A 111,366-nucleotide genomic window follows, 5' to 3' on the forward strand; every position below is an offset into this window, starting at 1 on the left:
ACGCTAACGTTAGGCGTTACGTCAGCATCAAGGTGAACAAAATGTAAGGTAAGAACGAATCCGACTTTAAGTACTGAAGGCTCATTTTATAAGATATTACAGCCTAATTCTGGGTCATGGCCGCAACATAGCTCAAGCTCTTAGTCGCTGGCTTCCAACCGCGGCGGCACGGGTTCAAGCCTGGGTCTGGTCAAGTGGGATTTGTGGTATACAAAGTGGCGCTGGGGCAGGTTTTCTCAGAGTATTTCGGTTTCCCTTGCCAATCTTCATTCCACCAAATTCTCTATCATCCTAACCAACTGGGCCAGGTACAGTAGGCCAATCAGAGGACGACGTGCCGAGTGGATTCAGCTGGACTCCACCACCCACTAAGCGAATTAAAAAAAACTATCATCTTTATGGATTACATAAGATTCATATTTTAACGAGCACCATTTATTAAAAATTAAAATATGGGCTCGTCCGGGATTTGAACCCGGGACCTCTCGCACCCAAAGCGAGAATCATACCCCTAGACCAACGAGCCGATGGTAGTATATGCTTTACATGATGATAAACTGTGCCATATCCGCATAATGCTACTTAACGCTAACGTTAGGCGTTACGTCAGCATCAAGGTGAACAAAATGTTCATATAAAATAAGAACGAATCTGAGTTTAAAGTACGTAAGAACATCTTGAAGGCTCATTTTATAAGATATTACAGCCTAATTCTGAGTCATAGCTGCACAAAATATGCAGCGACTGCTATTTTTTCTTCATACATTTTTCTCATTTAAAATATTTCTAAACATATATATACGGTAGGTATTTCCAAATATCCTACGTATTTTTATTTTTATTTTTAAGAGACTTCATTACAGGACATCATCTGCTACGACAAAGCGCTCTTAGCACGACAGCCAGAAGATAAGAGCCAACTTGCAAGATCTAGAATTCGATGGGGGGGATGATGTTAAGATGGACCTTATAGAAGTAGAGTGGGTTAATGTGATTTGGATTAATTTGGCTCAGGATAGGGACCCAGTGGCACGTGAGCACGTTTCTGACCTTTGAATACCAGAACACACGTGCAATTCCGCCATTATCTACAGATATTTTTATTTCCGCATGGATGGCTCTGCTCCATGGAGTCAGATAGTTAGTTCGTTAATTTGTTAGTTCATTAGTTTGCATTGTTGACACTGGTTTGGGAGACCACTCCTTGTCGACTGTCCGCGAATGCTTATACAGCACAGACTGAAGAGAAAAGAAACGCCTACAGTATTCCTTTGGGGGAAATGTCTTGCAAAGTGATGAGATGCCGAGATAATATTAAAACAAATATTATGGGGACAGTTGTGAGGATATTGATGCATATTCAGGTTCTTCTTCCAGGAAGTTCCATCATCTGTAAAATAAAACGTACTGGCCGTAATATATATGTACTTGCAAACTTGGTTCTGTTTTGTATATAGTATTATCACGTTTATTAGTGACTTTTGATGGGGTTTGGATTGGTGAATAGCTTTATCGACCACTCACAAGTCGTAACTACAAATAAGCATAACAGTATTGGTGATTTCCACACTAGAAATTACTCAACACTAAGTCTTCTTAGTCTATTTCCACCGTTCTTTACTTGGTAAGAGCTCTACATAATGGCCAGTCCCCTGAATTGTCTTCATTAGACGTTTTCTGGTACGAATCTTAACAATGGAGAATCTTCCGCTTCCGTTGTCTTCTGGTTAGCACTCACCAGCTGAAACTCTCAGCTTAACTCAACTGAACTCCCAGCTTCGGAACTCGACTCTCTTATAACAATTTTGGCCGGACCCCACAGAAAACATAGCCTGCATTGTTGACAAAGACTTTTTACCGCCACGTTGCCTAGCAATATATGTCCTATTGTTCCGCGCGTTTGCTTCTGTGGGGATATGTTTAGCAACCCGTTACCTAGCAATGGGCATGGCGCGGACCATATAGGAAACACTTCTTACAATAATTTTCTGTTGTGGCGTACGCGTAATTCGGGCGTTGGCTAGAAATGGGTGTACATGTCACAGTAAGACTGTTTAACTCAAAATAAAACACTTTAACCTTGGAATATAGAGCAGCGTAATGCTTCTCTGTCGGTGAAAGTATGGAGTCATGTATTATTTCTTATTTAAGTACGGATCAGGACATGATGTCCTACTGTGATATACAATATCCTGTTCACTTAATCTGATCTGGATATGTTCCACAATATGTTTGTTTTGCATATGACAGGTGACTACTGTCGCATTTAAACTGGCCTGCCGTGTAGAAAGGAATTGCCTGAAGACGCATTTTCACTCTGTGTAATGGTACATTAAGGTAAATTTGTCCCTGTGCTTAATTAATTAATCACTACGCCATGAAGGCGTATGGGGGAGTGGATGTATAGATCCACGTTTTCTTGATCTCGGCTTTAGTTGGTGAGTGGTCAGCTTCACGCCCCATCCGCTTTACCCCGGGAGAAAGAGCCCCCGGTACCTATTATGTGGGCCCAAGAGTCGGCTTGGGCGACGTGGAGAAGAGAAAATTCTTGACCCTACCGGGACTCGAACACTGACCCCTCGGTCGTTCAGCCCGTAGCCATTCGCTATACCGACTACGCTGTCCCGACTACTTTTAATCTGATCCACCTGATATGTGACAGGATTCGTGATATTTTCGTAAAGGAAGAAATGGAAAATGCTTACACAAGTTTGTTTTGAAATTCTCTGGAGAAAGGGCACTAGGCATGCTTACGAGTAAATTAAAATGCTAATAAATTATATGGAAACGCAGCGCGGTTTATAAGAAGTGTAAGCCCCTCAGAGTAGTCAAGGCGTAATCTGTGTTGTTGCACATGTAGTCTGGGGGGGGGGTGATTGTGGGAGAAACTCCTGCCTCCATTTTCACGATGGAATTGAAGATGGAAGCATCATATACATCGAAAGTTTTGTAACCAAACGGTATCATAATCCAAAAGATTACTCTTGAGGAGTGTGACTCGTATTCAAACGGCTGAGGGAGGATCCAGTGGTGTTTAGTAAACTTTTCTCCTATTTGAGCAGTGAGGTTTTTGATTATCTGAATAATTTTTAATTTTTGAAAGAAGTTTATGTTATATTGTATTAAACAAGGACAATTTTTAGTCCCTTAAATGTAAATCTGGAAGGGCCCAGATTTTTCTATGCCGCATTGAATATAATTTTTCGAACTCCCGCAAAATCTGTTCTCTACTCCGAACAGAAGTTCGACGTTTAAGATTCTCATAGCGGTAAATATTAAGATAATTTAATTTTACGATCTTGCAGAACGCAACACAACATATTCTATTAGATATCTACCAACGTTTCGGAGAAACTTGCTATATACAACTTCAGAAGTTTGCCATGGGAGTGCGTTACGTCTTGCAATGTCATATTCATAATCAGAATTTAATTACCGTCCTCAGAATTGCAAGCAGTTCTGTGATTTTGCTTCAGGGTACAGCTAGCGAGGCGACATTAGTGGCCTTGCTTGGAGCTAAAGCGAAAGCTGTTCGCAGAGTGAAACAGGAGCATCCGGATTGGAGCGAAGCAATCATCACATCCAAACTAGTGGGCTACGCATCCAGTAAGTAACAGCAGATGTTCAGCGTTCATAACATACATTCATACATTATTCTCGGTGTTTACTGAGCCACTGAGACGTAGAACATCTGTGGGGGGTTTTCTGAGGACGAGTACACTGTGTACAGTACTGTATAACTAACAAACTAACTAACCAACTAACTACCAGACAATCTAGCTCCATGAATATGAGTCCTTGAGAATTCGCCAGTTGTATACCTAATTTCCCAAAATTTTATGAAATCCAAATGTTCATTACCGTGTTCACAAAAGCACTCCACTTGCCCTTGTCTCGAGCCAGATATATACAGTGAATATTTTACCATTTTTCTCTAAGATACATCTTAACATAATCCTCCCACCTACGTCTTCGTCGTCCTAGTAATCTGTTTCTTTCTGGCTTTCCCACCAATATTCTATATTAATTCTCCCCCATTCATGCTACATGCCCTGCCCACCTCCTTGACTTGATCGTTCTAATTATACTCGGAGAAGAGTACAAGTTATGAAGCTCCTCATTATGCAGTTTTCTCCAACCTCATATCACTTCATCTCTCTTTGGTCCAAATGTTCTCCTCAGCGCCCTGTTCTCAAAAACCCTCAATCTCAGTGCAAATAATACTTTTCATATCGGGTTACTACCCTCTGGGTACTCTGATTAACTAAGGGACGTACCTTAGCTCTGGCAATAAGTCAAGGGTTTTCCACCGCGACGACCCACGTTCGATCATGGGATATTTGTGGTGGACAAAGTGGCATGGGACAGCTGATCCCCGAATACTTTAGCTTCCCCGTTCTAATTCTTAGAGTCTAAAGGCTTCTGATGACGTTGTATAACACTCAGAATTACTGGGTTTTCGAACTTTGTCCTTCATCCGGTATTCTATTGAACACACCGTTATAGAAACTGCATCAGTTTCCGAATAATCCCGACTGATAATTCTTGTTCCACCGATTGCTCGGTAAATTGTCCCTGTGCTTAACTAACACCATGAAGGTGTATGGGGGAGTGGATGTATAGATCCACATTTTCTTGACCCCTTCATTAGTTCTTCCGGCGAAAGAGCTCCCTGTACCCGTTTGATAGGAAGTTGGGTGGACCCCAGAGAACGTCTGGACGACGTGGAGAAGAGAAAATTCTTTAATTACCGGGACTCGAACTCCGACCCTTCGGTTGTCCAGACCATAGCCAGTCGTTATACCGACTACGCCATCGCGACTCATTTCTGCTTCCTGATAACAAGATTTATTTTATTTTATGGAATTAACAGACTTGATACGCCGATGAGCTGATCTTATATGCGAATAAATTTAAAAGAACGTTAAGTACATTCTATTAAACATGAGAAATGTATAAATATATAAATCTGGCTGGAATTAAGTGAGGCAGGAAATGCGATTTGGAACGTACTTGGGTCACTCAGGTTCCCCTAATGAAGTACATTTATGTATTGAAACCTGCCTGATGGAGCTCCATTGTCACGTGACCTGGATCCTTTGAAACGGGGAAGGCTGTAGAGAGTTGGTTGCCATGGACACACTCTGTATCGAGTGGTGATTGTCAGCTCTCTTGCCAGAGATAATTTCATTAATTAGAGAGTAAATGGCTGCATGATATGCTGAGAGGGGAGCCTTGTATCGCGTAGATTGAAAATCAGAGTTCAACTTCAAACTACACTTCGGAGTTCAGGTATTGTTCATGTTTGACACCGAAAACTACAGCACTTGTAATGAAATGGAAAGTCAGTCTCAAAATGTTATAATCCTGGGTAACTCAGCCAGTATAATGACTAATGAAGGAATGGAGGACCGTCGTTATATTCTCAACAAGGGAAGGAAATGTTCTCTTCGTGCTATCTCCAGTCCGGCTATGGGGTCTCTTTGCCCTCTTATCCAATGGACCTTTTTTCACTGAGCTGAAGCTACCGGAGCGTGAAGCTGTTCGCTCACCTCCGACTAGGGCCGATATGAGGATTTGTGGTAGATAAAGCGGCACTGCGGTCGGTTTTCTCCAACAACTTTGGTTTCTCCCGTCAATCTTCATCCAAACAACTATTCTATATTCATTAATAATCTGTTTTTCTCTCTTCTTGCACCTACTTATGGATGATTTCTCAGTTTCATAATCATTTTTACAGACGGTATGATCAGCTCGTCGCAAAGCATCTATCTGAACACAGGACAACATAAACACAGAATAAACGCATACACACACCAAATATCCATGCCTTGTTTGGGACTGGAACCCACTATCCCGGCTTCCGAGCGAGCGAAGACAATACATGCCTTAGAGCGCTCGGTTACTGTGACTGGCAGTGTATAAGAATAAAATATAAGAATTCAGGTCGTACCTCACAGGAAACAAATCCGAACCCAGATTGATGACTAGGATTAATGCGTAAGCGAAGTTTAGTTCCAAAATCACCCATTGAATACATCTGAACTCTTTACGCCTGTCGACTTTTATTTCGGCATTATATTCCATTGTTAGCTGTTCTAATCAGGACAGAATCATAGACAAAGATGACTGATAATGATCATGATAAAATTGCAAGGTAAAATTTGTATTACAATTTAAATACATTGAGATCGAGACAACCAAATTTAGGGTTCACATATCAAATTTCACGATGACCTATATGTATTGCTCAAAATATGGGAGTGTTGTCAATCTCAGTGGCCTAACGGTCTATAATTTTTCTTCGTACTCTCAAACAGTGTGATCCTGAGTTCAAATCCCACTCGAGTCATGATTGTCTGCTTTTTTTTCTGTGTTTTCCTCTATAGACATTTGCCCTTAAACGGCCTGATGACACGTCCAACGAATCCTATTAATTGTCTATAAAAGGTAAACCTATCCGTGTAACAGGCCATGGAGGCCCATAGGGTTGTGAGGTATCGAGGCTCCCACATTTTCTCTAGAGAATCAGCTCAGAGACGGCGATGAGGTTGTCAGCCTTGCGCACCGGCCGCCCTTCACCCCCAGGAAGAATCCTGGTGCTTATTTCTGTTAGAGGCTGAGTCGATCCCAGGGCCATAGTGCGGCTGGAAGTATTATGTCAAATCCAAAGACCTCATCATTAACAGAACCCGCGACCTTCTGCCTTGTAACATAGTGCTTCAACCAACTACGCTACCACCTTCACCCTGTCTGTATGTTTCAAATTTAAAAATTAATTAAGTCTGAACGGACACAGGCCAGAGAGCCCTATCCTTCAAGGTACAAGAGTAGGAGAAATATACAGGTTTTCGTATGTGCAGATGAGGCACATTCTTCAGTGGAGAGAGCCGGGCTCTTGGGTGGCGTGAAGCTGCGACTTCTGCCTGCAGACGAGAACCTCAGGTTGCGGGGGGAGACCCTGGAGTTTGCCATGCAGGAGGACCGACGCAACGGGCTTATTCCTTTCTATGTGAGTATGCCTACAGTACGCACTAATTCAACCGTTCTCTCGGTTATTAGGAATGCCAATCGATACGGACTTCGGTACCAACCTCGGAGACATCTCCTGGATTAAATCTTTTTGTTTTCTTTGTGGGTTACTTTACGAAACTGTCAATAGCCAGACACAGCTTCAGAAACGCCACTCCTCACAAATACAGTAACTGAACGCTGGGGAACCACTCTGGATACCGCCATGTCACTCACTCACTCGTGGAGCTGAGCCCTTCTAGAGGAGCCGCCAATTCTGCAGCTACTCAAGAATTTTCCAGCATTTTATGGAACCCGAAGGTTCATTGCCGTGTTCACAAGAGCCCTCCACTGGTTCCTATCCTGAGCCAGATCAATCCAATCCTTACCATCCCATCCTATCTCTCTATGATCAATTTTAATATTGTCTACCCACCTAGCTTTGGTCTTCTCAGTTGTCTCTTTCCTTCTGGCTTTCCCACCAATATCCTATACGCATTCCTCGTCTCCCGCATTCGTGCTACATGCCCTGCCCACCTCATTCTCCTTGACTTGATCGTTCTAATTATACTTGGAGAAGAGTACAAGTTATGAAGCTCCTCATTATGCAGTTTTTTTCCAACCTCCTGTGACTTCATCTCTCTTTGGTCCAAATATTGAATACATCATGTACTCGTACTTAGCAGAAAACTTAAATCTTTTGTTTTGTCGTACATGAATTTGACAAGTACAATGTTTCCTCCTTTGCAATATTGCAAGAAATATTTCATGACTCAAATCAATTGAAGGTGCTGAAAACTGAGTTGGCCTATATTCATGAAACTTTAATCTTCTTTCTCAGGCGGTATCATAGCTGGAAAAGACCACAACTTTTCTGTCAGAAGCAATAAACGCAATCAACATGCAGGAGAAACGGAGGTTTGGAAGCCAGTGCAGTAAAAATTGCTCTCATGTTTCAGAAGAATGAGGGGTCCAACAGGGACGGTATCACGTGATATATGCATTTTCCAAATACAAATCTCTGTTCCCTGACACCCTACACAGATTTACGAGACACAACATAAGGGCGACTTCCGGTTGTTCATTGCGGCAGTGTTTTGCTTTCTGTTTGAAATGCTGTTAACTTCCGGTGGGTACTTTTGTGTGATCATGGGTACTTCTTTATATATATATTTTCTACCTCTTAGAGCGTATTTCTTGAATTTTAAGGCATATAAAATAATGATTTTATAATTTTTAGCACCTAAAAATCCCTTCATTACCCACAATTTCGCTTCACGAACGCTGTGTCATGAAAATTGAGTAAATCACATCGTAAGCGTTACAAGGAAGCGTTTCATGTTTTTATGTGATCAGTACTATGAGCCTATGTTTTGTGGGATGAGTCTTTTTAGAAAAGAGAATAACAAATTTATCGATAATTGACCGAAATTCAATTTAATTAATATTCAGTACTTATAGACCGAGATTAACGGCCGTGGGGATCCGTTGCGCTGACCACGTGACACCCTCTATCCGCTAAAGTTCGCACTAACTTCGCTGACAAACGGTAGTCGCTCGGTCGGTATAGTTCTCTTGCGGACTACATGCCACGGAGTTTAAGTTTTTGAGTTCAGTACTTATAGACCAATAATACCGAAGTTAATTAAAAAGTGTTCAGTAATTTCTGCGATGAAATATTCGGATAGACAGACGGACTGAGATAACAACCCAAAAAATTTTGTTCATCTAATGCATTTCTTACAGAGAATGCACAAAGTGTAGAAACATTACTTATTTTAGTAACTTGCAGATGACTAATTTAGAATAGTTCCCTATTTTACGAAAGCCATGGTATGTTTCCAATATAACACTCCATGAAGGCCTGAAAGTGCCGCTAGTAAAGCAAGCCATAATAGGGAAAAGCACAAGATACCTCAACAAAACAGAAGGACATGAGAACGTACTAATGCAACCGCTACTGGAACTACACAAAGGACGAAGACCAAACAGGAATTGGCAAGCCGAACTGAGAGAGGGTTAACGAGGACTTATCTCTGGATAAGCCCTCTCCACGTCACGAAGTATAATAGAGCAAATTAGCTTGTAGAATCAAACTTAATTCTGATTGATAATATTATGTAAATTATGTAAATAAAATTTTACGAAATGGAAAACATTTTTTTCTTTTAAGGCCGTAGCGACTTTGGGTACTACAAACGCTTGCTCCTTCGACGCGTTGGACGAGATGGGTCCGGTGTGCAATAAGGAAGACGTTTGGCTGCATATCGACGCTGCTTATGCAGGTCAGTACTCACTTAATCCTTATAACCGTGCAGAAAGCAAAAGTCGTGAGATCAATTTTTCAAACTAATATTTCTTTTATATCAGATACTGCCCTTTTCTGTCAAACTCAGATCCTTCGATGTATCATCGTAAAAATACCAGATGGAAGGGAACTTTGATGGTTGAATAAGTAACATTTTTTTTCCATACTCTAAAGACCACAGCTTGAAATCTCTTTTCAGTTTACAACTACCTTGGCTGAAAATGTTCATGATTTTCCTCAGTACGTCCACACAAATGACGGGATTGTACTACAAGTTAGGTTACAATAATTTCCTTACACATCCTTTCCAGTTCATTCTTCCATAACAATTCTGTTATTCTGCTTTGCGTAAGCATAGTCTGACCGCCTCTGTGATCTAGTGGTCAGAGTTCCTGGATACAGATCCAGAGGTCAAGGTTCGATTCCAGGCGCTACCAGATTTTCTGAGAAGTAGTGGATCTGGAACGGGGTCCACTCAGTCTCGTGAGGATAATTGAGGAGCTATTTCAAGGGAATAGTGGCTCCGGGCTAGAAAACCGAAATTAACGGCCGTGGGGATTCGTTGGGCTGACCACGCGACACCCTCTATCCGCAAAAGTTGGCACTAATTTCGCCGACAAGAAACGGTCGCTCGGTCGGTATAGTTCGCTTGCGGACTACAGGTCACAGAGTCTTTTTTGTTGTTTTTCGTAGGCATAATCTGAGATGTTGGCAGGAGTCGCTGAATAAACCGTAGATCTCTTAATTACCCAATGAAACCCTCGGAATGTGCAACATTTCTGATTTGAATATCTCAGAATACAAATATAGCTTCGAGTGATAGGATGAATAGTGAATAATGAACTGGAAATGATGTGGAAGGAAACGTAGCCCCTGAATTTCTTTCTTCCTTTAGTATTTCGTAGTTCCAGGTATTCTCGGCTTTCTGCTTTTAGCGACCACCTCTGTGGCCTAGTTGTCAGAGTTCCTGGCTACAGATCCAGAGGTCCGGGTTCAATTCTCGGCGCTACCAGATTTTATGAGAAGTAGTGGGTCTGGAAAGGGGTCCACTCAGCCTCGTGATGATAATTAAGGAGATATTTCAAGGAGATAGCGGCTCCGGTCTAGAAAACCGAGATTAACGTCGGTGGGGATTCGTTTCGCAGACCACGTGACACTCTCTATCCGCAAAAGTTTGCACTAACTTTGTTGACAAACGGCGGTCTCTCTGCGGCTATAGTATTTTTTATCCTTCAGTTCATATTATTTTTTGGCATTTAAGCCTCCCCCTTACGTTAAACTACCGAAAGCGAGTGAATTTTCTTATAATAACATTACTGAAGAAATTAAACTAACGGAAGACACCTTCTTCTGGGATGTGGTGCCGTGTAGATATTGGCTGCAACCAGCTTCTCGCGCTGGTTCCTCTATCGCGGACTTCTTATACCCTGAAGATGGAGGCGATACGTTCCTCCGAAACGTCGGTTAACACACTATCTACACGGGGCTACATCTAAGAGACTGCATTCCTCATAGTCACCGTCGTGAAAACCTCAAATCTTACAAATTATACCCATAATATATTTCTGTTCTTTAAATGCTTAAAATTCAATTTATATCTCAAAAGCAGGATGTGACTGCAGAATAGCAGCTTCATGACTTAATAGGTCGTTAAGCAATGAAACAACATTAGAGATAGATCACGGTTTCTATATGAAACCAGTTATGATAAAGTGTCAGACAGGCCGGAGAATGAGAAACACAGGAACCTGGAGAGACGAAACAACCAGTCACACGAGCACGAGCACTCGAAATGTGGACGCGCCTAAATAGACAAATTCTTCCAGAAAGGATGTCATACTGCGTTTGAAAACATGATCAGGGATATTTCAGGCAGTAATATGTCTGCCGATTACGTGGCTGAAGGAATGCGATTTTCAGCAGACGTCTTGATCCTTGCCCAGAAGTGGCAGTACCTTTCTCTTCCTTCGACACGCCCAATCCGGCTCTAGAGGCCCACGCAACCTTTTGTTTAAGAGCCTGCCTTTTGTCATTTCTCTGAGGGTAGGTAAAGCGACGCCGGTCACGGTAGCCGAGCGGTCTAAGGCTCGCTGTCTTCGCTCGCTTGGAAACCGGGAACGTGGGTTCGAATCCCACTCAGGGCATGGATGTTTAGTTTGTGTGTGTGTGTGTGTGTGCGTTTTTCTGTGTTTGTGTACAGGTAGAGGCCTTGCGACGAGCTGATCACCCGCCCAAGGAGTCCCACCGAATGTGTAAGATCTAGAAAAACCGAAGTGGACGGAGAAGTTCATGGAGGTAGGCCTAGGCCCACTGGGGCTGTAGTGCGAAGGGAAAAAGAAAAGTAAAGCGACAAGAGAGTGAACCTGACCACTTCACCTAATGCAGATGTCCAGATTACGCTGCGTCAGTACGTTGTCAGTACGTGGTACATAGTCACAGTGACGTCACCTGTAACATTTCCAAAATACTCGTATTTTCGAAACAAATTGCCTTGTGAAGGTTGCCGCTGTGTGATATACATAGCAGAACTGAAGATATTAAAATATACGCCGAAATTAACGTTTCCGAACATCATAGAAAGTTGTGAATTTTTTATTTTCTATGCTTACATGTTGAAAAATGGGAATGTATTTTGAATGATCCAAGTTCTTTTAAATCGGTACTTAAAATTTCGGGACATATTTTTGCACACTGAGTGGGAATGTTGGAAGGAAGTCGAATTATATTTCACTCACTCATGGAGCTGAGCCCTTCTTGAGAAGCCGCCAATTCTGCAACTACTCAAGAACTTCCCAGGATTTTATGGAACCCGAAGGTTCATTACCGTCTTCATAAAAGCCCTTCACTGATTCTTATCCCGAACCAGATCAATTCAAACCATACCATCCCATCTTATCTCTCTAAGATCCATTTAAATATTGTCCACGCACCTACGCCTTGGTCTCCCCAGTGGTTTCTTTCCATCTGACTTTCCCATCAATATCCTATATGCATTCATCTTCTCCGTCATTCGTGCTACATGCCCTGCCCACCTCATCCTCCTCGACTTGATCATTCTAATTATACTTGCAGAAGAGTACAAGTTATGAAGCCGAATCACATTTCACGTGAGTTCAATTGAGTCTAAAATATGTGATATGTTAGCTTTTTCTGAGATAAATTCCGCAATGACCAAAGCGCAGTTACATTCGAAACTTCGTTGAGTTCTGTCATGACAATTAGACTTGTAGGAACCTGGCCCTCTTTGTTCTCTGAGGAATGACGAACATTACCAATTGTACTTCCCTGAAAGCTCTCCCCATTTCGGCATTGCTGTTTGAGAGCTCTGGACTTCCGGTGGCTGTCAGTATTTACTGTGATTGTTTGGTTTGTCCAGGCTCCGCCTTCATATGCCCGGAGTTCCGCTACCTCATGGCCGGAATAGAGCACGCAGACTCTTTCAACTTCAACCCTCATAAGTGGTTGCTTGTGAATTTCGACTGCTCTGCGATGTGGTAAGTCAAGCTTCCTCCTGCAAAAGATGAACATGGATTACTAGATAAGCATAACAGATGAGGCACTTTCTGCATGACCCTTGTTTTATCTTGGTGTGGAGAGACGTGTTATCAGCCACGTCAGCAACTGTAGAGTGCGCGAAAGACGTAGCTGTAAGGCGCGAATATGTTACGTCTTATTCTCACTCATTTCCGGCTATTGCCGATGTCAAAATTGAGGAAATAAAACTCTACACTCGCGTGTGTTTTCATGGCATGGTGCTTAATTAAGTTAGGCCGCGCCATAGCTCAAGCGGTTAGTCGCTGGCTTCCCACCGCGGCGGCCCGGTTCTAGCCAAGGTCTAGTCAAGTGGGATTTGTGGTGGACAAAGTGGCGCTGGGGTAGGTTTACTCAGAGTACTTCGGTTTCCCCTGCTAGTCTACATTCCACCAAATTCTCCATCATCATAATCACCCGGGACAGGTACAATAGACCATTCAGTGGCCGACGTGCCGAGTGGACCCACTATACGAATTAAAAAAGAATTACTTCATTAAGTACAAGAATATCTCTACCTTTCTTGCCGTTACCTGGTGCCCATACAACATATTAGCTTTACATGTCAGTGAATTTGTAGATTCTGATCTTTTGAGTTCTGACGCCTTGTAGACTAGTGGGTGGATATCAGCTTTTCGGAGGAACAGGCCTTCTTGATAACATGCCAAGAAATTATAGGATACACCCTACATAATAAAAAATCTGCCAGCTTTACCCCGGGCTTGCAAAATAAATTTTCTGAATATCATTTACTGAAATTAGGCAGAACGCAAATTAATACAAATTCAATCTTATAGGTGTGTGAGAGAAAATAACTTGCCAGTAACCTAAGTTAAGAATAAGTGGGTCTTTACCTCCAATTTACCTCTATGCCTTCATAGATTTGGACTTTAAGTACCTCACTCAAGTGCCTCCTTTCTGCCTGTACTGTGGAAAACTATACATTTATAAAAGTCGATAGATACGTATACAGAGAGTTTTTTAAATTGTTGACGTTTTACGGTTTTGCGCATCACGACGACCGGTGCACTTCTTGCCGCGAGGCGCATACGAAATTTGCCAACGAATCAACATGCCTGTTGGCCGATATCTTTTTGAATGAAGGGAAGTAATTAAATTGTGAACCGCTTGACGGCATTACATTTCATGGCGAGCAGTGTGGTTCATGCGTGTCGGCGAAAATTTCCAGGCAAATTTTATAACGAAAGAAGCAGATGAACAAACTTGAACTTGAACAGACTTGAACAGAGAATCACCGAAACGTCTAGCTCAAGAGATTGGAGTATGAAAGTAAGAGTAAGAAGGACAACAGAATTTCTGAAGCTTAGACTCTTTAAAACAACAGTAAACCACGCACTCCTTGCAACCGCGAGATTCAGCTAGCAGGGTTCGTTTTTGCGGTTGGTTTCTGCAGTCTGCCCTCGAAAGTGAGGTCGATCCTCAACTGACATTCTTCTCTGATGAAGCGTGGTTTCACAATAATCGCCACTGGATTACACAGAATCCACATCTAACCCACAAAGTCTCGCTCCATCCAGTGAGAATTGGTGTCTTGTTGCTGTAATTGCAAGAAACATTGTTGGACCTGTGTTTTTTAACGAAACAATTGATTGCGAAAGATATCTAATTTAGAAGGGCAGTATTTGAACACCTTCTGTGATCTGTGAAATGTAACTACTTCATTCCGAATGTTACCGGCCGTCGGACGTGCTGATTCATCGACAAAATTCCTATGCGCCTCGCAGCAAACGGCGCACCGCTCACAAGAAGCGCAGAGCCGTGGAACCCGTCAACAAAGTAAAGAACCTCCCTGCATCTTTCATCTTATCCCTGTTAAATCTGGTATTTATTTAAATACATTTTTTTCTGTTAGTATCCTCATACTATATCCATGATACGAGTAATGCGCACACAATAGAACGCCGATTATGCTAATCCCGTTATCCGAATTGTTTATGAACAGAAACACCGTAGCCGAGGAGTGACACTGCTAAACAAATATCATTGTGGCACTTTTTCAAATGTAAAATGTTTAAATTATTAATTTTTTGTATTTCACTTGTTATAAAATTTTTAGTTTTTATTATTGTAATAGTACAGTACTGTTAGTTAGAGTCAGTGAGCAGAGGAATATCCTATATTTAAATATCCTAATATAAATAAGAAAACGGAAGGCTAATTGGATTGGTCATATCTTACGCGGTAACTGCCTTCTAAAAGAAGTTATTGAAGGAAAGATAGAGGGAAGGAGGAAGAAGACGTAAGAAGATGCTGGATGANGTTTTTCGTGGATAAGAATGTATACCAATTATCAAAATTTTAATTTATCTGGACCACCTTCTTCACTAACTAATTCGGATAATGGACGTTCTAGTATAATTGGTACCGTTGGAGATCCACAGATAACTTATCTACAGTTGAGATAAAGGAATATTCTTGGACGGATATTGTCAAAAACACCATGAGTTAATACAGAATGGTCAGTATTTCTGTGCTACATATCTCGCGCATAACACGGAAAGGAACATACATTAAGGCTGTTGAGTCTACTGAATCATGTATAATGCAGTATAACAAGAAGTGATTACATCATACATGTTCTAAAATTCCGCTTATGCAGTATGAATTCAAAATTACAAATTCTTGACCTCCCATGAGACAAATCAATGTTATGAAAATCAGAAACAAGATGTGACAAAAGTAAATGTTTGGAATAAATCACAGGATTGGGTATTTTGTTTGAGACTTCGTGGTTTTCATCAGTCTCTCCAAGTGAATATTGAATTTGTAACAAAATAGGTTACCCCGCTATTTTTCAGTTAATTATAGAGTCTAAATTCCTGATCGTGGAAAGGAAAATATAATAGCAGTAATTTCCATCTAAATTGCATTAAATTAATCAAATTTATCTAGGAAGAAGTTGTATATTCAGACTAAGAATTATGAGGGCTTTGTTTATCTGTGTTTGGTTTCAGGTTGAAAGATCCTACGTACGTTGTAAACGCTTTCAATGTGGACCCACTGTACTTGAAGCATGACCAGCAAGGGGCAGCACCTGACTACAGGGTGAGTAAGAAAAATTATCACTGACTGGCTTCTAGTACAAAATTGTAGCTTCGATCAATTTTCATTAAACAAGATTTGTTACACCGATTAATCAAGATTACAAGTCAGCTGTAGAAATATTGAAGGCATAAATCGTTCCTCTGACTCAGAAATAATGTTTCTATATATTAAGCTGGCCGGTCACGGTAGCTGAGCGGTCTAAGGCATGTATTCTCTTTGCTCGCTTGGAAACCGGGATCGTGGGTTCGAATCCCACTCACGGCATGGATGTTTAGTTTGTATGTTTGCGTTTTTCTGTGTTTGTGTACAGGTAGAGGCCTTGCGACGAGCTGATCACCCGCCCAAAGAGTCCTACCGAATGTGTAAGATCTAGAAAAACCGAAGTGAACGGAGAAGTTCATGGAGGTAGGCCTAGGCCCACTGGGGCTGTAGTGCCAAGGGGGAAAACAAATATTAAGCTGAAATCTTATTTGTAAACTTTCACGAAAGAATGCGTGTATTGGCAGGATTAATTTAGATGAAATGGATGATATGTGAATTATTTTAACACTTACAGCACTGAGTAGAGCTCTTCTTGAGAAGCTAATAGTCGTTCAGCTAGCCAAGAATTTTCCCCTCCGTTTTGGCGCTGATCAATCCTAGACCATTATTTTAGTTGGACAACTTGCAGTGGCCAACGTACACTGTCCTAAGGTAGAAACAGGTGTAGCAGGGATAACCATTCCGACTGAGCTGATATTACAAAGGCGGGTGTTGGAAAAGAGCGGTGTTAATTTATGAAACACGAAGTTTCACGTCATCGTCATAAAATCCGCTACTGATCTGTTTGTTACGTCAGATGAATCCAGTTCACACACTAACGTCGTGTTTCTTCCAACATTCACTTTAATATTATAATCCTTTCGGGTTTACCACTGAACTTGTGTATGAATTTCTCATATCAACCATATTGGTTACTTGCCCCGCCCAACGCAACAATTTTGACATGATCACGCTAATAATAACTGGTGAAAAATATGAGTTTTAAAGTAATTCGTTATGCGGTTTTCTCGAGTCACCTCTTTTTCTTTCATTTTGAATAGGTTTAATACATTTTCCCTAGAAGCTTGTTGTTACAAGAAAACACTCGTGTTCCTTCATAATTTGTATTGTTCGCCTAATATTGTTAGGATGATAAAGGCGGGAGGAACAGAGTAACCTGAGATAAGTAACAAGAATCGAAAAAGGATCGATCTATAAACAGATTGGTCGGAACACCTTAAGAGAACACATCAGAAAAGTGTAGGTGGGTTGGTATTACTGAAATTAGTCTTACAGAAACATGGCAGGTTGTGAACTTAATTCAAATGTATCATTATTGTCACATGTACCTTTGTTTCCGTCTCTAAAGGAATAAAAACTTATATTTTTAAAATTCAGTTTATAATCACATTTAAAATTAATAAAATATCATTAAATTCACATTTTATTTAATTGTTGCAATATGTTTCGGCCCTACAAGGCCGTATTCTGGCAACTGTCACGTGCCTACGTGTTTCCGTCTCTAAAGGAATAAAAACTTTTATTTCTAAAATGCCGTTTACAATCACATTTAAAATTAATATCATTAAATTCACATTCTATTTAACTGTTGCAATATGTTTCGGCCCTACAAGGCCATCTTCAGGCAGCTGTTAATTGAGTGAAATCTCCGCGCTGCATCCGCTCCTACGTCAATATATTTACATACATTTACACGTCGTCTTTATATGAGAACGTAGACCCACGCTTCACTCACGCTACCTTCATATTGCGGCGTCTACGCTGTGTTCCTTTATGCGTAGTTTACTTTAGTCCGATGTGTATCCCTTAAGAATTTAAAAACTAAAATTGCAAGTGTGTGTTGTATTGACACGGAAGCAAGTGGACAAGTGATGTGTCAATGCAACAGAATGTTGAAATATACGTAGTAATATCAATCTTTATGGAATGCATCCGGTTGCCTGGTCAGACTATTCAATTATCATGTTCCGTCTAACGCAAAAAGGAGAACGTATAGCATTCAAGTTGTTTTATTGAAAGCACAACATTTTTCTATAATTTTATCCGGTTATCATCAGGTGAATACAAATGCTTAAGGAGTGTTCTATTGAATTGCAAAATATGGGCCCATATGAGAGGTAAAACGTTCTGCAATTCAATAGAGCACTTGAAGAAAGCAGTCTTCTGGGATTTGGCACCGTGTATATGTGGTGTTAACCGACGTTTCGGAGGAACGTATCGCCTCCATCTTCAGGGTAGAAAAAATATAAGAAATCTGCAAGCGAAGAGACCTTGAGAACCGGTAAAAGCAGACTGGTCTGGTTCTCACGGTCTCTTCGCTTACAGATTTCTTATATTTTTTCTTCTACCCTGAAGATGGAGGTGATACGTTCCTCCGAAACGTCGGTTAACACCACATATACACGGTGACAAATCCCAGAAGACTACTTTCTTCATAGTCACCCCCGTGAAAGCCTCAAATCTTACAATAGAGCACTTGTTAAGCATTTGTATTCACCTGATGATGACCGGATAAAATTGTAGAAATATGTTGTGATTTTAATAAAACAAATTGAATGTTATACATTCTCTGTGTTGCGTTAGACGGAACACGATGGTTAATAGTAATATCATTATTGTGTTCAGTGAAGGACTTTTGTAAAAATGGTGATGAACCATTGGGCTCCATAACATAGCGCATATCCAGGGTCAATGACTACGTGTCCTTTTGCGATGTGGGTTAATGGAACCCACAAGTTCCAGATATTAACGCTGTGCATTGCAGATGTGTGTGGCTATTTGTGTTCTAGCACTGGCAGATTCCATTGGGACGTAGGTTCCGGGCTCTGAAACTGTGGTTCGTGCTGAGGCTATATGGAGTCAGCAACCTGCAGGCCTTCATAAGGAAACACGTGGCTCTAGCTCATGAGTTTGAGGACCTCGTCCGCAAGGATAGCCGGTTCGAAATCGTCTCAGAAGTTGTACTTGGTCTTGTCTGTTTCAGACTCAAGGTACGTTCATTTGTACCACAGCATCTGTAAGTGCCGAAAGCGAACTGTTTGTGGTGACCAGTACAGAACTTGTAGATAAAATCCCACAGATTTTTTTTTTTAATTTACAATCATTCAGTTAAGTTAGTTGTTTATTTGCTTGCCTACTAAAATATACGGAGGCCAATTATAAAGTGCGCACGAACAAAATAAGGGAACAAAACAAAATATACTCCATGGCCTTTAGTCCGCAAGCGAACTATACCGACCGAGCGACCGCCGCTTGTCGGCGAAGTTAGCGCCAACTTTTGCAGATAGACGGTGTCACATGGTCAGCGCAACGGATCCCCACGGTCGTTAATCTCGGTTTTATAAACAGGAGCCGCTATTTCCTTGAAATAGCTCCTCAGTTATCCTCACGAGGGTGAGTGGACCCCATTCCACTATTTCTCAGAAAATCTGGTAGCACCTGGAATCGAACCCGGGATCTCTGGATCTGTAGCCAGGAAGTGTAATCACGCCAACCATTATGTGGTGAGAAAGAAAAACATATAGGGTCTGTTCAAGTATAATAATAATAATACTATCGAACTTAATTTCTATGGAAATATTCTTAGGCATATTTCATAGGCCTTAGGGACTGGGTTTGACTGCTCCATATCAAGAAAATAACCCTGTAATATTGTGACAGTTAAACGCATTGCCAGACAACGGCTCGATAAACACCTCGCGATACGCGCACGCAACAATATGACGAATGTTTATAGCTCGTTACTAGGCAACAGTTACCGCGCCAATGGACTAGCGAGATAGCTATCATATGACTTGTTTTCTGCGTGGTCTGAGGTACGCAACAATGGAACTGTATCTTCTGTGTTGTCCGTGCCGGAGTTCAATCTCCACTTAATTTCCTCCTGAATCAGGTTTAACATAGATATAATGATCTAAACTAAAGCTTAACTAATGTGAACATGCTATTTTAATTTCTTCCATACTGATTATAGTTATTATTCTCTTCAACTCGGTACTCAGAGCCTCGTTTGTGCGTCACGTTTCAGGGCTCCAATGAGAGGAATGAAAATCTACTGAGGCGTATTAACGGCCATGGTGTGATCCATCTGGTGCCATCCAAGATCGGTGACATATATTTCCTGCGCCTGGCTATCTGTTCGAGATTCAGCGAGTCTCGGGACATACAGCTGTCGTGGAAGGAAATTCAAAACCTGGCCGACGATGTTCTGGCTGAGGACCAGCCGGGAAAGTGATTGAAGGCTGCTTTGCAACGAAAATGTCACGCTCTTGGCTGCTCCCAATCGTAAACCCATTATCCATCCTCGTCAAAACTTTGCTCTCTGAGTCACTAGCATAAACACAAGCAAAATTACTCTATTAAGGAACAAAATTATTCATACTGATATGTTGGGATTTTGGACTTTATCCATCGTCCTGGTTTTTAAGATAACAAATAAAAACACGACGTTTCGGAAACTGGATCTGTTTCCGTCCTCAGGTGAAGGAAAACACCTATTCAGTTGGGTCCCTTAGAAAGAGCTAGCCTCAATCACTGTGATTGTGAGAGTGAAAAGAGGGGATAAATAAATGTATGCACTAGAAGACGGATAAAATAAATCATGGACTTAAATCAGTGCAACAGGACGCTAAAATATAACAAAATTATTCATATTTGAAAACCGGACTCGAAGCACAGTGTCCAAATGCCCTTTACTCTTCCCCCAGAATCCCCATTTAATCTAGGACTTTGGTTTAATCCTATTTGAAATGAGATAGAAACAGTTCCTTTATAAGCAAATTATTATCTTTGTAGTTTGTAGGGTAAAAATTAATGTTATGTTACCTAAGAGCTAGCCTCAATCACTGTGATTGAGGCTAGCTCTTTCTAAGGGACCCAACTGAATAGGTGTTTTCCTTCACCTGAGGACGGAAACAGATCCAGTTTCCGAAACGTCGTGTTTTTATTTGTTATCTTAAAAACCAGGACGATGGATAAAGTCCAAAATCCCAACATATCAGTGTGTTATACACCATCGTCAGAATCCTATAGTAAAATTATTCATATTTGAAAACCGGACTCGAAGCACAGTGTCCAAATGCCCTTTACTCTTCCCCCAGAATCCCCATTTAATCTAGGACTTTGGTTTAATCCTATTTGAAATGAGATAGAAACAGTTCCTTTATAAGCAAATTATTATCTTTGTAGTTTGTAGGGTAAAAATTAATGTTATGTTACCTAATTTAAAAATTATGATAGTACTGTTAGTAAAGTGTTAGACTGCTGAATTACTGTCGTTATATTCTCTGCAGGACACGAAATCAAGACCGGCTTTTGGGTGTACCCAGATTTCTGTCCCATAGGTTTAGTTATTTTTTCCCCCTTAAGAAGAAAGAGGTTGATACATGAATCTGGCTCCTTTTATGTAGTTCCAAGATGGATGGAACTTCTTTCACGGCCCTAAACACGTTCATAGCGTTATGCTTAGTTACAAGGAAAAATAAACCTCAAAGCTACAATCTGTTTTAGAACAAAATTTAGGGTCGAAAGAAGAATTAAATTAAGAAATTAATATAAATTAAAGGGACCAAAATTGCTTAAATTCTTTATTCCAAAAGTAATTAAGCTACTTTCTCAAGATCATTAAGTCAGTCAATAAAATGTCGAAATTTTCCCTACAAGAATTTACATGAACATGACGGAGTTAATAAACTCAATTTTGTCTCAACGATATTAAAACGTTGCACACTTGCATTTAATGGCGATTGTTTGGTCTGTAATATTTTTTTTTAAATATTCTCTTGTTACGTTAACATACGGTCTATTACAATTTTAATGATGGAAAATATGCGGGAAATACAAATAATATCCTGCTATTACAGTATGTATGCAATATTACCTTATAAGGAGCTCTATGTAATTCTAATTTTAGGGAAAACTTACAGGAATATATTCATTGTAACTGTTTATATAGACGTATAAAGTGTTCAAGGGACCATATTTGTTAAATATATAGGAAGATTCCAGTTATAACCTGGATTTGTGTGTGAAATATATAATTTTCCGCCAAAATTCATTTTAAAAAATCAAGTAAACTGGGAGGCGAATATAGTTTGCTGTAACAAAATTATCGGGTGACGACAACCCCGCATTCTGCAGAATATACAAATTTTAAATCGATTTAGAATCTGAAGCCATTCTTAATCAAGTCAGTTTCTGAACAGGTCTGGACTATTACTGTGCTGGAGTAACATCATCACGCTATACAGTACAGAGCAGCGAACTTTTGTTTAGTAGTTAGTTAGTTATTGGAGAGGGTGGGTTTCCCCATGAACTTAGAGCAGTATTGGTCCATTGTGCTTCCCTCTATGATATTCTACCAGTCTCTATACCCTACCGATATTGGTGCGTACCATCAGTCCGGACGAGCCAGCGAGTTCGGCCTCTACTGGCTTGGCGGTATCTATAATGCTTCCCCCATCTATCAGAGGCGTTAGAGACTACTGTTGGGCGGGAAATGTCCGTAATTTGGCTCAGTGACCTCCTTTGGAGATATGAGGTTCTTTTACGTGCCGTGAAGCTACGACACGGGACCCATGGCTTAAAGTCCCTCCCGGAGGACTTGTTCCCTGAATTTTTCCGCCCTTAAATATTCCACGACTTCCACCGGGTTTGAACCCGCGTACCACGAGTCATGAGGTGGGAACGTTACCTCTAGACTACGGAGGCCGCTTTTATTTAGTAATTTAAAACCAAATTTTTGAAATGATACAATTCAATATCACGGCATAGAAGGAGGAGTAATATGTAATATAGAGACCTGATTTCTTGCAAATCATTTCATTTAACTTACTCAGACTAGTGGAAATTTCAATATGATTGTATCCAACGTATTTTAATCTCAGAAATGTTTCTACGAATGTTTATAATTTTATCGTTCTGACTATGAATTTCGAGTTCAGATGAATAGCTTTGAGAATTATTTTCTGCAGAGAAACGGAAGTAGATATTGCGTTACATATAACAGCACAAAACGTCGTAGATTGGTGTTGTAACATAAATATTAATGTATATTCTGTTAAGGATCTTGTAATGGAGCAAGGAAAGTCTTTCTGGAGCCACTTAAAATCACTGCAATATGTTTCATGAAAATAAATAATTTTTAACAATTTCGGACTTGTAAGAAATTCTGCAATGTATGAAAATAACTCCGTGGTTTTAGTCCGCAAGTAAACTATACTGACCGAGCGACCGCCTCTTGTCGGCGAAGTTAGTGTAAAATTTAGCGAATAGAGGGTGTCTCGTGGTCAGCGCAACTTATCCCCACTGCCGTTAATTTCGGTTTTATAGACCGGAGCCGCTATTTCCTTGACATAGCTCCTCAGTTATCCTCATGAGGCTGAATGGACCCCGTTCCAGACCCACTGCTTCTCAGAAAATCCAGTAGCGCCGGGAATCGAACCCGGACCTCTGGATCTGTAGCCAGGAACTCTGACCGCTAGACCACAGAGGCTGTACAATATAAGAGCATTATGTAATCTCGCTCAGCTGTATTGAATGAGCTCAACAACAAATTCTAACTTATGTTTCAGTCGAATTCTATAGCCTCCGTCATATAACCCACTCGGTGATCACACTGTATAGAATGATGGCACAGCAGATGGCAGGACCTCCGTTTCGGGGGTTGGTAAAGGGGCTGAGAGCGGATAGACCTTCTCTGATATGTTCCTGACAGCTTTATTTTTACCGAAACTCTTTATATTAATATTTACATACATTAAACAACGATCCTAGCAGCTATGCGTGTAAGAACGAAATCACTATTCTGCATTGCAATAATTCTCTTCACAACCTTTTTGTTGTTTTACTTTCCTTGGCTGTTTTATTGAAAAGGAGCATCTACAGTCTAGTTTCCATCCTTGATATATTGTTAACATTAACGAATCATTACTTTCCCTCGTTGGCCTTTTTGCAATAGTACTGCCATACTTTATTTGCTGTAAGTCTACTTCGATTGAGATGTGTAGCTTTCTGTGCTCCTCATGGCAAACATGTATGCCATTGTGTGATAACTAGGGGCAATATTCGCTTGCGCGACCACGCAGCGACTGTTTCTCACCAGCACACGAGTCTCAAGTCTCAAGCGCTTCTAAGACTTTATAAAATTAATGTATCTTATGGGCATTTTTTCGAAAATTGCTATCTCCCACCCCCGGGTTGCCCAAACCAAACCCAGTTGCTACTTGAAAGACACCATGACTTGTGCACTTGCATCCCTGGCTTAGAAGAAACGTTGACTGTGGGCCATTAACGTGAATAGAAAAAGATATTAAATTTAATTTGTTTATTAACGGATGATATTTCACTATAATCATATTTTGTCACATCTGAAGTCGAAATACCGCTTGTGCAGTGTAATGAAATGTTATATAAATCCTAAAATTGCGATTTCGCATAGGTGCATAAATAAATATGAACATAATTTTAGGTTAAATAAATTGTATTTATTATTGTTAGGTTATATAGCATTCCCTTTGCCATATATGTCTAATATTAGATACTTTTAACTATAAATATGCACCATTGGCAGTTGTTGTCTCCTGTGTTCAGTGTCTGCTACTTAGGTATGAAGCAAGAAGTCAGTTTTGAAATTATGTGTTAAAGAGATCATGGCTGACCTGCTTCTATATATCTGGGGACCACTTTTATAAATGTTGATCCATGAGGTCAGTTGTTAACTGAAACGTAAATGTCGTAGCGCACATTGATCGTTATTGAAGTTAGCGTAATTATATTCAAAATACTGGAATATACCAAGAATGCAATTTTACCAAGATGGGTAATCACGTGACATATGGTTAGGGCATAACAAAATGTCATTTCGAAATGTCCAGATGATTTGTTTGGTATGCCCAACTAAATTCAATAGAAGAATGGTAAGAATGCTTGTAGAACAGCTGCAGTTTAGCTAGTAGAATGGTTTCAGTTATGCGTTGTATAAATATTCTCTTTGCACTTCTTATAAATGTATATTACGATGTGTTAATATATAATTTATAAATGTATTTAATCCGCGTGTCTCGAAAATAAATCTTATGTTGTTGATCTGCATGATAATTTAATCGCTTTTAATGTCGTATTTATTTAGAATAGGAACGTTTCATTTTATACAATTAGTAGAGTCAAGTTCTCCCTCATGTACCCATTCCTAAGAGTAACAAAGATACAAAACTACGAAGGTAAATTAGAGACAACAACATTTTCGGATCATTATTGCGTTGAGTCAGCTTTCTTCAAAATGAGTGGGTTTATATGTAGTTGGTAACTTTTACGAACAAATACAAATATTCTGGATGAATTTAACTTTGTTTCCTATGAAATTATAAAGCTCAAATCACATTTTTGTTGACTTGTAAAAGTGGATCTTTGTACTGTCGTGTTAAGCGTAGATTTCTGATATATTTATATCAAGTTCTCTTCCATATTTTGCTTACTTAAAGAAACGCAGAGGAACATTATTTAGGATTCAATAAAATGATATACTGTATATGTAAACTTTTGATTAAATTTGCCAGCAGTAGAGAGTATGACTATTTGAGTTCGTAACTGCACCGATACCTCCGCCAACAGTAGAGCTGCGTCTGCAGAATTGCTATGATCAAATTGGTTGCGTACACACGCTTCCAACATTGAGTGAAGATGGCAGCATAGAACGTGTAGCCTGCGGTTGCCTGTGCTGCTACGATGGAGCAGTGAGAGAAGCATGGACTATCATTAATGGCGGCTAACTCAAATAACATGTCCCGTGGTTCTTGTATAACCATATAATTGATAACATAAAGTGTAAATTCATAATTACATTTGAAGTCGTAAATGTAATTCTTTATGTTTCTGGGACAAAATTGTTCCTGCTATAAACATTTCTAAATAATCCCGAAAGATTCTTCTGCAATAGCATAGTACCACAATTATTCAACATTTTCGTTAATGTCGATTCGATGCGACATAATTCGGAGGAAATGAATAATAATAATAATCCTTTCCATTACTGAACTGGAATATGAAAAGATTACAGATTTTCAGTATTCGTTATATTTCTGTAAGATATGTTATTATTTTTGCCATATTATTCTGCCCTGTACCTAACTGGTGAAGATGAATATATCAAATTTTCATGTATCATTAAATGCAGTCTTAATCTTGTTGACAAGGATGTGGTTCACATTCTCGAGTTCTATCATTCTAATGAAATTAATAATAAATGGATACCTGAGTATTGTTGCTTACTGTGCATGATTTATAATAATTAAACATAACCGAAAATTATGTTCAGTGTGGCTTTCAAGTGTAAGTTTTGAGCAGCTTATGAGGTCTAATATAAGTGTGTCTGATGAAAACAGAATTATCTTTCAAATTTCAACATCTTCAGCTTTCCTAAATAAATGTATTCCATGTACGTTACAGCTCACAATGTCCAGTGCATTTGGATAAAGAGGTGTGTGATGTGAAAGAAAGGCTATTACTTTCCAGACACTGGTGAGAAAAATAATTTTCAACCTGATATCATGTACTGCAGATGGTCTTACTAGGTTGTTTTTTTTTAGAGGGAACCAGGTTTAATATCACTTCACTCATATCCCTCCCAAAAGATATGGGTGAACTGATACTGAACAGAGTTAAAAAAGGGGGTTGTGAGAACCTCTGCAATGCAAGAGATCTGGTTGCAAAATTATTTATTGCTATTCTTCCAAAATACGGCTTCCGGCGGGGGGGGGGCGAAGAGGTGATATGTTAGCATACCTACTTATCGTTTCTGCTGTCGGATCTGGCGGCCATTTTGTATTTAGTTAGAGATGAATGCGTAGAGATGGCAGCAGCATTGCACCGTGGTGTCATGGCGACCATGTTGTCAGCCAATAACATGAGAGTTTGACGCGGCTTTTCCTGACAGTCATTCTAAAATTGGCGCTAGTTTTGATAAAATCAAGAGCTGTGAAACAGAATGTTGCAAAGACATGTAAAGTGACAAAGTTTCTGTAAAATGTGAAAATCGTGGTTCCAGAACATAGATAAACCTTAAATATGTGCAGTGGTTCTACAATCAAGCGTGTTAGCTGCTGCAGGTGGAAATGGTGACTGGCATTTTCAGGTTGGTGATATTATTTTACTTAATTTTCTTGTGTGGCGGAGGGGGCGGCAGGGGAGGAAGAATGGTGTGCAGAGTTTTCAATACTACATGCACTGATAGAAGAGCTCCTCAAGATTACAATTACAGCATAGAAGCATGATTGAATATTGAAGTATGATGTAAGTTAACTTATATCATGAAGAGTGTTAGGGTTTCGTTTGCAGTAGTATGGGGTGTATGTAACTTTAATGTTAGCCATGGATAGTTGGTGAGGAGCCGGGATAGTGCAGTCGGTATAGCATCTGGCTATGGACTGGACGACTGAGCAGTCAGAGTTCGAGTCCCGATAGTGTCAAGAATTTTCTGTTCTCCACAGAGTCCAGACTGGCTCTGAAGTTCATCCAACCTTCTATCCAGTGGGCACTGGGGGTTCTTTCCCTGGAGGTAAAGTGACTGGGGTGTGAAGCTGACCACTTACATCCAGCTAGTGCCTTGGTCAAGAAAACATGGATCTATACATCCACTCCACTGTACGCCTTCATGGCATAGTGCTTAAGTAGTTAAGCAAAGGGACAATTTTACCTTACAGTTTTATGGATGATCATTAGCTAACAGTTGAATGGGGGGAATATGAGCAGAATATTGGTTATTTTATCAACCAGGATTGAAGTTCAGACAGTAAATTTGTCGAAATTAAATCATGTGGGGGACCAAAGTGTGGTATGAACATAACATTATTGTATGGCATAGAGAAATAGTGTATGGTACTGGATGAGGTTGGACAGAAGGTGCGTGTGAAGGTGCTAAACATTCAAGTTTCACAATTTCGATGAATTCTTGAATAATGACATTTTGTTACTACTTACCATCGCATTCATGGTTGGATAATAAATGGTAAGTCTAGAGGAATATTCTGGTTACTTTAAATGCAAAGAAAATGTTATAATGAGTGAAATATGTCAGTATTTTTCCATAGTTGTATCTGACAAATTTTGCCCTACTTACTGCCATAATTTATCACTAGTAATGTGTCAGGATTGGTGGGAAGGGTGGAAAACCGGTGTTCGTACCCACTGTTATGATAATATAAAAAATTCTCCCTCAACACTGATTTATATGAGATATGGGGTACTCATGACAGTGACTATGAATATTATTGTAGTCTGGGAAATGACACTGAGGAATATTTGATTACTTTCCTTTTGAGTTACTTCAGAATATCATACCAAATTTTATGATGAACCGGAAGTATGAACAGTACAGGTTTTTGACAGTTGTTAAATGTGGGGAATGCTATTGCTGAACTTGTTGTACTTAATTTTACCAAAATATGTTGTTGACTTTATGATCATGGATAGCCCAGCCAGTGAGATGACAGTGTTTTATTTCCAGCAGGGGCAGGTATTTTTCTCTTTTCCACAACATCCAGACTGGCTCTGGGGCTCACTCAGAGGTGCTGGGTCTCTTTCCCCTTGGGTAAAGTAGCTGGGGTGAGAAGCAGATAACTCACCTCTATGTAGTGCCAAGTCAGGAATGGTGCAGCTACACCTCCCCTCATTGATATGTCTTAACTGTATGGTGCTTAATTAGTTAAGCACAGTAACAACTTTACTTTTTACCTTATGTTCTTGATTTCTCTAATGGACATATTAAAATCCCATACACTACTAAAGGTTACATTATCATCTTCAAACATTCTTTTTGCAATTTAACAATGAAAATGTATTATCATGTTATTTTGTATACTTTCAAATCCATATCAAGTACTGCTTAACTTTAAACCCAGTTAGACATGCAAACAATGTTAGAGACACACAATGAATTAAAATGTACTGATGGGTTAAGACAGGCATCACTCTGAAAAGACAAGCTCATTTCTAATATTTCTTCATCATGGATCTCAATAAGCAAGTGATATTTTTAATGGCTTCGCAGGCTGTAGGAATCTTGTACTATGATGGTTGAAGTTACTCTGCCTGGGTTAAATCCTATAGTTGAAATAATGGACTTACATGACTAGAAATACACAGATTTAATATTCAGTGTCCATTTCATTAGATTTGTTCCCAGAAAAGCATCTGCATTTGTAAATAATATCTGAATGCTTGAGAATGTGTGCCATATTGCAACTAGAGAACCATATGCAATTATATTTATAAGGTTATAAATATTTAAGATTTTTCTGTGTACTCATAAGTATACAATCATGTTAGGTTTGTAGCCAACAATTAACTTTATGCTTTTATCTCCCATTGTATACCAGAGAATTAACAGATTGATAAAGTGAATACTGCAATGAACATATAAATAAATAAATTCCATAAATTCCCTAAATACCACATGAAAATTTTATTAGGATATTTCAGTGCCAAAGTAGGTAGGAAAGATATTTTCAAACCAACAACTGGGAATGAGAATTTGCATGAAATTAGTAATGATAATGGGGTTAGAGTAGTAAACTTTGCCACATCAAAAAAACCTTATTGCGAAAAGTACAACGTACCCACATCACAACATTAATAAATGTACTTGGACATTTCCTGATGGAAAAATGCACAACTAAATGGACCATATTTTGATAGATAGGAGATGGTATTCAAGTGTACATGATATCTGATCGTTCAGGGCAGCAGAGTGTGATACTGAGCATTACCTGGTGGCGGCAAAATTTAGGCTGAGACTGCCAGTTAGTAAACAAACAATGAACAGATTTCATGTGAAGAGGTTCAATCCAAAGGAATTAAATGGGGTAAAGGATAAAGAGCAGTATCGTCTTGAAATCTCAAAGAGGTTCATAGCAGTATCATGTTGATATCTCCAATATGTTCTCAGCTTTGGAAAACTTAGACACTGAGTTGGATATTAATAGAGCTTGGGAAACTGAGAGAGAATATCAAAATTTCAGCCAAAGAGAGTCTAGGTTGTTACGAATTGAAGAAGCATAAGCCATGGTTATGAAGGATGATCAAAATTTTTAGACTGAAGGAAACAAGCCAAACTGCCGTGGTTACAACATAGAAGCAAAATAAATGTGCATAATCTGAACAATATAAGACGTGAAACTAGCAGACATTTCAGGAACAAAAGAAGGAATATCTGAAAGACAAAACTGATGAGCTTGCAATGAACAATAAGAACAAGGTCATTAAAGACTTGTTTAGGGGAATAAATGACTTTAAGAGGGGTTACCAACCTAGCAGTAACTTAGTGAAGGATGAGAACGGTGATCTGCTTGCAGATTCCTACAACATTTTGAGTAGGTGGAAGAACTACTTCTCTCAGTTATTGAATTTACATAGGGTCACTGTTCCCACTGTGGCGGCCCGGGTTCGATCCCAAGTCTGGTCAAGTGGTATTTGTGGTGGACATAGTGGCGCTGGGGCAGGTTTTCTCCAAGTACTTCGGTTTCCCCTGCCAATCTTCATTCCACCAATTGCTCCACAATCACCCTCACCCATCATCTGAGGCTCGTACAATAGGCCAGAAGTGGCTGCAGTGCAAGGGACTTAGTCCCACCCTACTAACAATAAAAAAAAAATATAGGGTCAGTGTTGTTAGGCAGATAGAAATACATACAGCTGAGATGTTAGTACCTGATCCTAGTCCTTTTGAGGTTGAAAGAGCTATTGTGAAATTGAAAAGGTATAAATCGCTAGGTAGTGAACAAATTCTGGCAGAGCTAATTCAAATAGGTGATGAAATATTATATTCTAAGGTCCATAAGCTAATTAATTCTATTTGGAATAAGGAAAAATTTCCTGATTAGTGGAAGAAGTCTATTATTGTAACAGTTCACAAGAAGGGTGATAAACTGACTGTAGTAATTACCATTATCAACTTCATACAAATACAAAATTTTATGCAATGTTCTACTCTCAAGATTAAGTCCATAAATAGATGAAATTATTTGGGATCATGAGTGTGGGTTTCGACATAAGAGCTCAACTACTGATCAGATCTTTTGCCTTCATCAGGTACTGGAAAAAAATTGGGAGTATAATGAGACAGTATACGTCAGCTATTCATAGACTTCAAGAAAGCCTACGATTCAGTTAGGAGGGAAGTATTGTACAATATTCTGATAGAGTTTGGGGTACCCACGAAACTAGTTAGGCTGTATGATAGTGTGTTTGAACGAAATGTATAGTAAAGTTGATATACATAAACATTTGTCTAATAAATTTCCTATCCAGAATGGTCTAAGACAAGGAGATGCTTTATCGCTACAACTTTTCAACTTTGCTTTAGAATATGCCATTAGGAAGGTTCAGGAAAACCAGGTGGGACCGAAATTAAATGGGACACATCAGCAGTTAGTCTATTCTGATAATGTGAATCTACTGAGTGATAATAGAGATGTCATAAATTAAAACACAAACTTTAATTGACGCAAGTAAGGAGGTTGGTGTAGAAGTAAACACAGAGAAAACTAAGTATATGTTGCAGTCTTTTCATCAGAATGCAGCGCAAAATCATGACACAAAGATAGGAAACAGATGTTTTGAAAATGTGGTACAGTTCAGATATTTGGGAACGACGGTAACAAATTAAACCCTGATTCAGGATGACACTAAGGAGAGACTTAATTCAAGCAATGCTTGCTACCATTCAGTCCAGAACCTTTTGTCTTCTTGAAGAAAGCAGTCTTCTGGGATTTGGCACCGTGTCTATGTGCCAAATCTCAGAAGACTGCTTTCTTCATAGTCACCGCCGTGAAAGCCTCAAATCTTACATTTTGTCTTCTTGTCTGCTGTCCAAAAACATAAAAATTATAACATACATACAAAACTATAATACCTGTGGTTCTGTATGCGTGTGAAAGTTGTCTCTGACGTTAAGGAAAGAACGTAGACTGGGGGCGTTTGAGAACAGGGTGTTGAGGAGAATATTTAGACTGAAGAGAGATGAAGTGACAGGAGGTTTGAGAATGCTATATAATGAGGAGCTTCGTAACTTGTACTCTTTGCCAAGTATAATTAGAATGGTCAAGACAAGGAGGATGAGATGGGCAGGGCTTTTAGCATGAATGGAGGAGAAGAGGAATTCATGTAGGATATTGGTGGGAAAGTCAGAAGGAAAGAAACCACTAGGAAGACCAAGACATGGGTGGATGGCCAATATTAAAATGGATCTTAGAGAGACAGGATGGGATGGTAAGGATTGCATTGATCTGGCTCAGGACAGGGACCAGTGGACGGTTCTTGTGAACACAGTAATGAATCTTCGGGTTCCATAAAATGCTGAGAATTTCTTGAGTAGCTGAACAATTGGCTGCTTCTCAAGAGGGTTTGATCGGTATGAGTGAGTGAAGGATGTAAAGAAAAGTGGACGGAATTGATGTATAGTCCAGGATAGAGTCCAGTGACACGATTCTGTGAACACATCAATGAACGTTCCGTCATCATAAAGACATTGAGTTTTGGCTTGCAGAATAACGGGAAAATCTTTAAATTATGACACGGTTGAATATTAATATTCATAAAAAAAGAAAGAAAACAGTATGGGTTTCTTGTTCTTTAAGTTCTAGTTGCTCGGCAAAGTCGACAAGACGTGCGGCTCGTTGGTCTAGGGGGATGATTCTCGCTTTGGGTGCGAGAGGTCCCGGGTTCAAATCCCGGACGAGCCCTTTTTTATTTATTTATTGATCTAAAAAAAAATAAGAGGGACGGTGGGTTGTGCAGCGTATGGTGTCGCGGAAGTATTTAACCTGTGTTTATTCATCTAGTACTAGAGCACACTTTAATGATCCATATGTACATAACGGACAGTGCATTCCCCAAGTAGTTTCAAGGTTGCCGTCTAGATAGCAGAGCAAGCTGGTTCTACATGGACACTCGATATACTCGTATATTCAACTTGTCAAACCCGACAAGGAAAAATATTCAGGCGTGAGGTGTCGATAGAGAAATTCCTGATAGCAACAGCAACAAACTTACCTACTCATGGAGCTGATCCCTTCAGGAGGAGCCGCCAATTCTGCAGCTACTCAAGAATTTCCCAGCATTTAATGGAACCGGAAGGTTCATTACCGTGTTCACAAGAGCCCTCCACTGGTCCCTATCCTGAGTCAGATCAATCCAATCCATGCCATCCTATTTCTCTAAGATCCATTTTAATATTGTCCACCCACCTACGCCTTGGTCTTCCCAGTGGTCTCTTTCCTTCTGGCTTTCCCACCAATATCCTATACGCATTCCTCGTCTCCCCTATTCGTGCTACATGCCCTGCCCACCTCATCCTCCTTGACTTGATCATTCTAATTATACTTGGAGAAGAGTACAACAGAAACGAACAGATAGTGAAATTTTCCAGTTGGTTTACTTGTTTTGAAGACGGATGGAAGTTTCATCTTCCCAGAACCAAAGTATTACCCAGCAATGAACGACAAAATACGCGAATCAGGTACGCAAGACTTCTGAAGACCACGTTCATTTCAATAATTCAGCCATAAGACGTCCGAAATATTTCATCTCAGGGCAGCCATTCGTCTTTCTTCCTCGTCGACTTCTTAATTATTATTATTATTATTATTATTATTATTATTATTATTATTATTATTATTATGTACCACTGATGTTTCTTGAGCAGCCGATAAACCCTTGTTAAAAACTGCTCTTTTGATAAGAAACCCGAAGGTTCTTTGAATGTCTGTCACGGAACCCGTGTAGTTCAGTTCACGTTCCAACAACATATTTTCACTAAGATCCGTGTTAATAGTCTATTTTTCTTTCTGCGCCTAGTCTGTGTGATGACTAGGCTACGGGTTGAATGACCGGAGAATCAGAGTAGAGATTTTTCTCTTCCCCACTGGTCTAGACCGTTGCTCGTGCCCACCTAACCTGCAGTCCAGTGAGTGCCTGGGGGATTTCCCTGAGCAAAACCGACTTGAATCGAGCATTATACATATTAAAATTGAGTGACAAGTACTTATATCTGCTATTCAGAAATGCACACCAGATAACTCAGAATTATACCACTGACTAACCCAGCCAATTTCCCAGTACGTCTAATTACGTAGTAGTAAGAACATTCTGATGGCATTCACTCTTTGCTCGCTTGGAAATCGGGATCGTGGGTTCGAATCCCACTCAGGGCATGGATGTTTAGTTTGTGTGTGTGTGCGTGTGTGTGCGTTTTTCTGTGTTTGAATACAGGTAGAGACCTTGCGACGAGCTGATCACCCGAATGTGTAAGATCTAGAAAAACCGAAGTGAACGGAGAAGTTCATGGAGGTAGGCCCACTGGGGCTGTAGTGCCAAGGAAAAAAATGAACATTCTGATGCGCTTTTAGATCAGTGTAAAGAAGTAATTTGATTCATTGGCTAAAGAGAGCCTTGTGAACGCGCAAAACATTTGCTCTTTATTTTATTTTATTTTATTTTATTTTGTTAAAGGCAAATTCCCGGAGTTATATTGCAGCCAATAGTATTGTCTTTTACACACGGTTGCATGACTCACATGTGTATGTATCTTGATTTGTTTTAATTTGCCTGGATGGCTGAATTGTATATGGCATTTCTTTACCAACCTACGCCGATATTGCTCTCCTAAGTGCAAGCAGTTTTCACTGGGGTGGTTCGGTTTTAAGTAAGATTCTGTAGCCTTTCGCATTGGATGCCACGCCTTCTGCATCCGACCCATTCAAGCGCCAACCCTCTGTATCCACGATCGTTTCTCATCAGAGTAATTAATAATTTCAATAGAACAAAAATTTATCTCAGGAAACATTGCGTGTGAAGCTCAGTGGAAGCACTATATGTCAAGGAATTATACAAATCAGAACATTGTGAATTGGGCTGTCGCTAACAGTTCGATTCTTAATTGATAACCACGTTTTCAATTTATTAATTTCATTGGTACTCGATGAATAACAAAATGACGCTTATGCAACTGGCACACGGCAACGTTCACTTTTTGTAACTGCGATTACTTAACGCCCAGGGTTTAGTTTTACCAAAAGCACACGTGGTACGGGGCGTAGAAGTACAAGTGAATGGTGTAGAGCTAGGGGAAGAACAAGTATCAGCTGCAGTACGATTAACAATCACGAGTACAAATCGAAGTTGCGGCAGAAATCGCGGGAAAAACTGGTTGAAGTAGTCTCCGTCACCGAGAACACAGATTTAAATAAACTCGATAAGCGGAACGTGCCGAAATCTCATTTGAAGTAAGAATGTCTTGTGGCCGTGCCATAGCTCAAGCGGTTAGTCGCTGGCCTCCCACCTCGGCGGCCCAGACGATCCAGCATGTTTGGTGTTACCATAGCCACAGCATTCTTTATATGGACTTTCAGGTGTTGCAGATCTTTGATCTTAACCTGGTAGACAATGTTCTTCACGTAACCCCACAAGAAAAAATCGACTGGGGTTAAATGTGGCGACCTAGGAGGCCAAGCGATTGGTCCATCTCTGCCAATTCATATCCCAGCCATCTCTCTGTCCACGTGATTCCTAACATGGTGGCAGAAATGTGGCGGCGCATGCGTGTAAGCCGGGCATTGAGAAAAGAAAACTTACAGGTTTTCCCCTTCTAATGACATAAACCGGATACGTGTATGACAATTACTTTGCGAGATATAATTTTTTTATTTTGGATAACTTTCATCCGGACACCCGATATATACAGGAAGGTAAACACCTATCTGTTATTAATGTATAATACTTACATAAACAGAGGTTTATATTCTTTCTTGAGATTTGAAAACCAATTGACAGAGTCTCACGTTCTGGGTAACCGTAGACACTACTCTAAAGACAAAGCATATACTCTGGTTTCTAAATTTGGAGCCCATAATCCCCCTCCCTTTTCCCAGCCTTCTGGTTACATAATGGATGAACTCTACATTTCATCTGATTTTGTCTTTTTGTGAAAGAACGGCTTGTGTTTGCCATCATCTGTAGTTGTCATTAACGCTGCTAACACTGCCGCTAACAACCTGTTGAATATGATCATTAATACTCGTAATGGCTCCAGTCTCCCTTCTCTTCGAGACTTCTTTAATACTGTCATCGGACATTACAACTGCCTCATCCTGAGTCAGTTTTACTCCATCTCAGCTGCTAGGTAAGAGAGATTCCTTGCCTGCTCCGACGCATATATCCTCGCGCATATATCTGTGCTTCTAGCTTACAGGATATATTTCGGACTCATCACTGGTCCCATTCATTGTTAATCCTATTTCCGTGGTAATCACGGATGCGTCTTTCCTAACGCCATTTTGTTCCTTGTGAGGAGGCGTCTCTTCTTCACAGTCAACATTGTCGCTGAATACTTCATTGATCTAGCTTCGTATCTCCTGACAGACAAATTAGATGTCTCTTGACACCGTCACATGACTACACACCACGAACCGGATGATGTGCTTGTCTTGAAAAGTAGCTGCAATGAGGTAAAATTTCTTACGTGTCATTAGACGTTCGTGGAGTCTCCTTGTCAGGTAGTCTGGGCCCTGGGAATAAATATACGACAGAGACTACCAGTAAGATCTATACGTAAGTCGGAGGATAATATTAAAATGGGTCTCAGTTAAATACGATGGGGTGTGGACTGGATTTATCTAGCTCAGGATAGAACCCAGTGACTGATTCTTGCGAATACATTAATGAATTTTGTGGTTCCATAAAATCTTAGAATTTCTTGTATGGTTGAGCAACTGTTAGATTCCCAAGAAGGATTTAGGTCCATGGAGTTAGTTAATTATATTCTGATTATATGATTTGATTAATTTAGGATCGGTCCAAATGGCCTTGTTACTTGAATTCAATGAACAAGGACAGGAGACACTGTACATTTACGCGGCGACTAGCAACTGAGTCCATACTCCATCAGCAAAAATTAGAGTGGACATTACAGAGTATATTACATTAGTACAATTTAATACAGTGTTGTATGTTTAGTGAACGTATTCACAGATCTGCTGTTGAAATTTAAATGAGTACACCTCTGCTAATTATGCAGGTGGGTGAAGCTGAACACTCACCTCCCCCTCTCTTCGAGGTTAAAAGTACATCGACATTTCCTCCACAATATTACACTCACGCTTAGCAATAATTTTACACTTTAAGCTATGAAAGTGACCGCCTCTGTGGTCTAGTGGTGAGAGTTCCGGGCTACAGGTCCAGATGTCCCGGGTTCGGTTCCCGACGCTACCAGTTTTTCTGCGAAGTAGTCGGTCTGGATCGGAGTTCACTTAGCCTCGTGAACATAATTGTCAAGGACATAGCGGCTCCGGTCTAGAAAACCGAAATTAACGGCCGTGGGGATCCGTTGAATTGATCACGCGACACCCTCTATCCGCTAAAGTTGGCGAAGTTAGTGCGGATAGAAGGTGTCACGTGGTCAGCGCAACGGATACCCACGGCCGTTAATCTCGGTTTTCTAGACCGGATCTGAAATATACACGTATTATGAACAATTTCCCTGGTCATGAAACAATGCGACGTTGACTATATATGTTTTTATTAAATATGGATCAGGTGATCTACAATAGAACTTGATTAATAGTTTTCGATTTATGGCTACTTCAGGCGAACCCAGTAGCAGAAAGACAATGGCGAAAATTGCGCTAGTGTTTCTTCTGTCCCGTAAACAATTCACTCTTTCTTGATTAAAATCAGTATAGTAAGTAAAACATGGTCAATTAAATTCGATTTTGAGTTGCATCTATATATTGTTATTGCAAATACGGAAGAACCTACAACGAAATAAACTGCTAAGCAGTTGGGCATGCCATAGCTCGCGTGGTTAATGGCTGACTTCCTACCGCGGCGGCCCGGGTTCGATCTCATGTCAGGTCATGTGGGATTTGTGGTGGACTAAATGACGCTGGGGCAGGTTTTCTGCGAGTACTTCGATTTCCCCTGACAATCTTCATTCCACCAACTGTTCCACAATCACCATCATCTATCATCTGTGACTGGTATTCTCAACCCAATAAACAATAAGTTCTGGGAAGAACTAATCGCTTACTTTACTTTCTCTGTGAATTGATTATCTGATACAAGTAGAAAGAAAACTTTTTTATGTATGAGTAATGAGGTCAATAACACGGCACAATTTGGGAGGCTGTAGTGTTGGTGTTACTGATGGGAGGGATTTATGAAGTACGCCGTTGCCGTTGAGATGTCCTCAGATTGCATGATATACGTACCAAGTTTCATGAAGATTGGTTCTGCATTCAGGTAATATTAATTTTATTGCCTCGAAAATCTGCGAGGCTGCAGTGTTGGTAATACTGATGAGAAGAATTTACAATATATGCCGTTGAGATTCCCTCAGATGGCATGGCATGTATATACCAAGTTTAATGACGACTGTTTCAGGAGTGTAAGTGATATTAAGGCAATTATCTCGACAGTCTTAGTATTACTGGTGATGGGGAGTTATGATATATGCTGATGAGAGCATACACACAAAGTTTCATGAAGATTGGTACAGGCCTCCAAGCAATATCAAGATTTTGTATCTGAAATTTGAGAGGCTGCAGTGTTGATATTATTGATGGGAGGGACTTGTGATGTACTCGTTTGAGATGGCTTTGCGCGTGATATACTTACCAATTTTCGTGAAGATTTCAGCAGACATTCAAGCAATATTAAGATTTTGCCTCAGAAATTTGAGGGGATGTAATGTTGGTGTTACTGATGGGAGGGATTTATGCTTACGCCGTTGAGATGGGCTCAGCCATGAAACACGTAATAAGTTTCATGAAGCTTGTTTGAGCCCCTCAAAATTTAATAAGGGGGATATACATAGAGACACAGTGAGAGATGTGATTTCATAAGCCTACTTTCATCTTTAAAAATAAAGAAAGTAGGGTAAATTTCGTTGTTACGAGCCGTTTCGACACGGGACATGAATACCAATAAATCTGTATCAACCGGTTAAATTTCTGGCTTGTTCTCGGTGGGTGCCTGGTGTTTCTGTCGACTGGACGCGAACTGCCCTGCCTCCAATCAAATACAGGATTGCACATTGAAATACGTCACGACAGCTTCCTCCCCAATCCGTCAAATTTTACCGAACGCAACCATCAGTTCATACCAGTCGGTTCTAAATAACCTCTGCAGTTTTTACAGCATTGTCGAACAACCTGTGATCCATCCATCCATCCATGGATCACATTTGGTTTCACGGTTGTCTTCTTGATGATTGCCATGTCCTCTTTTCAGGAACGATATGCATTTTCTGTGACACTCATGCATACAGATACCCTGATATGTGGCATACGTATGCATTTTTCTTTTTATTATTAGATCAATATGTAACACATTTTCCTTCTCTGAAGTTTTTCCTTTAGATGACGTTCTTTCCCAGCCCTCAAATTCGTCTAACACAATAAGACCGAAGCTCATATTCCTGAAGGCTGCCTCATATCCATGTGGTGCGCCACTACTTTCTTCGCCAGTTTTACGAATTCAGCAATGGCAACCTTCTCACGTTTATACATATTTACTTATATATAAGGGGGCACGCGGTAACGTAGGTGGTTGAGGCAGTACGCTAAAAGCCGGAAGGTCGCGCGAACGAATCCCGATGAGGTTCATATTTTTCAATTGACCTAATCCTTCCAGCCGCACTGTGGCCCTGGAGTCGACTCAGCCTGTAACAGAAATGAATCCCAGGAATATTCTTGGGGGGTAAAGGGCGGCCGGCGTGTAAGGCTGACAACCTTACCGCCATCTGTGAGCCGATTGTCTAGAAAATGTGGGAACCTCAACATCTCACAACCCTATGGGCCTCCACGGCCTGTTAGAGGGATACCTTTGCTTAATTTATATATGTATATATATTATCGTGTAGGTGGGTGGACAATATTAAAATGGATCTTAGAGAGGATGGGATGATATGGATTGGATTGATCTGGCTCAGGATAGGGACCAGTGGAGGGCTCTTTTGAACATGGTAATGAAGCTTTGGGTTACATAAAATGCTGGGAAATTCTTGAGTACCTGCAGATTTGGCATCTTCTCAAGAAGGGCTCAGCTACATAAGTAAGTAAGTAAGTATGTATATACATTATCATTGTTCTTGTATGAAATATATGGTATAAATTGTACGCCGGCTTAAAACATTTGTCTACTATCATCAGAAATAATTTTCCACAAAATTGCTAGCCTCAGCATAATCTGTCTGAATGACGCTATGAGAACTAAGGCTGTCGCTTGTATGCAGTTTCATGTTGCTCTTGATCATTGCGAAACGTGATTAGTGATTACTAAGAGTTTCATAACTTCTTCGCATTTGTCTTCATCACTTCTTCACCATCCTAAGAGGGTTCCTGCGCATTTCTGATCAATACAGATCACTGCAAATGAAGTTCTTGGAATACGGTCCGTAATGTTAGTATTCAGGTTCGATATGAGAGACCGCTTCTTGAATCCAGAGAAAATATCTTGCCTACATGACAAAGACCAGTTGACTGAAGTGATAGGAGGTGTATTGTGAGGCGTAAAATATGTATCAGTGGAAATGATAGCAAAATACACTGTATTTCACACCCCGGACCTTGCTAAGGGATGTCTTTGTGTCCCTCCCCTGCTTATGGAGTTAACATCTCAGGACTGACCACTTAGTCATCCGCTAGCAGCAAAAGGGAGAGACAGCTGGCGAACGGTTTTGCGTTGCTGTTGGAATTCAGCGCGCGTAGTGTAAATAAGAGCAATTCTTGGGCCATTGCCGTGGGGGAAAAAGGAGTGATGTGGCCACTGGTTCTTACTTTCCCCTGTAAGTGATTAAGGCAGGCAGACAGGCAGGCTGTTTTCGCATGCAGAAAGTCAGGAGCACTGATCAGGCAGAGCAGGATTCTCCAATGAACGAAATTACCATCTTAGCAGTTATGCTGTTAAAACCATATTTATTTATTTATGATTTATTTACGTAAGGTTTCGGTCATTCAGACTTTGTAACATGAAATGGTAGGATGATTAGTGCATTCATTCATTCATTCATTATTGGAGGGGGTGGGTTTCCCCATGCACCGCGACCAGTTATTGATCTATTGTACGTCCCCCTTTGATATTCTACCAGTCGCCATACCCTTCCGGTACTGGTGCTTGCTATCAGCCCTGTTCAGCCAGCGAGTTCGGCCCCTCTACTGGCAGTGGTACCCGATACTTTCCCCATCTACCGGAGGCATCGGAAACTACTTGGGCGGGAAAATTTTTACCTAATTTTCCATGATTAGTGCATAATGAATGGGAAAGGATGTGGAAGGAAGTGGCGGTGGCCTAATTTATGGAACTATCCCAACATTTGTGTGCAGCAAATCTACCCTCTCGAAGGAGTCGGAATATCACAGTCGGTACAGGGACGGGCTACAGGCTAAACTGCCGGGGTTTGATTCCCGGTAGGGGAAGCTTTCCTCCACGTTGTGCAGATCGGCTCTGGGGCCCACCCAGTTTAAATATCCAGTGGATATGGGTGTAAAAACGGACGGGGTGTGAATCTGACCACTCATCTCCTCTTAGTTCCCACGTCAGAAATGATGGAGCTATATAGCCAATCGACCGCATTTATGGTCTAGTGATCAGCGTTCCTGGCTACAGATCCAGAGGTCCGGGTTCGACTCCCGGTCCTACCAGATTTTTTTTTTCGGAGAAGTAGTGGGTCTGGAACGGGATCTAGTCAGCCTCGTGATGATAATTGAGGAGCTATTTCAAGGAAATAGCGGCTCCGGTCTAGAAAACCGAAATTAACGGCAAGTCACCCGGAAAATTGTGCTGGCGGGAGCGTAAGCTCCTGGTAATACACCCATTCCAGACAGGTCAAAGGGTAGGGGTCAGACGAAGTGTGGTTCCTGGTCGTCCATGTTAGGGGTTGAGCGTGAGGCTAATGACCCCACCTCAGAGAAGTTCACTGTTACGAAGCCACGGAGGAGAACAAGACGCACGCAGAGTTGCAGCCCCAGTAAAGAAGAAGACGACATGTGCCACGTAGCTTGGGAAGGAAAATGCACTTCTCAGTTCTGTGACAGAAATGCAGTGCTCAGATTTGGCGCTATCTTCGAAGTTTCCTCTAGAATTTCAGCAGTTCCTTGTCAGACGGAAATTTCATTCTTTAGAAAGTTTTACGAGTTCTATTATTTGGCACATAGTGTTTTAAATGTAAGCAGACAGTTAGTTATTTCGTGTTGTCCATAATGAAATAAACGTGGGATGAAATAAACAAAGCACCTTAGGTAATATCTTTATAAAAACGTGAAGTGTCTTCTGAGTATAGAAGTTTCCAAGGGAAGTGGACAGACGGATAAGTTAGTGTTCCTATAACAAAAAAAAAAACTCCTTGGTGTTAGTCCGCAAGCGAATTATACCGACCGAGCGACCGACGCTTGTCGGCGAAGTTAGTGCCAACTTTAGCGGATAGAGCGTGTTGCGTGGTCAGCGCAGCGAAACCCCACGGCCGTTAATTTATGTTTTCTAGACCGAAAGTGTTCCTATGAACGAGAAAATTTGTTTTTAATTCCTAGTGAAACAGTTACAAAGAAGCTGATGTTACTGAACATTAGAGTTTGAAGCACAAACATATAAACAAAAACAGTATTGAAATTCTGAGAAGGGAGGAAGTGGCTCTTTGAAAAATGGGGTTGAGTCAACAACAGAATATCTTCAGAATAAAAACCACCGAGGGTTCTTCTGCAATGCAGGAAGTTATCGTATTGCTCACTTGTTGGCTAAAGAAAGCAAACATTTCCGGATGGCGTGTTCGTAAGAGGATGTTTGCAAAAAGAGCGCACTGTCTGTAGAACGAAACCGGTTTTAATTCTTTAAATTTATCCCCTGTAACGATGACGTGACGAAATGAAGCTGCTAATGGTGACTTATTTAAATGAAAGCAAAAGTATTTGCTGGATAAGAGTAACGGCATAAGCGACCATGTTTCGTAATTAACATTTTGAGGCATATTAATTTTTTGAGGTGGTCGAAGAACTAACAGGTCTTAAAAGTTTACATGACACAACAACATGAAATATTTGTTTTTGAGAGTGTGAAGCCATGAAGAAATTTTAGCTGTAGTGGACCGAACTGAAAAGGTTTACCAAAGACGGCATCCCATGTGAGATTGGAAATACATAACAGATTTTATTGGTAAAACTAGGCATGATATTAACAAACAGAAACCAAGATTTTACATATAACTTCACTGCATCATCAACTAACAGTCACATCATGTTACGAATGTTATGATATCAATTGTGAACTTTTCGAATCTCATGATCTTAATCATCTGCAGATTAAATCTTCTTTGCTGAAATTAACGGTAAATAAGGTGATATATCATACAGAATTCGAGTGGATCAGCCTTGTGAAAATACTGAAAGCATTTTAGCTTTAAAACTAGAAATATAAATATATGACAAATTATCATGAATAAGAAAGGCAAAGATGTGACCGAACTTAGAGATGAGAAACATCCTTTGAATTGCTATGTGGTCTCAGCCTAAACTTAACTGACTTAAGTAACAAATTTAAACGTCAATAGAAACGCATTTTTTTTGACATATTTAGGGATCGCAAATCTTTTGAAATGAAGCTGAAACGATTTCGGAAATGAATGAAAAATAATGTTTGTCATTAATGTTCCTGTTATTCGTTTCATAAGGATGAATGAGTAAACATTGATTAATCTGTGGGTTGATAATATTAAAAGGTGATTATATGACTTCTGTATATACACCTCTCTTAAACAGATATCCTCCGTTGCCATCAGTGAAGTTCCAGAACAATTTTCTTTTACTGACTGACTCAGTTTTGCATAATAATTCATAGGTAAAGATAAAGTTGAGTCTGTATTTAACTAATTAAGCACTACGCCATGAAGTAGTTTCATAAATGGTGATTTTTTTTTGCATTTAATGGATTCAGTGATAGTGGTGTGCAAAAGTTAACATCAAGTCTAGTCATGAATGATGAAATCATCCCTTGCATTTGTAAACACCCGGTTGGACAAGGTTAACCGGTTAATAATTAGCTTCAACAGTCGATAAAAGCGCAATTTTGCGTATGTACGGAACCTAAAAGACAGTCAGATATTCTTGACTTCAGTCATCCTGGTCCGTCACATTAGCAACAGCATAAAATGACTCACAATACCGTCCAGTGTGATTAATAAATAGAGATTGTATTTCAATTTTTCATTGTCCTTAACATGTTTCGGTCCGATTGACCATCTTCAGAAGGCACAATCAACATTTAGGAAACAATTATTACAATGTCATTAATATAAAAAAAATTATGAAGTACAGAAAGTGGTTGGAACGTTATGAGTTACTATAACTAATTTATTTAAAAGTAAAGTTATAAGAATAGTTTGTTAAAACTAGAACCAAGGGACCACCTCTGTGATCTAGTGCTCAGAGTTCCTGGCTAGAGATCCAGGGGTCCCGAGTTTGATTCCCGAGGGTACCAGATTTTCTGAGAAGTAGTGGGTCTGGAACGGGGTCCACTCAGCCTCGTGAGGATAATTGAGGAGCTATTTGTTTGGTAACGCCTTATAAATTTATTTATTCCTCTATATGAGTCTTGTTCTCATTGTGTATTGCGAACTTGTTACTCTGTATCTGTAGCCACGAACTCTGACCCCTAGACCACAGAGGCAGTCCCTTCCTGATTATCACTCTCCTTATTAAGGTTTTGCTCTTCTTAGTTCCTTAACTTTATTATATTTTTTATATGTATTAATGATATTGTAATAGTGGTTTCCTAAATGTTGATTGCGTCCCTCTGAAGTTGGTCAATCCGACCGAGACATGTTAAGTACAATGAAAAATTGAAATAAAATCTTCATTAATCAATCATACTGGACGGTGTTGCGAGTCAATTTATAGTGATATATTCATTGAATTATGCCTGTCCACTTGTGATTCCGTTGACTTTGAGTTCGTTGCTAGGACATTCCTTCCTAGTCTTACTGCGGCTGTATGTCTTGTGGATTGACAAGGGCGTGTCACTGCCGGTGTTGTTACCGAGTAGGACTTGGTCGGCCTGTCCACGGATCTCCTCCCACGCGAACGCGATGTCCCGTGGTTCTGACATGCGGCTGCACACAACGAACCGAAGAATATGCTTATCTCGGAACGTAGCAGCGATGATGTAGATCTTCTTACGTGCCATTAGACGATCGTGGAGTGTTTTCGTGAGTGAGTCTGGACCCTGAGGACATAAAATATGGAAAAAAAATCTTAAAAAAACGCCTCTAATTATTATGTTTACTCTGATATAAAAAATCACTATTATATTCTAGTTAAAAGCAACAAATTCGATGGTGCTAAGTCTTTGAAGTGCTAATAGTCGCTCAGCTGGTCAAGAAATTCCGCACTTTTATGTAATGGTATGTTCATCACAGCGTTAACAAGCGCTCGCCACTTGTCCCTGTCCTTAGCCAAATCAATAAGTCAATATATACCCCCCCCACCAAAAAAAAAGTAAAGTAAAGCTATCCCTGTAACAGGCCGTGAAGGCCCATAGGGTTGTGAGACGTTGAGGCTCCCACATTATCTAGACAGTCGGCTCAAAGATGGCGGTAAGGTTGTCAGCCTTACGCGCCGGCCGCGCTTTGCTCCCCAGGAAAATTATTTAATTAATTCCTGGTACTCATTTCTGTTAGAGGCTTAGTCGACCCCAGGGCCATACTGCGGCTGGAAGGATTAGGTTAATTGATAAAAATCCAATGATTTCATCGGGACTTGAACCCGCGACCTTCCGGCTTGTAGCATAGTGCCTCAACCAACTACGCTACCGCGTATATATATATATAAAGTATAGAATACTCCAATTTGTCCGTGAGAACACAACAAAATCACAAAAACCAACGACTGACTCGATGATGTAAAACATCACTCGAAGAATTTTATTCTCGTTTTATATTATAACTTTTGTTTTATATAATCTAATTTATTGTATTTCAACGTCAAATATTTTAATATAATTAATATTATTGTATCCAATTTATTAGTATTCTAGTTCAGTGGTGTATATATGTTAGCCATGTATTTTGCATGATTATGGTTTTTAATAGCCGAAACATGTAGCAGTGCCAAACTAGACACTGACCTTAATATTGTTCTGTTGTGACGGTTTTAATAAAGAAATTGTATGTGGTCTGTTGAAAGTCAATGGACGTTTCAGAGGAACATGTCTACATCTTCGGAGTTGCTCTGTTTGCTGCCTGCCTCAGGCTGGTTTATTACTTGGCTTAGTTTTCAACACTGAATTTGGAGGCTACGTGTTCCTCCGAGACGTCGGTTGACTTTCAACTTTCTTCATCCTATGCACAGACGGTAGGACTCCTTGGACGGGGGATCAGCCCGTCGCAAGGCCGCTACCTACACAAAGAACAACACAAACACAAAATAAACGCACACACAGACATCCATGCCTCGAGTAGGATTCGAACCCACGACACCAGCGTTCGAGGGAGCGAAGAGAGCTCATGCCATAGACCTTAGATCGGCAATTAAGTGTCTGGTTCTCAAAAATTATAAATTTTAATTAATTTTAATTTTCGTTAAAATTTAGCAAAATATATCTGAAATGACCGTAGATTCCGTGTAACCAGTTGATCGTGTTTCCAATTAAATTAATTTATCAAAGTATTTTTTTTGAGAAGGCCGCACTATTGTGTGCTTTGAGACTGATAGACACGGCGACCTCCCATGCTAGCAAATGCTTTGCCAGACATTTCTGCAATTAAATCCATTAATTTTGTAAAGGAAATATTTCCACTGATGGGAATGCAGGAATGTTTCTGTTTTCCAACTAACCAATTTAATTAGACAAATCAGTATCTTTCATATTGTGGTATTCTGGGCTATGATATCGTCTACACAATTTTATCCTGAAGATGGAGGCAGCAGGTTACTCCGCGACATTACTAATAGGAAGATGTCACAATCCAGAAGACCACAATATGCATCTTCACAGCTGTGTAAACCTCAGATCAGGGTCTGTTCAGAATGTACCTTGAGGCGAAAGCACACGAGACCCATGCTTATCTCTGTAACAATCTCAAAGCGGCTGTCTCCTCGCAGGAGGGTCTCGAACTCTTGTGCCAGGCTCACTTGCCGTCGGATGTGCTGCTGGAGCCCCTGGATCCCGTACAGCCGCAAAACCATCCACAGCTTAAGAGACCGGAACCGCCGACCAAGTGGGATCTGCCAGTGCTGCAGAGAATATCAGCCAAATGGATAGCTTAGGAACAGTGCAACAGAGTCAGACCTTTTTAAATGTGGAGCACACCGAGTCCTCGCTGTTCCGTTCCTGTGCCGGTCGCCATTTTCGTCATAACTTCAGTGTTCAGTAGGGACTAGAATTGAAATGGAGCAAAGCAGGCGCTTCTGTTTTCCAGTTTGAAAACTCTCTCTCGGCTACTCATCAGGTTCCCCGTAGGCTCATTACCGTGTTTAGAGGAAACCGTTACCCATTTTCAGAGCTCAAGCCCGAGGTCCTATGCGAAACATTTCTTAACATGCTGTTGTTTATGCCTTTATGGTGAGGATTTATTAGTCTACAGCCCGTCACCCCCAAACTGGGGACCACTCTTCATAGGCCATCTGTGACTACTTACTAAATGCATTCGCAGTTGTCTTCCATACCTGAGGACCTGCCATGGCGTGATGAAGAAAAAATTTCTCTTAATGTAGTAATATATACGTACGTTCATAAACCAAACCCAAATATTTATAGCTGTGTAGACTTTGTGATCGCTTCTGTGGTCTAGCGGTCAGAGTTCCTGGTTACAGATCCAGAGGCCCCGGGTTCGATTCCCGGCGCTACCATATTTTCTGAGAAGTAGTGGATCCGGAACGGGGTCCACTCAGCCTCTTGAGGATAATTGTGGAGCTGTTTCAAGGAAGTAGCTGCTCCGGTCTAGAAAATCGAAATTAATGGCCGTGGGGATTCGTTGCCCTGACCACGCGACACCCTCTATCCGCTAAAGTTGGCACTAACTTCGCCGACAAGCGGCGGTCACTCGGTCGGTATAGTTCACTTGCGGATTAAAACCGCGAAGTTTGTTTTGTTTGTTTTCAGAAGCCATGTAGTCTGGATACCGACAACGTCGCTAAGCAACAGACTAACCTACCAACCTACGGAGAGCTAAAGAAATAACCTCTGTAATTTTGTACCGTCGTTAAGTAACCCAAGTACCAATCACCCTGTATTCGTCAGGTAATCTAGCGTAGGGCCGTGCCATAGCTCAGGCGTTTAGTCGCCGGGTTTCCACTGCGGCGGTCCGGGTTAAAGTCCAGGCCAATTCATGTGGGTTTTATGGTGGACAAAGTGGCACTGCGGCAGGTTTTCTCTGAATACTTCCGTTTCCGTTGCTAATTCTTACTCCACCCTCTGATCCACATTCATCATCATCTATCATCCAGGGCTGATACAATAGGCCAATCAGTGGCCGACGTACCAAGTGGACTCAGTCTCACCCCACCCCACCCCAAGAAGCTAAGAGAAACTAATCTAACGTACCCTGTAGTCCGGCGCTCTGCCTTGATGCTGGTGCTTGAGGTAGATTCGGTCGACGCTAAAGGCCTCCACCAGGTACTGGCTATCCTTCACCCTGGGAACAGGATAGATGCTTCCTCACACAAGAATGCAAGACATCTTTCCACTGGGAGACAAATTTATTTGTATCCAGTAATATAACAAAATAAGCTATAATTTTAATATTATACTAAAACAAGGGTAATGGTTATAAAAGAAAAGATGACTGTGAGAAATGAAATTGTGATAATCATATAATTGAACAAATAAATAGTTTTAATTATGATATGGAATTACAGTGAAAAATATATTTAGAATGAAAATGAATAGATATCGGCAATGATAAGAACATTTAATGAAACTAATTAAGCGCTAAGACGTATGGGGGAGTGGATGTATAAATCCAAATTTTCTTGACCTAAGCACTAGCTGGAGGTGAGTGGCCAGCTTCACGCTTCTGCCGCTTTATCCCCGGAGAACGAACACCCGGTATCCATTGGATAGGAGTTCGGACGAGCCCAAAATTTGGTTTGGATGACGCGGAGACAATTCTTGACCCTACCGGGACTCAAAATCTGACCCTTCGTTCGTGCAGCCCGTAGCCAATCGCTATACCGACTACGCTAAGGAGAGCTGAAGCTGCAGAGTTGACAATTTTGAGTGTATACAGGGAGGAACAAAATAGAAAATACTAAAATTAAGAAAGATCTGAATATTTTTGATCTACATAATAAAATTAAAAAATCCAAATACCAGTGAAAATATAGTTCTACGTATGGAAGACAAACGAATTGTAAATACATTTTTAACACACAGCCCTAGAAGGCAATGAAACGTACGGCGCCCACGGTTGGAGGGACACATACACCTCTCTATCTTTCCTGTCGCTCCCAATTGGAGCATAGGGCATCCGTGAAACGCTTTGTTTCACTTCTGTTTCTGAATACGAGTACTAAGACAGTCGGTAGGACTTCTTGGATGGGGGATCAGCCCGTCGCAAGGCCGCTACCTACACACAGGACGGCCCAAACGCAGAATAAACGCACACAGACATCTATGTCTAGAGTAAGATTCGAACCCACGATCCCAGTGTTCGACCGAGCGAAGACAGTTCATGCCTTAGACCGCGCGGCCACTCTGATTGGCACCCACACGCTTCAAAATGAAGCAGACCAAACATAACCTAATTCATGAAGATAATGATGATGAATTTAATGAAATATGGTTTAGAATTTCCTGTACAGTAGCCAGATAGATTTTGAGAATGACTGATTCCTTCAAATCTAAATTGGATTATTTCAAAGAAATTTGATCTTCACTATACTGTTGTTTTAAAATATCGCCAACTATAAAAAAAAGTAAAAAAAAAATAACGCTATCCCTGTACCAGGCAGTGAAGGCCCATAGGGTTGTGAGACGTTGAGGGTCCCACACTACCTAGACAATCGGTTCAAAGATGACGGTAAGGTTGTCAGCCTTACGCTCCTGCCGCGCTTTACTCCCCAGAAAAATTATTTAATTACTTCCTGGTACTCATTTCTGTTAGAGGCTGAGTAACCCCCAGGGCCTAGTGCGGCTGGAAGGATAAGGTCACCTGAAAAAAGTCCAATGACCTCATCGGGACTTGAACCCGCGACCTTACAGCTTATAACAAAGCCCCTCAACCAACTACGCTACCGCGTACCTCTATCGCAAACTATACTTATGCAAATTGTAAAGTTGTTCCAACTAAGCCTAATATTTCACAGATGAGTGAGACGTGGACCCCACGACAGGTTAATTTGTCGAAACTATCTCAGGATTGATAGAGTGGCATGATGTACTAGACTTCATTCTTGGGAATGCTTGCAACAATCGAGAGTTGCCATTTATGATAAACTCACCACATTGCAGAACAGTCGAAATTTACAAGCATCCATTTATGTGGGTTGAAATTGTAAGAATCCGCGTAATGGACCCCAGCCATGAGATGTCTGAACTCAGGACATATGAACGCAGATCCTGTAACAGTACAGTAACACAGTCTCGGATTTTATATTGTGGCCTCATATTGCACCTGAAATAACTGAACTAAGTATGGAGCAACTATATACAGGGTGATTAAATTATTCACACGTGTGTGGGTAGCAATTTGTAAATATTCTTGTTATATCAACAGTGCTTCCTCCAGCTTGTGCTGTAGGACAGTGTTTCTCAACCGCCGGGCCGCGCCTCGTTCCGAGTAATCGTCTTATAGAAAAAAGAATTAACCGGGCCGCGGTCTGACAAAGCTTGAGAACTACTGTAGGAGACATGCATCAACAAGCTCGCTATCTTCTCCTGTCCTCCAAACTCAGCTCTTTTGAAATTTCAGATATTTATTGAAGATTCAAATCTCTACTACAGAATATTCCACATTATTCACATTTCAATCACTCTGTATATACATTTACTCGTATATATATGTGTGTGTGTGTGTGTGTGTGAGAAATAGCATATAGACCAACGTATGCCTACACTATCTTATACTCTGTTCTATATAAGTTTACTTAACACAATTAAAATAAAGTGCGGTAGTAGAATGATAGTTCCACGCATTATTAATCTATGCACCAGATGGAATTTAGTGGTTAACTTAACACTCTAATCCTTTTGTCTTCGGGGAAATAGCCCCTGTATCAATTGGACATGACCTGTAAAAACTCCAGAGCTGGCCTCTTCTTTGTGGTGAAAAGAAATTTATTAAAGAATTATGGATATAATCAGCATATTGATTAAAGTTTATCTCATGCTTTAAAAAAAAATTGTTCTTCTAAATCACCCTGGCTTATTCCTGACATAGAAAAATATTTGGCCCTCTTCAATATTATCTGCATTGTTAAAGAGCAGATGTTTTTACCTACTCGTTATGACGAAACTTTCCTGACTTTCCACTCAATTTTACAGAACTTAAATACGGAAGTAAGGCGGTTGCGTCTGGAGTACAAATGGTTGCATACCTGCATAAGCGGCATCAACGTGGAGCCACAACTCTTCCCTGTTGCAAATCGGTCCCAGCTCCTCCAGGCAGTCGAAGGCACACGTCCCCGTAGTGCCTAGAGTCGCCACCACCTGCATTACATGAGGTAGGAATGTTTCAAAATTTTGAAATTGTTCTTAGAGCAAACAGTTTTGTCTACTGAGATACAATGCCATGAAGTCCGGTGAAAGTCAAACGGCGGTTTGGAGGGCGATGTCATTTCCATCTTCAGGGTTAAAGACTAAACCAAACAAGAAATTAGCATGAAGCAGACAGCAAACAGAACAGAAAATCTGCTTCATTCTTCTTTCATTCCTTGATTTGCTTTTCAAGCCCTGAAAATGGAGACTACAAGTTCCTCCAAAACTCTGCTTGGCCTCATTTATTCTGTATTTGGATTGTCCTGTGTTTAGGTAGTGGTCTTGTGACGGGCTGATCACCCGTGCAAGGAGTCCTGCCGTCTGTAAAATGATTAGGGAACTGAATAAGAGGCCAGGGCCGTAAATAGTCTTGAAGAGCCAATGGAAAAAAGAAATACTCTTGAGAACGATAGTGTATATGTCGAAACATGTCGGATCGATGATGAATTCAAAGCAATTTCAAGAACGTTTGTTGTAATTGACTGTACTTTGATAATAAACAACGATATGCAAGGGGTTAATTTCAAAATAATATCCCGTTTAGCACAATGTAAATTACTACCACAACAAAATCCACTAAAATTGATAATTTTTCATAATCTCCCCTCTTGTCTATAATTTGTACACGCCATCTCTGTACGCAGTTTTGGAAATACTGTATTTAAGAAACTCGTCTGAACTGATCAGTTTTCCGCTCTCCTACATTGCAGTTCTTAGCCTAGAACAGAAACTCGGTCATAAAAAACATTAAGTCAAGTGGCAGTAAGTCCGTTGAGAGGCGCAGTTGCGGAAGCTTGTAGAGTACTTATACAGAAAGGCTCTGTAGCCGCGTGTTATAGAATTTATAATAAATAGGCAGATTACAGCACCCAACCCTTTCGCTGATATTCGAGACAAATTGAGGGTTGTAAAGGCAACAGAAGAAAAATGTATATCATAGTCCGCGGTGGATATAGAACGTACGTTTAGAAAACCACATGTGTTTTTCTAGGTATCATAACATCGGCTTTGTACTCTCAACTGCTCCTAGCTTTTGAATTCACTTCTCCTATAAGCATTCTGCGCAGACCCCACGGTAAACACAATCCATATTATTGATGATGCTACCGCGTTGCATAGCACGGTCCTATACGCGGAAATGTGTTTACCGAGTCGTTGCCTAGAAACGGATTGCATAACACCGTTGTTATATTCTTGCGTGCGTGTTTCTGTAGCTCAACAGTTCTTGAATGGAGTAAATACGCCATAATATTATCAAGGTACGACACAATAAATGTCATAAACAACCAAACAACCAAGTGTTCTAATTAGTTCTACAGTCTTACGTGAAACATTTTATTAAAATTTAGTAAAAGCTTTCACGACATGCTTCGACCGAATTGGTCATCATCAGGTGTCAAGAGTTTTCGGTGAGGAAACTGCTGTCTTTCTGCGTTGATGTTTTGCTGTTGATATATACTCGTAGTTCCCCTAGTGCGTATTTGTATATTCCTCCTCGCCATGTTGTGTACCCCGTCGTACTATGTCTCTTGTCTTGTTTTCAACTAATTATAACTAATTAAGAACTAAGTGAAAAAGTGCAGCAGGATGCTACAATATAATATTTTCTTTACCAACTAATTAACTCCATAGAGTAGACTCCTTGAAAAGCTAACAGTCGCTTAGCCCTGTTTTGCGGAACTCGAAAGTTCACTACTGTGTTTGCAGAAGCGTGCTATTTGTACCTGTCCTAAGACAAATGAATTCAATACGCAGTCTGCTACATTTCATGGAGTTCGAGATTTCGTATAAAATTGCGCGACACAGTGGTTTGTATGGGAATTAGTTGCTAGCATTCAGCCCAACGTCAAAAACTTGAGGATTGCCTCTTGTTGAGATCGTCTCTGTGGCCTAGTGGTCAGAGTTCCTGACTACAGATCCATAGATCCCGGGTTATATTCCCGGCGCTACCAGATTTTCTGGAGACACGCGGTAGCGTAGTTAGTTGAGGCACTATGCTACAAGCCGGAAGGTCGCGGGTTCAAGACCCGATGAAGTCACTGGATTTTTTCAGTTTACCTAGTCCTTCCGGCAGCACTATGGCCCTGGGGTTGACTCAGCCTCTAACAGAAATGAGTACCAGGAGTTAATTAAATAATTTTCCTGGGGAGTAAAGTGCGGCCGGCGCGTAAGGCTGACAAACTTACCGCCATCTTTGAGCCGACTGTGTAGATAATTTGGGACCCTCAACATCTCACAACCCTATGGGCCTTCACGGCCTGTTACAGGGATAGTTTTACTTTACTTTACCAGATTTTCTGAGAAGTAGTGGGTCTGGAACAGGGCCCACTCAGCCTCGTGAGGATAATTAAGGAGCTATTTCAAGTAAACAGCGGCTCGGGTCTAAAAAAAACCGAGATTAACGGCCGTGGGCATCCTTTGCGCTGACCACGTAACACCCTCTATTCGCCAGAGTTGGCAGTGACTTCTCCGACAAGTGGCGGTCGCTCGGTCTGTATAGTTCGCTTGCGGACTACAGGCCACGGAGTTTTTGAAAAGTACATTGACGCTACTGGGTCTTAGTCTATAGAAACTACTTCGTTATCAGCAATTGCCACATGCCCTCTCACGAGAAATTATCATATAGCATGTAGGTTGACATGCAAATCCAGATTAAAAGCAGTTTCGACGGCCGTAAAATTGCGTAAACAGTTCTCTGCTTTGTAGTAGACGACTAATTCGAATTGTTGAGGTCATGAAATATTTCTACTCTCTCCCGATTTAATTTGAGTGAAGTTTTATGCATGATAGACGAACTATTTCTTTCAGTTTTCTGTTCAAGCAACGCAGACTTTGGCATTATCAGTGTTGTTGATTTTTCGATATAGCCCCAAAAATTTCTTTTAGCGACTTCTTGGTATTGGGGAAATCTTTGAAATCTATTACATGTTTGAAAGTAGAAGTAAGAATACTCACGTAACAGGGGATGAGGCCCTTTTTCACGTCGCTCCTTATGCCTTCTTCCAGAGTCGCTCCTCTCAAACGGCATTTGTCGTCCGTTGGCAAGAGGCGCATGGGTATAGAACCCAAGAGTCCTGCCTTCTCTACCGATGAATTGGACTGATCTGCGAAATAATATAAAACAAATATTTTGATGAAGAAAGCAGTCTTCTGGGATTTGGCACCGTGTATATGTGGTGTTAACCGACGTTTCGGAGGAACGTATCGCCCCCATCTTCAGGGTTGAAGAAAAAGTATAAGTAAATCTGCAAGCGACAACACCGTAGGACACGGTACAGAAGACTGCTTTCTTCATAGTCACCGCCGTGAAAGCCTCAAATCTTACAAATATTTTGATAACTACAAAATGATTCACGCGGAGAAAATCCGAATAAACGGGTGTATATCACGAAATAATTTACAAAAGGAAACTAAATTTGTCACCGCTCTTTACTTCGCAACACGAGCGCTGTACAGGTCTGCCCTGTTGTCGCCACTTCCTTCGGCCTTTGACCGCTCCGGTTTCCGGACATAACTCCGCTGAGCTTCTTCTCGTGGCGCTGAGGAAAGGCTGGTTACTTGGAGGGGGGGCATTCGTAATATTAACTACCTGAAAATAAAGATTACCAGCGAAACTGTTGCGGCAGCTCCTGCCATGCTGACTGCAATAATCGCGAATACGGTACGTTGGTCTACCTGTGTCTTCTGGCAGATGGAAACTAATTTCAACATCTGCAATCTGATTCTCTCCAAATCTACGAAAGAACTAGGGCTATTCGCAGAGTAACTTCCGCTTATTTCAGACAACTAAAGTAGGAGTGGGGAGGAGCTGGCACATGCGTGGTACCATCACATGACTCTTTGCTTTGTAAACCATCACATAACTGGTCACCTAATACAGAACTATTAGGCTTATTTTGGGCTCTATCCTTCGTCTGCTATATAGAAGACAAAAAAAGAAACGTTTCGGAGACTGAATCTGTTGTCTCTGTGTTAAATTAAGCACATCATGGAGACTAGTGTAGCTACAGACACATACATCACCCTCTTCATAAGAAGAAGGTGAGAAGAACAGGCCGTTATGGCATGGGGGGAAGAATCTCTGTACTGGTCCCAGGACCGGTATGAACCCGTGTAGAAGCGGAGTCGAGTACCTCCACCGTAGCCATGGGAGTCATAGGAAGCTACGAAAAGGGAAGTCTCAAATCTGAGACAGTAAAATATGGTCGTGAGTCCCAAGGGACTCGGACCCGAGAAAGACTGTGCTTGCAAGGACCAGCAGCATATACAAAAGACAGACCCGTCCTCCCATCAGAGAGGGAACGCAACAAAAAATGAGACCGTAACTGTGAAATAGTAATAAATATCTGGTCGTAAGCCTCAGATGGGGCTCGACACCAAATTTACTGACTGACCGTCAGTCGCATTGTGACTTTGACTTTGACTTGAAGTATTTAGTGATGATGTAGTGTGTGTTTGTGTTAATTATTACAAGCAGTGCTCTTCCGCCCGCGCCTCTCATTTCTTCAAGTTCGTCTGTATATTCTGCGCAACTACAACACATAATTATTAGTTTAATAAGTGGTTGTCTACACATAGAGCGACACCCCACAACGGCCAGGGCGTGAAAGTGACCACTCAGCTCAAAATAGTGCCGAGGTCAAGAAGATGTGGGTCTATATATTCACTTCTCCATACGCCTTCATGGCGTAGTACTTAATTAGTTGAGCTCACCGACAACTTTACCGTTTTAAGCGGAACGTATTGCTGCAATTAACAAATTATCAGAACAGGATCCTGAATGGTCCTCATGGACTTTAAGGATGACATCTAATTGTAGATCGGTTCATAAATAAGGGACAGATGTTTTGTGGGTCATTAACGCTTTTCCATCAGTTGGAAGCTTTAATCTATCTTCGTCAGTTTTGGGGGGGAGAGGATTACTTTTAAAGTAAAATTTTAATTACTTTTATTACAGGATTTTAAATCACACTTAACTACATAGTTAGCTAACTTTGATCACACATTCAAAAGAAAAGCCATAATGTTCATGAGGATGTACATTTTATAGCTGTGAGAGAATTTGGAATTTAATGTGAGATAACAGGTAAATGAGACCGCCTAGTGGTCAGATTTCCTGGCAACAGATCCAGAGGTCCCGGGTTCGATTCCCGGCGTTACAAGATTTTACTGAGAAGTAGTGGGTCTGGAATGCGGTCCACTCAGCCTCATGAGGATACTTGAGGAGCTATTTCAAGGATGTAGCGACTCCGGTATAGAACACTGAAATTAACGGCCGTGGGGATTCGTTGCGCTGATCACGCGACACACTCTATCCGCTAAAGTTGGCACTAATTTCGCCAACAAGCGGCGGTGGCTCGGTCGGTGTAGTTCGCTTGCAGACTAAAGCCACGTAGTTTATTTTTAACAAGGAAATGAAATAATGATAATTCATTTAACCCGATGAGATAAATCTAGTCCTGATCTTTGTCTGGAGAAGTATTTCTGTCACGAGGATGAAGAGGTGACAGTCTGCATTACCGCATTAGCCCGAATATAAGGCGAAGTTTCTTAACATTGCTTTTTAGGAAAGATGCGAGCTGGGATAGCGTAGTCGGTTTTTTAATTGATTTAACCATTCCAGCCGCACTGTGACCCTGGAGTCGACTCAGCCTCTAAGAGAAATGAGTACCAGAAATGTTCCTGGGGATAAAGGGCGGCTGGCGCGTAGGGCTGACAACTTCACCGCCATCTGTGAGCCGACTCTGAAAATTTAGGAGCTTCGACGTCTCACAACCCTATGGGCCTCCACAGTCTCTTACAGGGATAGCTTTACATTTTTCCTATATGTGTCTAATACACAGGTGTTTCGCTAATTTCCTATATTTCCATCTTCAATTATGTGTATGTAAAACTTAATAATGTTTTCCATTTTCTTCGACATGAGACTAGTGGTAGCGATAGAGATCGAAACATCTTTTTTATTTTATAAGAGTAGGAAAATGAGGAACACCGAAATGTAGTTCCTGGTCTAGATATCGTCGTTCTCATGGGGAGAGGCACCGGAAGTCGCGATATAGCGGTCCAACCGCTTGCTTCATATTCGGAGTGTCGTGGGTTCAAACCCCTCCCCTGAAGTCGGCTATATAACTGTTGGGTTTCGTGAAATTCCAGTCCCTCTAGTCAATTTCCGAGTTCATACCTCAAATTGTACCACGACTGTTTCCTTCCTCATCCTCTCCGATTCACTATTAACTGATCAACACAACTCTCCTTGCGTCATGATCTGATCTACTGAAACTTCCTCGAATTAAATATAAAAATTAAGATAAATGAGCAAATAAATTAGTACAAAGAAAGATATAGTTTTTTTTCAGTTTTCTGAAATCTGGGTACTTATCATTAGCCGAGGAGGCTTTGTGCCAGATTTTGGTGTTATTTTCATCCTAATCTGAAATAAATAAAATATATCGGTTCTTAATATGCAAGATAGTTGACATGGTACCTTCACTGGTGAATGTCATTATTGAATGTATTTGTTAGTATTAGTAATGCCTAATATTCATTTTATCAATTGTAGCATAACGCATAGTTCGAAAATCAACTCGCTTTCTTGCCGTTGGCTAATTAAAAAGCCAAAAAACCAGGAGACAGCTTTTCCATCATGAACGAGGGCGCAAAACCGCACTGATTATTAAAAGCAGGGTAACAGAAAAGACATTCCCTTGAAACCTCCGCTCTTCAGTGTCGGGTTAAAGCAGTTTTAAATATCACCGTTTTGAACTTTTATTATATTATATGTCTGTGTATGTCTAGCAGATGAATGAATTTTAATTAGAGAATTAAATTAGAAGAAGAAGCTCTGGGAAGAACTAATTACCTACTTTCCTTTGATACATGGACCACATATAAAATAAAAAATTTAGGAGAGAGACACAAATACACCCACAGCAATATCTTCTTATAAGCCTCCTAACAAAATACACAAAAAAGACAGAAAAATGATCCCATAAGCCTCATAACTCTAAAAATTATTGGGGGGGGGAATGCACTTACACAGTTGGATGGACAGACGCACACGGATACACACACATACATACAGCAGGATGGTTTCATAAGCCTCCCAATACGTTTTCAGCATAAGAAAGTAGGCTGAAAATCACAAGAATTCTCTGCTAGGATTTCCGTTATGTGGCCATAGTTGAATCGAGTATTTCTCGAACATCTGGCAGTGTCGATATCCTTAAAGCATAAGAGTCTGTGCGATTTTGAACTAGCGTGTGTTAAACCTTCAGACGAAGATTGTGCTCTTGGATGTCACTGCGAGACGGCCGAAAGCGAGTATCAAGCAGGACGCAAAGTCTTCACTTATTCCTAGAACCTGAAGCTATTTGAAGTGCGTTGCTTCGAAACGCCGATAAACTTCAACAAAACTGCACGGGCGAAGCGCTGTGGGAACCTCAGATCTCACAAAATTCTAGGGAATTCACATTTCCGGCCACTTACCTGAGGAGTAGGCGATAAGTTTCCCCTTGATGGTTCCTTCGTCCCATTCGGGGTGCAGGGTTTTGATTCTTCTAACCGTTCGCTCCTTGGCTGCCAGCAGGCCCACTAAAGTCGCTTCGCTCGCTGAACCCTAGGAAAAAAACAGCAAAGCTTAGAATCTCATACAACTGACCTAGAAACGTGTCTTTATGATCTCAGGTAAAAAGGTAAAGTTGTCCCCGTGCTCAACTTAATTAACGCCATGAAAGCGTATGGAGGAGTGGATGTAGAGATCCACATTTTATTGACATCGGCACTATTTGGAGGTGAATGGTCGGGTTCACGCCACGGCCGCATTGCCCCCAAGGAAAGAGCCCCTTGTACCCATTGGATAGGAGGTTGGGTTGGCCCCAGTGCCAGTCTGGAATACGTGCAGAAGAAAAATTATTGAACTTATCGGGACTCGAACTCCGATAAAATTAAAATGTTATTGAGGAACTTTTATTTAGAAAATTAACTAAGTGAACGGAGCTCGACCCTTCTTGAAAAGCCACCTGTTGAGCAGCTACTCAAGAATTTCCCAACATTTTATAGAACTCGAAGGTTCATTACCGTGTTCACAAGAGCCCTCCGCTGGTTCTTATCGTGACATAGATCCGTCCAGTCCATACTAACCCATTCTATGTCTCTAACATCTATTTGAATATTATTCTCTCACCTACGTCTATGTGGACTAAGTCCCTTGTACTGCGGCCACTTCTGACCTATTGTACCAGCCCCAGATGATAGGTGAGGGTGATTGTGGAGCAGTTTGTGGAATGAAGATTGGCAGGGGAAATCGAAATACTCGGAGAAAACCTGCCCCCGCGCCACTTCGTCCACCACAAATCCCACTTGACCAGACCTGGGATCGAACCCGGGCCGCCGCGGTGGGAAGCCAGCTATTAACCGCTTGAGCTATGGCGCGGCCGCCTGAGATCCCCTTACTGTCTGTTTGTCTGCGTATACCTCCCTAAATTTTCCGTATTATATGCAGTCCGTGTCATGTCGGAGGAAAGTAGGCCGTTGGTTGTTCCCTGAACTTCCTGCTTTACATTCAACCACTGACCTAATGGGGGGGGGGGACGCGGTAGCGTAGTTTGTTGATGCACTATGCTACAAGCCGGAAGGTCGCAGATTCGCGTCCAAATGAGGTGTTTTTTTTTTTCAATTGACCTAATCCTTCGAGCCGCACTATGGCCTTGGTTTTTACTCAGCCTATAACAGAAATGAGTACCAGGAATCTTCCTGGGGAGTAAAGCGCTGCCGGCCCGTAAGGCTGACAAACTTGCCGCCATCTGTGAGCCGATTGTCTGGATAAAGTGAAACCCTCGACGTCTCACAACCCTGTGGGACTCCACGGCCTGTTACAGGGATAGCTAGCTACTGACCTTACAGAGAATATTGAGACATATGAGATGTGTTCTGTACTGTATGAATATTTAGAGTAACCACGGCTGTCACAGAGCCTTGTGATGGGCGGTAGAATTTTGGGTACGATTTCAATCGCCATTCCCAAACTTTAGTTAATTAAATGAATATAGTTTAATTTCAAAAACTGAATGTTATTCCTTCTTGAAATCATCTACCATATATCTTGATATAAGAAAAGCGATCATATCCAGACAGACGAGAAAATTTATACCTGTTTGAATGTATAAATAAATATTTGGCGAAAGTTTAATATGAACTGGAAGCCTACTTTCCCACAAATTTGTCCCCTTCAACATCCTACATTACCGATCACAGTGGCAGCTAGGTGTAAGGCTTGAAATATCTTCGCCCGTTCAATCATTAGGGTAATGGGTTCGAATCCCACTCGAGGCCTGTCTGTCTGCATTTATTTTACGTTCGTGTTGTCCTGAGTAGATTGCGTACGTAAGACAGGCTGATCCCCCGTTCTAACAGTCCTACAGACTCTATAATATTAAGAAACTGAAGCGAAAGTAACCGTTTCACAGATGGCCTGTGCTCCATTTGGAGCAACATGAATTAACAAAAAAAAACACTCCATGATTTTAGTCCGCAAACGAACTATACCGACCGAGCGACCGCCGCTTGTCGGCGAAGTTACTGCTAAATTTATCGGATAGAGGGTGTCGCGTGGTCAGCGCAACGAATCCCCACGGCCGTTAATTTCGGTTTTCTAGACCGGAGCCGCTATTTCCTTGAATTATCCTTACGAGGCTTAGTGGATCTCGTTTAAGACCCACTCCTTCTCAGAAAATCTGGTAGAACCGGGAATCTAAACCGGGACTTCTGGATCTGTAGCCAGGAACTTTGAACTTTGACCACTAGACCACAGAGGCGGTCACTGGAATTAATATTAAAAATAATATCTTAGATAAACAGCATGTCATAAATATTCCAATCGAGGAAGCTGCCTAAGAAGATATGTCTTTTTGTCTTGTATGCGGGAGATGTTCCATTCGGAATGGCCCACCACACCCATTATCCTGACAACGTTTTAATGGACTTCATCAGAACCTCCTAGTATATTCTGGGGGCTGTAAGGCAAGTAAGACCAGGACCGATTCCTTCCCTGTTCCTGCAAGTTCATTCTGCATTAAACTTACTATCTCTCCACGCTATATAATCTGAGTTATTGACGGCGATGCTAGATAAGCAAGGTATCCATAAAGTCTAAGGTCTCCACAATATTCCTAGTAATATTTCACTTCAAATGAATGCTCATCAAATTATATGAAACCGGTTTTATTACAAGTTACGTAATCTGAAATATGTACATGAGGGGGACTATCTTTACTGGACAGAAATGAAAGACCTGATGGTGAGTCATGTGTTGGCTACGTCTGTTTGAAGTTGTAAACAGCTGTATTCACTTGCTGGATACGTAAACCAGCTCAAAGTTATAACATAACACAACAGATGGCCAATGTTCAGAAGATATATGTGAAATTATACAATAAACAGGCCTACAACTTGCATGTGGAGTATTCTATGATAGTAATAAATAAATAGAAGAAAATTGGCCTGTATATTTAAGATTTAAAATATTTATGATTAGTCAATATGTATGCAACTGGCCTTGAATGAATACAAAGATGACCACCTTCATTGGTTTTGTGTGTGTCACGTGTGTTTGTATTGTGATGCAGTGATAGCGAGATTTCGATCAGCGATATTCAGAAGTATAGTTTTATGGTAAAGATGCTATCGAATTATTTGTCTGCAATTAATTAATTATTTTATTGACACGGCGCATAAGGCTGGCAATCTTACCGCCATCTGTGAGCCGATTATCTAGACAGTGACGTAGCCTCGACGTCTCACAATCCTATGGGCCTCCACTGCCTGTTACAAGGATATAGCTAGCATATTAACACTCACTGTTAAGTTCGTCATTTTAACTTAATTCTTGCCCCTTACCGAGGTCTAAATTTCTCGTTGTCTTGAAATCTCTCAAAAGCATTAACACGAGAGAGATAGCAACGTTATAATGATTTTTGATCCTCAACAACGAAAACATTAAACTTCAAATTTTAAAAATAATGAAACAGTAAATTTAAAGAACACAAAAATATCGGTGGTGGTTGCAGATTATTCTGAGTCAGAAGCAACGATGTGTGTAATTGAATTGATAACTAAGTGAGACATCTGCTGGACACTGCCTGATTTATATTTAGCACAGAGTCACAGAGTTTCAGACAAGACTCAACCAATAAGACAAGCAAAGCATGGAAAGAAGGGGAGTCACAGGAGAGGCACGTGTTCTTCGCGGAATGTAACACGACGCTAACACGATGCTAGCGATATCTAGGGACAGGTCTCACGAAGATCAGAAAGAAATTCCAATTAGAACTCATAAAGTCTACTTTCCCATTGCTGACATTCTAATTCAGAAAATTTTATACTGCCAGTATTTTACGTCGGCCATGTAACTTTATACATAAGCACTAAAAATGAAACTCAGTTTATTCATAGGGCAACTGAATTCGTGCACCTCGAAAACGCGTACTCATTTCTGTTAGAGGCTGAGCCGACAGCAGGGCCATAGTGCGGCTGGAAGGGTTAAGCAAATTAAAACGAAAGAAGAAACACCTCATCGGGACTCGAACCCGCGACCTTCCGGCTTGTGGCATTGTCCCTCAACCAATTACGCTATCGCGTGCCCGTGTACTGATGTGTTAATAAAATTAACAAAATATTTACTTGACGTTCGTAAAGTGAGTTAATTTTGTTGTGGTTAGTTTATAGATGGTATTCACAATACGTAAGGCGCTATAAGCTGAATAATGGAACACCTAGATATGCCGCTTGTTTCTTCATGAGAGATAGCGACTATGATTGAAGTATTGCTTGACTTTTTCTGTTTATGTTTGCATTTGAAACAATGATTTTCACGACCTTGGTTATAAAATAATTATTTTTTCCAAAACAATTATTATTATTGATAGTGCAGGTTGTCAAAATTAATTTATTCGTTTCGCCAGTTATTTGATACATGTATCGCCATCAGCATGTAATTAAAATGAAAAAGAACTCAAACTAACCCCCAAATTTTATGTATATTAAAACCGTTAATTAAGGTTCAAATGAAAAGTAAATACAGTGTTTCTGGGAACCAATTTTTGAAAAACAAATATATATTATATTAACATCGATAAGCCGTCCAGAAAGACACAGTACCTGGATGACTCCCCCCCCTGGGCCGTCGGAAGAGTTCAGGAACTCCTGAGGGAGTTGAATCAGTTTCCCCAGCCAGTCCATCATGGCAACTTCAAGCTCCGTGCAAGCAGGGCTAGTTATCTGTGAACACATAATATTCGTATACAAATATAAAGGCCGTTGAAATTATAAAGGGAACTTCTGAAAACGAACTTCGTCCAAAAATCTAACACCAGTAACTTAAAAAATTATGGAAAAGCAGATAGGTCCATCTTTATACTAAGACTATGAACATGATAAAGAGTTGATATACGCTAAGTGGTGCTGTTATCTAGAGATTTATTTGAAAAAAAAACCACTATAATACTGATTCGAGCATAAATTTCACTGCCATCTTCTGCCTCTATTCGCAGCTACTTTCTGACATACGTAACTATAGATTATATACCGTATATAAACAATAAAAATGGTTTATTTCACAACGTTTGTCAATAGACCGGCGTCGAATAACAGGATTCATGAATAATTAATGGGAAAGAATGCGAAAAGAAGCTGCCGGTTCATCGATTATGACATTGTTTTGAAATTTACATGGAGTGACTGAGGAAAAGAACGAACACCTCAGGATACCTGAGTCTGTGGCCTATATTTGAACCCTAGACCTCAGGAATAAGAAGTACGTATACTAAGCATCCAACTGTGACATTCGATGACTTTTGCAGGCTGTATGTAGGCGATTGTAGGTTCACATCAGGGATGAGCAAATTATGACCTTCTACAGAGAGCTCTTAACTTTGTTGACCGGTTCACGACTCTGCAATTCGCGGCGAGCGCTATCCTGCTTGCCGCGAAGAGCATACGAATTTTGCATGCCTGATGGTCGCTAACGTCTGGAATGAAGGGAAGTAATTAACTGGTGGATCGTTTGATTGTATTATGTTATACGGCGAGCAGTGTGGGAGTTTGTTTATGATTTGTCAGCAGTAGGCAGCAGTTATCAACTCCATTAGCCATTTGTTTTCAACTACAGTTTCTGACCAGTGTGGTACGTCATGGTGCGATATACTTTAGAGAAACGCATATTTCTGTATGACACCTTAGTGAAACACGGATCTGCTAGAAGGTGTCGGCGAAAATTTCAACGTAAATTTTATGATGTAAGAGTTACCAACAGAGAAACACTTCACAATTTGGTGAATAAACTTACGCCGGTCGCCGTGAAGCGCAGGGCCGTTGAACCCGCCAACATAGTAAAAATCCTCAATGTTTATTCAAATTTAAAGAGTCATGTATGATTTGAGGTTCCTGCAGCGGCGGTTATGAATAGTCATCTCTTCTGGAATAGCTACAGAAAAGCAAGCAAGCAACTAGTAAGCAAGAACTACTTGCTACCTATGAAGAAAGTCGTCTTCTGGGATCTGGCGCCGTGTATTCTTTGTTTTAGCCGACGTAGCAGTAGCTACTGCTCTCTGCATTCGCAAGTCAATTCACCTGCCCTGAAGATGGAGGCGATGTGTTCCTCCGAAAAGTTGGCTCAAACAAAGAATACACTGCGCCAGATCCTAGAAGACGACTTTCTTCATAGTCATCGCCGTGAAAACCTCAAAACTTACATACTTGCTACCTACTTCACGCTGATTTCTTGCTTGGTTTATTTTTCGACCTTGAAGATGGAGTAGATTGTTCAACGGACTGTACAACGTTATATCCCAGAAGACGGGTCTCTAAAGAAATCATGCCCATCTTTTCAGGTTGCAAGGTGCTCTTGAGGATCGTTGATAACTGCCTTGCTTTTCCGTTGTTTAGAAGTTAGTGGCTCTGTCCATTCCGGACATGTAAAGGGAAGCCCCGCCATTTCATTTCCTGTTTATGTAATATAGATGAGCTACCAAGAATTCGTATCTATTAAATTATTAAGGAATTCAAAACAATGATGTGACGTAACCCGGGAAACTTACCCAGCTAAATCCCAAACACCCAATCCCGGCACTCAGCATTTCTCCTACAATTCCTGGGTAGGAGTTTGCTGTGGGATAGAACGCGTGGAACTGCGGCGAGTGCCAGTGTGTCACCTATAACAGAAAGTTGAAAGGTTTGGTTTCATTCGGTGCTTAACGACACCTCCATTAGCCAGACTGCACAGCATCGGATGGTTAAAGGCTTAATTAATTAAGTACCGCGCCATGAAGATGCGTGGGGAAGTGGAGATATAGCTCCACCATTCTTGACCTCTACACTAGTTGGAGGTGAGTGGTCAGGTTCACAATCCTGTCGCTTTATATCCGGGTAAAAACACACCGTACTCGTCTACGAGGCCGTGTGGGTCCCAGAGCTGATCTGGACTTCACGAAAAAGAGAAAAATCTCCTGGAAATCGAACACCGATTCCTTGGTTGTCTATACCGACTGAGCTATCCCGGTACCAGTAGCCCGGTAAATGTAATTAGAAAAATATAATCAATGTGCCAGCTGTAATGTTGGCAACTGTGCTCTAAGTGTTTCTTTATCTCGATACGACATGCAGGAAAGTCGTCAGATTACAGATCCGGTGCCACATAGCACCCCGGGGGTTGAGTCCTTGGCACCAGGTAGATAAGATGTCATGTGGGCCACAGAATCAGTCTGGAATGAGGGCGGAGAATGAGCCTGTGGTAAAATATGAGAAATGTGCAAACTTACTCCTGGCATGATGACACGTTCCATGTCAACAAGAATGTCCTGCCACTTATCCGGTTCCTGTGGGACCTCCCTCGGGATCAGATCCTGCAGATATCCTGGCTCCACGGACGGTAGCACCGGCCTGTAACAGGGAAGTGTCGAATTAGGGCTCTTCCGGACACTAAAACTTCTTATCCCAGAAAAATGCTGGAATTTGATGATTAGCTGAGAGAATGTCAGCTTCTCAAGGCTCTGCTCTGTCGAGATGCTCACATATTAACCGAAGTATTATTCCCTATAATGGAGCAGTAAGCAAGTTGATTCAACTGGCGAAGCTTCTCGCTTGTATCATGGAAATATGTGGTTCGAACCTCGGCCCGGACAATTTCTTCGAGTTTTCATCTCTTTTTAATTCTTCTAGGTGAAACATTTGAAACAGTCAACTACTTCCACTTCATTGTTCAATGAACCCTTACAACATTTAACACTGCTGCAGTTGATACACTCGTAATATTGTTCATCCTGTTATGTGATAGAATATACCGTCTACATAACAACAATCAGTATTCAAAACAAAGAAGACACTACAGCAAATGTTGATGTAGTAGTGTCTTTGTTTTGAATACTGATTGTTGTTGTGTAGACGGTATAGTCTATACTTTATATATCTTATTCAGTTGATACAATATCTTTGAAAAAAGTACGATCCATATAGATCCTTAACAATGTTCCGAACTTTGGTGATAATGGTGTTTTCGCCCTCTTCGATAAAGTGCTGTAGAGAGCACATGATGGAATTTGTTTCAATTTTCACACAGCGTCATCATTATATGTACTGATAAACAGTGTGGGAATTCTATTTATGTTTCTGATCAGAAGTCTGATCCATGAACCAACCGAAGGGGAGTTATTTATAACGTTCTCTGAAATATGTATGACTGTTTTACTAATATATCCCGTACTTTATTTAAGGAGAAATCAGATTTTAACGTCATTACCCTCGATATATATGGTTTCGTGAACAAATGTATACAGGCCTATGTAAATAAGTAAGTAAAGAAAATTAGACATAGAAAGTATAGAATATACTCGTACACTATCTACACAACAACAATCAGTATTCAGAACAAAGACGACACTACTGCATCAACATTTGCTTTTATTATGTTTATTAGAGACGCAACATGTTTCGACCCTTTCGCTGTTCATCATCAGGCATACAATGTACCAGTCTGAGCTGTTGAGTTGCAATCAGTTGTCATTTTAATCATCGAATAAGGATCCTTATTGTAACTTGAAATTAAATTCAAAAGTAAATGTATAACAAATCTTTGGTGAAATTTGAAGCTAAAACACTTAGATAAAAAACTGTATTTAAAATTACAGAAGTAAAGATAAGAAATTAAAGCATTAAAACAAGAGAACAAAGATTAAGACATGAACATTAAAATAACCGCGAAAGGCTCGAAATATGTTGCGTCTCTAATAAACACAATAAAAGCAATGTTGATACAGTAGTGTCTTCTTTGTTCTGAATACTGATTGTTGTTGTGTGGACGGTATAATCTATACTTTATATATCTTATTTGTGACACACAACAGGATGCGTAATATTAAGAAAATAAAGAAAAATTGTCCCTGTGCTTAACTAATTAAGCACTAGGCATGAAGGCATGTGGGGAGTGCATATAGAGATCCATGTTTTAATGATCTCAGCGCTAGTTGGAGGTGAGTGATCAAGTTCACGCCCCGGGCGCTTTACCCCGAGGGAAAGGACCTCCGGTACCCATTGCGTAGAAGTCAGGGTAGCCCCAGAACCGGTCTATAAGATGTGAAGAAGAGAAAAATTTTCACCTTACCGGGACTCGAACTCCTACCCCTCTATCGTCCAGTTCGTAGCCAGTCGCTATACCAACTACGCAATCTTGACTCCATACAGGCATACGTAAGATAAATAAACAACTTTAAAATATGATCGAGAGTGAAATTTTATTTTGAATTGTTTCTCATGCATTGACTTTTCACACCATCCCTCTCGAAGGGAAGCCCTCCACAGAAATGTCTTCATGCCTACGTAAGTGAGCATGCAAGAATATATATATATATATATATGTATAATGCAAGAAGAAATAATATAGAATAACACCTAAGACATCATTTTTTAATTACATTTGTATTTTAAAAAGGAATCCAATTTGATTTTAAAAACTTTTAGACATGTTTTGTGTGCCATGAAATATTGAATACAGTGCAGCAATATATAAGAAGAATCATATATACATACACATGTATATATCATATATACATATGATTTGAGGCTTTCATGACGGTGACTATGAAGAATGTCGTTTTCGGGGATGTGGCGCCGTGTAGATATTGTGTAAACCGACGTCTCGGAGGAACATATCGCCTCCATCTTCAAGATACAAAAATCCGCGAGCGGGGAACCAACGTGAGCAGGTGCCTGCATCCTGCAATCTGAAGATTGAGGCAATACGTTCCTCCTAAACGTCAGTTTACACAATCTACACGGCGCCACATCCCCGAATCAATCATATATATGCCTGATTATGTTCTCATATGGCCGAAACATATAAATATATATGAAAACATGGGCTAAATGTTGTTCCAAAAGAAAAAGGTATGAAAGTGTTTAAGTTACATGACTATTGTGTATATGTATATAGGAATGCTACGTAAAATATTAGAATTCTGAGTATAAATTTATTTATTGAACTGGGTCTGTTAATGGTTCTGTAAGGACAGTCGTACTTTTCTGCTGTTGATGCGTATTTTATTACTGAATGTTCCGCACACTACCACGATCCTCACACGGCAAATTACACAAGGTATTCTTCACTAATCCTAGTTACAGCATACGTTATGCAGTAATTTGGTCTGCTGATTGAGCATAAAGTACAGTAATTAAGCTTCCTTTTGGAAGAGGTGCGTAATTCTAACATGCGTGATATCTGAAATACTCACCTGTCTCGAAGATTTTCCAAATAATCAGCGAGATAGTCGACAGCAGCCTTGCCAAATTTGCGGAACTCCGTGGCATCCATGGCGCGCGGACGAAACAGCCTCCTGCAGCCAGAGAGCACGAACTGTGTTGTAGCTGCTCACTCAGTGGCCCAAACATGTTCTACAACCGATTTCACTTAACGGTGACTAGAAAATATTTGCTGCCAGGAGGTGAGAATCGGGAAAGCTCCGGCGATATAGCGACAGGCTAGGGGCTGGACGGCAGGGGTTCAATTTCCGGCAGGAACAATTCATTTATTAAACACAGGGATACATTTTACCTTTATTCAGAAGGCAGAAAACGCTTTGGAACCGTTAGTTCTGATTAGATTATATTTCTTTCTCGAAATGTTTCTTTCGTGCATTACACGGGGAGGTAAAATCTCATCGAAGACGAGGCCTCATTTGAAAACACGTACAATTCTTTGAAAGAAGAAAAATGTGATAATGAGTACAGACTGAATCAGAAACCAAGACTAGCTGTGCTGGCGAAGAGCAGCAACAATTTACCAGACCGACCGATCTACCATGTGTAGCAGACAAGAATTGTTAGTAGTTTGGGCACGTCCGATAGATGGCAGTGAGAAGAGTTAAAAATATATGGTGATTGAGATATTTAACAACGGTGAAGAATTTCGTATTCCATAATTGGAATCGTATCCTATGATGTGCGTCGTATCCTTTCATTAACAACCCAGACACCAAATTACATTATCGATGAAAATAACGAAGACAGTCCATTGTAGAAATACGTTACCCAGTGCCTAACGCAACAGCTAGTATTCAAAAGGGTCCGGCTTTATATAAAACCGTCACTCCTAATCTCAAAGAAAATCTGTCAGTATAATTATATTGAGTCGCTAGAAGACAGAAATTGAGAAAACACCCGAAACGTTGTGTACCCATATGACACATAACCTTACACAGACATTTCACGAGTGCAGAATTATTTCTACGTAGATTCTAAAGGGTCCTGACGATAGTGGATGACACACAGAATTACTGGGTTTTTGGACTTATTCCATCGTCCGGAATTCTAGGTAATAGAGGACACGACGTTCCGGAAACTGGATCTGTTTCCGTCTTCAGGTGAGAAAGGAAGAAACCTACTCAGTTAGGCACCTTAAACAGAGCTAATCTTAATCACTGGACAACTCTTGTCATATTTACCCAGCTATTTCAACATATAGGACTAGGCTAGTTCAGTGGGCGATAACAAGAAACGTTAAAATAAAAATTGTGATAGAGCATGCACATGCGTAGAACTAGTATAGAAAAGGAAGTATAAATTTGTGCTGGAAACCTAGCTGACAAAAATTAAGTGCATGAGCACCAATGCGAAGGTATGGATCTCCCTGTTTCCCCAATATAGTACTAGCCGTGCGGCTCCGTGAACACAGGCACAATCTCCAACTGTGTCTTCTAGAAAAATCAAAATTAGCCCAAAATGCCTATGAAGAGGGTCACAGAGTAGGCTGAGATGATGCCAGGATTTTGGAAATAGAAAGTAACAGCAGGAAATATAAGGATTTGGCCCATATGGCATGCTTGACCAATCCAATCAGACAACCCAGTTTGGACATTTCTCCTATCTGGATACCCCTCATCAACAATGAGGTTTCCAACTCACAGAGAAGATCTGTATGACGTGACAGACTCTTCCTGCGTTTCCACAACGTTCCAGTCTCAAGTGTTCAGGTTACTCCACAGATGGCACTAGTGATAGTTATTACATGTCTTCACAGTTTTTCCCATTTCTTCGCATTGGTACTCGTGCACATGGTTTTTGTCAGCTAGGTTTCTAACGCAAATTTCTACCTCCTTTTCTATCCTAGTTCCACGCATGTGCGTGCTCTATCACAATTTTTATTTTATTGTTTCTTGTTCTCGCCCACTGAACTAGCCTAGTCCTACATGTTGAAATAGCTGGGTAAATCTGACCGGATTTGTCCAGTGATTGAGATTAGCTTTTTCGAAGAGTGGGTGTATTTTTTTTCTCACCTGAAGACCGAAACAAATCCAGCTTCCGGAACGTCGTGTCCTCTATTACCGAGCATTCCGGACGATGGAGAAAGTCCAAGACTTTGTGTATTTCTACGTAGATAATTATAAGTGTTGATGACAAAGCAATATCACTGAATTTTATTTTCTCCTTTGCGTAAAGGTGTTGTCTGATGATCACTGTCCTTGTAAAACTGTTATATATTAATTCTAAAATGATTTGATCCTATCATTTGTGAGCAAGAATACCACCAGGGTCTCTTCCAGGAGGCAGCAAATTTTGTAAAGGAAAGTCATAATTATTTACATTTCAGCCATTAAGAACTCTCTCTGTCTTTCCTGTTGCTCCCGCTTGGAGCATAGGGCATCCGTGAAACGCTTCGTTTCACTTCAGTTTTATTAAATTTAGACAGTCGGTAGGACTCTTTGGACGGGGGATCATCACGTCGCAAGGCCGCTACCTTCACACAGAACAACACAGTTAATAAACTAATACATACATCCATGTCTTCAGTGGGATTCGAACCAACGATTCCAGTGTTCGAGCGAGCGAAGACAGCCGTTATAGAGTGTTATTAAATATTTAAAGGTACCTCTAAATTATATTGTTAATATTTGATATATTTTCTTCCTGTCTTTAGTTTCGTGAGGGGGCGGGGGGGAGTGGCAGGTACCTGTCCCCTACAGCTCGCCTACGCTCATGTTTTACAGTTCGGTGAGATACGCATGGAAAAGACAAATTGAAATTGTTGTCAAGGATTTCTAAGCTTCTGAAATGCCATAAAACAAAATAGGAACATTCTAGGGAACTTCTCTCAGCGTTCCACACTTGGGAAATATTTACATCAATTAGTGGCATTGAGAAGTTTTTGCTTAAGAAACGGATAATTAATTTTAAATAAGAATAGCGGAATTCAAATTTTTAACTACCCAGACTGCGACATATTCTGCAGCTGTGGCAAAGGTCTTGGACCGAAGCATCCTAGATTTCAACATAACTGGCATGCGTAGAATAACACAAAGAATGCTAAAAAAATAAAACTAGAAAAGGATACAGAGATTAAATTTTATAACGTAATAGTAGTTCCTATGCTTACTTATCGAAGTAAATACTGGGCTTTGGACAAACCTGAAAAGAGGAAAATTAAAACAGCAGAAAAATCCTTTTCAAGGCGTGTCTCCGAATATGAACTTACAGACCATGTACGCAACTCTGTGGTTTTAGGCCGCAAGCGAACTATACCGACCGAGTGACCGCCGCTTGTCGGAGAAGTTAGTACCAACTTTTGCGGAAAGAGGGTGTCGCGTGATCAGGGCAACGGATCCCTACGGCCGTTAATATCGGTGTTCTAGACCGGAGCCGCTATTTCCTTGAAATAGTTCATCAGTTATCCTCACGAGGCTGAGTGGACCCCGTTCCAGACCCACTACTTCTCAGAAAATCTGGTAGCGCCGGGAACAGAACCTGTGACCTCCGGATCTGTAGCCAGGAACTCTGACCACTAGACCATAGAGGCTGTCATTACAAGCATATGCCTTAAAGGAAAGAATCCTAAACTACTAAAGTGACTTAATCATATCTTAAGAATGGGCTCAATAAAACTCGGAGAGTGCCATCTTCTGGGATGTGGAACCATGTAGATTTTGGAACGTCCGTTCACACAATATCTGCACGGCGCCACATCCCACAAGAAGGCACTCTTCATAGTCAAAGCCGTGGAAACCTCAAATCTTTTATAAAACTCATCCAAAAAGTTAAGAACTCTCAACCAGACTGATAAAGAAATTTTAGACGAACAAGAAGGCTCTGGGTGGGGATTATTTGAGACGGAACCGGCTAATAAAACCCTTCCATGACGTAGATGGTGATTATGATGATGATGATGATGAGCGAGGAAGAGAAATGCAATGGAATATATATACATGCTTTCCAAATGTATTCTTTATGTACTGACATTCCTCTGTGAGCTTGATATTGTCACGTGATTACAACCACTGTGGTCACGTAGTGGATTGTGGTAGCCTTTGTCCATACCACTCTTTAACTGTGACAAAGACGTCCGGTCACCATAATTACCACTTAAAAAACATAAAACGTTTCAAGACTCGATACGATGAATTCAAGTTCTTTGTCAAGATACTTGACCTTGAACAATGCCCGTCATTTTATGCAGTGAAAAATTATTCGATACGGAAAGAAATTGATGTATAATTAGAGCTGAATATTATATACTTCGTGGTACGGGATAGAGTAATTGGTTGAGGCACTATGCTACAAGCTGAAAGGTTTTGATTTCAATTCCCGATGAGATCGTGGAATTTTCAATTGACGTAATCCTTCCAGCCGCATTATACCCCTAGGGTTGACTCAGCCTCTAACAGAAACTAATATCAGGTATCTTCCCGGGGGTAAAGGCGGCCGTCGTAAGGCTGACAACCTAACCGCCATCTGTGAGCCGATTGTCTAGAAGATGTGGGATTTACGATGTCTCACAAGCCTATGAGCATTTATCGTCTGTTACAGGGATAGCTTCACCTTTGTCAATCACAGCGGCCATGCTGTCTACGACATGAACCGCCTTTGCCCGCTCGAACACTGGGATCGTGTGTTTGAATCTCACTCGAGGCATGGATGTCTGTGTGCGTTTATTCTATGTTTATGTTGTTCTGTGTGTAGGTAGTGGCCTTGCGACGGGCTGATCCTCCGTCCAAGGAGTCCTAAGACCGTGTATAAGATTAAGAAACTGAAAAAAAAACCCAGCCAAGGTCTGTATACTCGTATAGAGAGAAAAATAGAATCAAACTCAGTTGCTCATCCAGTTTGGTAGGACTTTACGTGTACCTGCTAGGTGAATTGGAGGCTTCCCTGTTTTAATGTTAACCATCACCCAAAACTGGTCCCTCTGCCAAATGTGTTTCTGCTGCTAATGCAGTCGAAATGTTATATTTAACGGAGAAGTATTTTCGTTAACTGACGTTATCAAATATATTAATAATAGGGCCAAATTTAATGGGGAGTGACTAGGGCAGTCGTCCCTTATCCTAAAGAAAACAGGAATATAATCCACAGAATTTTATTTGGCCATTTTCTTCCGTAAAATCCCAAAATAAACTGTATTTTTGTCCATTGTGAAGAATTGTGAATTGTTATCACCTAAATTTGTTGAAATGATAGGGCCCTCCACAAATCGAAATGTGGCCCTGTGCTTTCGTCAGTCCCTGTGGATAAATTCTGGGATATTACCTGGAATTCGCAACAGATGTTTCATTCTAAATTAAAGTTGTCCCTGTGCTTAACTAATTAAGCACTACGCCATGAAGGCATATGGGGAAGTGGGTGTATAGAGCCACATATTTTTACCTCAGCACTAGTTGAAGGTGAGTTGTTAGTTTCACGTCCCGGCCCACGGTACCCGTTGGATAGGAGGTTGGACCCCAGAGCCGGTCTGGACGACGTGGAGAACAGATAATTCTTGACCCTACCGAGACTCGAACTCCGATCTCATGGTCGTCGAGCCCGTAGCTAGTCGCTATACGGACTACGCTATCCCGGCTCACTTCATTCTAATTGTGTACACTAATTAGTCTACCATGTGAGGTTATAATCTGAGGGTCTTTTAGCGTCAATAAGTAAATCATAATTAAATAATAATAATAATAATAATAATAATAATAATGGGTGAAAACTAACAAGGGGATAGCCTGGATAATTCAGTATATTGGGTTGTGTGGCAAGGTACTGCAGTTAGTGCAGGATCTCGACGGTGACATGTCAGAGGGTACCTAGAATAGATTATGTTGTCATATTTTTGCTCTTACATTGTATATAACCAGGGCCTGAAAGAAATGAGTTGGAGCCCGGGGGACTCACAAATTTGGGGCACCCACCCCATTGAAAAATCGATACAAATATATGAATATTTTAGTGTGTAAAACCGTTAATGTGCAACGAACGCGAGATAAGCAAATATACCAGAGGCATTTCTAGGCAACGGCTCGGCAAACGCGTTACCGCAGCAACGAATCGAGCGCAACAATAGCAGTACTGTTGTTAAGTGGTGTTTTATTCTGGGTCCGTGCCGTAGGGTTATAAGAAAGAAATGGGTAAACAAGTCAATTCTATACAGGAGTCTGAAGCAAGAGTGTTTCAGTTGGAAAGGAGCCACCGTCCAGATAGGACTTCAGCACGGAAGCAGAGGACTTGCCGTTGTTAGAAACCGTTATCAGGAAACGTCTAGTAACAGACTGAGGACACTAGGCTGTGTGTTCTAGTGAACTGTAAAGTGTGGATATCAGAGATAGTGTTATAGTTACTTATAGTTACGATCCGTAAGTGGTCAATAAATTCAATTACCCATCCAAACCTCGTCGAGAATCATTCCTACAAGTCACTATATTTAATAAATTAAAAATTCGGGCTTTGTATCTAACGATTATCGATGAATGGACAAGAATAATAAGTAGAAATTTAAGTTAAATAGATTTCCCACGCTCTTGACTAAATTTTATAATTTTATTTTTTTAATTGAATGAGTGTACATTTGAAGTTCCCCTAGGTCAGTGAATCCTGGGTCAAAGAACCCTGCTAGGCTTCCCTCTATGTGGGGCTATTCATAACAATAAACTCGTTTATGTTAATCAGCTAGCCGCTATGAAATCTCAATATATTCGTACAAGTTGTTGCCATTGAAGATAATTGTTTTTCTCTCGTGTAAAATGTTACGGTGCTGCATAGGCTTACACGTCCCTGCGCTTTAAGTCCCCTAATGGACGACCTTGAAGATGGCGGCAACTTATGCCGAAATATAAATAAACCACTGTAAGGAGAGCATACACACATTATTTAGAAGCAAGCGGATTGGTCTCATTATTGCAACAAACGGAATAATTACAATATAAGAATATCTGTAAATAAAGCTATCCCTGTAACAGGCTGTGAAGGCCAATAGGGTTGTGAGACGTCGAGGGTCGCACTTTATCTAGATAATCGGCTCACAGATAGCGGTAAGGTTGTCAGCCTTACGCGCCAGCCACCCTTTACCCCCCAGGAAGATTCCTGGTACTTATTTCTGTTAGAGGCTGAGTCGACCCCAAGGCCACAATACGGCTGGAATGATTAGGTCAATTGAAAAAATTCACCTCATCGGGACTCGAACCCGCGACCTTCCGGCTTGTAGCATAGTGCCTCAACAAACTACGNGTAGGGTTGTGAGACGTCGAGGGTCGCACTTTATCTAGACAATCGGCTCACAGATAGCGGTAAGGTTGTCAGCCTTACGCGCCAGCCACCCTTTACCCCCCAGGAAGATTCCTGGTACTTATTTCTGTTAGAGGCTGAGTCGACCCCAGGGCCACAATACGGCTGGAATGATTAGGTCAATTGAAAAAATTCATCTCATCGGGACTCGAACCCGCGACCTTCCGGCTTGTAGCATAGTGCCTCAACAAACTACGCTACCACGTGGCTATCTGTGAACAATTCGCAAAATGTGAAAAGGTTAAAAACATCTGAAGAATATTAGTGCAGTCAGATTACCCATAAAGGAATGTGACTGGGACATTTTAAAAGAAGAGGATACCTGAAATAAACCTTTGGGATATGTTTTGAAATTAGATTAAACAAACATAAGATAGAACACAACTGCTGGATTTCATTGAATTATAAATTCATGTAGAAAGAAGGATTTTTATTTTTCGACCAGGCGAATAACGGCCAACTGTATCTCAGAGTTTACATTTATATCCAGAAAACAAAATTTTAAGGTACAAGAAACACTGCTCACAGCGGGGGTGCAACACTTACGTGGCAGTTCACGAAGAGGGCGAGAGACGAGCTAGCTGTCTTCCCAACACCGCACAGACCCGAGACTAGGCTCAATCACGCTTTATATAAACATCAGTCTTCGGTACCCAACTCCCCCCCCCCACCNCGGTATTCTTCAGACAAGTCCATTCTATTCAGCTCCAGGTTTTCAGTAAATTAGGTAACCTTGATTTAAACTTGAATGCAAATTATCTCCTTTTACAACACAAACCTATTCTTTTTATAGGGGCTGGCATAGCTCAGTCGGTATAGCTACCGGCTGAACGGCAGGGGTTCGAGTTTTCTCTAATCCGCAGCGTACAGACCGTCCTCGGTGTCCACCCAGCCTCCCACCCAATGGGTACCGGGGGCTCCTTGGCCGGGTATAAAGCGGCGGCGAACTTCCTCTCACATCCATGTTGTGCCGATGCCAAATATGGTGGAGTTATACTTCCACGCCCCCATTACGTCTTCGTAGCATGAAAATTAATTAATTAAACACAAGGACAACTTTACCCTTATCTTTCACTTATTCGTTTACACTATCTTTTCATGCTTAAAATTAGCTCCACAGAGAACAACCATCTTCAGAGTTTAAAGTCCCTCATCTAGTATAGAAATTACAGCGTTTATGGAATCTGTGGGTCCCGATCTTGAGCCAGAGGAGTCTAATCTACTGACGCTCTTCTCAAGTCCTCGTTTAGATGTAACCAAACACAGCGGTCCAGCTGTAACACTACTGCTGCTTGCTGCAGGGTTGCATCCTGTTTGTGATGCTTACAAACAAAAGTGGAGGGCTTATTATCAGAAGAACAAATATTTTTATTATTCCGCTCACAATATGCTTCGACTCAGCTAGACCATCTCAGATGATACGTGAGAATTATACAAATGATGACGAAGTTCATATAAAACTACAATAATAGTATACATTTGAAAAAAAAAATTAGTTAAAATAGGTCGGATCTCACTCGTACCTATGGGTCTCAAAGGTCTATTACAGTGATAGAGTTACTTTCGTATTGATATTTACTTATTACATATATATAGTGAAAATATATCAATGCAGGAATGTACAAGAGGTTTTTATTCACCGTCTCTACAACCCCCTTGGGCCGTGGCCTCTAATTTTCAGTTTCATAAATATTTTGCAGACGGTATTGAGGGATGCGAACCCAAGATCCCGGCTTTAGAGCGAGCAAAGACAGTTCATGCCTTAGACCGCTCGGCTACCATGACCGGAGTACAGGAGGTTATGCCTTAAAAATAAGAACAGTAGGTTCTGGTGCTCTTTATGCATAACAGGTTATGTAAATTTACGAAGATGATGCAGTGTATGGAGTGAGAGTTTACATCCGTTTTTTTCAGTAGATAAAGAATTAAAGCCATTGAAAATAAAACTTGTTAATAAAAAGCAGTGGAATTCGTTCTCACTAAGGCCAGGGATGGCCGCGCCATAGCTCAAGCGATTAGTCGCTGGCTTCCCACCGCGGCGGCACGAGTTCGATCCCGGGGTCTGGTCAAGTGGGATTTGTGGTGGACAAAGTGGCGCTAACGCAGGTTTTTTCCGAGTACTTAGGTTTCCCCTGCCAATCTTCATTCCACCAATTGCTTCACAATCACCCTCCGCTATCATCTGGGGCTGGTACAATAAGCCAGAAGTGGCCGCAGTAAAAGGGACTTAGTCCCATCCCACTAGCATTAAAAGAAAGGCCACGGTTAAAACGGGTCTTAGAAGATAAAAACATGGGCAGTTTATTCACAGTGTTTCAGTTTCATGAACATTGTTTCGACTGCCTTAAGCTATGGGAATTTTCCTTTGGGGGTACGTGGGTATTTAAAGGGGTGAATCCTTATAGTTGCCATGAGTAAACATTTGAAAGCTCAAATGGTTTTGTTTATTATCAGATTTTAATGTGGATCACTGAATATACTAATAAAAGGTAATGGACAAACAAAAACAAACTCCGTGGCGTGTAGTCCGCAAGCGAAGTATACCGACCAAGCGACCGCCGCTTGTCGGCGAAGTTAGTGCCAATTTTAGCGGATAGAGGGTGTCGTATGGTCAGCCCAACGGATTCCCATGACCGTTAATCTCGGTTTTCTAGACCGGAGCCTCTATTTCCTTGAAATAGCTCCTCAGTTATCCCCACGAGGCTGAGTGGACCCCGTTCCAGACCCACTACTTCTCAGAAAATCTGGCAGCGCCGGGAATCGAACCCATTACCTCTGGATTTATAGCCAGGAACGCTGACCACTAGACCACAGAGGCTGTCAAAAAGATAATGGACAGTTTAATTAATTCTGTACTGTACAGAAACATGTAGAATATAAACTTACAAAGTGATGGCATGATTACATCCACTATAAAAAGAGCTGGGTTCATATATACAGCTACTTTCATCAGATTCGTAGTCCGAGGAAGTATATCAAAAGTTTATTCTAATATGCTGTTTGCCTGTTGGGTTCATGTGCTCCAGTTGAAAGAATGTTCTCGCAGACCAAATGACTATGGCAGCTCGAGAAAAACCGTGTGTTTTTTCCGCGCTTTATTCTCCATTGAATATTCAAAAAAAGTTCTACGAAACCTGGAATTTAGTGCCAAGTTACGAAACAAAATACCAGCACCGAAGAAGACACAATCTTCAGAAAAATGCCAGCTTTGTGGGGCTACCGGAGAAGAAGTAGAACCACAAGAACAAGAGGGAAATGAAGAATTTTGACTGAGATGTGAGTTTCTCTTATACTCTAGTTAAAAAGAAGTGTAAATTTACCCCCTCCCACTTCTCCCACTTTAGTCTATCCAAACCTTACTCCCTTCTTGTGCTGTGTCTCGGATTTTCTTTAGAAAAATATGGTAGCCATATTGAAAAATGATTGAATAATAAGTTGTATTTTTTTATTTCGAGTGTCAATTTCTATACCTATGTCTCTTTTCTTGACCGCCTCTATGGTCTAGTGGTCAGAGTTCCTTCCTACAGATCCAGAGGTCCGATTTCGATTCCCGGCACTACCAGATTTTTCTGAGAAGTAGTGGAACGGGTCCACTGAGCCTCGTAAGGGATAAATGAGGAGCTATTTCAAGAAAATAGCCGCTCCGGTCTAGAAAACCAAAAATAACGGCCTTGGGGATCCGTTGCGCTGACCATGCGACACCCTCTATCCGCTAAAGTTTGCACTAACTTCCCCGACAAGCGGCGGTCGCTCCGTCGGTATAGTTCGCTTGCGGACTAAAACCACGGAGATTGTCTTTTGTGTCTTTTCTTTCGAAAAATAACGTTCCGCTTGAACCCCATGTAAGGTAGGATTTATATTGGCTCTTTAAAAATAAAAAATATTTATCTGATATGTTGCATATCAGATCACTAACATCATATTATATTAAATTCTGTCTAGTTTCGGAAAATAAATCGGTCAATATACGGACGAATACAACTCGTGTACTGTGCATGTTCTTTATACTCGTTTTAATGTTATTCTTTTGTTTATACGTATTTGAAATTTTTAATAATTTCCAACAGCTGCAGTTTTATTTCTTCTGAATATCGCAGTCTGAATTTTCTTCACATGCTCCTAGTTTCCTTTATAATAACCTATTTTCGTCCACGCGGTTATGAACACAGTCACAGCAACTTATTCCGCTTTTCAGAGCAATATAAAGTAAGTCCTTGGCATTTGTCTATTGGAACCTGCAACCCTGACAATCATTCCGAGCTCGCCCTTGACTGCTAAGCCATTCGACAGGATTTTACAGCAGTTTCCATTAATATGTGCAGTCTTTCAGACTTTTTATCTTCATGTATATTGTCTACTGTAAATGTCCAGCCAATGAATTTTTGTTTTCGTTTTCCTTGACCTTGTAAAATTGTAATGGTCTCGAGGAACTATCCATGCTACTTCCATTTTGTGTGTCTGTTTCTCCTCCTCTTGTGGTACTTCTCTTAATTTGGTTCGTACTGGCTTCAGAATCTCTTCTATATCATTATCATGGCCTTGTTACATCTACTTCGCCCTGTGCATTTATAGTTCTGCCTTCAGTCACGTGTCATCATCTAGTCTGTGTATCTGTTGCTTACGTCTTCTCCTACAAAGGCCACAAAGTGATATCAACTATATTATCAGCCTTTAGTTTCTAACCGTATCCTTAGTTCCTTTATTCATTCTTCGTTGAGTACTCGGCTACAGATCCAGAGATCCCGGGATCGATTACCGGCGCTACCAGATTTTCTGAGAAGTAGTGGGTGTGGAACGGAGTCCCCTCGGCCTCGTGAGGATAATTGAGGAGCTACTTGAATGCAAAAATAGTGGCTCCGGTCTAGAAAACCGAGATTAATGGCCGTGGAGATCCGTTGCCCTGACCACGCCACACTCTCTATCCGCTAAAGTTGGCACTAACTTCGCCGACAGACGGCATATGAACGTTCTAAATATTACGCCCATCTCATTATTTTTGTTATGTTCGTTCTAGAGTTTGGTGAGGAATATAAACGTCTTATATAAGTGCTTAATGTCCTTTCCCTGTGTTTAAAAAACCTATAGAGAACTTGTTTTCTTACGTGGCTTTTCCACCGCAGATTCCTTTACGTTCTCGCTGGCCAGTTACCACGTTGATTTGCCCAGGCGTAGAACAGACGAATTTTTGTTACTACACTTCTGACCTTGAATTATCAGTAATAGCCACGTTTATACGTATTACGCGTAGTTGGTTGAGGCCGCCTCCGTGGTCTAGTGGTCACAGTTCCTCATTACAGATCCAGAAGTCTTGGTTCGATTCCCGGCGCGACCAGATTTTCTGAGAAGCAGTGGGTCTGAAACGGGGTCCATTCAACCTCGTGAGGATAATTGAGGAGCTATTTCAAGGAAATAGCGGCTCCGGTCTAGAAAGCCGAGATTAACGGCCGTAGGGATCCGTTGCGCTGACCACGCGACACGCTCTATCCGCACAAGTTGGCACTAACTTCGCCGACAAGCAGCGGTCGCTCGGTCGGTATAGTTCGCTTGCGGACTCAAGCCACGGAGTTTATTTTTTGTTATTTGGGGGGGGGTGAGGCACTATGCTACAAGCCGGAAGGTCGAGGGTTGGAGTCACGATGAGGTGAATTTTCTCAATTGACCTAATCCTTCCAGCCGGACTGTAGCCCTGGGGTGGACTCAGCCGCTAACAGAAATGAGTACCAGAAATCTTCCAAGGGGTAAAGGGCGGCCTGCGTGTAAGGGTGACAACCTTTCCGCCATCTGTGAATCGATTGTCTAGAAAGTGTGGGAGCCTCGACGTCTCACAACCCTACGGTCCTCTACGGTCTGTTACAGGGATAGCTTTACCTTTTATTCTCTTATCTGATATCCTTTTTACGCTGTTAATCTTAAAATTTAATGTGGATATTTCTTGTGAATCTTAAACAAGGTAAAACATCAAATATTTTTATCTTCTAAGACATGACTTCTTGTTTGACTGATGTTCACCGATGTTTCGGGGAAAGTTCTGCCTCCATCTTGAAGGAAGTAGAGACGTCGGAAATTATATGCAAGACTAAATGCTGTCATATCCCAGAAGTCAGTAACTCAAACCTCACAGGAAAAATTTCGTTTAATTTTAAGCTGCTGACTTAAAATTTATCTATGGGAGGCATGATTTTCTGAGAAGATGTGCTGAGTGCTGCATATTGCAGCATGTGTGACATATGAAATGCATACAAAATATTAGGCAAGAAACATGAAGGAAAGAGGCCGCTTCAAGGAAATGCTCTAAACAAGAGCCAACCCGAGGCACGTAATCTAAGTTATAAGGATCATATACTTCTCTACAACGATCCAGGGGCCAAAGTTTGCGGTAACAGAACAAGTATGAAGCATCTTTTTCGACAAGAATGCAGTTTATCAGCAGCCTTATGCAACATTTAACTGGACGAGATATTAATTACATGGAGCCGACAAGCAGTTATCGCAAGAACAGAATATGGAAAATGTGATCTTCAAGGCCAAGTACACAGTGATGCCTAAGATTGTGGTGAATGATAATATATTAAAATTAAATTGCAATTATTTGGTTGTAATCGATCTTGTAACTAAAGTACATGTACAAAGAAAGCAATATGTAGTATATATCTTTATTAGAAAACAAATTAGGACGACGATCCAATTAAAATTTGTAACAATAACGCGGTAGCGTAGTTGGTTGAGGGACTATACTACAAGGCGGAAGGTCGCGGGTTCAAGTCCCGATGAGGTCATTGGATTTTTTTCGATTTACCTAATCCTTCCAGCCGCGCTATGGCCCTGGGGTCGACTCAGCCTCTAACAGAAATGAGTACCAGGAATATTCTTGCGGGTAAAGGGCTGCCAGCGCGTAGGGCTGACAACCTTACCGCCATCTGTGAGCCGATTGTCTAGACAATGTGGGAACCTCAACATCTCACAACGTTATGGGCCTCCACGGCCTATTACAGGGATACCTTTACTTACGTGCTTAAGATTATGGTATTTCCTTCCCAGTTATACCGAAACGAATGCTGGATATTGGGGCGTGAGGAAGAAAGTGTTACACACTCAGTTGACATGAAGTTTCTGCATGCAGTGAAAGGGTGCACATGGCTTGGTCATATTAAAAATGAAAAATGCAGGAATAAATATTAGTCAAACCTGTTATGACACAAATAATACCGTAGAGTAGCTAACGGGAAGAAAAACTTCACTCAATGTACAAGCATTGCTTTCCAAGTCTACCATGAAAATATCAAACAGTGGAAAGAAGAAACCCGGGAAGACCAAGAATTCGATAGAATATTGAGGAGGAATAGGCCATGAGGCGTAGACCATAAAAATGGTGTATAGTTTTGGGTTTGAGGTTCTCACAGTGCTGTATTCTGGGATATAACGTCGTGTGGTTTTGTAGAAATTTACTGAGGCATCGGCTTCATGGTCGAACATTAAGCCATGCCTGAGAACAGTAAGAAGATGACAAACTGAGCTTGGTATTAATGAAGTATTGCGGAAAATAGTAGTGGTATTCTGATCAATAATGAATGTACGTAGATTTCAATGAATTCGAGTTCTGAAAATTGGTGGAAAAGAATTGAAAGTTCTTATTTCTTGGGCAGAATAAAAAGTTCTTAGTATGATGAAATACTAGATTAGCGTGTTAAATATTGAATGAGTTAGTTTTTAACATGTTAGAATTTTATCACGCTATATGGAATTTTAATATTGTTCAGTTTGTAATTATTCAACCTTATTCTTCATCTTTGAACTTACATGCGCAAGAACAAGTTCGCAGTAAATATGAAGCCTCTTTTATATGAGAAAAACACTCAAGTTAATGTCAAAGATTGGTTCATTCTTCAATTTAAGAACTTAGTTCATATTCCCTAAATTCCTTAAATGATGTACAGAAATAGAAATGCCATGAATTAGATTCAGGGTTAGACGATATTTGGAAGCTTTCATTCCATAATACGCAAGATGAAATGGAATTACTGAAGATGGCAGAAGTGTGTGAGACGTACGTATATCAGAACGTGTTTACGTGAATACATTTTGATATCGCACGTTTCATCTGTAATTCAAACCGTCCAGCAAAAAAAAAAAAATATTAAAAGTAATAAAGAATATACATTAGATGAATCAAGGTTGGATGGTAAAGATATACAGGGTGTTTCACGACTTTAGGGCATAACTGCAGGAGGTGATTTCCTAGGTCTTTGTGATAAAAAAAGTTCATATAAACATGTGTCCCATTTTGGACGGTTACGGAGTTATGACCTTTTTTTTTTCATTCCCGTACACGCCCTCGTGTGAACCGCGTCTGTCAGCTGGCGGGTCGCTATCTTTAACCAGCTACAGACAGAGCGTTCTCGTTATCTCGACACTTGAGAGGCACCTAAGGCGTGGTGGGTTGGAAGGTCCGGGCGCGGTTCACAACCGAGCGGCAGCCTGTGTTGCGGCCGCCGGTGGCACTTTCGAAAATCAGCTTTAAGCACCAGTAAATTCAAATTAAAGGTAATTTCACGAAGTTAACTTTACATTCATACTTTAAATGTATCATGTATTATGCTGGTTTATTATTTTGTTCCGTTTATTGTCAGTAATCGTTACCTTCTATTCTGAGTTTAAAACGGTCATAACTCCGTAACCGTCCAAAATCGGACACATGTTTGTATGGACTATTTTTGACAACAAAGACCTAGGAAATCACCTCCTGCAGTTATGCCCTAAAGTCGTGAAACACCCTGTATTTTGAAGAGGCAGAAAATGTAAGAAAAATTGGAAAGGCCCACACTGATATAGGTGGGAGATGCAGAGAATGATTCATGAGAGCTGAAATTGAGGAGCTGGCAACAGAAGGCAAATAACAGAGAGGAGTGGACTTCCATTTTGAAGAAGACCAATGAATAAATAAGTAATAAATAACAGTAACCTTTGAAAGTCCGGCCGCGCCATAGCTCAAGCGGTTAGTCGCTGGCTTCCCACCGCGGCGGCCCGGGTTCAATCTTGGGTCTGGTCAAGTGGGATTTGTGGTGGACAAAGTGGAGCTGGGTAGCTTTTCTCCGAGTACTTCGGTTTCCCCTGCCAATCTTCATTCCACCAATTGCTCCACAATCACCCTCACCTATCATCTGGGGCTGGTACAATAGGCCAGAAATGTCCGCAGTACAACGGACTTAGTCCCACTTCACTAGCAAAAAAATAAAAGCTTTGAAAGAATTCTTAGTCATATAGTTTATGTTTCATGTCTGTAAGAGGAAGCTATATATTTCCACAATAAATTCAGGCGTATGTAAATACAAAATGCAACTTGGGTATTGCTGCAAGTGATGATAAACACGACAATAAATCTGAACCTTGGATTTTAAAAATACAAGTAGTGAAATGTTATCTTATGACCCTGTTAAGACTTCAAGAAGAAAATAAAAGTTTGGTGATGGATATCTGAAAAAATAAACTGCAATGCATATGAACTTATCCTTACAAAAACATTAGCGCTGCATTGATTTATGCTAATGGGAAATTTCGAAACCTCTTTTAAAATGTATACACTAATGGCAAAGAATGGGGTGCGCAGTAGCGTAGTTGGTTGAAGCACTATGCTACGAGCTGGAAGGCCGTGGTTTCGAGTCCCGATGAGGTGGATTTTTTCAATTTCCTTCCAGCCGCACTATGGCCCTGGGGTCGATTCAGCCTCTAACACAAATGTGTACAAGGAATCTTCCTGAGGGGGTTGTTAAAGGCGGCCGGCGTGTAAGGCTGACAACCTTGCCGCCATCTGTAAGCCGATTGCCTAGAAAATGTGGGAACCTCAACCTCTCACAACCCTATGGTCGTCCACGGCCTGTTACAGGGATAGCTTTATCATTTTAATGGTGAAGAATCGTACTGTGTTTTCTAATTTATGACACCCTGTACTGCGGATGTCACTCACATTTTCCGTGTGTACACAAATTATGAAAAAACTAATCGCATACTTTCTTTTATATGACACGAGTCACATATAAAACAACGCTTCCAACATTTCTTCTATTATAAATATTATGTTTCTGGAGATTAGCCATCGTTCTGTGCTATCTAAAACACAGTCCTGTTTTTATTTAAAAAACACATCGTTTCGGAGACCGGATTGTGTCTACCGCCTTCAGGTAAAACCTGCTCACTTTTGCATAATCGATAGACCTAGTTCCTATCTTCTGTCATTGCGTGTTATACTTTACTCCGGTAACATTTTTATCTAGCCATAACCTGGTAACGGCAAGAATATATATACAGGCGCACAGTCTGATGGGAGGGATTTATTAATTACGCCATCGAGATTGGCTCAGGTGTCATGATATACGTATCAAGTTTTATAAAGATTGGCTTAGCCATTCAAAAGTTGACAGTGGAGACGCGCAGACACGCAGATATAAGCCCACTTTTATTGTTTAAAGTAAGGAAAGTAGTTTAAAACCACGGGTACTTGAAACAACTGGGGCTGAAAGAAACAGAATAAAAGTGGAAAATCATAGATAATTAAAATCCATAGTCGGCGAAGAATTTCTTTATTGCTGTCTTAAAAACCTCTGGTGCCTGAAACAAACGCAGAGGAACACAAGTGTATGCTAATGAGTCGTCGCCAGAACGCAGGCCAAAGTAGATAACTAATAAATCTTTTGAAAATATAGCGAAAATCAAATATTTACCTATGATAGTAACAAATTAATATTTGATACATGATGAAATAAAAGACAGATTGAATTTGGGTAATGCTTGGTAGCATTCAGTTCATAGTTTTTTATCTTCTCGTCTGCTGTATAAAAACGTAAAAATCAAAGCATCTTAGACTATAAATTTGCCTGAAGTTTTGTACTGTTGTGAAACTCGGTCTCTGACATTAAAGGAAGAACATAGACTGATGGTGTTCGAGAAGAGCGAGCTGAGGAGAATATTTGGACCGAAGAGAGATGAAATGGAGAACATTTCATATTGAGGAGTTTCATAACTTGTATTTTCCGCCAAATATAATTAGAAAGATGAAGTCAAGGCGAACGAGATTATCAGGATATGTGGCACGCAAGGGGGGAACAGGAATGCATATATGATTTTGGTGGGAAAACCAGAGGAAATAATCTTCTATGAAGACTTAGGCGTAGATAAAAGTAAAGCTATTCCTGCAACAGGCCGTGGAAGCCCATAGGATTGTGAGACATCGGGGTTCACAGATGACGGCGAGGTTGTTAACCTCACGCTTTGGCCGCCCTTTACTCCCATGAACATTCCTGGTATTCATTTCTCTTAGAGGCTGATTTAAACCCAGGGCCATAGTGCGTCTGGAAGGATTAGGTCAATTGGGAAATCTAGTAACCTCAACCAACTACGCCACAGCGTAGGTAGAAGGATAATATTAAAATGAATCTTAGAGAAATAGGACGAGGTTGTGTTGACTGGATTCATCTGGCTCAGGATGGAGACCAGTGGCGAGCTCTTGTGAACTTTTGGGTTCCATAAAATGATAGAAAATTCTAAAGTGGCTAAGCGATTCTTAGCGTCTGAAGAAGGACTCGGTTCTGCGGAATTAGTTAGTTAGATATTATAAGTGTTGAAGCACCTTGTTCTTCCTGGCGACACAGTTTTCCACAACCTGTTCAGTAGCGTTCCTGCCTGATTCGAAAGTAGGAAGCTATGTAGCCCTAGGACTTCCGAGTTCAGTAACTGTACAGTAATATCAATCTCAGTTAGAGAATGGAACCTATTCTTTCTATGTGCAACCATGCATGCAGTATGCCAAGCAACCGCTCGAGGTCAGCACTGACCACTGATACAAGTTCTGACGTTTCCTTCAAACCACAGAGATTATGAAACAACTGTAGATAGGAAGTTTATGATTATTCACTGAGAAATTCGATCTTGCTTCAAAAGGTAAAATTTCTGTCTTATTATTATAAAGAGAAGTATTTCGTTTTGTATAGAAATATTGTAAACTTAGAAGAAGTAAATGCAATATCTAAGATCTGAGATTTCAACAGCCGTGAGGATATACCTTGTAGCATTATGTTCTATGACACTGTGTAGTTTGGTAAGTGGATATCAACATTTCGAAAGAATACATTTTCTTAATTTTCATAGCGTGTAGGCAGCGTTATCTTCCTGAAAGTTGGTACCCACGTATCAGGTTTCAGGTTTCTAAACCCAGGATATGATAATATTAAAGAAACAAGGTGACTCGAAAAGATATATTCATTGGCGCAATTTTCGTATTATATTTTTGAAAGTGAAATTGAAATGGATTTCAGTTACCGTGCGCCTTTTGTTGTACACTACATAATTGTTACTTATGAAGAACATATATTTCATAAGTTTCTTTTTCGTTATAACTTACGTAGGTACTCTTTCCATTTCAGTGAAATCTCGATACCATTTTGTGATTTCTTAAATATACTGACAGATATTTATATTATTCTTGCCACTGACTTATTCTTCTTCGGCTTTTATGGATTGAATATCGTGATATTTTCGAATTAAAAATTAACTTCAGAAACTACGAGAGAGAGAGTCAGTAAACAGGTCACAGATGGAAGTAAAACGACTGTAATGGACATAATATGTTTTCTAAATATACCACTAGGTAGCAGCAGAGTCCAGCTTCATGAGAGTCTAGGTAGCAGACGCGCGTGCGCATGATCAGAGGCTGGTTTCAGTAGTCAAAATGACGACCGTGCTTCAGGAGTGTATTACCGATCAACAGCCTCCTGTTGTGCGTTATTTTCTTGAGTGCAGTAGACTCATTTCAAAGGATATTTATAAAAAAATATTTCCTGTTTATGGTTGGAAGTATTTATCGCAGAAATAGCCACCTTGCTCGCAAACATTTCGCTGATGACGAAGAGACTCAAACAGAGGTGCCTAAATGGCTGAGAAACAGACAAAAGGCTTCTATATTGCGGGTTTAGACGCAATGATAAAGAGATGGAAATATGTATCAATGTTGGTGAAGGATATGTCGAGAAATAAATGTTTTCCGATGTTCGAATATCATGTCTTTTACCTTTTATATATATCTGACCTATTTACTGACTGTCCCGCGTATGAACCGTTTCTAGGCATGTACTGCAATTCCTTCTCCGTAGGATCGTCCCAAAGAAACGTCCATTCTGCACAAGACTGCACAAACAGAACCAAGGCCGAAATATATCCATGTTCCGTATGGGATTCGAATCCACGATCCCAGTGTTCGAGCGGTTCAAGACAGTGTGAAGTTTGACAGCGCAGTCATTCCAAATCGAATTCTGGCTACTAAAAAAGATGAATACAACGTTTCGCAGGAAACTGCACTCTGTTGTTAGCCAGTTCGTCCTTAAATGTGAAGCTTTCCTGAGGATTACACATAACTTCATTTTATTTAAGTAGGTGACCGTCCTGTTATAAAACCCCATATCTTGGAGGACTAGGTTTGTATTCAGGTTTTCCCTCCCTCAGACAGTTTACGTACCAAGGCTAACGAGTCCTGTCTATCAGCCATATAACCCTGGGAAAGTGCCCTTACAATGGAAAGTAATTAATATTTTAATAATTAAGAAGTATGGTTTTAAAATACGATTCAGAGGAATATTTTTAGTTTAAAGTATTTCAGCGTTACTACAAACAACATTATCAGCTGAAGCACTTGTATTCAGAACAACTCTTACTTGAAAAAAAAAAATTTACAAAGACAAGTCTGTGCTATACTAATCAGGAGCTCAGAGAACAACAGTTTGCAAAAGAAAAAGATTGAATTTAGAAACTCGTGGTCTGTAGTCCGCAAGCGAATTATACGACCGAGCGCCCGCCCTTTTGTCCGCGAAGTTAGTGCCAACTTTAGCGGATATAGGGTGACGGGTGTTCAGCCCAACGGATCTCCACGGCCGTTAATCACAGTTTTGTAGACCGGAGCCGCTACTTTTTCATACAACTAGCTCCTCAGTTATCTTCACGAGGCTGAGTGGGACCGTTCCAGACCCACTACTTCTCAGAAAATGTGGTAGCACCGGGAATTGAACCCGGGACTTCTGGATCTGTAACCAGGAACTCTCACCAATAGACCATAGAGGTGGTCTTTGAATTTATAAGAAGAAAAATAAAGTTCATTTTGGAACTGTTGATCAATATTAATAACAATTCAGTTCAATTCTTCATTATTTATGTTTCGAATGAATAGGTACAGGGCCAGTTACAAAAACTGCGTAATGTGGTTACAATTATCCGAGCCTCGAGTCTGATAGTTACATCACAGAGAAAGACAAACGAAGACAGCAGCCACAAGGACGAGTTCAGACATAGCAAGGTGAAAAAAGTAATATCTCTGCCTTACACAACAAAGAAACCCATAAGGGTAATATTCAGTTATTCAGTATAGAGGGGGTGGGTTTCCCCATGCACCGCGACTAGTAGTCTATTGTACGTCCCCCTTTTAATTTCTACTGTCGCCATACTCTACCGATACTGTGCCCGCTATCTCCCATTTCTGCCAGCGAGGTCGGCCCTCTACTGGCATTGGTACCCGATGACTTCCACATCTACCGGAGGCATTGGAAACTACTTGGGCGGGAAACGTTTTTGCCTAATTTTGCTCAGAGGTCTCCTAGAGACATGAGGATCTTTGATGTGCCGTAAATCTACGACACGGGACCCACGGCTTAAAGTCCCTCCCGGAGCACTTGTTCCCTGAATTTTTCCGCCCTTAAAAATTCCACGACCTCCGCCGGGTTTGAACCCGCGTACCTTGAGTCATGAGGTGGGCAAGTGGCGTTACCAAGCGGTCAATATCCAAGTACTGACAGTATCTAATGTTGCTTAACTGTGGTGCTCGGTCGAGACCCTTTGTTCTCTACATACGTGTAGTATGGTCGTCGACAGCAGCAGGAGCAACAACTGTATCGTTTAAAAATAACCAATCATTTGGTGCAATCATGCCAACCTTGATGTGATGAGAAGAAACATTTATACATAAATTAAAATTGAATACAATTAATATTTCAAGAATTAATAATTGACCTCCTCTGTGATATAATGGTCAGAGTTTCTGGCTACAGACCCAGAGATCCCGGATTCGATTCCCGACGCTACCAGATTTTCTGAGTAGTGGTTCTGGAAAGGGGTCCACTCAGCCTCGTGAGGATAATTGAGAGGCTACTTCAAGGAAATAGCTGCTCCGGACTAGAAAACCGATATTAATATCCGTGGGGATTCGTTGAGCTGACAACGCGACACCCTCTATCCGCTAAAGTTGGCACTAACTACGCCGACAAGCGGCGGTCGCTCGGTCGGTATAGTTCACTTGCGGACTAAAGTAACGGAGAATTAATAATTTAGAAGTAGAGGTTATAAAATATAATAAAGAGAAACAGTTTCTGTTTCAAATATGTCAATATCCTCTCAGTCCGTATAAACATTATTAGTAGCGGAAGAGCATCTAGCAAAAGGACAATTTTTGCTACTAGTAGAAGAACAGACATTGAACATAGAAAAGTTTCTGACATACCGAAGAGGATCTCAAAGACAAACAGTTTCCGAAACAGAGGGCAGGATTTTGAGCCAAGATGAACTTGAATAAGGAACAATGTAAGATTTGAGGTTTTCACGACGGTGACTGTGAAGAAGGGCGTCTTCTGGAATGTGGTGCCACTTGCTCACGCTGGTTCCTCGCTCGCAGATATTTCTACCTTGAATATAGAGGCGATACATTCGTCCGAAACGTGAATTTACATAATATCTACACTGCGCCACATCCCAGAAGACGGCCTTCTTCAAGGAACAACGCATTGTGGTTGTAGCTCCTCGTGCAAGTTTATCTGTCCTTAAGCAAGAGCATAACTGTAATGGGGACGAATGATCAAAACAGAGGTAATGCTAATAACCAGGGCCCGGATTTTGATGACCAGAAAATATTTAAAAAATGACCAAAAAAATCCAGAAAAATTACCTAAAATATGACCCAAAAATGTAATATGCAGGGCCCGGATTTTGATGACCTGAAAATATTAAAAAAATAACCGAAAAAATCTCGAAAAATGACCTAAAGGAGAAATGAAAGAACACTTCGCTTCCATGTTATTCATATTTCAGAAAACATATGAAGAAAAATTCCCTAAAATGGCCAAAAATGACAAGAAATACCCTTAAAAGTCCAAAAATTTACCAAAAAATTACCCCCAAAATGAAAAAATGAACTTAAACCTAAAATTGTCAAAAAATGACAAAAATACCTATAAAATTTACATTTCTATAATCAGCAGCTCATATCCGAGATTTATATATTTAAGAGCATCACATAGGATACAAGGAAAAAAAGATGACATGTCATCAAAATCCGGGCCCTGCTAATAACATTGTTACTTCATCCCCACCTTATGCCGTAACTGGCATGTCTTTATATTGGTAAAACTGTATTCGTATATCTGTCTGTATTCGAGAAGTGCCTATTTCGAATATCAGATTTGTAGGGCTGTCTTAATTACATTTTCCACGATGTTCCTCAGTATCCTGAAGATTTTCGGGATAGTATATGTAATAGTTGCGACGAGCTGATCACCCGCCCAAGGAAGTTTCTGTCTTCATCGAGTGAGACGCTTTGTGATTCTTTTTCACATTTTCCCTCAAATTCAATTTAAATTTCTTCATTTATATATTAGGCCTATGGTTAGTTTGGGAGCCGGGCTAGCGCAGTTGGTATAGCGACTGGCTATGGGCTGGACGACCGAAGGGTCGGATTTCGAGTCCCGGTAGAATCAAGAATTTTCGCTCCTCCACGTCGTCCAGACCGGCTCTGGGTTCCACCCAACTTCATATTCAGTGGGTACTATGTACCCTCTCCCAATGGTTAAAACGGCAGGGGCGTTAAGCTGACCACTCACCTCCAGCTAGTGCCAAGGTCAAGAAAATGTGGATCTGTGCATCCACTCCCACATACGCCTTCATGGCGTAATGCTTTATTAGTTTAACACAAGGAAAACTTTACGTTATCTTTACCTATGGTTTGTTTGGTGACACCATCAATATCTTGTACAGTAGAGCGGTAGGAATATTGGGAGAGACTGAATTGTAAAGAATGTTTGAAGATGCATTCGTGGACTCATTTCAGGTATTATCCTGAACCTCGCATTTCCTTAGGACTAAGGACAACTACAAATATCTATTGGTAAACAGGTTTGCGGACCGAGATTTGAATCTGGTACCTTCCGAACACGAAATAGGATTGCTTCCCACTCGAATCTGACATGCTGTAGTGTCTTTGATATTGAAATTGTTAGAACCTCAAAATAAGTTACCATACTGGGGTACCAGATTACGAAGAAATGCGTGGTATATGGACGTGAAGCTCCGTGGATCCGTACGTCAAAATATCACTGGGTCCCAGTCGAGTTGTTCTAGAATAAAGTAATTAATCTGAGAATATTTTTATGAAGTGGCGAGCTTGAAAATTAGGCGTAGTAGAGCCTTACTGCATTTCTCCCTCCATGTCTCATGCGCAGGCTCACGTTCCCGTATAGCTCTAATTCTATGTATAGACAGTGTCACGTAACTTCGAACAAGCCCCTCATTCCTGAGTCAAATCCCGCGCATAGCTTGTGGTGGGAGGAGTTTCTTAACACTCGTTCTTCCACTGGCCGCCTGTCACTTCTCACACCCTCCACCCCCTTGTCCGCAATTTTTCTTCTGCGCATTCAAGGTTACTCCTGGCCTGGTTCGAAGTTACGTGACACTTGCCATATATTCTAACGTACATACGTGTAGTACAGAGATGTACGAGGAAGCGGTGTGATTGTGGAAAAGTCTCTGGGATCTGGCTCTCACAGCGGTTGTTCTGAAGAGTTCTATCTTCTGGAATATAACGCCGTGTAGTCCTTTGAAAGTTAACCGATGTTCCGGATGAATATACTGCCTCCATCTTCAGGGTCGAAGAATAAGCCTAGCGAAAAAAACAGCGTAAAAGCTATGTTTTCCACTCGCTTTCACTGCGAATTATTTTACTTGGTTTACTGTTCGACCCTGAAGATGGAAAGGACATTTTCCTCCGAAACATCTTATTAATTTTCAACGGACTACACAGCGTTTTATCCCAGAAGATAGTGAAAGACTGTGTCTCGATATTTTTGCGGATTTACACGTCTTCAGACTCTAGAATATGAAAAGATAATTTTTGGTATGCCATCCGCAGGTATGCATGTATGTACGAGTATGTAGTATGTATACATGTGTTTCTATGTATACGTGTATATATGGATGTGCCCTTCGCTAGCCTCCTGTGACGTTGGGCGGATTTCATGTATAATCGTTATTCGAGAGTTTAGGTGTCACATTTCGGAGCCAGGCGAACATACTTCTTCTTCTTCTTCTTCTTCTTCTTCTTCTTCTTCTTCTTCTTCTTCTTCTTCTTCCATTCCTGTTGTTCCCACTTGGAGCACAGGGCATCTGTGAAACGCTTCGTTTCACTTCAGTTTCTTAATTCTTAGACAGGCGGTACTCAACCTTTGTGAGACCGAGGCCCGGTGAATTATTTTTTTTGTAAGTCGAGGGCCCTGTATGGGCTACGGCCAATCGGTTGAGAAACACTGATCTAAGACAGTCTGTAGGACTCCTTGGACGGCGGATCAGCCCGGCGCAAGGCTGCTACTTAACACAGACCCAGGATAATCACAAACATATCCATGCCTTCAGTAGGATTCGAACCCACGACCCCAGTGTTCGAGCGGGCGAAGATATTTCATGCCTTAGACCGCGCTGCCACTGGGATCGGCAATGTGAACATAGTAACTCAGAAAATAGGCGAATTCAAATGGATTCAAATATAGAAATCATGATTTTCTGGAAAACGGATCAGAGGGTTTTGATTACTTTTCAGTAATTTATGGCCGCTTCAGGAAAGTAATGACACTGCCACTAGAGATCGAAACGGCAAAAGTCGATATGATCGAAACCAACTTTAAGCAGTCAGACGGTTTTCTTTGTTGTTGGGTACTCAGCAAGCAACAATCAATTTAGTTTCCAAGGTAAAATTGTAGAGGTCAGCCGTGTATGAGAAGTAAGTGTAATGATCTTGCACGGATTGTATTGTTTTATCATAATAATAATAATTTTATTCAATTATTTATTTATCTATTTACGTGTTTATTCAGCAACAAAAGAGCCCGTTATAAAGTAAGAACAACCAAAGAGAAAACAAAACAAGTACACAGACACAAACAAAAGACAAAACAAGACGGTAGACATTATTTAGACAACAATTTATGCAATAGTAATAATAATAATTCAATTCAACTTAATTCTGATTGGTTTTCATCCTAACTTACAGCCAAGGCCAACTACAATTTTAACACGGGTAAAAAAGGAAACAAAACACATATAGGTATAAAAACAAAGCAGTTTATATAAATTTAATATTTTTGATGATATTATTAATTAATTATTAATTATTCTATGAACTCAAATCAAAATTATCATTAAATAGTGAGATAAGTAAAATATATACATTTACAATGCATGCAATTAGTGGCTGGAATTCACAGATGATTGGATCCTCCTTCGAAATTAGCCTCTCACTTTGTGTCTTAATAGAGAAGGATTATTAACGGCTTCAGTAGGTCCGGGTGTGTCTGTGTTTATTTTGTTAGTTTATCCGTTTTAGAACTGTTGTTTGTGTTTACAATAGCATGACGGTCATTTATAATTGTGACCTTGTCGTTGAAGCAGAATCAATGTTCGTGAAATTCAGTGTGGCGGTATTTCAATTCCAGCTGATACGGAGAAAATGCCATTAATGAAATATAAATTTGTAGCTTATGTTTTGAATTCAATACTTTTATGTTCTGTGCCTGATATTCATAAATTTTACTAAATGTGGGAATATATAGTTTGCTTTCCCATCCGCATATTAAATCTATGAAACCGTTGAACGAATTTCGGTTAAGTATCGACAGAATTTAATTTCAATTTATATAGGTCATAATTTTCATGAACACTAAAATGGCGCTTATTTATTTTATAACGAAAATAATTCTAAATGCAGAACATTTGTGCATGACATGAGAATTCCATCTCGTTACGATGTAATCTGAAAAATGTTCCGGTGTGATATATATTTAATTATATATAAGGAAAAGTAATTTATGACATAGTATAATGTGCTTTTGTAACAATATATTTGTCTTTCATTTTTCTCTGAGAATATACAGCTTATGTTCAAAACACTTCGCTATTCGACAAATATTTAACGATTTACATGCTCGACAGTCTTGCGGGAACGCATGTTCGTCTTCATGTAAATTGTCCGCAATTTCATTCTGAAAAAAAAATTATGTATGTACAAATGTTAGTAAAACTCACAAGTATTAAATTTAACGAAAATTCGTTCAGCAATTCTCGAGTCGTTATATGGGCAGACGGACTGAGACAGAGAGAAAAGGCTAAGCTCACAGTCACAATTTTTTATTTTCTTTGCTGTCCCTCTAAACAGACCGCCTCTGTGGTCTAATGGTCAGCGTTCCTGGCTATAGATCCGGAGGTTCAGGTTCGGTTCCCGGCGCTACCAGATTTTCTGAGAAGTAGTGGGTCTGGAACGGGGTCCACTCAGCCTCGTGATGGTAATTGAGGACCTATTTCAAGGAAATAGAGGTTCCGGTCTAGAAAACCGAAATTAACGGCCGTAGGGTATCGTTGCGCTGACCATGTGACACCCTCTATCCTCAAAAGTTGGCGGTCGCTCGGTCGGTATAGTTCGCTTGCGGACTAAAATCACGAAGTTCGTTTGTCCTTCCAAACATACTTTTATCAGATCACCATCCTATCTATGTGTTCTCCGTTCAACTTTTGAACCAGCTGTCCGAAATTTACAGAATTTATATTGAACTTGATGACAATAGAAACTACCATAATTTCGAACGTTCTGATGTCTCAGTCTATAATGACAACATGGCGGACACACGGACTTGGGAAGTAGGAGCGACACTAGCGCCAACAAAAGTAGTGTTCTGAAATGAAGTATCACAACAGAGGCTTGAAGAACATTGGACTTCTGTTGAGGTTATTCTTTTGTGGAATGTAAAACAACATGGCGGCTGCATAAAATCTGTATCTAGCTTTTGTTTGTTTTTTTGTACAGTTAACTATGTCTGTTACCTGATAATATATATTTCAGTTTGTCTCCAATTCGACATTATGTTTGATTCAGCATTTAGTAGTGGCTCTCTGCTTTCCGGTTCAGGGAGCTGGCAACCCCACAGGTGTTCTCTCTCCATCTCTGTGGGATCTCCATGGAGACCGGATTGCTTGGAGCCCGCTAGGTCTCGCGGGTCCCTGCTAGCAGCATGGGGATGATTTACCGGGCTATAGTAATGTCTCCCTCGGGGGGATGAACGCCATTTCTCTAATTGAAAGTGACTGGAAACAGGGTTGCCCAATGATCCATATATTGCTTTACCAGAGGTTGGAGTAAAGCCATTTGCTGCAATAGCTGTTCATGTGTTGTACCTCTGTTCTAGCTACACGAGGTATGACATCGATATTTTGTTGATTTTGGAGCAAATTTGTCATATTATGTACCGGATTCTGTAAGGCAGAGGATTTAGGTATCCGAAAGTAATTAACTCTTTATACATAAGGAGAAGCTTATTTAAAACGTATTTTAAATTTTAATTCTTACCTCCAAGAAAACACACGTTATCCAGAGTACAGTGATCATTAGTGTTTATGAAAATAGTATTGTTTATTCTACGAAAGAAACGAAAGGCACGAATATTAAATCACTTTAACAGGAAAGTTAAAAATTAAGTATCCCTGTAAGAACCCGTGAAGATCATATCGAGGCTCCATATTTTCTGTAGACAGTCGGCTCACAGATGGCGGTAAGGTTGTCATTCTTACGCACCGGCCGTCTTTACCCCCAAGCAAGATTCCTAGTACTCATTTCTGTTAGAGGCTGAATCGACCCCAGGGTCATAGTAAGGCTGGAAGGATTAGGTAAATTGAAAAAAAAAATCCTCATCGGGACTCGAACCCGCGACATTCCGGCTTGTAACATACTGCCTCAACCAACTCCGCTACCGCGCGCCCCCAATTTAACAGGAACTCATTTTATTTCTTTAAATGATAAACTTAGGTTCGCACAGCCTACACGGTTTATACAGTATAATAATTTATACCTGATGATGGCCTTGCGTGACTGAAATATTTTCCTCAATATACCTGAATACAAGAACAAACTATTGACTTGACTTATAATCTGTGAAGTTGCACTGAAGACTGCACTGCATATAAATAAAATATATCAAGCAAAGAAGCAAATTCTCTATGCTAAATGTTGTGTTGTTTCTTTATTTAACTTTCACGTAATTACCATTGTAATGTTTAGAGTTAACCAAAGCATAAATTTAAAAGCATTTCTATTAACATCTCCTGCCTCCGATGTCTCGTCAGATTTGTGCCCAACAGAGTTTTTCGAAAACCGTTGCAGAAAATTGATCGGCAGGTCTGCGTCTTGTTCGGGAGACCCTGACTCCCTGGCTCAGAGAACGGGCTCACCTGACATGCCTTTGTTTTCGTTAATCCCTCCTGAAGAATTTTATGAATGTACCTTAAGGGGGGCCTAAACGCATATCTTCCACACATCCCTTTCTTTAATCACCCTCGTTATATAGTGTGAAGTTCACATTCGTGTAATTTTCTCCAGGCATATTTCTGGTGGCTAGCGGTTGCGACGTGAACCTGTCTACACACCCCCCATATAGTTTCGAATTTAAGAACGAATTGAGTTATTCCTTCACTTCTCCGTAGGTCTTCATGACGTGGTGACGTAGTTCCAAATATTCTCCTCACCATCCTGTTCTGAAATGTTTGTGTTCCTACCTTACGACAGAAAACCAAGTTTTATACACATGCAAATCGGAATGTAAAATTATAACCTTATATGCTTTAATTTTTGGATTTTAGATGTGAGATAGGCGGGCGAGAGGTTGGAGTTCGAGTCCCGGTAGAGGTAAAAAATGTTCTCCTCTGCGTGTATTTCACGCTGGTTCCGGAGACCACACAACCTCAAATACGATGGTTACCATAGTTCTTTTTCCAGTGGTAAAGTGGCCGGAGCGTGAAGCTGGCCAGTCACCTCTAACTAGCACCAAGGTCAAGAATATGGGAATCCAAACATCCATTCCACCATACACCTTCGTCGCGTAGTGCTTAATTAGTTAAGCATAGAGACAGCTTTACCTTTTATTCAGACTTGAAGATATATCTAACTTCTTTGCATTGAATATAATTCTAAACCTAGGCCAATGTTTGTTAAATTGACGGCAGCTTCTGACAGCTATACCGGCTGTCAGCAGACACATGGACAACTGAACACTCATAACACTCTCTTTAGCCGCAAATAGCATGCGACTGTGCTTGTTTCTGCGAATATGAGATAAATTTTAATTTAATTTGCCACAATCACTTTTTAGAAAGTATTTTAAACAATAATTTATCACGCTCCTTTTAATTTAAATTATTAAATTTATAGGCCATCTGGTGGCCGCAATGGATCTCCAGTGGTTCACGGACCGCAGGTTGCGAAGCACTGTTCTGGACTATCCGTCTCACCGGAACTGTACAGGGCAATATGGAGAGTTGAAACTAAGGAAGTACAGGGAATTTAACGTGTAGCTGTGGAGCGTTTTAAATGCGACATTTTTCAAAAATAAAATTGCGTCTGTAGCAAAAGATCATCAAATCTCATGAGGTGAGCAAAATTACAATTATCTTTTTATATAAGAATATTTATTTATGAACATTTTACTTTCTGGAATACGTGTATAACGCCATGTTGTCCGGCGAGTGAATGATTTCAATCCGCAAGCGAACTATACCGACCGAGCGACCGCCGCTTGTCGGCGAAGTTTAGTGCCAACTTTTGCGGATAGAGGGTGTCGTGTGGTCAGCGCAACGAATCCCCACGGCCGTTAATTTCGGTTTTCTAGACCGGAGCAGCTATTTCCTTGAAATAGCTCCTCAATTATCATCACGAAGCTGAGTGGACACCGTTCCAGACTCACTACTTCTAAGAAAAAATGTAGTAGCGCCGGGAATCGAATACGGACCTCTGGATCTGTAGCCAGGAACTCTGACCACTAGACCACAGAGGCGGTCACGTAGAGGCGCTACACGATATTATATTCTAGAAGACTGAACAGTTTACATTTAACAACATGAGAACCTCAAAACAAATATATTGTGTCATGTAGACCCGTTGCTGGGAAACGATTGCGAGGTAAGCAAATATATTGCAGTCGTTACTAAGTAACGGCTTCGAAAACAGCTGTGTTTTCTGTGAGGTCCGTGTAGAGATGTTATAATCAGCAAAGTTTGTGAGAGTCAGTTCAGTGAGTGAAGAGAGCTTGTTGAAGAGTGAATGAATGAGAGAACTGCTGAGGTTCGGTCTTGCGCTGTTGCTGTGAGAAGTTGGGGACAGTTCGGAAACCCAGCGGAAGGGAAACGTCCTCCTTCGGAAACCGCTAGAGAAAAATGGCTATTGAAGACGAGTCTGTGGACATTAATATGTGTGTACGTGTGAGTGTGCGTGTGTAATAATGAATTGTAGAGAGTAGTTACGCGCTGTTTCAAAAAGTTCAATGATCCCGATCATCAATCCAAAATCCGTCTATAGCCACACTCAGTACACGTGAAAATATTTATCTATGGTTTATTTCAAGCTGGCTGGAAGGCCCGGGTTCGCGTCCCGGCAGTATGTATGTAACAATTTTCGTTAAACAACCTACAAATATATAAGATTTGAGGTTTTCACGGCGGCGACTATGAATAAAGCAGTGTTCTGGGTTGTTGCGCCGTGTTGATATTGTGTTAACCGACGTTTCGGAGGAACGAATCGCCTCCGTCTTCAGGGTAGAAGGAAATAGAAGAAACCTGTTCACGCTGGTTCCTCCCTCGCAGATTTTCTTTTTTTCCTTCTATCCTGAAGATGGAAGCGACACGTTCCTCCGAAACGTCGATCAACACAATATCTACACGGCGTCACATCCCGGAAGACTTCTTTCTTCAATCTACGAATATGTATAATTTTTTCGAGTGTATTGTGCTCAAATTGTTGCATTAACTGCAGCTGAAATTGACAATGGCGATCCTCTGGTCTCTCTCCGTTGAACAAGAAGTTTTACTATTTTAATAAATCGGAAAGCTGGCGTTGGGGGGGGGGGGGNGCTGGCGGTGGGGGGGGGGGAGATGTACAGCCCAACAGCGTGATGACAGTTGATGTAGTCTTAACAACAGGCGGCGGGAGGAGCGAAGAATTGAAAGTCAGAAACGAGCACAGAATAAGACAGGCTCTGCCACGTATTCTATACTACGTGAGTAGTCAACTGGATATTTGGTGCTTGTAATGTGTATGTGGAGTCTGGAATAGCGTAGTCGGTATAGCGACTGGCTCAGAGCTCGACGACCGAGGGTTAGGAGATCGAGTCCGGATAGGGTAAAGAATTTATCTTCTCCAAGTCGTCCAGACAGGCTCTGGGGTTCACACAGACATCTATTCAAAAGGTACCGGGGGTTCTTTCCCCAGGGATAAAGTGGCAGGATAGTGAAGTTGGTCACCTCCAATTAGTGGCGAGGTCAAGAAAATATAGTTCTCTAAGTACGTTGTGGAGAAGAGGAAAATCTTGCACGGCCAGGAATCGAACCCGGGCCTTATAGTCCGTATCCCTTGTGATATATATACGTTGGTCTGTGTTAGTTTTCTTTAGTACACCTCTTCATGCGACATCTGATTATATGTCTGTCTGTCTGTCTGTCCATGGTGGTCGTTCACCGCTGCTTTGCTTGTAAAATATTTTAGAAAGAATTTATGTTCAAGATTCTCTCGTTCATAAACAGGAAGGCCGGTCTGTTGTTGGGGTGAGGTCATACAGCAGTTGATATGAAGAGTTATATCCTATAGGATATTTTTTTTGTGTTTATTATTAATTTCTTACTCTTCAAACCTGAAAATGGGGTGTTATTTTCCTTCAAAATATCAGTTGACCTTCATCGGCCTACATGACGTCATTGATTCAGGAGGAATTTAGAGGAGATTGAACTCGGGTAATGCTTGCTGCCATTCAGTTCAGAACCCTTTGTCTTCTCGTCTGCTGTCCCTAAACGTAAAAATTAGAATATACAAAACTATAATTTTGCCTATGGTTCTGTATAGGTGTGAAACTTGGTCTCTGACATTAAGCGAGGAACATAGACTGAGGGTGTTTGAGAACAGGGTGTTGAGGAGAATATTTGGACCGAAGGGAGATGAAGTGACAGGAGGTTGGAGAAAACTGCATAATGAGGAGCTTCATAACTTGTACTCTTCTCCAAGTATAATTAGAATGATCAAGTCAAGGAGGATGAGGCGGGCAGGGCATGTAGCGCGAATGGGGGAGAAGAGGAATGCATATAGTATATTGATAGGAAAGCCAGAAGGAAAGAGACCACTGGGAAGACCAAGACATAGGTGGGTGGACAATATTAAAATGGATCTTAGAGAGATAGGATGGAATGGGATAGATTAAATTGATCTGGCTCAGGATAGAGACCAGTGGAGGGCTCTTGTGAACACGATAATGAATCTTCGGGTTCCAAAAAATGCTTGTAAATTTTTGAGTAGCTGCAGATTTGGCGGCTCCTCCAGAAGGGCTCAGCTCCATGAGTAAGTAAGTAAGTAAATAAGTAAGCAGTATGGTGCCATAACCTAAAAGTTAGAGCCCTTCAGTTGCGTCTGCTAGTTAAATAATAACAAAATAGGTCGAACAGGATGAAACAATCAGTAAGGATAAAACAGGCAGGAGAGACACGTGAAACACTTATGAAATTTTAGTAAAATGAACTAAAGGTATGATACCACTTGGAGAAACCTATGCGTAAAAAGGCGTAAAGTTATCCCTGTGCTTAAGTAATTAAACGCTACACCATGAAGGCGTATGGGGGAATGGAGGTACAGCTGAACTCTTTTTGATCCTGGCACTAGATTGAGGTGAGTGCTGAGGTTCACGCCACTGCCGCTTTACCCCCAGGGAAAGAGCACCCGATACCTTTTGGATATAAGGCTGGGTGAGCCTGAGAACTGGTTTGGACGCCAAGGAGAGAGGAAATATCCTTACTGGGACTCAAACCGAATCTTCATCCGTCCAGCCAGTAGCCAGTCGTTATACAGTCCAGGCTCCTTAACCCACGAGTAAACGGGAAATTAGAATTAGAATGTGTTTTATACTCGTAGAGAAGACAGGGGTGTGACTTAATTAATTTGTTTGAGTACGGTTCAACTGCAGGATCCTTGTGAACACGGAAATAACCATCCCGGTTGTATAATAGGGGGAGTTTCCTGACCAGCTGAGCGGCTGTTAGCGTCTCAAAAACATATTCTTATCCATGAAAGAAACCCTAGATAAATCTCATAAGAAGATTTGAAACATGCTTCTTGATATACGTGTATTACTCATATATTTGAGAGTTTAAATTACGCAGTAATTTGGTACTTATTTTAATATTGTAATGGTGTAAAGAAGCTTTGGGTCTATACATCTACTCCCTCATACGCCTTCATGGCGTAGGGCTTAATTTGTTAAGCTCAGAAACAACTTTACTTTCTTTAATGGTGAATAGAAGGGAAACAAGTTATCTTCACGCCTACTGTAGTTTCAAGATAGAAAGCCAGACTGGATTAATCCACTAGAGCACTGCATATATGGCCCGGCCGGCACGCGAATAGATTCACCGTCTCTTTTCTTGGCTGGAAGACGGGGGTGGGCATGTATTGTTGTTCTGCAGGCACCGGGGCCCGGCCCCACCGACCGTATAAAGCTGTAGAGTAAGGGACCATTTCCTTCTGTGCATCAAAATTGCAGTGCATACTAATGCAGCTGATTGGATGCCAAGGGACATAACGCGCGAGTCTCATTGGGTATCCTTGGACTGGATCCTGGGGTCTGTTTAAACCAACTGTGGCTTACATGCCCGAGCAGATCGAGTGCATTGTGCAAGGTTTATTCTAAACTTAACGTTTATTATAAGAAAATATTTTCATTTCTTAAACCAATACATGGGAAAGTAAAAAAAAATCTTCATGAATGATTCATCAGCGGAGATATGTAGGTTAAATTATGAGGAATGTATATAGAGACCGCTGGTGGGAGGGTAATATTAAAATGGATCTTAGAGAAATAGGATTGGGTGTTATGGACTGGATTCATCTAACTCAGTCCAGTGGAGGGCTCTTATATACACGGTAATGAGTTCTCGGATTCCATAAAATGTTGGGAAATTCTTGAGTAGTTGAGCTACTGGGCGGCTTCTCAAGAACTCGGTTGCATTGTTGTTTATGTCATAGTTGCGAAATCCGAGATATGTACGGAACAGAACATGTACATCTCACCGGAAAGCTGAATAGTTTGATATGAAACACTGATATATACACTTATATCTGTCGACATATTTTGCGAATACTTAAATCAGAAATGTCTTTTTCATTCATGTTTAATGTTTGTAAATCGTTGTTTATCGCATACCCACTTTATCGAATTAACGTTATTTATTCTAACGTCCATTTAGCTTAAGTTTTTAAACCAGAGGTAACATTTGTACCACCTATTTTAAATTTTGAGCAGCTGCTTTCTGTGCCTTCAGATTGTATTTGTGGGTTTCGGTTAAATTTCAAAATGAACTGCTATTATTTCTGTTCACACATCATTAAACATTTGGTCTTTTTAATGGAGACACAGTTCAGTTTCCTCTGAAGTGTTTACTGAATTTTCAAATAATATTAAAATGAAGTTGGTGCATCGAAGGATAAACAGTGATTTGTAAGGAATAATAATATGGTGAATGGAGTCACAGGCCAGTTCTCTCCCAACATTTGCTGAATGTAAGCCTTAAGTTAACATAATTTTTCTTAATATAACCTCAAAGATTTGAACTGAAGCCATGTTTGCAATTGTTAACACAAGAAAAATATTTCATACCAAGTATTTAAACATATTTATGATCTATCATCATATTGTATTTCACATGTGTAATTCCAAATATTTTGTTCTCATAACCTAAGTGAAATCTAATAGGTTTTCCATTACAGTCACAGTCTATTATATTTTATAAGAAATGTGTTAAAAAGTTTACATGTATATCTAAGATAATTTTACACGTCAAATTTCAAATTTTTGTATTATGTTAAGCTAGTGCTACACTGTCTCTGAGGAGCTTACAGTATGGAATTATAAAGTAGAGATTTTATACCCCTAGCGGGGTAATATTCATACCCAGTTTGATAGACAATTTTCAATTATATCAATAGTTAATACGTAAGAAGGATTCGCGGAACTGCTGATACTGGAGCATTCCTTGTTCTGGTTCTTGTTCTTGTTCTCGAGCTTGTTGTTTTTGTTTTTCTTGTTCTTCTTCTTCCAACTCAAGAATTGAGCTCTACAAACTAGTTCGATATTCAGGGTTTAAATACTGGTATTCACATTTACACCTGTGTCCTACAATGTCTTCAAATTATGCAGGATTCTGGCCTATAGATTATAATTCTAATTTATTGTAGTTTGCCGCCTTGCAGCCTGTCTTTTCTTACACTATTAGGAAACCAGTCTAATAAGGAGAACATATTCTGAACCATGTTAAAAGTTCGTCGTTAAACAAGTCGAGTTTAGCAGAATAAACGACCTATGTTACCTATAGGCAGGAGTTCGGGACGCCGGATCAATATATAGGGGAGCATTTCCTCGGCACGCCCCTGTTTAGGCAACGTGACCAACCAGGAGTCAGTGTTCTCTCAGCAAACCAATGTGAAGTCTGCATTGATTTTACTTCTTCTGCCACATACAGCTAGGTTTTTTGGTCGTATTAGTGTGGGGGTGGGCGTGGTGGTGTGGCATATTGTAGACATGACGAGAACACAATAATAAACGCAGCAAAAGATGAGGGACAAGTTCTGTTTCCACGTACACGGTGCGAATATGCGTCACTTTGTGGACATAACAGGGATCCGGCTAACAGAAGACGTAAAACCTGCATATTATGGAATTACATAGTATTTAAACATTTTCCGTTTTTTACATCTTTCTATTTCTTACAAGTAATTATTACCATGTTTCACTTGTATTTGGGAGCCGGGATAACGCAGTCGGTACGCCTTCATGGCGTAGTGTTTAATTAGTGAAGCACAGGGACAACTATACTTTTACACGTGTATCTGTGCAATTATGTTCCAAATTGCAAGGCAGAAAACGAGAGTTTCGAGCAGATGCGTAGCAATCTCGTCTCTTATTCTGAAGGTTACAGTTTAAAATATCGACTGAGGTTTTCGTGTCTTTTCTCAGTCCCTCCACGGAAATATTGCCGCAGTTTTTCTTTCCATATCCTTTTCAAATCATAATTCTCCAATTCTTCTACCATTCCACGCTATATATTCGGGGGAACTGACAGTGTTAAGTGCAGTGCAGTACATTAATTTGCTACTGGCCTTTGCCAGCGCAAAGTTAATTTACATGTTTTGAAATAGGACCTCCCCTAAACCGCGAGGATGGGTTGGACTTTGTGTGACCACTCTGATTAGAGCACAAAATAAAACAAACTCCGTGACTTGAGTCCGCAAGCGAACTTTACCGACCGAGCGACCGCCGCTTGTCAGAAAAGTCAGGGGAGCACTGTCGTTAAATAAACCACAAATGAGTATGTCAGAAATCCGTGTATATACAGTAGAACTTGGTTATAACGTCATCAAAGGGACCTAAAAATAGTGTCGTTATAAACGAATGTCGTTGTAACCGAAATGGGCACTTCCACAGTAGCCTTATGTTAGTCACGTAAAAATCTACCAAAACCGAGTTAAAATGTTGCATTTTTTAGTGAAATACGTAGTTAAGTACAGACTAACGTAACATTAACGTGGAATTGCCCAAATGTGTAATATCAAAGACATATTACAGCGCTTTTCACTGACAATACACACCGCACTAATACTGTATATTAAAGGTAGGCCTACTCACCAAATTACAGTAGATTACATCAATTGTTGTGCCTTACTGTACCTAGATACGAGTACAGTAATCAGTTATCTTCATCTGTTTCCTGTTACTTGCCCAATACACACTTTCTAAATTACGTTCAATGTCCATATCAGAGAAATTCAGGAATGAAAATGACGTTACATACGAGGTTGATGCATTTGTGCATGTCGTACTAAGCAAGGTATAAAAACAGTTGCTTTATGAGGAATTAGTTCGTACCATTGAATATTTGACGCAATAGACAAGGTGTCGCAGAAACCGATGTTGCTATAACCAAGTTTTACTGTATATGTATACATAACATAGAGTCGATGCAGAAAGTACGCTACTGACTGATAGACCAAGGAATCAATTCCCGGCAAATCCAAGACGCATTATTAACCTCAGCACTAATAAGTAAGTGGTCAGCTTCACGCCTCGGCCGTTTAGCTCCTGAGAAAGACTGGGTGGACGCCAGGGCCAGTTTGGACCCTCTGGAAAACATATACAGTTTTTTGCTCCTCTCTGGAGTCTAACACCGATTCCTCGTCCACCAAGTCCATAACCCTTCTCTATACTGACTGAGGGTCTATACGAGATTGTTACTGCCGAACCCGGAGAGAAGGAATCACTTCTTGAACATAGTAGAGGGAAAGAAAATTGTAATTTATTTTAACACAGGTTGTGAAGTTGTGAAATAAATTGAATTTTCTCGGGATATGCAGTTCAACCGGAGGGTCTTACGATGGCGATTTTGTACCTTCTGTTCTGTGTAATGCAATACTATTTAATATATTCTTGTTATGGTCTTCTGGCTTATGGCATCGTGTAATTTGACACGTGGGTACCAAATTTAGGAGGGACATGCCGCCTCCAGCTTTAAGGAAAAATATTGTCATTCCTTCCCTGAGGATAGAAGCAACATATTCCTCCGAAACGCTGGTATCCTCCTGAAATACCACACGGTATCGCAACCCAGATGGCCACAAAATAAACAAGGACCGAAGTAAAACTCCGAAAAATTATACTTGAACTGTCATATATTTTTCATCAAGTTAATATATTGGCGCCGTGGCTAGTAAACAGGAGATCGAGGGTTCGAATCCCTCCTGTGCCTTGTAAGTGTGTGGATTCTTTTATTCGCGTAAGTACCTTACTGATGCCTGTACATAAAAACATGCAATTGCATCCCATGTTTTCACATAATCGTATGAACTCAGTAGAAATTACATCTTTGATCGCCTTTACTGTGCGGCAACTTCTCCGCCTTTTTCGTGCTGCAAGAAGCCTAAACAAATTTGGGTTAGGGGTCAGGGTCATGGCCCGTGTCATCAGCGGAACCATGACAATGGGAGTGCAGTGTTTGTATAGTTAGCTCTGTAATACGTCACGATGTTCAGTTTACAGCATTAAACACTGAATGTGTAGTGTTTTCGAAAGACAGACCACCTAGGTCCAATTTTAGTACATCTTATTCTACATTATATTATCCTGTTGCGTGTAGTTCAAATATCTGATTATGTTGTGATACTCAGAGTTGCAAGTCAACAGTTTAACATGGTAACTGTGTAAACTTCCGAGACTATGTTTAGCAAGTTAAATATATAGAGAGATTTCACTCAGGCAATTAGTTTTTCAAAAAATGAAATAAAATCACTTTATTCTTCCTTGGTGCCCTTGAGTCCGCAAGCGAACTATACCGACCGAGCGTCAGCCGCTTGTCGGTGAAGTTAGTGCCAACTTCAGCGGATAGAGAGTGTCACGTGGTCAGGGCAACGGATCCCCACGGCCGTTAATTTCGGTTTCCTAGACCGGTAAATAAAATCACTACAATAATGCTACTAGATCAAAAGCACTAGTACCTGGGAAGTAGACATCATGATTTCTGACCGGAAATATTTCTCTCTCTCTATGACTCTGCAGCCCTTTGGACCGCTGAAGCCTTTTCAGTTTCTTGACCCTCTACACAGTCGGTAGGACTCCTCGGACGGGGGATCAGCCCTTCGCAAGGCCGCTGCCTATACACAGAACAACACAAAAACAGAATAAACATACACACATCCATACCATTAGAGGGATTCGAACCCACTATCTCAGTGTTCGAGCGGCCGAAGATGGTTCATACCCCAGACCGCGCAGCCTCTGTGATCGGCGACCGGAACTTTTAGCTAACTTAAATTTTTCACGCCTTGTTTGAGAAACATCTTTACATTCACAGATATTGAGATAAAAGGTTAATGGGCCGCGCCATAGCGCAAGCGGTTAGTCGCTGGCTTGACATCGCGGGGGCCCGGGTTCGATCCCGGGCCTGGTCAAGTGGAATTTATGGTGGACAAAGTGGCGCTGGGGCAGGTTTTTTCCGAGTACTTCGGTATCCCCTGCCAATCTTCATTCCACCAATTGCTCCACAATCACCCTCACCTATCATCTGGGGCTGGCACAATAGGCCAGAAGTGGCCGCAGTACAAGGGACTTAGTCCCACCCCACTAGCAATAAAAAAAAAAGGTAGAAGGTAAACGTTCATGTTGTATCTTAATTAAGCACTACGCCATGAAGACTTATGGGTATATGTAAACTTAGTCTTGACCTCGGCACTAGTCGGAGGTTAGCGGTGAGCTTCACGTTCCGGCGGCTTTAGCCCCGGAGGAAACGCCCCCTGCACCCATTCGATAGGGGAATGGATGTGCCTAGAACCGATCTGGAGGACATGGAGAGGGGAGAAATGTTGCCCCTAATGACAGATATTAAGAAGTGCTAAATTTGACACTATTAATTCCTAGTGACGGTATAAATTATAATAATTATCTTACATTTAACTGCATTAACACTGCATAATGAGGAACTTCATAACTTGTACTCTTCTCCAAGTGTAATTAGAATGATCAAGTCAAGTAGGATGAGGTGGGCAGGGCATGTAGCACGAATGGGGGAGTCGAGGAATGCATATAGGATATTGGTGGGAAAGCCAGAAGGAAAGAGACCACTGGGAAGACCAAGATATAAGTGGGTGAACAATATTAAAATGAATCTTAGAGAGACAGGATGGGATGGTATGGATTGGATTGATCTGGCTCAGGATAGGGACCAGTTCAAGGCTCTTGTAAACACGGTAATGAACATTCGGGTTCCATAAAATTCTGGGAAATTCTTCAGTAGCTGCACAATTGACGGCTTCTCAAGGAGGGCTCAGCTCCCTGAGTGATCATACGTTTAAAATTATTCCTCTCCTGACTAGTACGAAACAAATGGTTTTAGAACCTTGTATTTGAGGCTATGTATTGATGTTTAGTTTCTGCTTTTTGTGTCTGTGCTGCCTTTAATCGTTGCGTGTGGTGCCGTAAGTCACCGTTAGAACAGTATTTCTCCTTTCGAATGACCACAGTGGCTTGTCGCCAGCTACTGAGCGCCAGGCCAAGTTAGATTTATCGAGAAACAGACGTGGACAGTTCAATTAGTTTTCCTTTCCTGGTACAGCCAGTACTGCCCTCTGGAGTCAGAGAGGATGAAGGATGATAACAAATTGAAGAAGGCCATGCTTCTGCTGGCCCACAGAGTGCTCCCCCCCCCCC

General features: G+C 40.8%; 2 protein-coding genes and 2 non-coding genes across 4 annotated transcripts; 2 read left to right on the forward strand and 2 right to left on the reverse strand.

Moving 5' to 3' along the window:
* Positions 1-454: 454 nt before the first annotated feature.
* Trnap-ugg lies at positions 455-526 on the reverse strand. The gene has a single exon. It is a non-coding gene; the product is annotated as a tRNA-Pro (tRNA).
* Positions 527-3,445: 2,919 nt separating this feature from the next.
* LOC111869595 (aromatic-L-amino-acid decarboxylase) lies at positions 3,446-20,406 on the forward strand (the record flags this gene model as incomplete). The annotated part of the gene is made up of 7 exons (XM_023861240.2): positions 3,446-3,606; positions 6,864-7,012; positions 9,185-9,296; positions 12,696-12,813; positions 15,826-15,916; positions 18,748-18,948; positions 19,986-20,406. Coding segments are annotated over 7 exons (1,039 nt in total), but the record flags the coding sequence as incomplete, so codon positions are not given.
* Positions 20,407-32,619: 12,213 nt separating this feature from the next.
* Trnap-ugg lies at positions 32,620-32,691 on the forward strand. Its single transcript has one exon. It is a non-coding gene; the product is annotated as a tRNA-Pro (tRNA).
* An 11,933-nt stretch (positions 32,692-44,624) lies between these two features.
* LOC111869603 (aromatic-L-amino-acid decarboxylase) lies at positions 44,625-77,366 on the reverse strand. The gene is made up of 12 exons (XM_023861252.2): positions 77,303-77,366; positions 69,460-69,561; positions 66,496-66,616; positions 65,776-65,889; positions 63,839-63,958; positions 59,171-59,300; positions 54,641-54,789; positions 51,526-51,637; positions 50,431-50,548; positions 48,533-48,623; positions 47,023-47,223; positions 44,625-45,214 (listed from the first exon to the last, which is right to left on the reverse strand). Exons 2-12 carry the CDS (start codon positions 69,537-69,539, stop codon positions 44,906-44,908), a joined length of 1,545 nt encoding a protein of 514 aa, XP_023717020.1. The 5' UTR covers positions 69,540-69,561; positions 77,303-77,366; the 3' UTR covers positions 44,625-44,905.
* Positions 77,367-111,366: the final 34,000 nt, after the last annotated feature.

This window comes from Cryptotermes secundus, unplaced genomic scaffold (assembly GCF_002891405.2).
Source record: "Cryptotermes secundus unplaced genomic scaffold, Csec_1.0 scaffold689, whole genome shotgun sequence".
In the NCBI taxonomy this organism is placed as follows: domain Eukaryota; kingdom Metazoa; phylum Arthropoda; class Insecta; order Blattodea; family Kalotermitidae; genus Cryptotermes; species Cryptotermes secundus.

Bases quoted from the DNA above. Each gene is read 5' to 3' on its own strand.
- LOC111869603 (XM_023861252.2), bottom strand. From the start codon at position 69,539: ATGGATGCCACGGAGTTCCGCAAATTTGGCAAGGCTGCTGTCGACTAT. The intron at 59,301-63,838 runs GTACTGTGTCTT...TTTTTTTCCTAG, and splicing joins CAGGGGGGGGAGTCATCCAG to GGTTCAGCGAGCGAAGCGAC. The intron at 50,549-51,525 runs GTATGCAACCAT...GTACTGTTACAG, and splicing joins CGTTGATGCCGCTTATGCAG to GATCTGCGTTCATATGTCCT.